Source organism: Adiantum capillus-veneris, chromosome 23, assembly GCF_014529385.1.
Source record: "Adiantum capillus-veneris isolate H3 chromosome 23, ASM1452938v2, whole genome shotgun sequence".
Taxonomy (NCBI): domain Eukaryota; kingdom Viridiplantae; phylum Streptophyta; class Polypodiopsida; order Polypodiales; family Pteridaceae; genus Adiantum; species Adiantum capillus-veneris.
The window spans coordinates 37,455,908-37,568,160 of NC_140953.1; the positions used below are offsets into that span (position 1 = coordinate 37,455,908).

General features: G+C 44.3%; 1 protein-coding gene across 4 annotated transcripts; it reads right to left on the reverse strand.

Moving 5' to 3' along the window:
• Window positions 1-16,861: 16,861 nt before the first annotated feature.
• On the reverse strand, window positions 16,862-95,158 carry LOC147427656 (uncharacterized). 4 transcript variants are annotated; one of them, XR_015186054.1, is made up of 3 exons: window positions 94,769-95,158; window positions 17,355-18,369; window positions 16,862-17,176 (listed from the first exon to the last, which is right to left on the reverse strand). XR_015186054.1 is itself a non-coding variant. In XM_086497436.1 (3 exons), the coding sequence occupies exons 1-3, from the start codon at window positions 95,097-95,099 to the stop codon at window positions 17,160-17,162; spliced, it is 1,242 nt and encodes a 413-aa protein (XP_086353562.1). In that variant the 5' UTR covers window positions 95,100-95,158; the 3' UTR covers window positions 16,862-17,159. The 4 variants fall into 4 exon arrangements, 3 of the variants coding, with proteins under 3 accessions (XP_086353562.1, XP_086353561.1, XP_086353560.1); XM_086497436.1 differs by having other exon boundaries at window positions 17,476-18,369; XM_086497435.1 differs by having other exon boundaries at window positions 17,433-18,369.
• Window positions 95,159-112,253: the final 17,095 nt, after the last annotated feature.

Genomic DNA, 112,253 nt, shown 5'->3' on the forward strand with positions numbered 1-112,253 from the left:
TGAAGAAGATGGCGAGCTTAAGCATTGAAGCATGGCTCTTGGTTGGATTTGCATTCCATAGCCAAGATTGTTGGTGTAGGCTCTCCACTTCTCAACAAGATTGGAGAAGGAGATGGAGCTCTTGGACTTTGCACTTCACACAATGAGAGAGTGTTTGTGTGTGTGGGAGAGTATACCCTCTCTCATGCTTGGTCCACCTCTCTCTCTCTCTCTCTCTCTCTCTCTCTCTCTCTCTCTCTCTCTCGTATTATTTAATTATATCATTTGGACATGTGTCCTCTTTTTCCTCTTTGAAAGAAAGAACTTAATTATTTATTTTTGTGCATCTAAATTTTCATTGGACCCCTTTAAAAACTATCCAATAGGCTTCAGGCACATCATGAGGACCACATGTGCAAGATTTTGACATGTGTCTTTGATGCTTGTTAAGTCATTTGGTTTGAATTAAGCACTTAAAGCACTTAGTCAATTAAGCATGGCAACACGTTTATGCCTCTTGAGAGTTACCTTTGAATTGAACACTTCAAGAACCTTAGTCATTTAAATATAAAAATCACCTCAAGCTTTGGGCAAGGTTCCCACAAACACTTTAAGCACTTTAGTTAGCCGACAAGCACCTCATGCTTGGGTAGGATTCCCACCTCAAGGTCAGTCTTAGCTTGCCTAAGGTCAAAGGCTTTTTTAACACTATCTTTTGGAGGTCTTTAATGAATCTAACCCTAAGGTATTTTAAGCTCCATTAGATGCACGTTTCTCTTTGATAGACTATCTCCTTTTGGACCCCTATAGAAATGTAACCATCTCTTCTCTTGGTCCCTTGATGAGGTAAATCTAGAAGCACTTATTGCACATTTCTCTTTGGTAGACCGTCTCCTTTTGGACCCCTATTTAGATGCAACCATTTTTCCTTTTGGTCCCCTGTTGAGATAGTTCTAGAAGCACGTATCCATATCCTAACTCTTGTTCCCCTTTTATCTTCCCATATTAAACGATCAGTTTAATATAAGAAAATCAATTGGTAAAGTTAGATATTATATTTTATGACATCATAATCAATTGTTGGAATTTCAGTTGTCTTCTAGGGACTCTTCACACCAGAGGTCACTAGGATTCTAGCTATTTGGGCGATTGAAGCTACTCAAAAGCTTTTAAAAGCGAGAGGAACCAGAGTTCTTAAAGGTCGAATCCATTTAGAAGCTTTCGAGTAGAGGGCTTTAGTTGCTCGATTTGATTGATCGAATAGCCAAAACCCTCTACTCTTTCCACATGTCCACTTCTTTGGATTTCCCTTTAGCTTACATTTACAGTACGACACGATCGATTTTTTGTGCATGAACGACAAGGTCATCTCTCTTTGCTATGACATCTGTCGTCAATAGCATTTGTTGGCAATGCGGCCAGACAGAGTTCTATGAAGCCAGGCTTCAATTTCTACATCTTGCATTGAAGCTGGTCACGTTTGGTATATGCTATGAGCATACACAATAGGGAAGGAATAGGAGAGGTGTTTGCAGGTGAATTCAATTTTGCAGGTTATGGCCTTATGTACCAGATGGGTGTATAGGACATACGAGGGCGTCTGTGCAGATATGGCTATGGGCTGTTTTGGAATGAGTTTTCCTCCCAACTTTCATGACAACTGGTTGCAGCAACAACGACCAGGTTAGCCAAGTTTAAGTTTTTCTTGTTTTTTTCCTGTTTACACTTGGCAATTACTGTCATTATGCAAAGCAAAGTGCTTTGGCAATTTTATAGGAAGCACGGCTTCAGGAAACTGGAAAAATAGGGAATATCAGCTCACAGAATCCCTACCAGTCTAAACTGTGCAAGGTACTTATAGTTTTGGTTCTCACGGTTGAGGCCCTCACTCTGTGAAAGGGCTAACAATTCTTCATGCAAGGCATGCTAGTGAAGCGAATTCAATTCTTCCGCTTCATGCATTACGCTTCCGCTAACACACTCGCAACTCTGTCAAGGACAGAGTACGGATGGATTGTTGGTTGCTATCAACACTCAACAACACTAAAAAGAACCTAAAATTTCTACTAGATTTACTGGCAAGGTGCCCCTTTCAAGTCATCCTCATACAACTACGACTCTACACGGTAGATGGTCAAGATTTGACTTGTGTTTTCTGTTGCCTCTCTCGACGAGAGCGTCATACAAACAGATTGTGGTATGCTTATAGGATAAGCTGCAATTCAGGCACAAGATGTCTAAGAGCACACATTTTCGGCACACACTCTACGAATTTAAGGAAAGTTCCTCAGCCCAGCATGTTCGTGTTCTCTCTCTTTTTCTTATTTCTCTAAAGAATAATGAAAACTTTCTAAGAAGCTTTTCACACATATTTTGTTTGGGAGTCAGCATGAGCCAAGGTGCTCTAACTCTCAGCTAGAAATGGGCCAAGATTTCATTCACATTAGTTTTCATCGGCTTATCAATTAAACACTAATTGTTGTAAGAGCTAGGAGCCACACACAGGCTAGCTAAGAGCCATTGTCAGATCTTGGGTAAGACCCAACTATTGCCATTCCTTGGGTGATTGTTCTTAGGATCAAACAGATTTGCCCAGTGGAGTACACATCGAACATCTTGACATTAATGGATGAGCAAGTCTTGTCATTTTGGAGGATTAGGGTGTCATTTTTGCACTATATGTTTCTAGTGCAATGCTCAAGTTGAATTTTTGATACTCTTGCACTTACATCAGCTGAGCTATACCATGGAGTCTAGAGGCAACAAACAGTTGAGACAGCATGGCTGTTGATACGAGCTAGGCATCTCACTTGTGTGGATTTCTTGCTCTCTCTATAGCACTACAAGTGTCTATGGCATCACAGTTTTGGGGTATGACCCAGCGGGTGCTTACTAAATCACCCCATATGCATTGAGGATCACAATTTGATCTTTTATACTTTCAAGGAAAGAATTCCGCAATCTACCACGCGGTAGCAAAAAAATTCAACTTTTTAAGTTGATTCTCATCATTCTGTACACGGTTAACTAGGTTGGTTACCATTACCTGCTAGTTGCGCAGTTCTACAAAGGGTCTTACCAAGGCGTTTGACTACGTAGCTTCTACCCAACAGGTTTGGATTGCGAAGGCAACACCCAGGGTTTCTAGTGCAATGTTGCTTGTTTTTTCACACGTGGACGACGCGTTCCTCTGTATTTGAATACAGGTAAGTGAACATTCAATTCAATCTCCAGGTACACATCTATTGATTTGCAGTTTTTAGTATGCATTGCTTGGTTTTTTCAAGTCGTTTAAATACGCTTAAATATTTCAGGGCCATGCCAAGGACATGTCAAAACAAGTATTTTGGGCCGTAGTGTCCAATATACATTATGCTGTTATGAATCCACTTGTAGAATTCGATTTGGCACATGTTGTCACATGAGATACAACGTGGTCTAGGGACTCAAGGAGTTTGGTTTAGCCAGTGTGGAGCAAAGAATGAGGGTCCCTCTCACTCTTGTCACGAGTGTTTAGAGTTACCTCCACACACAAGTACATCTTGTACTTGATGGATGTTCTTTTTTACACATCCTTACATGAGACATATTCCACATGTGGAGGATATGAGTCTCTGGGCTGACACTGGCGCCATAATTTCAAATATGTGTCACGACAAAGTCCCTAGGTGCTGGTCACATCTGTTTTCTAGACCATTTTTAGCACGACGTATCAGGAGCAGTTTCGTGGCCAAAAATTGTCAGATAATTAGAATGACTTGTCTAGGTACAAGTACTGCTAAACAACATTACAGATGGTTGTTTATACATATAGCAAGACACTAAACTGTTAATGAAAACGTTTCATTGTTTGTACCGAGAAGTGATCACTGTTTCATCTTCTACTATGGTTCAAACATTTCAACAAGGCTTGCAAAAGATTGCAAACTGAACGTATTTCATTTCTTTTCAGAACTATTTACATTTCTTGAGTGTTAGGCGCATCACATTTGCCATAAGTATTGGCAAGGATCACCATGGATATACAGGTTCGGATCTGTTTTTTGCTAAATGCATGCACACTAGGTGTTATGGGCCCTAGTGTTTAGCAAAGGCTGATTTGGAATGGCATGCATATTCCTCAAGTTGTTGCTTATGAAGCATTTTGCACTCCAAGTGCAATATCTCTATGAGATTATTAGGTCTACGAATCACCAATAGAGGTCATGGCTCGGTTTGGATGCTTCTAGATTTTTCAAGTTAACCACGAGGGTTATTCATTCCATTGTTGATTCTTCAACAATGTGGTACGATATTGTTATCATGTTTACCAGCCATCTAGAAAGTCTGGCTGTAAACCATGGGGACAACACACCTCAGTACTGTCACTTATCCAAGGGGATATGTAGATTACAAAGTGTAATCTTGTGCTAAAGGATATGCAAGTGTGTACGTTAGCACCACATATCCAATTAGTAAGCATTTATTGCTCTTCTTGGAGTTTACTTACTATCAGTTAATGCATGTTGCGACTCGGTAGTCTCTTCATGTATAAGTCAGATTCTCAACCTTGACACTCATTAGGGTGGAGTTGTTTTCTGATGAAATTTGAGAACAAGTCAAGGACTCACACTTGGCTGATGATTTAGGTCAGCAAGTTACTTTCACAAAAAGTGAAAAGTGGTACTCTTTCAGGTATATCTTTGTCGTGATAACTCATTTAGCATGCTCATGTGCGTTCTAAATGGAGTCTATACACTAGATGGTTGCAAACGGACAACAATGTGGAAAATCAAGATGTTACTCTTGGTTTCATTGAACCTCCTGCGGAACCGTGTTTCGGTCAACCAAACAGTTGGATCCATGAAGGATGCCACTTGAGAAAACATTAGTGTTCTTAAGAAGAACCTTCCCACTTTTGTTTTCGAGGAAGAAAAATCTTCTTAAGGGGGGAGTAATGTCAGGACACCGGCAAGGCCGGACAAGACAAGGGCAGGGCCGGGCTAGGCGGTGTGGAACGGGGAGTCCAACTAGGGCAAAGGGCCAGGGGCTTTCCTATATAATGGGTGGTTGGGTGGTGGAGAGAGAGAGAGAGAGAGAGCACGTACACACATTTCCAATGTACTAGAACAAGTACCCACTTCCCCTTGCAGACACCTTATTCATAACGATTCTTCTCTAAACTTAGGATTGCATGGCTCTTTTGGGAGTCTCTTTGGAAAAATTCCCTGTCAATTAGTTCAAAACCTTGTCAAATAGAGCACCCTTGATTTGGCTTTTGTTTTAGAACCTTGGCTTAACTTGGCAATGGGAGGATATTGTTATCCACCTCTACTAGCATTAGAACTCTTTGTCTAAACTTTCCTCCTCATAGGACTAACACTTCAAAATTGTTTAGTTTATTTGTGGAGTTTATTGCCTTTGATAGATTTCTTGAAAAACTTATGTTGTGCCTTATCAAGAATCTTAAACTAGGTAGTGTGGTGTGGTCGCATAAAGGAAAACCATGGCTTGAATTAAGAACTGTGGTGGGTAACCACCCTTGTGGACTATTGATGGGCATTGAACTATGAATTTGAGTATCTTTATTCTCTTTTACTATATAATGTTCATAACCCGTAATGGGGTATTGTGTTGCCATGGCACCATGGTGCTAGTTGAGGGTCTTCTAAAATAGGCCTACTGAAGGATTTCTAGGATTGCACCTGCTTCCCCTACTAACCTTGTTAGTAAGAAGAGGAGGTTACCATAACCTATTGTTCTCTCTATGGCCATTACCTCATTGATATGGTGAGAAAAATTTTCAAGTATTTGATTTTTTGCTATTTGGGTATACTACCCGTATGCGACATTATATGGCCCATGTATGCTTTGGGTCATGTTTCTCACATTGTACCTGCCTACTAGCATGGGAAAAAGAGACTTTTTGGCAGCCATAAAACATGCTAGGACCTAGCATTAAGAGGTGGATTTTTTCTGTGGATGCTATCATCAATGCCTTTATAAGGTGAGGGTTTTTACCCTCACTTAGCCTTTCTATTTCAACTATCTTGGTTTCTCATTTAGCCTTGGTTACTAGCATTTGGCATGTTTTGGTTTTTCCTTTTGACTTTTGAAGTACGATAATGCATGGGAATGCTCGGATCTATTGGTTGGTTATTGTAATTTTATTGACCTAAGATTGCTTGAGAACTAGGGGCTGCTTGCTATGTGTTTGTTCTAATTTTGACCTGAGCCCTGTGCTTTGGCATGGATGGAAGTATTGGTTTCTTTTTTTTCTGATCCTTTTATCAGAGGCCTAATGCTTTGATGGTTCCATGGCTCAGAATATGGGTTCCCAAATGGGAATCGTAATCTTCACTTGCTCTTTCTTTTACACTATGTTTATATCGGACTGTGTGTGCAATACATGGTTATATGCCCTATGGTGCAATCCAAGCCATTCACATACTTAGAGATTTTTTGCAATAATTTATTTGAAGCTCTTGATCCATAATCTATAATAGTGTGGATCATCTTTTTACCTTATGATATTGATAAATCTTGACTGAAAATTTGTTGCCATGCCCATCAAAAGGGCTGATTGCCTTTTGATGGAAACCAAGATGGTTGATAAAACATGAAAAAGAGAAAAATAGAAAAACTTACTAAAAGCTTTGAGGAAGTTACTGCATCTTAGTCTCCTACTTTATTGAAGCCTCTGCTCTGTCAAATACTCTTAGCTTTTTATATATATCAAACTCTAAAATTTTGAACTAAATAGGAAAGTATTTAATACCAAATCTGTTGGTCTTATTTCTATGGATACTTGTCATGATGTATATGAATTTTTATTATGACTAAATTGTACAAAAATGTTTCAAATACAATTTTTTTTGTGCAAATACTTTCTTGTCGTCTGGAGCCGGGTGAATTTTGAACATGGTGTTCTTTTGTGTTTATTTAGTCCATTTAAAACAGAAACACACACATATTCATGTGTACTAGCTCCTCAAAAACACACAGCCAATTGTGCGCACCTGTGACTTCTAAACACCAACCTTGACAATAGGGTCCTACCAGGGAAGCTTGGTGTGGTAGGAATGGACCTTTGTACTAGACACTCAAATCAAGTTCATTAAAGTATTGGATAATTGACATGTCATTCTTGATCTTCTTCACGCTAAGATCTTTTATCCTCCTCTCTCTCACTCAAAGCAACCTTGCGAGCCGCCTCATATCGTGGTGATGAATGAAATTTTTGGCTTACCATATAAGAGTGAGAGATGAGTTCCCCTTTGGAGCTCACTTAGTCCTTTTCTACATTGCATTTGTCTCTCTTTGTGTTTATTGTCGATGCCTAAGGAGTGATTACTATCAACATGACTAAGAACAAGGGAAAGAAAGTAGAGGAGGAATTGACTCCATCATAGGTAGTTTGGCTCTCCTATTAAGATTGAACATTTTAAAGAAATTGTAACCTTTATGCTTGTTTTTCTTGTCTGAGATATACATCCATTTGAAAAAAGGGGTACCTCGCGTGTGCATATGGTTTCGCCCGTTTTTTGGAAAAAAACCCTATGGATAAAGGTCAAACTATTTGTTTTTTTGAGGTTGCTCCTGATGGCCGTAGGTAAACATTGGTTTACTATTATCGTTTTCCTATTTTCTCACACCCCTAGTGGATATTGTCACTTTGTGTAGGGGTTTGTAGTTGTATATGATCTCGAACTGATGATGGGCTTCTCATTTTGGGGCCGATGAGTATTCAACATTGTAAGGATGGTTGACTAAATGTACCATGCTTAGACAATTGTTGTACTTGATAGGTTTCCTTTGTAGAGGAACCAACATATATTTTATGACTTGGACCTCCTACATGATACTTGCTTTCATTTTTAATCTCGTTTTTTTGGAACATTTGAGGGCTTAGTTTTGACTAAGCATATGAGGACCTGGCCATTGACTGATGTTATACGAAAAACCTCTGTCGATTTGGAATCGTGCATGGAGTGGTGATCACCACAACATGGCTCGGATTGTGTTATGTTGCAAGTTTCGACGCATGGGATTTGTTGGGACTTATTTTATAAGTTCTTGTTTTACCACATTGTAACATGTTTTAGTATATGTCTTATGTGGCGCAAATGAAGTATTTTCTTGGTATGATGATTGCCAAAGATGGCTCATGAGAAGGATACCACTTATAGGAGGGGCATATTGCTCCCGCACTCTTATGGTTTTTTGGTATCTTTTGCCTCTTTTTTTTTTTTTTTTTGGTTTGGGGGGGGGGGGGGGGTGGTCGCCTCATGAATTTGTTATACTTAGCTCTACTAACATGGTTTTGCAGGTCATGTCTCTGATGAATTTGGTACATTTTAGCTCTACTAACACGGTTTTCCAGGTCATGCCCTATTAGACAACAAAAGAAAAGGACTTTTTTTAGCAAGGTTCTGTCCATAAGGATATTAAAAAATGTGTGACATAAATAAGTGTGAATATGGACAACAATACATAAGCCGTTTTAACTTAAAAAGTGTTTTTGAGGACTAAAAAGTTTGACAAACAAAATTGGTGACTTTTTTAAAGCATATTAATGCATCTCATAAACTCAAATTGAACAATATAGCTTACCAAAATGAGTGACATCAATAACAAGTAGAGAGTTTGTTGAGGTTTGCAAAATGCATAAAGGACTAATGAAGAGTTTTCTTTTTTTGTATGGATGCAGGTGAGATCTCTCTCTCTCTCTCTCTCTCTCTCTCCCTCATTTGTGGTTTGGTGCTCTTCAAAAGATCTTCAAACATAGATTAAACTCAATTTTTTAAATCAAAAGTCTTATCTAAAGCTCTTGTACTAGATTTGGAATTTTTTGAATTTTAGTACAGAAAACCTTTACTCCCCTTTGTCATTTGTCATTTATAATAGTTGTTTTGTTCTACTATTGGCATTTTAGTTTACATCAACACACACACACACACACACACACACATAACTCTCTTGGCTTCGATTGATTGTTTGACTAGCGTAACACAAATGTGGGTTATATGCTTGCAATCATTACGAACTCTACTGCACTCACTCTATTACACACTAGATGGTCAATGATACACTCAACTACATTCAAAAAGAAAAATTATTGTCCATCATGAAAGCAAGATACATATCCAATATATTAATTGATCGACTTCAAAAAGGGGCCAGCTCCATCACATCATGGAAAATTAGAATCTAGTTGGTTTTTACAGAAAGCTTTTTACACAGTAATCATTAAAAATATTTGGACTCTGATGCCCTTGGCTAGTCCCTTTCCATTTACCAATGTAAAGTCTTCCTTTGGCTCTCTATCCATGTTCCTTCTGAACAAACTCATGTCCTACTAATGACACTTTACCCATACCTTCTCCTACAATGATACGCCACCATAGCTAAACCGTCCATGCTAACTCATCCCATCTCCATTTACAAGTGTAATGTTTTCCTTCGACTCCCTACCACTGTTCCTTGTACATTTTATCCTTTTGAGCAAACTCATGTCCTACTAATGACACTTTACCACTACCTTCGCCTACAATGATATCCCCCCCCACAACTAAAACATCCATGCCTACTCGTCCCATCCTGTTCCTAAACCACATAGTCCTCTTCCGTCCCATTTCCTTCCAATTTTGAAGACCCTACAACTATCTACTTTCTTTGACTCACAAAACTTACAGCTTAACAACTACAAAACTCAGTCTTGCTTTGTGCAATCATCTTCAAGAGTGGCAACATGTGGCCTTTCACCCCACAAGCACAATTTGCAATATCACATGGAGTCAAGTATTACACCTTCAATGCTATGTGGATTTCCTTCTTTGATGGCTGCACAATTTCTCTCTAATTGGATTGATTTCAATGAACTAGAGGACATAAAAATATGCTTTGGAAAACTCTATGATCAGATTAACTAAGCTAGAGCTTAGCTCACTATCTTAGAGGCCAAGAATTTTTGTAAACAAGAAAGGAGAGAGTCCATTCACATTAAGTGTCAAGTGGAGCCATCTCGGTGACCCCACTCATAATTCGTCGGTTAGCTCCTAGACTGTTTTCTATTGTCAAGCTTTTCATTACTTCGAACAGACCAAAAGTCTTATACATGACAAATACCTACCTCTAAAGCAAGACAAGATTACTCTTTTTTTGTTGCTTAATACAATGGGAAAGAAAAGGGAAAGTTCACTGAAGGCAGCATGGCTTCATGCTAACATGGTAAAGGATTCGAGAGACCAAAAAGATGCAACTATTGCAACTAGACTAGTCATCTTGTGAAGCCAGGCTTTGCTAAGCATGAGATATCAAAGAAGCTTAAAGTAAAGATAAAGGCAAGCCCAAAGAACCTCCACAAAGCTATCTCAGAACTCTCACAATACAAAGCACTCTCTCTCTCTCTCTCTCTCTCTCTCTCTCCTGCTCGCTCGCTCGCTGCACCCACCCCTGCTCCTACTCGCTCGCTGCTCCCCTGCCCCCTGCTCGCGTGCTCTGCACCCAACCCCCCCCCCCCCGCCTTGCAGCGGCACTGCACCCCACTGCTCGCTGCCTCTTTCCCGCAGCCCTTGCGTAGAGAGAGAATAGGCATTTTTTTCCAGCGTAGTGAGAGAGTGGTCCCAGAGTGTAGAGAGAGAATAAGTTTTTTAGACGTAGAGAGAGAAAGAAGGGTTTTTCATGCGTAGAGAGAGAATAGGTCTGCCCCCCCCCCCCCCCTTCTTCTTCCCCCTTGCTGACGTGCTCTCCTCCCCCCCCCCCCCCCCCCCCCCCCCCCCCCTTGCTGTTCGAGCGTAGAGAGAGAATGGAAGTAACGAAATTAGCGTAGAGAGAGAAGCAGAAAAGCGTAGAGAGAAAAAAAAAGGTTTTTCAAGTGTAGAGAGAGAGAGAGAGAGAGAGAGAGAGAGAGAGAGAAAGAGGGAAGCCGTGTAGAGAGAGAAAAATAAAAAATAAAAAATCCCTCTCTTGTGGCGGCCTTCTGACCATGAGGAAGCAGAATGGCAAAGATGACCCGGTGGAAGATGCCATCCAAAAATGCAAAGAAGAACTGAGCGAGTCCATCAGTGATCAACCGCCACCTCCTAGGTACTATCAACATACTCAACACGCGCGTGGCAGCACAGGAAAGCACGATACATACACTCGAGGATCGAGTGAAGGCTCAAGATGAGGAAATCACACTACTCAAGAAAGAGCTTGCAGAGGTGCGATCACAGAATGTCCTGGAAGAGGGAGAGCTTCAACCCTCAATAATTGAAGAGCTTAACACGATTAAGGAACAAGTGCGGGCCATCAAAGAAGGTGGGGAGCAACAAAAAGAAATGACGACCTCGTGGGTAGATGTCATCACAAAGACCCAACAAAAGCAGAAAAGGCCGAAAAATGGATCGAGATTGTCAAGAACGGGAAAGGCAAGGAAATAACCCCCACCCCCACACCGGCCATCATCAACTTGACACTAGAAGACGAACAAAGGAGACATGTGCGGGCCTTACACGTAAGGATATGTGGCTCAGAGACCAAGATAATGTGGAGGAAGAGGTGAAAGAACTCATGACTCTGGTGGGGGTCAACGAGCAGACGCATACGAGGGCGTGGAGAGTGGGCACAAAGAAAAGCGGGAGCAACGGAGAAACCTCGAAGGAAAGGGCACTCATTCTCCGCTTCCCCTCCATGGAAGCGGTGAAGGATTTCCTGAAGAAGAGACCGACTCTAAAGAAGACTGGCATCTTTCTTGGAGATGACCTCACCCTCTCACAGATTGCTCATATGCAAGAAGTAATGCCGAAAATTAGAGCAGCAAGGGAAAAGGGGAAGATTGCTTTTTGCAGAGATGGAAAGGTGGTGATATAGGAGCGACGTCCCGCATGACGGTGCGAGACCTATGGGACCACACTAAAGATTATCCATGAGACCTATGCAACCTGGAAATGTAACGGTTCACTTCGTCTTGATGGAGCGGCCTTTGAGGATAGCTTCACAGGGAGAGACATCATCTTCTACTCTGAGACGCATCAAGCCCCTGGGCAATCCATGCCACAGGTGAGCGGATATAAATGGGAGACAGCCTGCAGACAAGAGACCAGATCGGAGCATCGAGGACGAGGCTCAGGGGGAGTGGCAGTTCTATTTAAGAAGTAGTTGCAGCCATTGATGTATATAGCGTGCAAGGATGAGCATGCTAGGTACATGTGGGTGAGGCTCAGGCCAGAGACATGCAGATACCTCTACATTGCTATCTGTTACTTTCCTCCTAGTACGTCAATATATGCATCACCTAGGGGACAATCCCCCTTTGCTATTTTGGATAATGACATATGGGAATTTTATAAGGATGGTGACATTATCATACTAGGGGATTTCAATGCTAGGACTGCCCACCACCAGACAATATTTTATGATACTTCTGAGGAAATGCTTGAGGAGCTGGACGATACAGAGATGGGTCTATCCAGATTATCACAAGATGAGGAATACACGGAATATGGCAGATACTTGATAGATATGGGAACCGCACATAGATTGGCCATTTTGAATGGCCTACAAAGATTTTCGACAGCTGGAGGTTTTACTTGCTTTCCACACCGACATGGTGCCAGCACAGTGGATTATGTTATGGCCCAGCCAGGTCTCATTCCATTCTTTCAAGATTTCATGGAGGGCACTAGGCCACTTGGAGTAGCAGTTGATCATGCTATCTTGTCCTTCACCCTGACGTTTCAATTCAGCACAACTCCATTAGGAGAGGTCCCTACACACATCCGGTATACCTTCATGAGGGAGACGGACTCTGTGTATATGGATGAGATATACAGGAAGCTATGCACCCAGGAGCCAAGACGGCCACTAGATGAACTCACTCAGATACTGACAGAGACGCTCCATGATGCAGCATCAGAAGCATACCCCCACAACCAGCCTACACGGAGACGATGTGGAAAAATGCCCCAGAACAGTTGGTATGATGAGGAGTGTAGAGAGATGAGGATCAAGTTACAGAGGGAAGTGCTCATGGGTATTACCACACATAGACGGTCACGGATTATCTTTCGCCGCCTAGTGCGACGAAAGAAAAGGGCTTATTTATCCCAGCTAGAGCAAGATCTGTATAAGTTATTTATAAGTCGGGACTTAGGCGAAGCATGGAGGCTATTCCACGAACATTCACCACCACCAGCGGTCACCTCCACTGAGACATGGGGGGAATATGCCACATCTCTCTACACAGCATCAGGACAACCACCTCTACCGGACCCACTAGAGACATGCCCAGAGACATGTTCTTTCTTTACTGCCGAGAGGGTAAGGAAAGCTATTGACAGGATGAAGACAAGGAGAGCACATGATCATGATGGTCTAGTAGCAGAGCACTTCATCTATGCCAGGGATATGCTCGCAGAGCTCCTGGCTATGATGTTTAATCGAGCCATGTATGAAGGCTTCCCTGAGACTTGGAGTATGTCCACGATTGTGCCTATTTTCAAGTCAGGAGATCCCATGATTCCCCGGAATTATCGCACCATCATGGTTGGTCACACATTAGCTAGGTTGTATGCATCCATTCTTGAACAAGAGCTGAGTAGATGGGCAAAGCGAGAGGGCATAAGAGCACTAGGGCAAGCAGGTTTCAGGAGAGGTTTCTCCACTCTTGACCAGATTCTGACACTCAGAGCTATTATTGAGGAGGGTAGACACCATGGCAAGAGGATCTATTGTAGCTTTGTGGATTTCCGCAAAGCTTTCGACACAGTGCCGAGAGCCAGACTTATACGCAGATTACAGGACATGGGTGTGCCTACAGAGCTGATTTGGGGGATTCTGGCTCTATACAGGACAGTGATGGGGCGGGTACGCACCACTGAGGGAATGTCGGACATGGTCCTCTCCAATATTGGAGTAAAGCAGGGATGCCCCCTATCCCCAACTCTTTTTGGGATGTATGTGGATGAGTTTTCAGACCATGTAGAGCGTCAAGGGGACAGGGGGGCTCAGCTAGCAGGGACATGGATTCCGCTGTTACTATATACTGATGATATTGTGCTGATTTCTGACTCACCGGAGGGGATGCAACATCACTTGGATGCTTTGCATACATTTGCTCGTGACAGTGGATTGTCTATCAATCTGGGGAAAACCAAGGTTATGGTGTTCAACACCACACCACAGTGGGTCAGGAGGTCGGCACCCACATTTAGTATGGCCAGGAGACTGTGGAGTACACAGATGCATATACTTATCTTGGGGTAGTCTTCGGTGGACCGGTGTTTTCACTAAGGAGAGCATCAGAGACTAGATTGATGAGAGCATATGCAGCGTTGGGAGGACTGGAGAGGATGTGTTCGCAGGTTCAGTTTCAGGAACCGCGAACAAAGCTTTGGCTTTTGACACTCTAGTGACTCTAGCTATGCTCTATGGAGTTCAGGTATGGGGACCCTCAGTAGACCACCATGGGAGATCTAGCAACACGGATGGATGGAGATGTATGGAGAAGCCTCTGGTCTCTATGATCGCTCGGATGATTCGGGCTAAGGCCTCAGTTGACAGTACCACATGAGATTATCTGAGCCGAGCTAGCCGCCCCCCCCCCTCGTGGTGGAGGCGTTGACGAGATCAGTTTCTTTTATGCACGGTCTATGGGATCTCCCCAGGGACGGATACGCTCGGCTTGCCTTGGAGTCATCTCGACAACTAGCTCTACAAGGCGATACAGCATGTTGGTATGAACAGATAACAACATAGTTTCAGTCGCATGGTCTCAAGATGGATAGATTACCTCCGCTTCAATACTCCTTGGATGCACCCTCCCTGTCTCTCACACGGACAGAGATCACCAGACTCATACGTCAGGATCTGATTCAACTAAATACCAGGAGCACATGGATACAGCCGACACAGGAGTTGGGCACGAAGATGGCCTTCTACAGAGAGCATCTTCTCCAACTCAAGGAGGATGGCTTTGTGACTAGGCCCGCATACATGGACACACTTATCTCATGGGATAAGATGCGCTATTGGACAGATACGCACATCCTCACATCAGGTCCAAATCGAGACTGGCCGATTTCGAGGGGTGCCGGCAGGAGCTAGGATATGTCACCTATGCAACTTAGAGCCAGAGACAAAGTTGCACTACACTTGTCACTGCCCGGCATACTATGAGATACGCGGCCGCTTCCACTACCTGTTCACAGAAGGGTTCGGACCTCTTTCTAGAGTCATGAGATACAAGGATCAGAGGTGTCTCGAATTGTTCTTGCTAGAGCTGCGCAACCTTGGGGAGAGCTTGCTGAGAACATCAGGGGAAAGACAGTCTTAGAGACGAATCACAGATTTCTTTACACCAGCCAGAGGAGAGCCAACGAAGCAGTCATTATAGAAAATCTCAGAGCCTACTCATACTAGAGGTACACTGCTTAGTCGAGCCATGGAACTTGGCAGATTCAGATGTCCACGACCTCGTGGGGTCTCCCACTACCCATGAAGGCTGCAACAGAAGATACAGATCACTCTAGCTCGACATGCAAGACGCCCAACCAAAGTACTGACCATGGAGGAGGTCGATGAGATCCGACAGCGACCGATGAGAAATTTCATCTAACCCCCCCCCATTTCCTTTCTCCTTAGCGTCTTAGTGTTAGTTCTTTGTAACTTTGTAATTTCCGTACTCAGACATGGTATCAGATTCACCAATTGTAACTTTTTGGTCTCATAGGTCATTTTGGCCTTTTGAAGACGTTAATATAACATTTCATTTATTTCTCTCTCTCTCTCTCTCTCTCTCTCTCTCTCTCTCTCCAGATTTGAAATAGTTCTACCTTGCATATTGTGGTTGGTGTGGACAATATCGTCATCTGACTTGCAGCTTTCACGTGGTTCGAGGTGGCAACTTTCTTCAAGCACATAGGGATCATCTATCTTTCTTTAAGTAGAAAGCTAGAGTAGTTTTCACCACCTAAAAATGTGGTTTTTCTGTGGTTTATTGCTACAATTTTAGAAAGGTTACAGTTGTACCAATTTTGTAGCGTTTACAATCTCTTGCTCATGGTTTACAAGCCTTTATACTAACTTAGAAATATGCTAGGCCTGTTGGACAGCCTTAGGGATAGTTCTTTATTACAAACACATCACTACAATATATATATATATATATATATATATATATATATATATATAGAGAGAGAGAGAGAGAGAGAGAGAGAGAGAGAGAGAGAGAGAGCGCTTTATTAATGTCTTCTAGAGGCCGAGACAAAACCAAGTATATGCATGTGCCTCGTGGGTATCAAGGACAAAAGTACTAAAAATAAACCTACAACAAAATAAAATAGATTGACAAGGGGGGGTGTTAAAGGTTGGTGGGTCCACCTTGAATATGAATCTCAAAAGGAAGCAAGATGCCTATTTTGGGATACCTCACAAAACTTGATCCTTCTATAATCATACTTAAATTACAATCCAGCTCACAATGTCAAAGTAGTGTCATTGCTCATACACCAATCCTCTTATACCTTTTACGTTCATGTGAGTAGGACAAGGAAAGAAATACTGGTCATTTGCTTTAAGGTGATCGAGGGAGTTAAGCCGCAGACCTTTCAGCTTGCGCACACTCACGGTAGCAACTACTTGGCCTACATTTTAGCAATGCCCATCTCCTATTAGTGTGTCTTCTCATGTCAAGTGCATCAAGAATACTCTCTCAGAACTTACATGGTACGATTCATGCTGTAATGCATACCACAAAGCAAAAAGATAGTTGCAACATCTCCAATACAGAAATAGGTGTGCAATCTAAGATATGCATTGTCATCAATAGGCTGGTGGACCTACAGGACATAAAAGAGCCCCTACAAAAATTGGAAATTATTTATTCCCTCTAAGTAGCCTCTTAATCTATTAGAGAAAATTGGTAAAAAGCAGCCGTTTTCTTCACTAAGGTTGCCAAATCTTTTCGAAGAAGAAGACTGAAAGGTTGAATTAATAGCCGTAACAATGCAGAGTTCTTTTCAGCTCGTAAGCCAACTTTGTGGATATTGACCAATTGAAATGCCATTATGCATCTCATATAGGAATTCTTAAAGGTTGCTTGGTAAAGAGAACATAAAAGTGTCCAATTACCTAGTATCCACTTAAGAAATTCTCCATCAGAAAGCTACATGCCAGAGTTCCTGCGCCCTGCTCATCTGTGATCCCACTGGGTTGCTTTACAAACCAGAAGCACCTGATATACAAAAAATAAGGGCTCTTTAAAGCAACAAATTGCTATCAAACCAAGGAATGAGGTAAAAAGCAGATACACTCTTGAAAAGTAGGAACGTATGAGCATTCCAAGTCTTTTCCTAGGACGAATGCTTGCAGAAAAATGTAAAGCTAGCTCCTGGCTGTCATGGAAAATGAACCTGAATAATAGTCATGCCAAAATGCAAGGCTTTCATGGATCATAGTGCGCAACATGTTGAAGACTATACATGCAGCACCTTGCAAACGGCCATCATTGATCTGGCCTGGCAGGTCGACTACCTTTGAAGAAGCTAAGAATGAGTGAGCCCCATGAACCATGTGTATCTGAAACAACGCTCTTCTTCTGACCCAAACTCGTCTTTGTTGAACTCTTGCCATTTGTACTAGAACATTTTCCAGTGGATTCTTCGATTTCAGGCTGATCATTGCACATCTTGCCATCAGAATAGTCCTTGCGACCTGAATTTTCACGTGACATAGAGTTGACTTTTCTTGCAGAAACCTCATCAGATCTTTTGTCAGCCGCATGACTCAAGACATTGAATATCATCCCCCCTTTCAGATCCACCCCATTAACGAACTGAATCTCAAGCCGATCTATACTTGATAAACAATGATAGTGGTCGTGATATCCATACAGCTTTGGATGGAAGTTTATTGCTTTCAGCTCCTTCATTAACTCACCAAGGGTAATGCCTGGACGGTCTTTGACAATATTGACAATTCTGTCCACAACAGGGGGAGGCAACCATCCTCCCTCAAGTAATCTCACTTTTCCAGTACCCCCAAAGACATCTCTCATGTATTCATGTCCCAAATCTTCATGCAAACCCATGCTTGATTTGCTTGTTCCGGATTCTTTTTTATTGCTTATGAATATCTCCGGCAAGGCGGTCCCTGGAACGTGTGTTTCTGCTATCAACCCTTCAGGTTCCCCTATAATTATATCAGGCCAAACCCAAATTCTGCTGGCAGCATGGAGGAGAGCACTTGACACCCCTTTACCGTTATTAGCTGCAAGTAAGACATTGTAGCCAAGCAGCCGCAACTTGTGCATAAGAACTGAAAAGTCACTGTCTCCAGTTATGAGCAGAACATGTGCAGGAGGTGAATGTTTCATGGTCCAGAACATCACATCAATCAGCAAAGCACGATCACTTGCGTCTCTGCCACCTGGAATAAAAACCGTCTCCAATCAGCTTGCAATAAAACCGGACTCAATACATTTTAAAACAGAATCGACAATGAATTCGTACGGGCGAGCCTTCCAAAAACTCTTGCTGTTAAAGCCCAAGATGCAAGGAAATAGACTCATAAAGAGACATCAAAACTCTTAGCATAGATACTTTCAGCTGCAAACAGAAGACATTCAGACTACAACCATTGCCACTAGATACATATTCAAGGGGACAAATTTGTGATCGTGTTCAGATGACACAATTGTCTTCACTAAAATTTTGGCAGATCATAAAGGACATCTGAAGATCGTCTTTGAAACTTTGCTTACCAATGTGCTGAACACCAACAAAAAGAAAAGCGCATTTTTCAAGGCATTAGGACATTTCGGAGGTCTTTTAGAGGACCTTGTAAGAAATTTTCTAAAAAGTAAATCTAACTTTCCGTACTTCTTTAAACGGTCACCTTTTCATTCGATGCGAGTGTCTTTTTCACGAGGTGGGTGTCGCTCATTCAATATGGCTTTCGTCATCAATAGAATGAAAGAATTCATGAAAATGTCAACTAGTGGTAGAATTTGAAACTTTTGACACTTCCATTACTTCCAGGACACCCAAAAAGATAAAAAAAATGGTTGGCTCTTTGCCTCGTTCTGACCACCAAAAGAGGGAGAAAAAGCCAAAAAACCTTGAAAAAGGGGTTTTTGCCGAACAACGCACAAAGGAATTTTTGGAATAGCCTTTGCACGCCATTTGGAAAAAACCCCTTTTCGAGGGTTTTTTGCCCTTTTCTCCCTCTCTGGGTGTCAGAACAAGGCACATAGATAGCCGTTTTTTTAGCTTTCTGGACGTTCCGGACACAACAGAAGTGTCAAAAGCTTCAAATTCTACAGCTAATTGACAGCTTCATGAAATTTTTTTCATTTTATTGACGACGAAAGCCATATTGAATGAGCGACACCCACCTCATGCAAAAGACACACCCATTAAATGAAAAGGTGACCATTTTCAAGGACTGTTGGATTATTGAATGAGAGGGTGACACCATTTTCATATTTTTGTTGATGTCAATCTAGTTGCCTCTTTTTTCATTGGAGGAGCTCTTTTTTCTCTCTTCTAAAAGGCTCTCTAAAAGACCTCTGAAATGTCCTAATGACCATGTGGAGTATCTTGGTCATGCCATTTGTGCTACCGGGATTGCAATGGATCCCAAGCAGATTTACGTCAATGTGGATTGGCCTCCGATATGTCCTAATGACCATGTGGAGTATCTTGGTCATGCCATTTGTGCTACCGGGATTGCAATGGATCCTAAGCAGATTTACGTCAGTGTGGATTGGCCTTTACCTCTCACCATTTCAAATGTATGTTCGAGACTTGCAAATTTTAACCATACCAAGGTACAGAAGTATTCAGACATTGCTGCTCCTCTGACTGAGTTGACAAAGATGGATAAGCTTCAATGGTCTCCTCAAGCTGCACAATCGTCCAGAGATTCGAAGCATGCCTTGACAACAACGCATATCTTTGCCATAGCTGATCACACTTGGCCATTTGATGTGATGACGGATGCTTTTGATCGTGTATCGGGTGGGGTCCTCAAACGGAATGATTGTGTCATTGCTTTGACAGTAAAAAAATTTCCGCCATTCAAATGCGATATCCAATGTATGATAGAGAATTTTTGGCCATTGTTCATGCTTGGAAGCATTATCTCCTTGGAGCACATTCAACGGTTCAAAAAGATCATCACTCATATATTTTTAATCAGTTGCTAGTGATGAATCTTCGCCAAGACCGATGGGTTGAGTTTTTGGCAAAGTTTCACACGGTCATTCAATATGTGCCCAGTCTTTTGAATGTGGTTGAAGATGCTTTAAGCCGCATGCCTTGAGCCACAAATTTTGCCATAGCTAATGTGAAGAAGGAAATTCTTGCGTGTTTCAAGATGAATACTTCACAGATCAAGATTTTGCAGATGCCTTTCAAGCTCTCAGGTCTTCTAACCCAACTGCTGTAGAAATGAACATGTTTGCAACATACACAAATGTGGATGAGTTGTTGTATTATGTTGATCGCATTGTGTCCCTTACAATGCACCATTGAGAAAGATTTTGATTCACAAATATCATGCGATCCCTTTTGCTGCCATCCTAAGATCAACAAGGCATATCGTCTTCTGTCAACAACATATTTTTGGCCTAGAATGTTATCAAATTTGTAAAGGCTTGTCACTCATGTCAGATAATAAAAGCCACTTGACAGCTTTTTCATGATTTACTTCGACCATTGTAGATCCTCAAGAACGGTAGGAAAGTAATAGCATTTATCACCATTTTGACTCGTTCACCCATAGGCAATGCTTGAATTTTAGAGATGGTTGCTCGATTTTTTAAAATGGCACGTTTTATTTCTTGTAAGAAAGCTGCTTCTGACCTAGATGTTGCAACATTGTGTGTGTAACATATTTTCATATTGCATGGCTTACCATAGTCCATGTTTCAGACAGAGATCCCAAGTTCTCTGGAGAATTTTGGACGTCTCTCTTCAAGTCTTCTTGGCACAAATCTGTTATTCAATTGAGCTTATGATTGTCACAGAGTGATGGCGTGACATGCCCAACTAGCGTGACGTGCCCAACTGGAAAGAACAGGCCAAGAGGACAAGGGGTTAAACAACCTAGAAGAAGAAGAGAATTTTAACATCGTAGGAAACTATCCCAAGAGACCTTAAAGATCTATCCGACGAGAAAGTGTGGCCGAAGGTCCTAAAACATAGAGAGCGGGTTACAGTTTTAATCCTAACCTCTACCAACTTATGTGAAGGGAACGCTGGGAGCAGAAAGAGGTAGCGCAGAGATTTTCTGCAGACAAACGAGCGTGAGAGAGGGAGTGAAATCGTACGCAGTATATGGCGTGTGCAAATCGGCACACCTTTCAATGTTATGTTTTTTTGAAATTTTAGGGTACACACTATAGGGTCACTTAAGTGTTGGGGTAAAGGCCCCATGTGGCCCCCCTCTTGTATAGTGTACACATACTTATACTTAAAACTCACTTATAAGTGAGTACACACATTTTTTATTAAGTGTCCGGCCACTTTGGCCGGACAACTTATAAGTGTATTTAATAAAACAAAGAACCCTCAAAAATGAAAATGGTGGGTTTCTTACGCTTGAGCCTTCTCTCTCTCTCTTTCGATCTGCTGCGCATCCTTCTTCCTGCAGTGTGTGCCCATCTCCTCCTGCTCTCGCACACTCCCTGCGCTCAACAAACTGGCATCAGAGCAAGGCTACGTGCCTTGGGCGAATCTCTCACGCGTAGGAAGGAGTTTCTCTCTCCTACGCAGATTTTCTCTCTCTAGAAACAACAACGTAGCAACTTTCTCTCTCTCTTCTCCATGTACGGTATGTCGACTACCATTGCTTACACGCTGAAAACAGGGAATTACAGGTCCAAAACAGGTGTTTTTGGACTGTTTTGGCTAAAAACAAGCCATTTTTTTGCATATTCAAGTGTAAAAACAACAAAAACATGTTTACAGGCTGTCACAGGGCACTTTGGGAACCCAATTTCACGTTTAGAATTGGGGCTTTCTACCACTTTGCTGAAATTTGTCAAATTTCAGCAATTATTCACGACAAAACTTGGGGCTTTTGCTAATTTCAGCAAAAACTACCAAGTTTACTCCTTACAGGTGCAGGTGGCAAAGCTACAGTGGAGAATTGAGCAGTGAGAATTTGGGATTTTTGCTGAATTTTGAAAAATTCGGTAAAATTTCACTTATGTACTTACATTTGTGGTCAATTTGAGCAGAGAGTTGAGGCTTGTGGAGCCTACAGGTGTTTATTCAATTATTTGAGCAACTTTCACCTCTTATGTGTATTGCCAAATGTACTTTATGCAATGAAACTGTGGCATGTACAACATTGGGGTCATTGCAAATGCATTTGGTGATGTATACTTGATGTGAGGTTGTTCTATGCGTTGAGTTTGACGTGCTCAATATGTCATCTTGCTGAAAATTTTACCTTTGAAGTAAATTACAGCATTATATTTGCTCTTGCATACACTTTTACAGTGTATATTTGCATTTGCTTTTGCGGTACAGTGATTATACTTCTTGGCTGAAAATTATCAGTTTTTGTTTTGCTTCATTATGGATGACACTTCGTCATCCTCGGACTCTAAGAGCCTCTTTGAGATCCGTAGGTTTGATGGTACAGGTTTTGATTTGTGGAAGGATCGCATACAGGGCATTCTTTTCTTGAAAGAGTGCGATGATGCATTGTCTGCAAATAAGCCAGAGGGTATATCAGATGCAGATTGGACTAAGCTTAACAGGAAAGCCATTACTTACATCAAGATGGCTGTGACTGATGATATCCTTGTTGACATCAAGGAACTTGACACAGCTATGGATGTGTGGGATAAGCTTAAAGCAACTTATGAGAATACGACTCCTGTAAATAAGGTCCATCTTGTAAGCTTAGAGCTTGATGAGTCCAAATCTGTCTCTAATCACTTGAATGCCTTTGGTGGGATTTTGAGTCAGTTGAGTGATTCAGGTTTGCAGGCTTTTGAGGATGATAAGCTCAAGGCTATCTTCCTACTTATGACACTGCCAGAGTCTTGGAAAGCATTGGTTGTTTCTTTGAGTAACAACTCCAACTTGACCTATGATGGTGTGCGTGGTTCTATCCTCAATGAGGAGATTAAACGCAAGTCAAGTGGGAGTGGCAGTGGATCAGCCTATAATGTGCGTGGACGCAATGAAAAAAGGCAAAATGTTGCAAATAAGCAAAGAAATCGCAGCAAAAGCAAGAAAAAACAGCAAGACATCACTTGTTATCAATACGGAAGAAAGGGGCATAAAAAGCCCGATTGCAGGTATTTTAAGAAAGAGCAGGAGCGAAAGAAGCAAATGAATGCAAAAGGCAAGAAAAATGACAAAGAGGGTAGCTCTATCCCTAAGGAAAGTGAGTCTGAAAAGGCAAATGTGATCTCTAGTGTTGTCATTAAAGAGATTGATGAAAATGAAGACACTAGTGATCTTTATGTTGCATCTTTAGATCCACATGTCATGACTGTTGAGGATATGCATATCACTAAGCATGATGTGATAGATGCTTTGCTTTCTACTCATGATGGCCTGTCACAATCTTGGATTGTTGATAGTGGTGCCTCTTTTCATGTAACTCCCTCTTTGGAGTGTTTTGCCTCATACATTGCAGGAAACCTTGGAAAAGTGTATTTGGGCAATAACTATGCTTGTGACATTGAGGGAGTTGGCACCATACACCTGGCACTTGATAATGGCCAAGAACTCACTCTTCATGATGTTAGATATGTGTCTGGTATCAAGAAGAGTTTGCTTTTAGTTGGGCAGTTGGATAGCAGAGGCTTCTTCACTACATTTGGTGGTGGCATGTGGAAGATTCAAAAGGGATCTATGCTTGTGACTAGAGGCAGTAAGAAGGGTACTTTATACTATCTGCATTGCAAGGCATTACCTGGTCGTTTTGTTGCAATTGCAGAAGTGCAATCACACATGGAGCTTTGGCATAAGTGTCTTGGACATATGAGTCATAAGGGACTGCAGACTCTTTCCTCCCTTGGTAGGATTGATGTAAAAAGCTCTAAACTTGATTTTTGTGATGATTGTGTACTTGGGAAGCATGTAAAAGCTTCTCACTCTCATGGAGCTCTAAAAAGGCTAGTATTTTGGATCTTGTACATTCTGATGTATGCACAATGCCAATAAAAACTCATGGTGATTCTCGTTACTTTGTGTCTTTCATTGATGATTGTTCACGTAAGCTATGGGTTTATTTGCTCAAGGACAAGAGTGAGGTTTTAAATGCATTTAAAAAGTTTTATGCCTTTGTTTGTACTCAAAAGGGTTTGAAACTTAAATGCATACGTACAGATTATGGGGGGGAGTATGTTTCTGAAGATTTTAATGTTTTTTGTGATGAGAATGGGAGTAAAAGGGAGCTCATTGCCCCTTATAATCCATCTTCAAATGGTGTGGCTGAGCGTATGAATCGCACGTTATGTGAGAAGATTCGGTGCATGCTGTCTATAGCTAATCTCTCGCAATTGTTTTGGGGAGAGGCACTTAAAACCGCGGTGCATATATGCAACCGATCTCTACATCCTGCACTCGATGGTGGCATCCTTGAAGAGGTTTGGTCTGGCAAACCGGCTTCATATGACCACTTGAAAGTCTTTGGTTGTGAATGCTATGTACATGTGCCTGTTGACTTGAGGACCAAACTCGATATGAAATCCTTGAAAGGCATCTTCTTGGGTTATGGAGATGAAGGTGAAATGGGATATAGAGTTTGGATTCCGGGGTCACATAAGGTAATTGAAAATTCGCAACCGGGATGTGGTATATAATGAACCTAAGCTGCTGAAAAATGCCACATCCAGTGACTTTGATAAGAAAAAGGTGAAATTTCAGCATGATCAATCACTTTCACAACCATTTTCTACTGAAAATTCAGCTCCTTTTGATGCTGGTCATGAGGGTCAGCGTGTTATCATTGAGCCAGATGATAATGGACAGCAAGGCGATGCTGAAATTCAGCCTGAGGGTCAAAATCAGCATGCTGAAAATCAATTAAAGCATCCTGAAAATCAATTACAGCAGGGTATAAATGCTGAAAATCAGCCTCTAATTGATGGGGTTAATGTTCTGCATGATGTAGAACCCTTGCCGGTTAATGTAGATCATTGGGTGAGGCAGTCTACACGTGTAAGAAGACAACCAGAGAGGTTTCAGCCCTCTTTGGATTGTGTCTTGTTGACGGATGAGGGAGAGCCTCTTACATACAAAGAGGCCCAGTCACATACAAAGAGGCCCAGTCATGTGAAGATAAGAGTAAGTGGGAGCTTGCTATGAAATCTGAGACGCAATCATTGTATGCAAATAATACATGGGAGCTTGTGCCTTTGCCCAAAGGAAGGAAAGCTATTCCTAACAAGTGGGTTTATAAGGTCAAATGTGTTGATGACATACCCAAGTACAAAGCACGTCTAGTTGCTAAGGGTTATGCACAGAAGGAAGGCATTGATTTCCAGGAGATTTTTTCACCTGTGGTGAAGATGTCCACTCTCCGTGTGCTATCTTGGATTTGGAGCTGGATCAAATGGATGTGATCACTGTTACATGGTGACTTGGATGAGGAGTTGTATATGCAGCAGCCTGAGGGCTTTGTCATTCCCGGGAAAGAGCATTTGGTATGCAAATTGAAACGTAGCTTGTATAGGTTGAAACAATCCCCTAGACAGTGGTACAAGAAGTTTGATACTTTTATGCTCAACCATGGGTTCAAACGCAGTCATGTAGATCACTGTCTTTATACTAAAAAGGCTGAGGATGGAAGCCTTATTGTGTTGGTCCTTTATGTGGATGATATGCTACTTGCAGGAAAGCATAGAGAGACATTAGATGCATTGAAGAAAGAGTTGAATTCAGCCTTTTCTATGAAGGATTTGGGTGTAGTTGAAAATATTTTGGGCATGCGCATTAAGCGAGATAGAAAGAAACGATTGTTGTTTCTCTCACAGGACAAGTACATCAAGAAGGTACTTGAACGTTTTCATATGGCTGATGCTAAGCCTCTTGGTGTGCCTTTACCGCCACACACAAAGCTTAGCAAGCTTGATTGCCCAAAAGATGATGCTGACAAACAAGTCATGAAAGGGATTGCTTATGCATCCGCTTGTGGTTCTTTGATGTATGCCATGGTTGCTACACGTCCAGACATTGCTCATGCAGTGGGAGTTGTTAGCCGGTTTATGTCCAACCCTGGCAAACCACATTGGGAGGCAGTGAAATGCATCTTTAGATATTTGAAAGGTGCATGGGACATATGTATATGCTATGGTGGGAGTACACTTGCGCTGCGGGGGTTATTATGATTCGAACATGGCAAGTGATCTTGACACTAGGAAATCTACCAGTGGGTATGTCTTCACACTTGCTGGAGGTTAGCCTATTTTTACCTATTTTTGACATTTTCCACTTATTATTTTTTAAGTGACTTTTGTTGGAAAGTAGGTAGGGCAAATTGAGTAAGTTTGTATATAAGAGAAGCTGCAAACCTAGACTAGCACTAATTGGCAGAAGAGGCAACAGGAGCCAAGCTCAGCAGGCAACTTCTCAAGCAAGACCTTGGCGGTTTCCCCCTCCAAGCAAGAAGAACCTTCCCCCATTGGCGTTTTCTCCAGCAAGTAGCCATCGCCATCAAATCCTTGTCCTAGCGTTTTGCATCAGCAAACCATCGCCAGCAGAAGCTTCAGCAGACCCCAGATCCTAGCGTTTTCACAAATCTGCAGCCCTAGCGTTTTTGGATATTCATAGCATTTGCAAATTTCAGCCTTTACAGATTTCAATATGTAGCATTTTTCAACCATGAAGAACCTGCAAGTTCCGTCCCTAAAGAGTAGCAGATTCAGCCCCAAGAAACCTCAATTTTCAGCCTAAGACCTGGAGATTTTCAGCGACAAAGATCATCAGAAAACAGCCCCAAAATCAGCGTTTTTGGACTAGCCGCAGATTTCAGCCCATAGCGTTTTTGGACAACAGATAAAAGATTGCAGATTTCAACCCTTAGGTCGGTGTCACCATCCCCGTCGTCATTGCTGACATAGCCTAGACTTGCATCAATCCCATGCATTCAGTTTGTACTAGTTTGTGCAATCGTAAGAGACCACTCTTGCCGACGAGAGTGGGGCCTTCGAGGAGGGTTTTACGTCTCTGGTGTCATATCTCTCTTCTCTCTCTATCTCTCAGTCTCATACACTTGCACGCACAATGTCCATTCACTTTGTTTGTGATCATATCATCTCTCATTAAGAACGGAAGGCTCTACCTTCCATAAGAACAAAAGGAACCTTGAGCACAGTTCGGAGCACTCATCTTGAGCAAAGCGCAAACATTCATTCCATTGCACCTAACAAACTCCCACTAAGTGCAAGCAATGTTGATGTTGTGTCTTAGCAAGACACTTAGTGAGAGCATCAGCGGGGCTATCCTATGTTTTGACTTGTCAGTGTGACAAGCCCATCTTCCAGCACTTGGCGTATAAAATGGTACCGCATATCAATGTGTTTGGTACGAGCATGGAACATGGCATTTTTAGCCAGGCATATAACACTCTGACTATCACAACCAAGCACTGGAGCATGAGCTGGAAGATCAAAAGTCCTCACAAGACGCCAAGCCAAATGGCTTCTTTTGAAGCCTCTGTGACTGAAATATATTCAACCTCTGTAGTGCTCAATGCAACAATCTTTTGCAATCTTGAACACCAAGAAATAGCTCCACCAGCCAATGTAAAGACATAACCACTGATAGATTTTTGAGTGTTAAGATCATCTGCCATGTCCGAATCACAGAATCCCCACACAGACAATGTACCCTTCCCATAACATATACATGTGTCCTGTGTACCTTTCAAGTACCTGAAATGCTTTTCACTGCCTCCCAATGTGGTTTGCGAGGGTTAAACATAAACCTGTTGACAACTCTCACTGCATAAGCAATATCCGGTCGTGTAGCAACCATAGCATACATCAAAGACCCACAAGCTGATGCATAAGGAATACCTTTCATAGCATGGGCAGCTGCAGCATGGGCAATCATGCTTGCTAAGCTTTGTGTGTGGAGGTAACGGCACACCAAGAGGCTTAGCATCAGCCATATTAAATCGTTCAAGCACGATGTACTTGTCTTGAGAAAGGAATAAAAGACGCTTCTTTCTATCCCTTGCAATGCGCATACCCAAAATATGTTCAGCTGCACCCAAATCTTTCATAGAAAAAGCTGAATTTAACTCCTTTTTCAAAGCATTCAAAGTTTCCTTATGCTTGCTTGCAATCAGCATATCATCCACATATAGGACTAGCACAATAAGACTACCATCAAGATCTTTTTTAGTGTAAAGGCGGTGATCTCCATGACTACGTTTGAACCCATGGTTGAGCATAAAGGTATCAAACTTTTTGTACCATTGCCTAGGGGCTTGTTTCAGCCCATACAAGTTGCGTTTCAGTTTGCATACCAAATGCTCTTTCCCTAGAATGACAAAGCCCTCAGGAAGCCCTCAAGCTGCAACATATATAGCTCCCAATCCAAGTCACCATGTAAGAAAGCAGTAATTACATCCATTTGATCCAACTCCAAATCCAAGAGAGCACATAAAGCAAACAAAACCCGGAGCGTAGTCATCTTCACCACAGATGAAAAGATCTTTTGGAAGTCTATGCCTTCCTTCTATGCATAACCCTTAGCAACCAAACGTGATTTGTACTTGGGTTTGTCATCAACACATTTGACCTTATAAACCCACTTGTTAGGAATAGCCTTCCTACCTTTGGGCAAAGGCACAAGCTCCCATGTATTGTTTGTATACAGTGATTGCATCTCAGATTTCATAGCAAGCTTCCACTTACTTTTGTGTTCACAAGACTGGGCCTCTTTGTATGTAAGAGACTCCCCTTCATCTGTCAACAAAATGCAATCCATAGATGGTTGAAACCTCTGTGGTTGCCTTCTAACACATGTAGACCTTCTCACCCAATGATCTGCATCAACTAGTAATGGGTCTACATCGTCCGGAATGTGCACACCATCAATTGGCGGCCGATTTTCAGCATTATCTCGCTGCTGTAATTCATTTTCAGCATGCTGGTCATGTGGTATAATCCCATTTTGTGCGTCTATTTGTTGTCCATTGTCTTCTGGCAATTGCACGATAGGTTGCTGCTCATTTTCAGCATCAAAAGGAGTCAAATTTTCAGCCAAAGGTGGCTTTATGGCTGGCTGATTTTGCTGAAATTTGACCTTCTTTTTGTCAATGTCTACACGTGTAGCATTTTTCAGCAATTTAACCTCATTGAAAACTACATCTCGGCTGCATATTATCTTCCTGTACTGAGGTATCCAAACTTGGTAACCCATCTCTCCCACATCTCCATATCCCATGAAGATACCCTGGATAGATTTCATGTCAAGTTTGGTCCTTTGATCAACAGGTACATGCACAAATGCATCGCAACCAAAAACTCGTAAATGGTCATATGAAACCAGTTCGCCAGACCAAACCTCTTCAGGGATGCCATTATCTAACACACGATTCGGAGAGCGATTGTGCACATGAACTGCAATTTTAAGAGCCTCTCCCCAAAACTCTTGAGGGAGATTAGCCGTGGACAACATACATCTCACTCTCTCACAAATTGTGCGATTATATCTTTCAATTTGCCAGACCAAACCTCTTCAAGGATGCCATTATCTAACGCACAATTCGGAGAGCGATTGTGCACATGAACTGCAGTTTTAAGAGCCTCTCCCCAAAACTCTTGAGGGAGATTAGCCGTGGACAACATGCATCTCTCTCTCTCACACAAATTGTGTGATTACATCTTTTAGCCACACCATTAGATGATGGATTATAAGGGGCTGTCAATTCCAGCTTAATACCATACATCTACAAAAACTATTAAACTCACATGATGCATACTCTCCTCCATTATCCGTCCTAATAGCTTTTAACTTCAAGCCCTTTTGTGTGGTCACAAATGCATGAAACTTCTTGAATGAGTCAAGTACATCACTGTTACTTTTTAGTACATACACCCCTGTCTTTCTACTGTGATCATCAATGGAAGACACAAAGTACCGTGCACCTCCATGTGAATTCACAGGTATAGTGCAAACCTCAAAATGTACTAAATCAAGAACATGCAATTTGCGAGCAACACCAGAGGAATAGGAGAACTTCACTTGCTTTCCATAGATACAATTATTAAAAAAATCAAGGCCAAGCCTTGCCTTTTACTCAAACTTCCCCAAAGAGGAGAGAACATCAAGCCCTTTTTCACTCATATGGCCAAGCCTTTTTTGCCAAAGCTCCTTATGAGAATGAACTTCAGCCACAACCAAAAACTTGCCAGGTAATGCCTTGCAATGCAAATAATAATGTTAGGTGCAGCGGAATGAATGTTTGCGCTTTGCTCAAGATAAGTGCTCCGAACTGTGCATAAGGTTTCTTTTGTTCTTATGGCAAATAGAGCCTTCTGTTCTTAATAAGAGAATGCTATGATCACAAACAAAGTGAATGGACAGTGTGCGTGCAAGTGTGTGAGACTGAGAGATAGAGAGAGAAGAGAGATACGGCACCAGAGACGTTGTAAAACCCTCCTCCGAAGGCCCCACTCTCTATGGCGAGAGCGGTCTACTTATGGTTGCACAATCTGGTACAAATGGTATGCATGAGACTAATGCAAGTCTACGCTATGTCGGTGACGACGACGGGGATGGCGACGACGACTTAAGGGCTGAAATCTGCGGTCTTCTATCTGCTGTCCATAAAAACGCTATGGCTGAAAATCTGGCACTGTTTCGGGACTGCTGAAAACGCTGTTTTGGCTGCGATTTTGAAGGCTGAAAATAGGGGTCTTCTGCATGAATCTAGGGCTGAATCTGCTGCTGTCGTCAAGGATGGAAACGCTGCTGCAATTCTCCACAAATGGGCGAAAATGGAAAACGCTAGCAGATCTGGTATCGTTAATGAAAAACGCTGGCTGGCTGGCGTAGCGTTAGCAAAAACGCTAGGGTCTTGGACTGCTTGAGGGCGATCTGGAAACGCTAGGCTGTAGGGTGTGTGTGGCGATCAAGCAATGCTGAAAACGCCAAGTGAGGGGAGTGTCTAGCGATGAAGGAAATCCAAAAACGCTAGGGCTTGGAGAGGGAAATCGCCAAGCTTGGGGGGTAATGCGGGTTCTTGCTGAGAAGACGCCTGTTGAGCGGGGAGCTCTTACTGCCTCTTCTGCCATTGAGTGTTAACTTGGGTTTGCTTATATACAAACTTAGCAAAATTGCCCTACCTACTTTTGTTGGGAAGTCACTTAAAAATAATAAGTGAAAAATGTCAAAAATAGGGAAAATAGGCTAAATCACTGGAAAATTCCCCTGACTGAATCTGATGGATTCTGAAGGGAATACTGATGATCATGCTGTGTGCAACCACAGGGTATGCATCTACACTAAGTGACTGGGCATACACAGTCTACGAATAGACTCACAAAAGTGCCAGATCACTTCTAATCTAGACTGACTGGACAAACTGAACCGTGATCATGCTGTAGCTTGTCCACGGATACATAGGGTTGGATGTGTCACGTGACATCCCCTCCTTTTCAAAGTGAGGTAGTGGTACCGAACTGTATGGCGTCAAGGGAGATCGCCAATAGCATCCGGAATCCTGGAAGGGACTCTTCGCCGGCCCACTCTGATGTGTGGGTCGTGCGGTACTTGAACTTCATAAAGGTCTGCAACGCTTGCTTCTTTGGGCTGCGCCGAAAGCGACAAAGTCTTCTGTGGCTCCTTCGATGCTTCAAATTCGTCGAGAGTCGTGCTTCTTTCTTCAAGAATCTCCATGGCTGAAAATTCTTGAAACCACTTCCAACACAAAAACATGAACATACCTATTCCATGTAAAGTGAGTGGAAAAAACCTTGTCTTCCTCAAAGATTGTGCATGCAATGTAGATGAACAAAGATACGAAGTGCTAACACGTTCACCACACACACGCAAACAATGAGATCGAATCTTTCTCCTATGATCTAGAGCAATCAACTATGGTTATTCACAACGGAAATGCTCATACTTTCATGTGCTCTTCCTACAAATGTGTCATGCCAAGGAAGAGACATGGAATGTGACTTCCTTGAATGCATACTTTTCAGCTTTTCATGAAAAATCCGCATACATTCGTGCTCATTCATGAGTGAAACGTGCTCAACGTACAATATGTCATGCCTAGGAAAAGGGATCACATAAAGACGCTGACTAAAATACAGGAAACGATCACGAATGAAACACTTGAACAATGTGTGTGTATCAATCATGCGAACACATAATACTTCCTGTGAGGGTTCTTTGGACCTAGGCTCGAGAGCCAAGATTGGTTCTTCCTGAATGATCGAATCGTCTTGTGGGGGTTCTTTGGACCTCGACTCGAAAGCCAAGATCGAATCTTCGTGATGATCGAATCTACAACGAGGTTAGCTTCGCTAGAAAAAGCATCCACTAACACATCATCCTTGTGAACAATCACATCATCTTCATGCAACTCATCATGCTTGTGAGAAATCACATCTTGACCATGCAAATCACATGCTTGTCATTGTCATCCAAATCATCATGCTTATCAATATCATTCAAATCATCATCATGCTTCACACAATCATGCAAATCATGTGTATCATGCTTTGGAGAAGAAGAGACTGAGAGAGTCTCCTTTTCTCGAATCTCTTGCATCGATGCCTACACTTGAGAAAAGAGTCGCAACATCTCTTGCATTCTTGCTTTGGTCTCGCGATCAAATTCTGCTTGTCTTGCTTTGTTCTCGCGATCAAATTTGGCTTCTCGTGCTTTGGCTTCTCGTGCTTTGGCTTCCAAGCGTGCTTGCTCGCTCTCACGCTCTATGGATGCCATTTTTTCTTGGTATTTGCACTCTATGGTTGCTATTCTTTCTTCGCTTTCTAACTTAACTTCCTGTCCATCATCCTCTTGTCGAAAGCCTCCATAGGAGTTGGTGCAATCCTTGTCGTAGATGGAAAAGGGTCGGAAAAACCTCCTGGTGGGGAAAATTCTTCTTCGCCTCTCTCATGCTCATCACCTCCAAGCGAAGTATCTGGTAGCGCTTCCTCTCCTGCTGGCTTTCACCACCCCTCTCTGGTGGAGAAAGCCAGCAGGAGAGGAAGCGATCGCAACAAGCAAAAAAAAATCTTGTGATTCTTGTGGTTCTTTCCTTGAGTGATACAGAACACTGCCAAAGCTCTGACACCAATGTTAGGTCCAGCGGAATGAATGTTTGCGCTTTGCTCAAGATGAGTGCTCCGAACTGTGCTCAAGGTTCCTTTTGTTCTTATGGAAGGTAGAGCCTTCCGTTCTTAATGAGAGAATGCTATGTGTTGGGTTAGAGGCCTAAATAACCCCTTTTTGTACATTTTTATACTTTGTCCATGTTCATATTGAACCTGGATACATTTTTTAAAGGTCACTTATAATAAAAGTGGGAAAACCCAAAACTCACTTATAGAGTTTTCCCCAAAAACGTGAGCTCTCTCTCTCTCTCCCTCATCGTTCTGCTAGCGCTTCCTCTCCTGCTGGCTTTCGCCACCCCTCTCTGCACACACACTGCACATCTTCGCGTGCTCTATCACTTGCACACACCGCCGTGCGCTCATCAACTGGTATCAGAGCCAGATTAGGGTTTCAGAAGCTTTGCGCAAGTGGCTGGATAGCAAGCAAAAGGCTTCAGAAGCCTCGCAAGTGGCTGCGAGGCTTTTGTCCATGTTCGTAATGACTTGAGGACAAAGCTAGATGCCAAGTCCATCCAAGGACTCTTCCTAGGTTATGGGGAGGAGGGTGAAATGGGCTACAGGATATGGTTGCCTCAGTTTAAGAGGGTAGTACGCAGCCGAGATGTAGTGTTCAATGAGGCTAAATTGTTGAAAAATGCTACATCTTATGAAATTGACAAGAAATCGATCAAATTTCAGCCTCTCTTGCCACCTATTGATGTTGAAAAAGAGCCTCAGGATGCATTACCGCAAGCTGAAATTGATAATCAGCCAGTTAACCTTGAGCCAGAAGAGGTAGGACATGATTTAGATGCTCCAAATGAGGATGGACAGCCACCTGTCATGGCTGAAAATGATTTTTAGCAGCATGAGCATGCTGAAAATGAGTTGCCTCCTGATGTAGAGCCTGTGCTTGAGAATGTAGATCATTGGGTACGCAGGTCTACTCATGTCAAAAGGTTGATACAGCACTTTGACCCCTCTTTGCATCATGTTATGTGACAGATGAGGGAGAGCCTCTTACATATAAAGAGGCAAAATCATGTGAGTGAAGCAGTAAGTGGGAGCTTGCGATGCAAGAGGAAATCAAATCTTTGCATGCAAACAATACTTGGGATCTTGTGCCATTGCCTAAAGGAAGAAAGGCTCTTCCTAACAAATGGGTTTACAAGGTCAAATGTGTTGATGGAAAGCCCAAGTATAAAGCAAGGTTAGTTGCCAAAGGGTATGCACAGAAAGAGGAGATTGACTTTCAAGAGATCTTTTCTCATGTTGTAAAGCTTACGACATTGCGTGTCCTTTTTGCTCTCGCTGCAGTGCTTGACTTAGAATTGAATCAAATGGATGTAAAAATAGCTTTTCTTCATGGTGACATTGATGAAGATATCTACATGAGACAACCTGAGGGTTTTGTAGTTCCTGATAGAAAGGAACTTGTATGCAAACTAAGAAGGGCATTGTATGGTTTGAGGCAGTCATCACGTCAGTGGTACAAAAAGTTTGATACTTTTATGCTGTCTCAAGGCTTTAAACGCAGCCATTCAGACCATTGTTTGTATACAAAGAAGGATAATGATGGAAGTCCTATAATCCTTGTGCTATATGTAGATGATATGTTGATTGCTGGGAAGCATAAGTCTACCATTGATACTCTTAAACGTTAGCTGAATTCAACTTTTGCAATGAAGGATTTAGGTGATGCTGAGCACATCTTGGACATGAGAATCAAGAGAGATAGAAAGCTGAAATTGCTCTTCTTATCTCAAGAAAAGTACATTGCTAAAGTACTTGACAGGTTTAACGTGGCTGAAGCTAAGTCACTTGGAGTACCTTTACCTCCACACACAAAACTTAGCAAAGTCGATTGCCCAAAGGATGACGTGGCAGTGAATGCTATGAAAGGAATCCCTTATGCATCAGCACTTAAGGGCTGAAATCTGCGGTCTTCTATCTGCTGTCCATAAAAACGCTATGGCTGAAAATCTAGGACTGTTTCAGGACTGCTGAAAACGCTGTTTTCGCTGCATTTTTGAAGGCTGAAAATAGGGGTCTTCTGCATGAATCTAGGGCTGAATCTGCTGGTGTCTTCAAGGCTGGAAACGCTGCTACAATTCTCCACAAAAGGCTGAAAATGGAAAACGCTAGCAAATCTGGTATCGTTAATGAAAAACGTTGGCTGGCGTAGCGTAGCGTTAGCAAAAACGCTAGGGTCTTGGACTACTTGAGGGCGATCTGGAAACGCTAGGCTGTAGGGTGTCTGTGGCGATCAAGCAATGCTCAAAACACCAAGTGAGGGGAGTGTCTAGCGATGAAGGAAATCCAAAAACGCTAGTGCTTGGAGAGGGAAATCGCCAAGCTTGGGGGGTAATGCGGGTTCTTGCTGAGAAGACGCCTGTTGAGCGGGGAGCTCCTATTGCCTCTTCTGCCATAGAGTGCTAACTTGGGTTTGCTTATATACAAACTTAGCAAAATTGCCCTACCTACTTTTGTTGGGAAGTCACTTAAAAATAATAAGTGAAAAATGTCAAAAATATGGAAAATAGGCTAAAATCACTGAAAAATTCCCCTGACTGAATCTGATGGATTCTGAAGGGAATACTAATGATCATGCTGTGTGCAACCACAAGATATGCATCTACACTAAGTGACTGGCATGCACGGTCTACAAATAGACTCATAAAAGTGTCAGATCACTTCTAATCTAGACTGACTGGACTGACTGAACCCTGATCATGCTCTAGCTTGTCCACGGACACATAGGGTTGGATGTGTCACGTAACAAATAAAGAGTTCCCTTCTTGCTGCCCTTTACAATCGGCTAAAGCCTTTAAGCACTTTCCAAGAGCCACCACCAAACATAGTGTAATAACACTTAACATCTCGCTACACAACCAAAAGTAGACTTTTCTTGATGCCAAGTACATACCTAACATCATACAAGATCAGCTCTTGACCATTTTCAAGCACCAAGTGTATAGTGCCAACGCCCTCAATCTCACATGCATGGTTATTGCCCAAGTAAACTTACCCAGACTACCTGCAGTGTATGATTTGCAACAAAGGACTTCAAAGATGGTGTAACATGAAACGAGGCACCACTGTCTACTATCCATGATTGTAACAAGCTATCCTGTGCTGAAAGTAATGCATCAATTACCTCTGGTTTTGTGATATACGTAACACTGTCCATTGCCACACTATCCTCATGAAGGCATGAGTCAACAACAAGTGCGTCATCTATATCAACAATTTCTTCAATGACAACACTCGAAGCAACATTTGCTTCGGAACTTCTTTGGAAGAAGAGTCATGATCATCACTTTTAGCATCACTAGAATCCTTCTTCTTCGTGCCCTGCCGTTTCTTTCTTTCAAGTTCCTCCTTGTAGTACCTACAATCGGGCTTTTTATGCCCTTTGCGTCCACATTGATAGCATGCAACATCCTGGGACTTACCCCTGCTCTTGCTCCTGTTCTTGCCTTTACTGTTTGCATTATTCTTCTTTTCAGACCTGCCTCTTACATTAAACGTTGACCCGTTGCTTTCACCGCTGGTCTTTCTTCTAATCTCTTCATTGAGAATAGAACCTCGTACACCATCGAACGTCAAAGAAGCATTGTTGCTCAAAGAGACAACCAAAGCTTCCCAACTGTCAGGCAAAGTCATCAATAAGAAGATAGCCTTGAGCTTATCACCAAAAGGTTGCAAACCAGAGTCTTGCAATTGACTCAAGACACCTGTGAATGCACTCAAGTGTTCAAATGCAGGCTTAGACTCATCCAACTCCGTGTTTACAAGCTTTCGCATAAGATGCACTTGATTCACAAGAGTTGTGTTCTCATTCGTATCTGTCAATTTCTTCCAGATAGCATAAGCAGTGTCAAGATGCTTAATGTCTGTGAGCACATCATTAGACACCGCCAGCTTGATGTAAGCAATTGCTTTCTTGTTAAGCCTAGCCCAATTTTCATCTAACAAAGCTGCAGGCTTCACTTCCAAAAGGGCATCATCGCAATCTTTCAGGAATAGGATTCCCTGCATTCTATCTTTCCACAAGTCAAAGCCAGAGCCGTCAAACCTTTTGATTTCAAGGAGAGACTTCGACTCATTGCTTGTAGACACATTAGAGGCCATTTTGGTGCAAAAAGACTCAAAAATTAACTGCTGTATTTTTATGACAGCTCAGATTTCAGCCTCTTATTGGCTCAATACTCAGTGTAGAAGAGCAAGGGATGGTAATACTGTGTTACCGGCACTTTACCATAAGTGTGTAGCAATAAAGAAGGATGTATTTCAGCAGTAAAAGCTGAAATTTCAGCACACAAATAGGAAATACAATCCTTGCATGAATATTCCCACTTTAACAGTATAACCAAAATGCGTATGCATCAACCTCAATCTGCAAATGGATTAAAAACTGTTGCAAAATGTATTTTCAACAATACATCAACTCAATGGCGAGCTCGCATCCCGCATGTAAAATACATAAATGTGCGTCACATAAACTTTCCGATGCGTATAAACCTACGTTTTCACGTAATTTCTTGAAAAACTCAAGAATAAACCTCAAACTCTCTGCTCAAACTGTCCACAAATTGCAATACATGTACAAATGTCTGCAAAGTAGTGAAATTTCAGCAAAAGCCCCTAATTTTGACCTTCTAATTTCTGAAATTTCTGCAATTTCAATAAAAGTCCCAAATTTTCCTCAACCTGTAAGTGCAATTTCCACCTGTAAAGCATCAAAATGATGTGAAATTGCTGAAATTTCAGCAACCTATAAAATCCCCCTTTCTGCTGTGATTGATTTTGCCTGCTATTTCACGAAAGCGACTCTCACAGTCTCAAAGCTTCCTTAAGAAGTTGTGGACTGTAGTGAGAGGAGAGAGAAAGCATATAGCTGAAAGTCATAGAAAGAAGAAAGGGAGGGCTGAAAACGTTGGCAGCAGGAAGAGGTAGCGCTGAGGTTTTCTACAGACGAACGAGCGTGAAAGAGAGAGTCAAATCGTACGCAGTATATGGCATGTGCAAATCGGCACACCTTTCAATGTTACGTTTTATTGAAATTTTAGGGTACACACTATAGGGTCACTTAATTGAACCTAGGGGTGGTTCGCACCCAAAGAATAAATAATAAGTACAAAGGTGGCCAAAGGGCCTTTAGACCCAACATTATGGAGCACGGGCTGAGGGACCGAAACCCCAAAAAAGTCAAAAGCTGAAACATATGGGCTGATTTCCATAAAACGCGTTGGTTGGCTGCAACGTGGCACTGCTACATCGATTTATGCAGCTGAGTTTGGCAGTTTTTACGCAAGGCTTTTGGTCAGAGATTTTGGGATTGAGTGTTTTTAGAACTCATGCTTTTGGGCATCCCTTGTAAATTTATAAGTGCCCAAAGGGCCACTTCTCAAAGAGCATATGGACGCACAGTATCGGAGAGACTTAGACCCTTGGGAGTTGCACTTTGCGAAGAGTAATAATAAAGAAATACCGAAAGGGGCGCCAGTCTTTGGGGCCAATGCGTCTTGACTTGGAACTCTGCTGTGCCGTGTCGACTCTCCTCTTCTCTCTCTCGCCCTGTTCAAATTTAATGATCTTTTAATTTCTCTTCCTGTGGTGCTAATAATTTCTCGCATGGAGTGTCTAATCTTTGAACAATCATCTTCAAACAAAAAGAGTTAATCATATTTTGAAAGCATTACATTTAAACTCGATTGGCATCTTAGGAAGATTATTTGCCACTTTTTGAAGTTTGCTTATAACAATTCTCCTCATTTGGTAACTAGCATGACTCCATTTTAAGAAGCATACGCACATACTCCTCTTGTGCCAATGAGCTTTGTTCTTCAATACAAACTGGCGTTAGCAGATCAATTGATTAAGAGAGATGCAAGATGTGAACTCAGATTGAGTGCTCAATGCATACTCGAGGTTCCTTTTACTTTCATAAGAGAGACGTGCAATGGACTAGAGAGCGAAGAGAGAAAGATAGTGTGAGTGAGAGTATTATGAGTGATATAGACAGAGAAAGAAGACTAACACCAGATGGGATCCCAAACCCTCCTCCAAGGGGCCTCCTCTCTATCGCTAGAGAGGTACTTGCTTTAGATTGTACAAATGTTGATACAATGGTTGTTGCTAAATTGGCTTTATCTGACATAAAAATAATTCTAAATGAGTTGTTGGACTTATAAGTGAGAGGGTTTCTTGCTTGGAACACCAAGGAAAAATAATTATAAATGAGTTCTTGGAATTTTAAGTGAGAGGGTTTTTCTCACTGGAGACATCTGAGTACAGAGTATTCCTAGTACGTCATTCAGAGTAATGACAGGAGCACTGTGAACGGGAATATCTGAAAGGCCACCAAGAACGGGTACTTCATGCGTCACATCGGATGGGTGACAGGGAGCATCCGAAAGAAGTATCCGACCATCCGGGAACGGACATCTCTGATGCGTCATAGGATGGGTGACATAGAGCATCGCAAAGGAGATTGTACCGTAAGTTCGGTAGGAAAGGACTAGGTGATGGGTATTCCTGATGCGTCACAAGGTGGGTGACGGGTGCATCGGAAAGGGGATATCCATACTCGAGAGAAAATTTCGAACTGTGTTAGAGTTGTGCACAAGGAAAAGCAAGCACTTAAATGAAGATGGGTTCAGAGGAAACCTTGAGGAAAAAAAAGATGCTTTCTGAGAAAGCGGGATTGCTTTTCGGGAAAGCAGATGCTTTCCCCACGAGGAAGTCTATGTCTGCATTGCAACTGTGCATGTGATTGCATCCAGGGATGCCTGGAAAGTGCTCTGAAAGCATTGTTTTTAACTTATAAGGTTTTACTGAGTTTTTGAGCAGATTCAGACTACTCTTTAAAATACACCGGCCGCCCACTCAATAAGTGGGCAGCCATCTGATAAATAAGGCAAAAGATCAGCCAATGTTTCTCTCTCTCTCTCTCTCTTGCAGAACAGCACCAAAAAGAAAAAAAAGAAAAAACGGCCACGATCTCTACGCGAGCAGCTAGTGCTCTGCTATCTTTGCTATGGCCCTCTCCCAGAGGGGAAGGAGATCAGTTTTTGCAAGAAGAAGATGTTGCTGCAGATTTCATAAGCAAAGATGACGTTGCCGGTGACGCCCATGGCTGCCCCAAGTGTACCAAATGTCGCCAAGACCCAGTGACCGAGTTCCCTCGCGAAGAAGTGCCTACGGAGCGTGTTTCCATCGCGACAAGTTGCTGTTTTTCTCTGTTTTCAGCCCATAAACGTCGTAGATGGGGCTGATTTACGAGAAGGAACCCGAGAACACACCTCTTTTGTGTGTAGGATTGGAAGAGAGGATTTTCTTTGTAGAGATCTCTTCTGGGGAATTGCGTTGCATTTCGAGCATAGAGACTTTGAAAGTAACGATTTTTATGTTATGATCTCTAAGTATTTGTTTGCAGGTGTACTTCCTCTTTCCGAGGGAGTAGGAGCAGAGGAAGGCATGAGCCTCTACAAGAGAAAGCGCTCTGAGGAATTAGAGCCAGATCAGCCCAAGGGTTTCGTACTCGAGTTTGGGAAGTAGATCCCACGGATTGGAGAGAGGTACTCTCTCAAGTTGTGATCCAAAAGTTGGGATTCCCAAGTAATGACTTCGCGTCTGGGAAAGCGGAGTTATATCTACGGGAAGAAGACTCTGGGAACAGAGTCGGAAAAGAGTTGCAAGGATGCCATGCCCTGAGTCTGGAAGGTGAGATCGAGAGGCGAGAACCTTAGTTCTTGAGGATTTGGAATAAGGAACGGAAGTTCCTTGGGGTTTTGTCCTAGGAATATGAAGCCGAGGCTTCCAGGAACCATCAAGTCTTATTCTAGAATGAACGTGGTAATATGTTCGGTTCAAGTGCTTGTATAGACTTCTCATCAGTAATGAAGATACTATTACGGGGGGGGGGGGGGGGGGGGGGGGGGGGGAACACCCATCTTTTGGTCCCCAGTACTGTGTCGATTTTCTCACTCTATCTCTCTCTCTCTCTATTTATTTCTCCCTATATCCTCTGGCTTCAGTATTAAGTAATAAATTCTATTTATCCCACTATATTCTGTATTGCTATGCGCTCCCGTTTGTGACAGTGGTATCGGAGCATGGTTTCCTCTGTTTCTCTGTAAAGGAGGACGACTCTGGGAAGATACGGGAAGAAGCCATGACAAGCCAAAAAAGAAATATAGATGCGGAAAACTAAGTCCTGCAGGAAAAGCTCGCAAAGTTGGGAAATTTTTTCTCTCTGCAAGAAGTCGACACAAGACTTGGGATTCTCTGAGAAGGCGAGAAGAGCATTATGCTCAAGAACCTAGAGAATCGAAGGAGCAGAATGCTCAAGATCCTTCAGAATTCAGAAAATATTCATGAACATCAATCCAGAACCATAGCCAAGAAATCCCGTCATTCCGGGAAGGATATGAAGAAGGTCTCCGAACACTCCGGTCAAGTTTGATACTTTTGACGGAAGGGAAGATGTCCTGAAAGCTACCGCTTTGATTCAACAGTTTCAAGTTGCCTTTGCAAATGGCTTTGCAAGGAACTTACAACAAGACTTCGATTCAATTTAAGGCTAAATTTTTCGACAAATTTTTTTTCCTCTACGCTTTGAGGAAGACATCCAAGAAGATTGGGATCGGTTTGCCCAATAGGAACAAGAGCGAGTCAAAGCAAGTAGTGGTTCACTCTTGCCAAGGTAGCTCCATCTTGATCCTATTGAGGAAAGAAAGATAAAGAAATTCAACAAAGGACTTTTGCCCGAATTTTGTAGACGCATCTGCAAGATACTTTGCAGGAGATGGTAGAGTCAACAATAAAAGCTAAAAGTGTACATCTTAGTGTCCATAGAATCTAATCCCCGCAGTGGGACGGGAACCATTGAACACACAAATGACAACTTGTTGTTACCATATACATGTGGTAGTGATGTGTGTAAACACACTACCACCGCCGAGGCATTTTTTCCCTCTTTAGGAGGTTTTCCCCCCGAGCATTGTATATACGCCCATCACTCTAGGACTATCAATCTTTCCATTGCACACAAAATGACACACTCTCTATTGTGTGCCTTGAGCTTCCTTCGTCTTCTCCAAGCTGTGTGCGTTTCTCTGCAATCCTAATTCCAACAATTGGTAGCAGAGCAGGTTACGTCCTCCCGGGCTTAGTCGCCAGCTGCTCCAACATACGCCTGCTCACTTTCTTCGATTATAGTGAGGTTTGGCAAGCGTTCGCAGGTCGACAAATATTTCGGGTAAGCTTGTAGAGCTTAGTCTGCTTAGATTTCTGCTTCGAGCTCATTTCGAGCTCCGTTTCCACTATAGGCACGTCTGCACAGGCAATTTCGTCATTTTGTGCAAAATTTCTGTCAGTGCTGTTTTCTGCATAACGGGTGCCTTTTAGTCTTCTACAGTTTGTGCTATATAGCACGTGTTGTTCCCGCTCCATTTCTCCTATTTTCGGACAATTTTCACATCAGGTGCAGCATTTACCATGGCTCACAACAACACAGATGTCTTCAAGATGTTTGCTGTTGAGGACAGGTTGGATGGGGACAATTACCCTATGTGGGCTTAAATGATGCAACACGTTCTTGTGTCAAAGGGCGTCTGGAATATTGTGCAGAGCATTGATGTACGTCCTGGTTCTGAGGATGCAGGCGATGTTGAGGATGTTGTAGGTCTTGCTGCAAGGATTGCTGCTATTAGAGTTATTTTGCCTACGGCAGAACAATCTCGTTGGGATGTAAAGGATGCGCAGGCTCATGCATTGATTGCGTTGTCTGTGAAGCGCACCATTGTTCCTCACATTCGTTCAGCAAAATCTGTAAAACAGGCTTGGGATATATTGGCTGATCTTTCTGCAAGTCGCAATGAGGCTAAAATTGCTCTGTTGCGTAAAGAGCTGGAGTCTAAGATTATGCATGAGGAAGATGATATGGACACTTTCCTTGCTAGTGTCAAGGATATCAATGAGCAACTTATTTCTGCAGGTGAAGTCATTTCAGACAGTTCCCTTGTGCAGACTGTTCTTGATGCCTTACCAGATTCTTACCAGACTTTTGCTAGTACTTGGAGACTTATGACCCAAGGAAATCCATAAGTTGTCAAGTTTGATGCATTATGCACATTGCTGTTGCAAGAGTCACTTTCCAAAAAAAACAAGACTAGAGAGCATGCAGTTGAACAAGCTTTTATTGCTTCTCGAACAAAGGGTGGTAACAGCAATGCAGCCACTTCTTATGGTTCTACTGCGAGTGTCAAAACTTCTGTTCCCAATGCTTCTGCTGGCAACACTTCGTCAGGCAATTCTGGTGATAAGGGCAAAAAGAAAATGCGTTGCCATTATTGTAAAGCTAATGATCACTTGATCAAGTCGTGTCCTAAGTTGAAGGCCAAAGAGGCTAAGAAGAAAGAGGGTGGTTCCACTACAAATGCTGGTTCCACTACAAATGCAGCCATTGTTGAGTCTTCTGCGAAAGGAGACTGTGTTGCTGATGTTGATGCAGAATGGGCTTTTAGCGCAGAGTGCACTTACAATCCTGCTGTCCAGGATGCATGCTTGTCAGTTGCTGCAGATTCACACGTGTATCGACAATGGTGCTACAAAGCACATTACCTCACATCGTAAATTGTTTACCTCTCTCGAGTCTGTCCCTCATGGGAATTCAGTCACTTGTGCCAACAATGCCTCTTATCCGGTTCAGGGAGTTGGAAAGATTGTGCTTACTGCTGCAAATGGCAGTTCCTTCACACTTGTTGATGCACTTTATGTACTTGGGATCAAGAAGAATCTCTTGTCTATATCCGCACTTGCTAGACTTGGACTTGTAGTCAAATTTGTGGATGACAGATGTACAGTTCATGATCTCAGTTTTGGTGATGAAATTGTTGCATCTTGCCTTTTGTGCCGAGGGCTCTATAAGCTCACTTTGTATGACAAGTGTGGACAAAATTTTGCAAATGCTGTTGCAGATTCAAGGGCTATTTCAGATACAAAACTTTGGCATGCACGTTTTCGTCTATCTGAATTTCGCCATTTTGCTACGTTTGTGCAGAAATCTGATATGGTTGCTTCTTTGCCGCCTCTTGAAGCACCTGTCAAACATGTTTGTGAAGACTGTATTTTGGGTAAGATGCAGTGTTCTACGTTTCCAAAGGATGGTTCGGTTCGGGCCACATGCAAGTTGCAGCTTGTGCATAGTGATGTTTGTGGGTCCATGCAAACTCCGTCCTTGGGCAATTACCTGTCCTTGGGCAATTACCTGTACTTGACTTTCATTGATGATTACTCCAGGCATACATGGGTATTTCCGCTTAAAGCAAAGTCTAAAGTTTTTATGTGCTTCAAACAATTTCAAGCTATGGCTGAAAATGTCTTGAAATGTATTATGGGCACCCTCCGTTCCGATCGAGGGGGGGAGTATATGTGTCATGAATTCAATGCATTTCTGGCTAGTCGTGGGATAAAACACCAATGTACAGTGCCTTATACACCTCAGCAAAATGGTGTTGCTCAGAGAAAAAACAGGTCACTTACGGAAATGGCACGATGTATGGTCAAAAGTCAAGCTTTTCCGCATTCCTTTTGGCTTGAGGCCATCATGTGTGCCACTTATGTACTAAACAGGTGTCCTACGAAAGCTTTGCAGTCTATTACTCCATATGAAGCATGGCATGATAGAAAGCCTTCTATTGAGTACATGCGTGTTTTTGGTTGTTTCGCATATGCTTTGGTGCCACAAACACAGCACAGAAAATTGGATGATAAGGCTATCAAATGTAATTTTGTTGGTTATAGTGCTGAAAGCAAAGGTTACAGGTTGTATTATCCGCAAACAAACCGTATTCTGGTTTCACGGAATGTAGTGTTTGTGGAAGATTCTGTTCAACCCTTGCTATCATGGACTAGAGAAAGTAATGTAAGCTCACACGACATTTATGACACTTTGTTGCCTCTTTTCAGTGGTGGAAATACGAATGTAAGTTCCAATGAGGCAAATGTACAACCTATGGGAGTTTCTGAAAATGTTACAAATCAACCTATTACTAATGCAGATGTACATGATGTACTTGATGAGGAAAGGGCTGAAAATGAGCAGGCTAGAGGTATGCCAAAATTGTCACGTGACACATCCCAACCCTATGTGTCCGTGGACAAGCTACACCATAGCAGGGTTTCCGTCAAAGTCCAATCAAGTTAGATTAGGAGTGATCTGGCACTTTTGTGAGTCTATTCGTAGACCGTGCATGCCCAGTCACTCAGTATAGATGCATATCCTCTGGTTGCACCTTGCCAAGCATCAGCATTTCCATCAGATTCCATCAGAGTCAGTTTGGGGATTTTTCAGATGACTTTATTCCATTTTTCTCTATTTTTGACATTTTTCACTTATTTATTAAGTGACTTTTGTTAGGTAGTCAGTAGGGCAAATTGGGTAAGTTAATTTATAAGCAAACCCAAGTTAGCAATAATTGGCAGATGAGCAGCGATCACAACAGGCTTTTCCAAAGCAGCAGGTGTTCCTTCCCTCTCAGCAAGAACCTCTCCATCTTCGGTGAGGCCATTTCCCCTGCATCTTCTACCTTGGTGTCGCCCCCATTTGCTGGCATTGCCTAGCGTTTCCATCCTTGATGTTATCGCCAAGCAATAAAGGTATTCAGCGTTTTCTTCTTCAAGCACTAACGCCAAGCATCATCAGCCATAGCCAGCGATCCCCCTTTTCCTCACTAACGCCAGCAAAGCAGGAATCCAGCGTTTTGGTTTGCATTGAAAACCTGCGCAGCCGGTCAGTTTTTCCGCATTAAAGGACTTCCTAAAAGCACCCTAGACCCTGCAGCCAACCAGCGTTTGATTTGCAGCAGTTCAGGCCCTTAATCGCAGCAGATCTGCAGGGAATTTGCAGCCACTAATCAGCGTTTACAGCAGGTGATTAGGCAAGTAAAAACGCAGCCCAGAAGCAGGAATTCAGCAGCGTTTTCTTATCCTACCTCAGCCCGGCAAAACAGTAAATTCTCAGCCCTAGAATAAGCCCGAAACAGTCATTTCCAACCACCAAGAAGATCCCAGTTTCTGCCCGAAGCCGTCGACATCCCACCGTCGTCGTCACCATCGTCGTCATTGGCATAGTCCAACAGCATCAGTCCTTGGCATTTGCATTGTACTCATTCGTGCAATCAAGTAGACCACTCTCGCCAACGAGAGTGGGGCCTTGGGAGGAGGGTTTTACAACCCCTCGGTGTCGTATCTCTTCTCTCTCCTTCTCTCAGTCTCATTCATTTGCACGCACTAGATCCACTCACTTTGTTCGTGATCACCACACTCTCTATAAGACAGAAGGCTCTCTCTTTCCCTAAGAACTAAAAGGAACCTTGAGCAATAAAGATCACTAATCTTGAGAAAATACAACAATCATTCCGCTGCACCTTACATTGGTATCAGAGCTTTGGAAGTGTTCTGCATTACTCAAGGAAAGAACCACAAGAATTTTTTTGCTTGCTGCGATCGCACGAACCCAAGTTTACTTGGGCGTGGCGATTCCTAATCGTGTTTTGTTGAAGAGTGACAGAAATCCCAAGAAAGAAGGGCTTGTCCAGCCTCCCCTTGTGTCTCTTTTCACTCATTGAGAGCGGACCGTGCACTTAGCGGCCGGCCAATCGATGTGAGGTGGGAAAAGGCAACCTTGGTGTGAGCGCAAGGCCGCCAAGGGGTGCGCCCACAGAAAAGGGTAGAACTCGGGTGAAGAGAAGATCCTTCTCCAACGCGATTTGCAACCAAAAGAAACCCTCAAGAACCCAAGATTCTCACGAATCAAGGACCTCAAGAACCTCAAGACCCTCAAGCACCAAGTTCCTCGCGAGCTTAAGACCCCAAGATCATAGTGCATGGTCGTCACTCGAAGCGGCATGGATACTTTGCCTTCAGGTGATGAGCATGAGAGAGGCGACGAAGGATTCTCCCCACCAGGAGGTTTTTCCAACCCTCCCTCTTTGCCATCTACGCCAGACCCTATGGAGGCAATGATGAAGCAAACGATAGCCATGATGGATCGACAGGACGACAAGCGCCTTGCTCAGGAACGTGGGCGCATTACTCTTGCCGCAAAACAAGAAGAAAATCAACTTGCTTTCGAACGCGAGCGCGATGAACGCGAGGCTCAAAGGGAGATTCGTCATCAAGAGTTTATTTCCCACATCTTAGCCTCGAAGACCGAACCACCCAAAGATCGTGGAAGTTCGTCATGTGGCGCAAGCCACGACGCGGATTCCAACCATCCAGTTACAAAAAAGTTGACTTTCAGTCAGTAAGACGGTAAGATGGATGCTACACTTATTCATTCTTGGTTGCATCAATTTAATGCTTATTTTGCGACAACTAAGAAAACAGGAAATAGCAAAGTTTTGACGGCAGCTATGTACCTTGCCGCTGATGCCATCAATTGGTACCATGCATGGCAAGAGGCACAGCTAGCCGCGCACCTAGAGGCAGCCGACGATTTCACGCCCCTCTCTTTTAGTTGGGTTAATTTCCAAGGCAAGCTCAAGGCGCGGTTTATGCCACCTCAGTATCTTGCACACTTGAAAGAGCATTGGCGTAATCTCAAGCAACACGGTATGCCAGTCATGTCTTTTTCTAACCGTGTTTTGCAGCTAGACACTCAACTACGCAAGTCGGATGATGAGCGCAAAGAGGCTTTTCTCTTTGGGTTAGACGAATACATCAAGTTTGATGTTGAAGTCTTTGACCCCGCGGATCTCAACAAGGCGGTAGCAATCGCTCTCGCCCAAGAGATGAAGCACAACAAGGGAAAGCCTAAGGAGAACAGGTCTTCTCAAGGGACATCTCAGAATTCTCAGAAGACACAAAACAGTAAGAACGGTAAGAATGGTAATTCTCCTAGCCCTTCTTCCTCTAATTCCTCGGAAAAGAACTCTCCCAATGAATCTAAGGGTAAAGCTAAAGTACCTGCAAAACCTAAGCTAACCCCTGATGAAAAAGCTTCTCAAGGAATTGTAGGAGGATACATCACGGCTGAAGAACAAGTGGTTTATGCTATAGAAGGCAGATGTTTTCAATGTCACATTAAGGGTCACATTAAGAAAAACTGTCCTAAGACGGTCGCACCTAAAGAACCAAAGGCACCTGCAACTACCACAAACCCTGTCACAACACAACCTTCATCTTCGCATGACTCTGACATACACATTGATGAATCTCTCATGAAGTGTTATGGTCATGTAAAAGGACAGCGTTTTATCATATTGTTTGATCCAGGTAGTATGCATAATGTGATTAGTCCCCCTCTTGTTGAGAGAGCCCACATAAAGGTTAGTCAGAAATCTCCTATCGAGGTTTCTGGCTTCGCTCCTGGTATGGACTCTCTCATCACGACGGAGTGCCTTGGTGTGATGTTTACCGTTCAGCAAGCTTCTTTTAGTAAGAAATTTCTTGTGTCTCCTCTCTCAGGATGTGATATGATTTTGGGCATGAAGTGGTTTCGTGAACTGAACCCTCTCGTTGATTGGGAGGCCCTGACTCTCACTTTGCATGCCAAAACAGATTCCCCCCTCATCATTCATGTTGAGGAGGGCTTGCATTCTTTGCCTCTCATCTCGCATGTGCAGGTAAAGCGTGAATTACGACGAGGAGCACAAGCGGCATTCATATATGCTGCCCCGGTTTCCCAGAGCATTCAGGCTCCAGGTAAGTATTCGGAGTTGTTTACGAAATTTAAACATCTCTTTTTGCAGGATAATCTTCCACCTCGGCTTCCACCGGTCGCTTCCACCTCACTCAAGCTTTGCCACATTCCTTTTGGCTTGAGGCCATCATGTGTGCCACTTATGTACTAAACAAGTGTCCTACGAAAGCTTTGCAGTCTATTACTCCATATGAAGCTGGCATGATAGAAAGCCTTCTATTGAGTACATGCGTGTTTTTAGTTGTTTCGCATATGCTTTGGTGCCACAAACACAGCGCAGAAAATTGGATGATAAGGCTATCAAATGTATTTTTTTTGGTTATAGTGCTGAAAGCAAAGGTTACAGGTTGTATTATCCGCAAACAAACCGTATTCTGGTTTCACGGAATGTAGTGTTTGTGGAAGATTCTGTTCAACCCTTGCTATCATGGACTAGAGACAGTAATGTAAGCTCACACGACATTTATGACACTTTGTTGCTTCTTTTCAGTGGTGGAAATACGAATGTAAGTTCCAATGAGGCAAATGTACAACCTATGGGAGTTTCTAAAAATGTTACAAATCAACCTATTACTAATGCAGATGTACATGATGTACTTGATGAGGAAAGGGCTGAAAATGAGCAGGCTAGAGGTATGCCAAAATTGTCACGTGACACATCCCAACCCTATGTGTCCGTGGACAAGCTACACCATAGCAGGGTTTCCGTCAAAGTCCAGTCAAGTTAGATTAGGAGTGATCTGGCACTTTTGTGAGTGTATTCGTAGACCGTGCATGCCCAGTCACTCAATATAGATGCATATCCTCTGGTTGCACCTTGCACAAGCATAAGCATTTCCATCAGATTCCATCAGAGTCAGTTTGGGGATTTTTCAGATGACTTTATTCCATTTTTCTCTATTTTTGACATTTTTCACTTATTTATTAAGTGACTTTTGTTGGGTAGTCAGTAGGGCAAATTGGGTAAGTTAATTTATAAGCAAACCCAAGTTAGCAATAATTGGCAGATGAGCAGAGATCACAACAAGCTTTTCCAAACCAGCAGGTGTTCCTTCCCTCTCAGCAAGAACCTCTCCATCTTCGGTGAGGCCATTTCCCCCGCATCTTCTACCTTGGTGTCGCCCCCATTTGCTGGCATTGCCTAGCGTTTCCATCCTTGATGTTATCGCCAAGCAATAAAGGTATTCAGCGTTTTCTTCTTCAAGCACTAACGCCAGGCATCATCAGCCATAGCCAGCAGTCCCCCTTTTCCTCACTAACGCCAGCAAAGCAGGAATCCAGCGTTTTGGTTTGCATTGAAAACCTGCGCAGCCGGTCAGTTTTTCCGCATTAAAGGACTTCCTAAAAGCACCCTAGACCCTGCAGCCAACCAGCGTTTGATTTGCAGCAGTTCAGGCCCTTAATCGCAGCAGATCTGCAGGGAATTTGCAGCCACTAATCAGCGTTTACAGCAGGTGATTAGGCAAGTAAAAACGCAGCCCAGAAGCAGGAATTCAGCAGCGTTTTCTTATCCTACCTCAGCCCGGCAAAACAGTAAATTCTCAGCCCTAGAATAAGCCCGAAACAGTCATTTCCAACCACCAAGAAGATCCCAGTTTCTGCCCGAAGCCGTCGACATCCCACCGTCGTCGTCACCATCGTCGTCATCGGCATAGTCCAACAGCATCAGTCCTTGGCATTTGCATTGTAGTCATTCGTGCAATCAAGTAGACCACTCTCGCCAACGAGAGTGGGGCCTTCGGAGGAGGGTTTTACAACCCCTCGCTGTCGTATCTCTTCTCTCTCCTTCTCTGAGTCTCATTCATTTGCACGCACTAGATCCACTCACTTTGTTCGTGATCACCACACTCTCTATAAGACGGAAGGCTCTCTCTTTCCCTAAGAACTAAAAGGAACCTTGAGCAGTAAAGATCACTAATCTTGAGAAAATACAACAATCATTCTGCTGCACCTTACAAAAATGGCTGGTGCACACTTTGAGTGACAGTAATTGGATGCACCTTTGTCTAGTCGTACTCGTTCAGGCTCTCGCCATGCATCTTATGCATCAGATTGTTATGCTTTGGCTGTGTCTAGCTTACATGATGTTGAGGAGCCTCTATCTTTTAATGAAGCACAGAATTCAGAAAATTGGATGGTTGCCATGCAATCAGAATATGATGCACTTATAGAAAATGACACATGGACTTTATGTGATTTGCCTTCTGGCAAAAAGGCCATTGGTACGAAGTGGGTTTACAAGTTGAAACGCAAGTCAGATGGTGAGATCGATCGCCATAAGGCTCGACTTGTTGCAAAGGGTTATGCACAGCAAAAAGACGTAGATTATGAAGAGACCTTTGCTCCCACTTGTCGTATGACTACTGTGCGTTTTCTATGTGCATTGGCAGCTCATTTTGGTTGGGATGTACATCAATCAGACATTGTTACTGCTTTCTTGAATGGTGACATATTTGAGGAAGTTTATGTAACGCAGCCTCGCGGTTTTGTCATAAAAGGACAAGAGGACAAAGTGTGCAAATGTAACAAGGCTTTGTATGGGTTGAAGCAATCTCCTCGTGCTTGGTATGAGAAAGCTGACACTCATTTGGTCAAACGAAGATTTCATAACAGTCCAACAGAAAGCACATTGTATGTAAAGCGTGAGGCTGATGTACTTCTCATTGTGGTTCTTTATGTCGATGATTTGCTGATCACTGGACCAAATGAGAGACATGTTGTGAATTTAAGGCTGATTTGAATGCTACTTTCAAGATGAAAGATTTGGGGCTGTTGCATCATTGCTTGGGTATACAGTTTAAGCAGTGTGATGGTGGTATTGCCTTGTGTCAGAAAAGTTACATAGAGACATTGCTATGTAAGTTTGGACTTGAGGATTGCAAACCTATTGCCACTCTCATGGAAACACGTTTGAAGTTAAGTCTACATGATGCTGGCAATCCTGCTGATCTCACTCTTTACCAAACTGTTGTTGGCTGCCTCATTTATGTATGCAACACGAGGCCAGATATTCAGTTTGCAGTCTCACAGGTCAGCAGATTTATGCATAGCCCAGGGTCTAAGCATTGGCAAACTGTCAAGAGGATTTTCCGCTACCTTAGTGGCACTTTACATCTTGGCTTGTTTTATCCCAAGGGGGGATCATTGCCGCTAGACTTACATGCTTTTTCGGACTCAGATTGGACTGGTTGTTTTGGCACGCGAGTGTCCACAAGTGGTTTTTGTTTCATGCTTGGCACTTCATGTATATCATGGTTGAGCAAGAAGCAACCTACTGTGGCCACTTCGAGTTGTGAGACTGAGTGCAGGGCAGTCTTCACAGCTACGGTTGAGTGTGTATGGCTCAAACGCCTTATGGCTGATTTGGGCGTTGGACAGGACACTGCCAACACTATCTACATTGACTGTCAGAGCGCATTGGCAGTTGCGAGGAACCCAGTTTTTCATGCTCGCACAAAGCACATTGAGGTGCATTACCACTATGTCAGGGAGAGGCTCTCAGCAGGAGAGATCAGCTTGGCTTATGTGCCAACACAGGACAACCTTGCAGATCTTTTCACAAAGGCATTGTCTCGTGAGAAGCTTGAAGCTTTCCGCAAAGCTTTGGGCTTACTCCCCTTTGTGGATTGATCATGTCCTCAGGGCATGGCACTTCCCTTTACTCATGTGCGAGCTCTCATTCACCGCATCACTCCAGGGAGGATTTGTTACCATATACATGTGGTAGTGATGTGTGTGAACACACTAGGACCGCCGGGGCATTTTTCCCCTCTTTAGGAGGTTTTTTCCCCCGAGCATTGTATATACGCCCATCACTCTAGGGCTATCAATCTTTCCATTGCACACTAAATAACACACTCTCTATTGTGTGCCTTGAGCTTCCTTCGTCTTCTCCAAGCTGTGTGCATTTCTCTGCAACCCTAATTCCCAAAGTTACCAAGGAACGGACATTTCGGGCCTTGGAACGCCGGAACGGCGTTCTGACCGGCTGGGATTTTTCTGGAACGCGTCGGAACGGAACGACGTTCCGGCTGGAAACTGTCACCGGAACGGGACGGAACAGGACGGAACGGACCGCAACGGCCCCAACGGCCATAAACGGCAATTTTTGAAATTGAAAAAAATGACTGTTAGGCAGTCAACGGCCATTTTCAACAGTCAAAAACATATATAATGCCCCCCTCCTCCCCCATTCTTCACACACTCATCAAGCCTCAAGGCCCATTCTCCCTTGCTTGAGCCTTGCTCTCAACTCTCAAACCCTCATTCTCCCTAGCTTGCTCTCAACTCTCAAGCCATAGTGTGGCGCCGCGGCATGCCTCAAGGCTCAAGCTCTCAACCTCTCTCTCTCTCTCTCGGGCTAACTTCTAAGTTCTAACCCTCAAGGCTCAAGGCTCAAGCTCTCACGGAATCAAGCGGCAAGCCTCTCTCTCTCAAGCCGTCTCTCTCTCTCTCAAAGTTCAAGATCAAGCTCTCTCTTTCACGGATAATCCATCATCCATGGCCTCTTCTTCTCGTACAACCCCCTCCGTTCATGCGGGCAACACTCAAAAGGCGAAGGAATGGTCGTGGTGGGATGAAGTGACCTCGGAGGGCACCTTGTCGGCGGCGGGAGGTTCTCGTGCATGGGCATGCAAGCTATGCTCTTACACGCGGAAAGGGGGGCATGACAAAGTGAGGGCACACTTTCTTGGAGTGCCAGGACATGAGGTGAGATTTTGTGCCAACCTAACCATCGAGAAGAGGAAGGAGCTCGAGGAAAAGGATCGGCAATTCAACCATAAAGCCAAGCCCGCACACAAAGGTATTGATCCAAAGACCCTCATTTTCCCTTCTTCCTCTCTACCCAGTGTAGGTGTTGGTGCATCTTCACAAGGTCCAACTCGTCGCCAAAAGACCCTTGCCACCTCTTGGGACCCAAAGAAGAAGGAAGAGGTGGATGCGGCCGTGGCCCGATTCTTCTATCACGACCATATCCCATTTGTCGCAGCGAGGTATGTTCATTGTTTTATGATTTATCAATCTTCTCTCTCATTTCTTCCGTTATCGTCGTTTCCACCTTTTTGATACTAACCTCTTCTATGTTTGATCAAAATAGGTCGGAGTATTGGAAAGTCATGGTGCAACGGATAGGAGAATATGGCACCGGCTATGTGCCGCCATCTTCAGAGGCTCTCCGAACCACTTTGCTCGATCGAGAGAAGGCTATCGTGGAGCAAGCAACCCTCAACATTCAGCGTCTTTGGGCAAAACATGGCGCTTCCCTCATTGCCGACGGGTGGAGCGATACAAGGAAGAGATCTATCCATGGTCTCGTCGCATACTCGAGTGGAGAGATGTACTTTGTGCACTCTCATGATGCCACTGAGAGTGGCAAGTCCGCCGATGTCCTCTGTGCAGAGTGGACAACGGCCATAGAAACCATCGGTGAGCAACACGTGGTGGCCTTTGTCACAGATGGGGAGGCATCAAACAGGGCAGCAGCAGCTATCATAGAGGGCCACTATCCGACAGTGACAGTGTGCTTTTGAATGGCACACTGCTTGAACAACCTTCTAAAAGACATCGGCAAGCTAGACTGGATTGCTCCAGTCATTGCTGATGCAGTGAAGATGGTTACTTTCATCAACAATCACAACTTGGTTCGGAGTGAGTACCTCAAGAGGTCGGGCGGCAAAGTGCTTCTAAAGTATTCAGATACCCGCTTCGCATTCAACTTTCTTCTTGTGCGCAGGCTGTCTGAATGTCAAAATGCGGTCCGACAGGTCTTCATCAGTGATGAGTTCACCACCTCCCCCTATGCAAAGACAGTTGCAGGGATTTTGTGCAAGAATAAGGCAGAGAATCTTGAGTTCTTGAAGGAGCTCAAGAGTCTAGACGCACAGGTAAAACCGGTGGTTCATTTGCTTCGAGTTTTGGATGGCATGGATCCTTGCATTGGCAAGATTTATGAGGCAATGGACCGCATGATTGAGTAGCTTGCACAGCTTGAGCCGAACGCAGAGCGATATGAGGAGATCCATGCGCTTTGCAGCTCGAGGTGGAATTCATATGCCTCTCCTTTACACGGGGCAGCGTACATGGTGGATCCAGAGTTCCAAGGTGCAAGGCAAGAGACAGATAGGGAAGTCATGAACCAATTTACAGAGATCTTAAACAAGATGGTTCTAGACAAAGATGGGCGACGCATTGTCAGAGATCAGCTGAGACAGTACAGAGAGATGCGGGGGTCATTTGGCAGTCCAGATGCTCAGATTGATCGCAAGAAGATAGGTTCAGTGCTTTGATGGGAGGACTATGGCTATGATGGCCCTGAGCTTCAGAGATTGGCGATCCGTATTCTCAACCAGTCAGTTAGTACCTCATGCTTGGAGCAATTGTGGAGTACCTTTAGCCACATTGCTTCCAAGAAGAGAAATCGGCTTGGATTGGAGAAGGCTAATGATCTTGTCTTCGTCAGCGCAAATTTGAAAATGCTTTGCAAGAATACAGACAAACAGACAGATCCTTTTACCCAGTGGGAGGTGGAGCAAGAGGCTTCTCAGGCAGGTGGAGATGCACATCCACCAACACCAGGTACTTCATTTGTGGCTGAGATCGAGCCAGACCTAGACCTCGATGATGAGGAATGGGAGGATGTGCATGATTTACAGCCGGCTACTACGGATTGGGAGGTCTCTCAGGCTAGTGGCTCTTGAGTCTTGAGTCTTTGCCATTTATCCTTACCTTTTTGTATGGCTGCTTGAGCCTTGCCCTCTTTGCCATTTGTAGCTACTAGCATCTTTATGGTATTTGTCACCTTCAGTCTTTTGGTATTGTGGTCACTGAAGTCTGGTTTGAACTTTGCCCCCCTTTGGTTTTTTTGTAGCACCTTGGCCGCTGGCGGCCCTTGAGGCTTGTTACTATGTTAGCCATAATTAATTCCAAAGTGTTATCTCTGACTACTACTCTTGCAATTATTTGAGAGCATTGTGTATGTACTATGGGCATTATGTTTGCTCATTGTTGTTCATCTGGCTATGTACTCTGGGCGCCGCACATCCCAATCAAGTCATAATAAGGTTAAATGGTCTTCGAATCGTGTTTTTTGTGGGTATTAGAGTCAAAGGACTCTAGTACTACTTGTATTCAAACACATAACGCTATAAAAAAAAAAAAATTGGGTGTTTTTTTAGCCTCCCGTTCCACGCCGTTCCCGTTCCGGGTCCATTCCCGTTCCCCCGTTCCGCAGGGAGGCCCGTCGCCATTCCCGTTCCGCGTTCCGGGTAACTCTGCTAATTCCAACACTTGTTACCTCTCCTAGAAGGATACGTTGCTATCTGGAGAAAGTTTGGAGTAAGGAAATTCAATCGAACTCCTAAGTTTTTGAATAGAAGACCCTCAAGAGGACAGGTCTTTGATCAAAGTTAAACCTTTGAGGAACTCATAAAATGCGTATTGCTTTTATGCACGAGATATGCATGTGTCTAACCAGGACAATCATTCTCGAGAATTTATGAGAGTAGGTGTCACGGGGACGTGTCAACTATTAACTACGTCACGAGGACGTGGCAGCTGCTAACCTTAGTTGTTGCTTTCTTTCCAATGATTTTTGTTTTATTTTTGAGACCCTCTGTTTGAAGTAGCAAACAGTCGGATATTGTATGGCCAATGCGAACAGTAGTTTCACCCGCAGACGGGAAGTGGTCGGCACTGGAATTCGTATAGTAAGTGGATGTCTACGCTCAGAGCAAGATCATGTAGGTCCCCCGTCGCACTTAGCAAGTAGGTGGATACTAGGAAGTGAACTCAATAAAGGCATAAAGTCGAGGTGGGACTACCAACAGAAAGTATCCGACAGTTGGGCCACATTGCACTTTTGGATGCAGTCCCAATGAGGATATATGGTCAGATTACCAATGGGAGCCCAACGGAATCATTTTCTAAAATTTAGGGAACTGCTATTTTAGGCCGTGAAATGTGTTCGCGTCATTACCTCCGGTATGACTAGGGGAACATTTTACAACTCTGCCACGAAGTCCACTGAGCAACCAGTCAAGAGATTTTTAGGCGGCAAACTTGAAAAGGCCAAATGCTTGTAAATGCGCCAAGTGGCACATTTCTGTGCACTTGCCTCATGCATCAAGAAGTGGCGCTGAATTTATAGCTGGGAGGCTCATTTTTGAGTTTCCTGTCACAGGTTAAGAGCTATGGAGTGCTTCCTTTCCCTCTATGTACACTGTGGTGTCAGGAGTGATGCCTTGCACGCTACACATTGCTCTCTCTCTCCCCCTCACGTGCAGTTATGTGATGCCCCACAAGAGGGCTTTTCATTTGACTGATGTACAGTTGTGTGGGTTCATGCGCGATTGCCGAGGCAAGAGCCTCTTACACAGGTACTGGATTAGCTAGTGGCTAATCCCCCACAGGTACAACTTACAAGTGAATTTGGAGAGGCTTCACGTGAGAAATCTCGTCCGATTCAAAGGGCAAGTAGCCCTACAGGTGTGGGAGCTCAAGGACTTGCTACAGATGCGATCGGCACGCGAAACGGAGCCAAAAACAGGGAATTACAGCCTTCTGTGTATTTTTGCAGGTTTAGGGTTTCGGCCCTAAACGGTCCCTAATACCCCCAAGAGGTTCGTGGACGCGAGGGGACCACTCTAGAAGTGATCTGGCGCATTTTCAGGGCAGAAAACAGAGAATTCGGTGTGCTGCAGATTCTCGCCAGGATTTGCAAAGTGTCTGTATGCATCGGGAAAGTCATCTACTGCATGGGGATACTGATTGTGAAGCATCCTAGTATAGTTATGCTACCGAAATCGGGCCAGAACATGTGGATTTCAGCCCGGATTATGCGGGACGGCTCGTAGGAAATCACAGGTTTTATTCCCTCTGTTAAAGAATAAAGAAATATCGAAAGGGGCGCCAATTTTGGGGCCGACAGGCGTCTGCTCGGGGCATTCTAGATTCCGAGCCATGTGTGTACGTAAGTGTTAATTCCCATCACAGGTTTCTTCGCACGTTCTCTCTGTCTGTGTCTAAAGTAAAGAATTTCGGGTGAAAGCCAATGCCTACCGCCCCACAGGCCGGTTTCAAGGTTCCGTTGCCGGGACATCGATCACTTTTTCCTCAAAGATTGAGCCTCGGTTGTTTTGGGTAAAGACACAGAGTGCAGGAACGCGGGATTACACTATGGCCGACAAAGGGAAGGGCATTATGGAAGAGGGTTCCTCTTCAAAGGATAGACATGGAAATCCCTATCGTCTTTGAGATTGGCGAGAGCTCACGGCCATGTCAGTCTGTACCTCCTGTTAATGTGAATGTCCCTCTAGTAGTACACGGCTTTATGACTGGGCAACTTGAGGATGATGCGTTCAGGACTCAGTTAGTTGCTGCGGTGAATGTCTTTTCGCAACTGGTGCAGAAACCAAGGCTTATGGAGTTCTTGCAAGTGCCACCAGTGCAACAGCAAAATAGGCAACCTACACCACGTACGGAGCTTGTTGAGGCTCAAGCCCAAGTACTTCATGCGACTCAGCAGGAAAGGGAACACTCGCATGTTGCGGAGTCAGGGGCTCCAAAACAGGTTCCTCCCGTGCTTGAACAGGTGGCTAGAACTCCTATTCCACAGGTTATGCCAGTTCAGCCCGCCACCTTTCAGAGCCCGCATGCTGTCTTGAATGGACAGGGAACTAGATAACATGCTATGCACCCAGTTTTTCCACCACCCATGGTTCATCCTTGGGTATTTCGGGGGTGGATCAGTGTTCCAAAGTATGGCTGGTTATGCGCTTGGAAGTCAGCCGTACATGCCAGGAACAGTGTTTGGAGGTATGCAAGGCATGATGCCAAACCCCATGTATGGTAGTATCGGCATGCAGCAGGGTAGGGCCAGTTTGGGGTGCCATAGGGTCATTTTGGCATGGCTGGTTTTTCTGGACAGCAGCCAAACATCGCACCCCTGACGCAAAATGTGAATGGCCAAGATGTGCCGATCATGCCTACTACAGTGCCCATGTTGCAGACCATTCCTTATGACAACTTGGGGGCACTGGAGAAGCCGAAAGCTTACAAAGAAGGTGGTGCAGCTGTAAAGTTCAGTACTTTCAATGGCTTTGAAGATAAAACAAAGGCTATTACCTTCCTCCAACAGTCTGATACAACTTATGCACGAGGGAATTTTACAGAGGCCTCGAAAGTCACGAAAGCTGCCACTTTCTTAAAGAACAATGCGCTTACATGGTGGACGACATTGTTCATACAAGAACACACACCCGCCACTTGGGTTTACTTCAAGCAAATGTTTGCATCTGCTTGTCTGTCAAATGAATTTGAAGGCGACGTCATGACATATTAGCACTAGCTTACTTCAGCTTCATGCAAGAGCTTGTTGGAGTACAATCGGAGGTTTTGTAAAGAGTTACTCTCAGTGACGACCTACAGATTTGTACCATTGACAGAGCAGATAGAGAAGTATTGTTGTGGGCTGCCTAAAAGGCTTCGCGATTATTGTACCAAGAACAGAGTGGCTACCCTCATTCAGCTTATGGAAGTTGCTAACATTGGCCTTGCTCTGTTGATAGGAGGGGACAGTGGGTTTCCAAGCAATGAAAAAGGAGGGCAGCAGAAGAAAAATTCAGCGAAGAAGCCCTTTGTGAAAACGGCTCCTGAAGCGTCACAGGGGTCAGAAAAGGCCACCAAGGACAAGGATTCAGCCAGGACTTCTGGAGCGCAGGCAAAGAAACAGAAAAGGAAGCCTTCTGTGCGCAAGTCGCTCGAGGAAAAGAAGGTCCTGATGGCTGAAAATAAATGCTTTATTTGCGAGCACCCTGGTCACTTTGCTACCAATTGTCCCACAAAGGAAAAGACCAGCTTACTCAGATGATAAAGAAGACCAGAAAAGCAAGAAGCCTAAACCCACGACAGGTTTGGTGCCAGACATGGTGGGTGATAGGCCCAGTACAGATGCCAGTGAGTTATGCGGGACATGGAGTACAATTAGGGATCAGGCTGCACTCATCTTCTTTGATCCACGTGCCAAAGCCAACTATATCTCACCAGAGTTAGCTATGAAGCTGGACATCAGAGCTGAAGAGATGGGGTACACAGCACAAGCAAGGTTGGCATGTCCTAGCCACTCAGAGTGTGTTACTCCCATTATTGGAAAGCTGCGTCTGCACATTCAATCGTATGTGGACACAGAAGAGTTCTACATCATGCCAGTGGAAGGATGTGATGCCTTGTTGGGGATCCCGTGGATGTTCCGAGTGCATGGACTCTTAAATGCCTACGACAAAAGATCATTGCTACAGCATAGGGCAAAACTCACATCTTGGATGTAAATCTAAAAGGAGAGTTAGTCCCTACTGTATCTGCTTCTGCTATCACTTCTTGTCACGTGACACATCCAACCCTATGTGTCCGTCGACAAGCTATAGCACGACAAGGGTTCCGTCAGTCCAGTCAGTCTAGATTTAGAAGTGATCTGGCACTTTTGTGAGTCTATTCGTAGACCGTGCATGCCCAGTCACTTAGTGTAGATGCATATCCTCTGGTTGCACACGGCATGATCATAAGCATTGCCATCAGAATCCATCAGCGGAATTTTCCAGTGCATTTAGCCTATTTTCCCTATTTTTGACATTTTTCACTTATTATTTTTGAGTGACTTTTGTTGGAAAGTAGGTAGGGCATTTTGAGTGACTTTTGTTGGAAAGTAGGTAGGGCAAATTTGTATATAAGCAAACCTAGACTAGCACTAATTGGCAGAAGAGGCAACGGGAGCCAAGCTCAGCAGGCAACTTCTCAACAAGACCTTGGTGGATTCCCTCCAAGCCAGAAGAACCCTTGCCCCTAGCATTTTTCTCATCAACAGATCCTCGCCAGAAGCAAGATCAGACATAGCGTTTTTGCATCAACACCATCGCCAGCAAGTCAAGCCCTTTGGAGTTTTTGCATCAGATCCTCCCGCAAGATCCTCTCAAGCCCAACGTTTTTGAAGAGCACATCAGATAGCGTTTTTGCAGAGCATAAGCCTGGCGTTTTTGCCTCATGACACCATCGCCATAGAACCTTACAACTAGCGTTTTTGGGAACCCATTTGCCTAGCATTTTCAGCCATTAGGACCTCAACCTGCACAGATTTCAGCAGTGGAAAAGACCATCAGTTTCAGCCCTTAAGAACCTCAGTTTTCAGCCCTAAAACCTGCAGAAATTCAGCGACAAAGATCATCAGAATCAGCCCCCAAAATCAGCATTTTTGGACCGCAACAGATTCCAGCCCATAGCGTTTTTGGACAGCAGTAGAAAGATTGCAGATTTCATCCCTTAGGTCGACTTCGTCATCGCCGACATAGCCTAGACTTGCATTAGTCTCATGCATACCATTTGTTCCAGATTGTGCAATCATAAGTAGACCACTCTCGCCGACGAGAGTGGGGCCTTCGGAGGAGGGTTTTACGTCTCTGGTGTCGTATCTCTTTTCTCTCTCTATCTCTCAGTCTCATACACTTGTACGCACAGTGTCCATTCACTTGTTGGTGATCATAGCACTCTCTCATTAAGAACGGAAGGCTCTACCTTCCATTAAGAAAAGGAACCTTGAGCACAGTTCGGAGCACTCATCTTGAGCAAAGCGCAAACATTCATTCCGCTGCACCTTACATTGGTATCAGATCTTTGGCAGTGTTCTGTATCACTCAAGGAAAGAACCACTGAAATTTTTTTTGCTCGTTGAGGTCACACGGACCCAAGTTCACTTGGGCGTGTCGATTCCTAATCGTGTTTTTGAAGAGTGACAGGAATCCCAAGAAAGAAGGGCTTGTTCAGTCTCCCCTTGTGCCTCTTTTCACTCATTGAGAGCGGACCGTGCACTTAACGGCCGGCCAATCGACGTGAGGTGGAAAAAAGCAACGTTGGTGTGAGCGCAAGGCCGCCAAGGGGTGCGCCCGCGGAAAGGAGTAGAACTCGGGTGAAGAGAAGATCCTTCTCGAACACAGATTGCAAGCGAAAGAAAACATCAAGACCCTCAAGAACCCAAGTTCCTCGTGAACTTAAGAACCCAAGAACCCACAACTTCAGAATGGTCATCACTCAAAGCGGAATGGATACTTCGCTTGGAGATGATGAGCATGAGAGAGGCGAAGAAGAATTTTCCCCACCAGGAGGTTTTTCCGACCCTCCCCCTTCCCCATCTACGCCAAGGATTGCACTAACTCCTATGGAGGAGTTGGAGCTGATGTTATGGAAAGGAATTTAGAACGCGAAGCAAGAAATGCAGCAAGAATGGCAGAAATGAGACACAGACACGCAGAAGACAAAGCAGAAAGAGAAGCAGAAAGAAAGGCAAGACAAGAACAGCGCGATCGACACATGCAAGAGTTCTTGCGACTCTTTTCTTAAGTGCCGGCACAGATGCAAGAGATTCAGGAGAAGGAGACTCTCTCAGTCTCTTCTTCTCCCATGCATGACACACAGGATTTGAATGACAATGATTTGCATGATGATAAGCATGATGTTTTGGATGATTATGAGAAGCATGAGGATGATTTGATTGACAATGATAAGCATGATAATGATGAGCATGATGATTTGAATGACATTGACAAGCATGATGATTTGCATGATCAAGATGTGATTTCTCACAAGCATGATGAGTTGCATGAATATGATGTGATTGTTCACAAGGATGATGTGTTAGTGGATGCTTTTTCTAGCGAAGCTAACCTCGTTGTAGATTCGATCAATCACGAAGAATCGATCTTTGCTTTCGAGTCGAGGTCCACAAATCCTCCACAACAAGATTCAATAGATCTCGAAGAACCGATCTTGGCTCTCGAGCCTAGGTCCAAAGAACCCTCAAAGGAAGTATTATATGTTCGCATGATTGATACGCATGCATTGTTCGAGTGTTTCATTCGTGATCGTTTACTGTATTTTAGTCAGCGTCTTTATGTGATCCCTTTTATTAGGCATGACATATTGTACGTTGAGCACGTTTCACTCATGAATGAGCACGAATGTATGCTGATTGTTCATGAAAAGCTGAAAAGTATGCATTCAAGGAAGTCACATTCCATGTCTCTTCCTTGGCACGACACATTTGTAGAAAGAGCACATGAAAGTATGAGCACCAAGCATGGGCATTTCCATTTTGAATTGCCACAGTTGATTGCTCTAGATCATAAGAGAAAGATTCGATCTCATTGTTTGCGTTGTGGGTGGTGAACGGTTTGGCACTCCGTCTATTTGTTCATCTACATTGCATGCACATTCTTTGAGGAAGACTATTTTTTCCACTCACTTCACATGAAATATATATGTTCATGGTTTTGTGCTGGAAGTGGTTTCAGGAATTTTCAGCCATGGAGATTCTTGAAGAAGAAAGAAGCATGACACTCGACGAAGTTGAAGCATTGAAGGAGCCACACAAGACTTTGTGTCGCTTTCGGCGCGGCCCAAAGAAGCAAGCGTTGCAAACCTTTATGAAGTTCAAGTACCGCACGACCCACACATCAAAGTGGGCCGGCGAAGAGTCCCTTCTAGGATTCCGGATGCTATTGGCGATCTCCCTCGACGCCATACAGTTCAGTACCAGTACCTCACTTTGCAAAGGAGGGGATGTCACGTGACACATCCAACCCTATGTGTCCGTCGACAAGCTACAGCACGACAAGGGTTCAGTCAGTCCAATCAGTCTAGATTTAGAAGTAATCTGGCACTTTTTTGAGTCTATTCGTAGACCGTTCATGCCCAGTCACTTAGTGTAGATGCATATCCTTTGGTTGCACACAGCATGATCATAAGCATTGCCATCAGAATCCTTCATGGGAATTTTCCAGTGCATTTAGCCTATTTTTGACATTTTTCACTTATTATTTTTAAGTGACTTTTGTTGGAAAGTAGGTAGGGCAAATTGAGTAAGTTTGCATGTAAGCAAACCTAGACTAGCACTAATTGGTAGAAGAGGCAACAGGAGCCAAGCTCAGCAGGTAACTTCGCAACAAGACCTTGGTGGATTACCTCCAAGCCAGAAAAACCCTTGCCCCTAGCGTTTTTCTCATCAGCAGATCCTCGCCAGAAGCAAGATCAGACATAGCGTTTTAGGGCCCCTCCTTACACTTATAAGTCGGTGGGTACTAAGAAATTAACTCAAAAGAGGCATAGTGGACACTTGGCAACACCACAAGCCTCAGAAGGTCAAACACTGCCACATCAGCTGGAAATTGGCGCAAAATTCAGCTTGAGGCTGCCTCTCTCTCTCATTGCGACTTACAGTGTGTGTGAGTAGTTGGTGCAATTGATAAAGCTTTAATGAAAAGCTTGCCTTCTCTACACTATGTAGCGCGATGATTCCGCTCTCGCGCACACCTCTCCCCTTTTGAATACAAAAACCCCAAGGGTTCAACCTACTCTGACACACATTAAATGGGTTCCCAAGGCTTTATTGAATAATTCTTCTATTCTTCAAATTAGTTCCAAGGAGAAGCCTCATAGAAAACACACTCATACACACATAATCTCAAGGATATCTCCTATTAGATATTAAACCATTGCTAGAAGCCCAAGGCTACTACAATGCAGCTTGTCAAATTTGGGTACCTAAACATAGGTTGAGTCATTTCCCATCACCTATGAAACATTACTATATCTCCAAAACTTGTTGATGACCATGGTATGGGGTAGATTACCCGTGACTTCATAGAATAATAGAAAAAGTTGAAACCCATCAATAAGAGGTGTTTCGTATGCAGATATTACCTAGGCTAAGTACTAATGATATTGTATAGGAGCACTCCCCAATGCCTACACCTAGTAGACACTGGTTGTACTCGTGCAACCAGAGGGTATGCAACTACTCTAGAGTGCTTGGACATGCACGTCTTGCGTACTGGCTCACAAGGGTGCATGAGCACTTCCTAGGCTCTCCTAAACTCTAGAAGTAGGAGTTAGCTTGTCTACACGCACATAGGGTTAGTTGCGCTCATAACAAGAAAGTAGTGAAGCAAGCCGAGATTTATCATCTCAAACTTCTTAGCCAAGGTCTCCATAGTAATGCAGATGTGTTGCTCATGGCTACCTCTAATCACAAGATCGTCCACTTAGGATAATAAGAGTCACCAATCTTAGTTTTTTTCGGCCGTTTCTAAGAAGCTTGCGCGCTCGGTGCTGCTGCTAGCACCCCCCCCCCCCCCCCCCCCCCCCCCCCCCCCCCCAACCGCTACCCACCCACTACCCCCTGCCTGCCCTCGCGCACGCGGCATCCCAGTTCGCCTCCTGCTGCGCGTAGCCCTGCCCGCCTTATCTGCAGCCGACCCGCTGCCCTATCACGCTACCACCCCCCACCCGCTGCCCTCACCCACTTTCGAGTGGAGACATGGTTTTGCCCCTGCTTCGGATGTTCTGGAAGAGGAGGCAGACATCCCCATCTCCGTCTGCTTTCCAGGTTTGCAGAGTGAGTACTTACCACTTTTGTCCAGGATAGGCTCAACCATTGGGCTGTCCTGGAGACACCTCGCACGGCAGCCTCGGTAGCTGCCAAGGCGGCTGGCATTCCCTCAGTTCGCATTCTGGTTAGGGACACTCACACACTCCCGAAGGTCATTCTTCTGCCTCAGGTGAGTGGGGGTTGGTTTAGACAGAGAGTGGAGTATGCGGGCCTCCCGAACCAGTACTTCATTTGTCGACAGATGGGCCATCTTGCGAAGGCCTGTCCACGAAGGGGACCTCGACCTACACCACAGACTCAGCCCCAACCTGCAAGGGCTGGCCAGCAGCCACAGACAGACACAGCGCACACATGCAGAGCCACCCTCTGAGCCTGGGTCTCCAGCGGAGGAGGGCTGGCAGCAGGTCCGTGGTCGACGACGACAGGGGCCACAGCGACAGCCCGGCACTCAGAGTGGTCCTCAGGCACCTACCTAGCAGCAGTGGGTTCCCACGGGGAACCGATTCAGTCCTCTTGAGCAAAATGAGGTCCCTGCTCCAACCCCCACCACAGCTTCACCCTCGACAGCCCCTCCCACCCCAGAGTTCCCCCCCTCCTCATCATCCTCCCCCTCGCCTCCTACACCTGCCACCTCTTCCCCCCGCCCCTCTACCTCTGTCGCTCCCCCCCCCCCCCCCCCCCCCCCCGCCCCTCTTCTCCACCTCTTCCCCCTGCTCTTACTCCCGCCCCCCTCTCTTGCTCCAGTTCCATAGTCGACCCAGGGGGCAGGGCCATCTCCGGCTGCTAGGAGATCTCTTGGCAACGCCTTTGCCACGAGTCGCTTGGCGAGAGAGGGACAGCCTTTCTTGCGACCCCCTCTACACGTACAAACGTCTCCCCTTGCAGCTATCCCTCGTGGTCTGACGAGCATTGACATCCAACGCCGATGGGATTTCTTCGACTACGACTTTACTCGTTTTCTCGACGACCCCTCAGCGGACCATGAGGCAGCCTGCTTCAAGGTACATGTTCTGTTCCTTGCAGGTAGGGGGACAGAGGCCTTGGACTCAGCGGTTGGCTTCTCTTTCCCCTTTGCGGCAGGGACCAGACTGAGTGGACTCTCGACTCAATGTTGGGATGGTTGCACACACAGGTCCTAGAGTTCTCTCACCACATGGGAGAACTAGGAGTTACAGACATGCTTCAGACTTTTTGTGGCCATTGGCCAAGTTTGCGGTGACACCTCCAGATACAGCAGGATGTAGACACATTGTGGTTTACTTCTTTGCCGATACACAGTGCTTGCCATGCTATGTACACATTCATGAGGACTCCTGAACAGGATGTTGCTTTATGTACGGCTCGCTTTGCTTGGGCTTGGGCCAGGCACTCGTTGCAGTCACGCCTATCTAGAGGACGCTCGGATGCGGATTACTCCCCATCCAAGCCAGCCTCAAAGATAGCCCGTTTAGCTGATGCAGCAGCATCTGTTCTCTCTCGCTCCCCATGAGGATCGTCTCATGGAACGTGCAGAGACTTGGTGGGTCCCAGTTTCAGCGTCAGCGGGGCCGACTGCGTCAGGAGCTTCAGTGCTGCCTTGTGGGAGGAGAGATTGATCTGCTTATGCTTCAGGAGCACCATCTGTGTGAGAGCCACATTAGACGTTGTCGTCGGCTCTTGCGTGGACAATATGATACTTTTTGGTCAGCTGCTTTTGGACCTTGGAGGCATCCAGGGTGGGGTATGTATGACTATTGCGGATTCTTTGCAGCATGCCATTGTGGGCAGAGGGATTATTGTGCCAGGGAGGGCTCAGTGGATTACTATGCAGGTTCAAGGTTGCCTTGTGGGCTTCCTGAACATCTATGCGCCCAATGTGGCAAGTGCTCAAGCAAAGTTTTGGTCACAGATAGTTGAGTCTCTGCCGCAAGCAGAACACTAGTACATAGGGGGGGACTTCAACATGTTGGAGGACCCTTCACCAATCCCTTCAACATGTTGGAGGACCCTTCTCACAGGATTGGTGGTAGCCATGCTACTGTGCATGGAGTTGAGCTGGCAGCTTCGGAGACGTATTGTATCTCTGAGGGTCTATGATGTTTGGCAGCACTCTAGTTTTGTGAGGCCCCCAGACAGCCTTGCCTTCTCTCGTTCGGACCGGAGAGTGGAAGGAGTGTGAAACCGGCCTGTACTTTCAATAAGGGCAGTAGACTTTAGACTTAAACCTTATTTGCTTTCACCCAATTCATTTGTCGCCCACTTTACCTGTACTTTCAAGACACAACAAAGAGGAGAGGGATACAGGCTGCTAGATTGCACCTGTATAAGTAGACCGACACTAGATTGGCCCCTAACTTAGGCGCCCCTTTCGGTATTTCTTTATTGTTAACAAGAGGGAATAAACGCTGTGGTTCCCTACAAGCTGCCCCGCACAAGCTCGGCTGAATTTCAACTGTTCCAGCCCGATTTCGGCAGTATAACTGTACTAGGACCCTTCACAATCAGTATTCCCACGCATTGACTGAATTTCCCGACGCATACGGGCACTTTGCAAAACCTGGCGAGAATCTGCAGCACGCTGAATTCTCTGTTTTCAGCCCCGAAAATGCGCCAGATCACCTGTATAGCAGTCCCCTCGCGTCCCCGAACCTCCTGGGGGTATTAGGGACCGTTTAGGGCCAAAACCCTAAACCTGCAAAAATACCCAGCAGGCTGTAATTTACTGTTTCGGGCTCCGTTTCGCGTGCCGGTCGCATCTGTAGCAAGTCCTCGAGCTCCTGCACCTGTAGGGCTACTTGCCCTTTGAATCAGACGAGATTTCTGGCGTGAAACCTCTCCGAATTCATCTGTACCTACGAGGGATTAGCCGCTAGCTAATCCAGTACCTGTGCAAGAGGCTCTTGCCTCGGCAATCGCGCATGAACCCACACAACTGTACATTGGTCAAATGAAAAGCCCACTAGAGGGGCATAACATACTGCCATAGGGGAGAGAGAGGGCAGTGCGTAGCGTGCAGGGCATCACTCCTGGCACCGCACTGTACATAGGAGGGAAAGCAAGCACTCCATAGCTCTTGACATGTGACAAAATCTGAAACTGAGCCCTCCTCCTCCTAAATTCAGCGCCACTTCTTGTTGCATGACGAAAGTGCACCAGAAGGTGCCACTTGGCACATTTACAAGCATTTTCCCGTTTCGGGGTTGCCGCCTAAAAATCTCCCAACCGGTTGCCCAGTTGACTTCACGGCAGAGTAAGAAAATGTTCTCCTTGTCATGCCGGAGGTAATGACGCAAACACATTTTCAGGTCCCAAAATAGCAGTTCCCTAAATTTTAGGAGATGCTGCCATTGTATCTTTCTAGGTCATCTGACCCCCTTTGTACACTGAAGCCACACCCAAAACTGAAATGTAGCCTCTGTAGCAAAGGATTCCACTTTGGCTAGTCAATGACCCCACTTTGGCTAACCATAGTCTTTGTCCAACCTTAGTTCTCTTGCCCTCAGGCCTCGACTCCCTCTGGACAGTTCCACACTAGCTATGCAATGCAGGGCAGTTAGATTTCCCGAGGGGTGTTTCCAAAAAGTGAAAGTAAATAAATAATAAGAAAGAAATCAACAAAAAGGATAGATAGTAGTCACACGCTGGTGACATACCCTCCTCTTGAAATCTCAAATGTCCTCGTTTGCATCTATGTCGTACATGCTTACAGTCAACACTCATGTATTCAACACCTGTCGACACATGTACGACACATACATGCTCATTGTCAACCCTGGTGTATTCAACACCTCGTCGACACATGTATTGCCTGCGTGTGAACCCTGTCCCAATGACATAATGGTAGCTTCGTACTCTGTCATTGCTTTGAGTCATAACTTTCCAATGACAAAATGGTAGCCACACATTTTGCCACTGTCTTTTAGTACACGTTGGATCCCGTAACACTTTCGAGCATACCCAAACCGACAGTTTAAGAATGCAGTTACACATGTACTCTTTAATAGAAGCAATTACTGTATCCTTGACAAACTGACAAGAAATACTCACTTCTATAGCACTAACCAAACTTTTGGACATTCCATAAGAGCAATTGCCAAACTGACAATCTGTACAGCTCTAACATTCATGTAACAGGTATTTCATTTGAGCTCACTCTAAATACCATGTACATCATTTGTTTCAGAAGCCATTGTCACACTGACAATCCATGTAGCTTTGAAACTCAAGGGGTCAAGGTAGGTTGCAAATCGAAGGCTTCCAGGTAAAGTGATAACACAGTTGGTGACTCTGCAAGTTCACCTTCTTCCATCCACTTAGCATCCATTGGTGGATAGTTTCTGAACTTTACCAAGTAACGCCTAGCAACCTTGCCTTTCACTTTCCTTTCCTTTTGTGCCAAAATCTGTTCCGGGACCAAGATTTCGTCAAGTTCCTCGACTTCCGGCTGATCTTCAGCTGGCATATCTTTTGGCACATCACCCACATAGGGTCTGAGAAGACTCACATGAAACGCATTGTGAATCTTCCAACTGTCAGGCAATTTCAACCTATATGCAACATCACTGATTATGTCGCACACTTGAAAAGGCCCATAGTAACGCATGCTAAGCTTTGGAAACAGTCTTTCCTTGCCCTTCATCTTCTTTAACCTTGCCTTTTCAAAGCGCAAAAGCACCCAACACCAAGTGAATATACCACTTCACGACGGTGACGATCAGCTGCTTTCTTTTGCTTTGCCTGAGTCTTTTCTAAGGCCACTTTGACCTTCTTGTACATTTCATCCATGTCCTGAACATTCTTATCTGCTTCAAATATCTTGTCCTTTGTATGCAGTATGGGAGGAACTTTCTTGCCACCTTCAACTATCTCAAAAGGTGCCTTGCCAGTTGATGAATGCACTGTATTATTGTATGCATACTCCACCAATGACAAATACTGCTCCCACTTTCCTTTATGCTCTGACACGTAGCACTTTAGGAGATCTAGGACAGTAAAATTTGCCTCTTCTGACTGCCCATCTGTTTGAGGATGAAATGACGAAGAGAATTTGAGCGTTGTGCCCATATTCTCAAACAAGCCTCTCCAGAACAAACTTGTCATGCGTGGATCACGGTCGCTAACAATCGACTGTGGCATGCCATGATACTTGAAAATATTGCTCATAAACAAGCGTGACATCTGATCTGGTTTTATCTTCTTCCTGACAGGAATAAAATGAGCCTGCTTGCTGAATCTGCAAATGATGGTCCAAATACCATTGTTTCCTGTCTACGTTCTCGGAAGATCAAAGATAAAATCCATAGCAATACTTTCCCATGGTTTATCTGGAATAGGTAATGGTTGCAATAACCCTGGTGCCTTTTGCCTAACAAACTTGACCTTTTGGCATATTAGGCATTCTCGCACAAAGGCATCCACATCTCTTCTCAATGTAGGCCAGTAGAAGAATGTCTCAACCGCTTTAACTGTAGCATCGATACCACGATGCCCTGCATACGGTGGGACATGACTTTCTTCCATAACTTTGTGTCGCAATGGCTTTGTGACACACAATCTGCCATGCATCATCATGAACCCATCTTTAAGAAGATAGTGTTCATGACGTTGTCCATCCATTAGCTGCTCGAAGACCCTTGCAAAATCTTCATCATTTTCATATTGTTCCCTCATATCATCAAGTGCATGATGATAAGGAATCGACACAGCTGAAATTTGTGGCTTCCTTGACAAGGCATCAGCCACAGCGTTCTTCTTGCCTTCCACATGCACAATCTGAAAATGCAACATAGACAAGATATTTGCCCATCGCATATGCTTCTCAGATAACTTTGTCTGTGTCAAGAAGTATCGCAAGGTCTGATGGTCCGTCTGGACAACGAAATCTGCACCTAGCAAGTAGTGTTTCCAACTTAAGAGCGCATGAATCACAGCTAGTAACTCTTTCTCATAGACCTGCATGGTCATCTCTAGCCCTTGCAAAATTCTGCTCTCATAAGCTACTAACCTGCCATCTTGCATTAGCACTGCACCAATGCTACTACCACAGGCGTCACACTGGACCACAAATGACTTCCTAAGATCTGGCAACACAATGACTGGATCTGAAGTCATCTTTTCCTTTAAGAGATTAAAAGCTGAAATATCTTTTTGTGTCCATCTAAAGGTGACTGCCTTCTTTTGAAAAGCATGTAAAGGTGAAGCAATCTCAGCGAAATTTCAAATAAACCTTCTGTAATAGGAGCATAGTCCCAAGAAGCTTCGGACATCGTGCACTGTCTTCAAATTTGGCCATGACTTGATCGCTTCAACTTTGCAGGATCCATTCTGACACCATCCTTTGAGACAATGTGTCCCAGAAAGTGGATCTCTTCCAAAAAAAATTCACTTTTCTTTGCATTGATGAGCAACATATGACTGCGTAGCTCTTCGAACACAATGGCCAAGTGATGCCTATGCTCCTCTTCATTCTTTGAGTAGACTATCATGTCATCAAAGAATGTACCAACAAACTGCTGGTGTGGACGAAAAGTTTTGTCCATCATCCTATTGAACGTAACAGGAGCATTTGTGAGACCAAAGGGCATCACTAAAAATTCGTAAAGGCCAAACGTCGTTCTAATAGCAGTCTTGTGCACATCCTCTGATCTAATGCGGATCTGATGGTACCCACTCTTTAGATCTATCCTGCTAAACATAGCTGCTCCTTCTAATTTGTCCATAATATCATCAATTCTAGGTATAGAGAATCTATTCTTCATGGTATTCTTGTTCAGTGCACGGTAGTCGATGCACATACGCCATGAGCCATCCTTTTTCTGCACCAACAACACTGGAGAGCAGAATGGAGATGAACTGGGCTGAATCAGCCCCTTTTCTAACAGCTCCTGTACTTGGCCCATTATCTCTTTCTGCTGAGCCGCACTAACCCTGTACGGAGGCTTATTTGGTGGGCTACTGCCTGGCACCAAATCTATCGCATGGTCCTCGGGTCTCTCTGGCGGTAATTGAGACGGTAATGAATCGGAAAAACAGTCACTATACTGTTGTAAAAACATTGACCTTTCTTTATCTAGCACAGATAAATTTGATTCATCACAATCTGACACTTCACGTGCAAAAACCAAGTACGCAGAAAGATGCTTTTTCATTACAGAAGTAATAGCAGAAGCTGATACAGTGGGAATAGACTCCCCTTTAAGCTTTACATCCAGAATGTGAGTCTTTCCCCTGCTCTGTACAGTGATCTTTTTGTTGTAGGCATCCATGATTCCCTGTACACGAAACAACCAAGGAATACCTAACAACACATCACATCCGTCCAGTGGCATGATGTAAAATTCTTCAGCATCTACATAGGACTGGATATGTAGACGCAACTTTCCAATGATGGGTGTCACAGCCTCTGTATGGCCAGGACATGCCAAACCTGCCTCTGCTGTATACCCCATCTCTTCAGGTCTGATTCCCAACTTTGAAGCCAATTCTGGGGAAATGAAGTTGGCTTTGGCACCTGGATCAAAGAAGATAAGCACTGTTTGATCCCTGACCTTTCCCCATGCTCTGCAAAGCTCACTTGCATCTGAATTTGGCTTATCGCCCACCATATCTGGCACTAGACCAGCCATGGGCTTCTTTCCTTTCCTGTCCTCCTTGTCTTCAGAATCAGCTGGCCTTTTCTTTGTAGGACAGTTGTAAGCAATGTGGCCAGGCTGCTCACATATAAAGCATTTGTTCTCTATCCTCAGGACCTTCTTTTGCTCTTCTGACTTGCGAGGAAAACGTCTTTTCCATTTCTTTGCTGGTCCTTTTTCTGATTCAGCCGTAGCTTTGTCTTTCCCTGCGCTGGCTAACTCCTGAGTCCCTTTAGGAGCCTCATTGGGAACGTGCTTCTTGGCTGAATTTTTCTTGCCTGATCCTGCCTTGACGCCAGTGTTAAATTCACAATCTTCTCCCTTGAGCAAACCATTGCCAGTGTTTGCTACCTCGATGAGTTGCGTCAAAGTAGTGACTTTTGTCTTCGTGCACTATTTTCTCAATCCTTTGGGTAGGCCACAACAATATTTTTCAATCTGTTCTGTCAATGGCACAAACCTATAGGAAGTTACTGGAACTAGAGCTTTCCAAAACTTCCGATTGTAATCATCCAGATTCATGCAAGTGGCAGCATTAAGATGGTGCCATTCTGTCATGACATTTGCTTCAAAATCATCAGATAACCATGCTGCTCCAAAAATCTGCTTCAAGTAAGTCCATGTGGACGGAGCTTGCCCTTGAAGCAATAAAGTTGTCCACCATTGTCCCGCATTCCCTGTCAAGAAAGTGGCTGCCTTGCGGACCTTTGAAGCCTCTGTAAAGTTTCCCCCTGCATAGGCCTTGTCAAACTGCTGGAGGAATGAGAGAGCCTTCTTCCTGTCATCAAACCCTGTAAAGGTCGTGAATGACACACCTTTGCCACCTTCTTTGTACGGAGTTGGCCTCTCCAGCGGCGTTAAACTGTCATATGGAAGTGACTGAAACATGGGAACACTGTTAGGGTTCATTTGGGTTCCCTGGCCGCTATTAACTTGACCTGGAAATGCCATATTTGGCTGCTGATTTGTAATTCCAGCCATACCAAAATTTGCCTGTGGCATCCCAAATTGGCCCTGAGTGCTCTGAAACCCTGGTTGCATACCCGTGACACCATACATGGGGTTAGGCATCATCGTTTGAGCACCCCCGAACACTGTTCCTGGCGTATAAAACTGATTTCCAGGTGCATGACCAGCCATGCTCTGGAATACCGATCCACCTCCAAAATAGCCAGGGTGTATTGAAGTCTGAAGGTGATGGGAAGACCTGTTGCATAGCCTGTAGGTTGCTTCCCTGCCCATTAGAACCAGCTATAGGCTGCTAAAAAGTGGCTGGCTGAACTGGTACAGCTTGAAAGATTGGCATCTCAGCCACCTGTTCTTGCACCTTAGGCATAGGTTGTGGAGACTGCATGTTCTCCGTCAAGCGTACAGGTGTTTCCATTGACTGTGCGGTATGAATCACCTGTGCTCGAGCCTTAACAGGCTTTTGAATATGATCCAGTGACCCAACTTGCTGAGACGGAACAGGAGGTTGCAGAAAGGCTAAAAACCTCGGGTTCTGCATTACTTGTGTGAACATAGCCACAACAGTAGCCAACTGGGTCCTGAATATATCGTCATCTGTCTGTGGTGGTCTTGAGGACTCACCCACTTCATGTGTCTGTTGACCCTGTGAAGAGGAAACCTCTTCAGTCACATCATCTGGTCTGTCAGCCATAATTGCAATTCCCTGTGTCTCGTCTATGATCCCCTGTGTCTTCAAGCCCAAAACTGACCAAGGCTCACTTCTATGGGAAAAAGTGATTTAATCCCGTCGATGGAACCATGAAACCGGCCTGTACTTTCAAAAAGGGCGGTAGACTTTAAACTTAAACCTTATTTGCTTTCACCCATTCAATTTGTCGTCCACTTTACCTGTACTTTCAAGACACAACAAAGGGGAGAGGGATACAGGCTGCTAGATTGCACCTGTATAGGTAGACCAACACCAGATTGGCCCCTAACTTAGGCGCCCCTTTCGGTATTTCTTTATTGTTCATAAGAGGGAATAACGCTGTGGTTCCCTACAAGCTGCCCCGCACACAAACTCGGCTGAATTTCCACTGTTCCAGCCCGATTTCGGCAGCATAATTGTATTAGAACCCTTCACGGTGAGTATTCCCACGCATTAAATGACTTTCCCGACACATACGGGCACTTTGCAAAACCTGGCGAGAATCTGCAGCACGCTGAATTCTCTGTTTTCAGCCCTGAAAATGCGCCAGATCACCTGTACAGCGGTCCCCTTGCGTCCCCGAACCTCCTGGGGGTATTAGGGTCCGTTTAGGGCCAAAACCCTAAACCTGCAAAAATACACAGCAGGCTGTAATTTACTGTTTCGGGCTCCGTTTCGCGTGCCGGTCGCATCCTTAGCAAGTCCTCGAGCTCCCGCACCTGTACGGCTACTTGCCCTTTGAATCGGACGAGATTTCTGGCGTGAAACCTCTCCAAATTCACCTGTACCTGCGGGGGGATTAGGCGCTAGCTAATCCAGTACCTGTGCAAGAGGCTCTTGCCTCGGCAATCGCGCATGAACCCACACAATTGTACATTGGTCAAATGAAGAGCCCACTAGAGGAACATAACATACTGCCAAAGGGGAGAGAGAGGGCAGTGCGTAGCGTGCAGGGCATCACTCCTGGCACCGCACTGTGCATAAGAGGGAAAGCAAGCACTCCATAGCTCTTAACCTGTGACAAATTCTGAAAATGAGCCTCTCCCAGCTTAAAATTCAGCGCCACTTCCTTCTTGCATTGGAAACTGCACCAGAATGTGCCACTTGGCACATTTATAAGCATTTTCCCGTTTCGGGGTTGCCGTCTAAAAATATCCCAACCGGTTGCCCAGTTGACTTCACGGCAGAGTAAGAAAATGTTCCCTTTGTCATTCCGGAGGTAATGACGTCAACACATTTTCACGTCCCAAAATAGCAGTTCCCTAAATTTTAGGAGATTCTGCCATTGTATCTTTCTAGGTCATCCGACCCTCTTTGACACTGCGGCCACATCCAGAACTGAAATGTAGCCTCTGTAGCAAAGGATTCCACTTTGGCTAGTCAATGACCCCACTTGGCTAACCATAGTCCTTGTCCAACCTTAGTGCTCTCTTGCCCTCAGGCCTGGACTCCCTCTAGACAGTTCCACACTAGCTAAGCAATGCAGGGCAGTTAGATTTCCCGAGGGGTGTTTCCGAAAAGTGAAAGTAAATAGATAATAAGAAAGAAATCAACAAAAAGGATAGATAGTAGTCACACGCTGGTGACACTAGACCAACCATGGGCTTCTTTCCTTTCCTATCCTCCTTGTCTTCAGAATCAGCTGGCCTTTTCTTTGTAGGACAATTGTAAGCAATGTGGCCAGGCTGCTCACAGATGAAGCATTTGTTCTCTGACCTCAGGACCTTCTTTTGCTCTTCCAACTTGCGAGGAAAACGTCTTTTCCATTTCTTCGCTGGTCCCATTTCTGATTCAGCCGTAGCTTTGTCTTTCCCTGCATTGGCTGGCTCCTGAGTCACTTTCGGAGCCTCCTTGGGAACATTCTTCTTCGCTGAATTTTTCTTGGCTGATCCTTCCTTGACGCCAGTATTAAATTCACAATCTTCTCCCTTGAGCAAACCATTGCCAGTGTTTGCTACCTCGATGAGCTGCGTCAAAGCAGTGACTTTGGTCTTGGTGGACTATTTTCTCAATCCTTTGGGTAGGCCACAACAATATTTTTCAATCTGTTCTGTCAATGGCACAAACCTATAGGAAGTTACTGGAAGTAGAGCTTTCCAAAACTTCCGATTGTAATCATCCAGATTCTTGCAAGTGGCAGCATTAAGATGGTGCCATTCTGTCATGACATTTGCTTAAAAATCATCAGATAACCATGCTGCTCCAAAAATCTGCTTCAAGTAAGTCCATGTGGACGGAGCTTGCCCTTGAAGCAATAAAGTTGTCCACCATTGTCCCGCATTCGCTATCGAGAAAGTGGCAGCCTTGCGGACCTTTGAAGCCTCTGTAAAGTTTCCCCCTGCATAGGCCTTGTCAAACTGCCGGAGGAATGAGAGAGCCTTCTTCCTGTCATCAAACCCTATAAAGGTCGTGAAAGCCACACCTTTGCCGCCACCTTTATACGGAGTTGGCCTCTCCAACAGCGTTAAATTGTCATATGGAAGTGACTGAAACATGGGAACACTGTTAGGGTTCATTTGGGTTCCCTGACCGCAATTAAGTTGGCCTGGAAATGCCATATTTGGCTGCTGATTTGTAATTCCAGCCATACCAAAATTTGCCTGTGGCATCCCACATTGGCCCTGAGTGCTTTGAAACCCTGGTAGCATGCCCGTGACACCATACATGGGGTTAGGCATCATCGTTTGAGCACCCCCGAACACTGTTCTTGGCATGTAAAACTGATTTCCAGGTGCATGACCAGCCATGCTCTGGAATACCGATCCACCTCCAAAATAGCCAGGGTGTATTGAAGTCTGAAGGTGATGGGAAGACCTGTTGCATAGCCTGTAGGTTGCTTCCCTGCCCATTAGAACCAGCTATAGGCTGCTAAAAAGTGGCTGGCTGAACTGGTACAGCTTGAAAGATTGGCATCTCAGCCACCTGTTCTTGCACCTTAGACACACGTTGTGGAGACTGCATGTTCTCCGTCAAGTGTACAGGTGTTTCCATTGACTGTGCAGTATGAATCACCTGTGCTCGAGCCTTAACAGGCTTTTGAATATGATCCAGTGACCCAACTTGCTGAAACGGAACAGGAGGTTGCAGAAAGGCTAAAAACCTCGGGTTCTGCATTACTTGTGTGAACATAGCCACAACAGTAGCCAACTGGGTCCTGAATATATCGTCATCTGTCTGTGGTGGTCTTGAGGACTCACCCACTTCATGTGTTTGTTGACCCTGTGAAGAGGAAACCTCTTCAGTCACATCATCTGGTCTGTCAGCCATAATTGCAATTCCCTGTGTCTGGTCTATGATCCTCTGTGTCTTCAAGCCCAAAACTGACCAAGGCTCACTTCTATGGGAAAAAGTGATTTAATCCCGTCGATGGAACCATGAAACCGGCCTGTACTTTCAAAAAGGGCGGTAGACTTTAAACTTAAACCTTATTTGCTTTCACCCATTCAATTTGTCGTCCACTTTACCTGTACTTTCAAGACACAACAAAGGGGAGAGGGATACAGGCTGCTAGATTGCACCTGTATAGGTAGACCAACACCAGATTGGCCCCTAACTTAGGCGCCCCTTTCGGTATTTCTTTATTGTTAACAAGAGGGAATAAACGTTGTGGTTTCCTACAAGCTGCCCCGCACAAGCTCGGCTGCATTTCAACTGTTCCAGCCCGATTTCGGCAACATAACTGTACTAGGACCCTTCACAGTCAGTATTCCCACGCATTGACTGACTTTCCCGATGAATACGGGCACTTTGCAAAACCTGGCGAGAATCTGCAGCACGCTGAATTCTCTGTTTTCAGCCCCAAAAATGCGTCAAATCACCTGTACAGCAGTCCCCTCGCGTCCCCGAACCTCCTAGGGGTATTAGGGACCGTTTGGGGCCAAAACCCTAATCCTGCAAAAATACACAGCAGGCTGTAATTTACTGTTTCGGGCTCCGTTTCGAGTGCCGGTCGCATCCGTAGCAAGTCCTCGAGCTCCCGCACCTGTAGGGCTACTTGCCCTTTGAATCAGACGAGATTTCTGGCATGAAACCTCTCCGAATTCACCTGTACCTCCGGGGGATTAGACGCTAGCTAATCCAATACCTCTGCAAGAGGCTCTTGCCTCGGCAATCGCCGCATGAACCCACACAACTGTACATTGGTCAAATGAAAAGCCCACTAGAGGGGCATAACATACTGCCATAGGGGAGAGAGAGGGCAGTGCGTAGCGTGCAGGGCATCACTCCTGGCACCGCACTGTACATAGGAGGGAAAGCAAACACTGGGCAACCGGTTGGGAGATTTTTAGGCGGCAACCCCGAAGTGGGAAAATGCTTGTAAATGTGCCATGTGGCACCTTCTGGTGCACTTTCCTCATGCAACAAGAAGTGGCGCTGAATTTAGGAGGAGGGCTCATTTTCAGATTTTGTCACAGGTTAAGAGCTTTGGAGTTGACTTCACGGCAGAGTAAGAAAATGTTCTCCTTGTAATGACGCAAACACATTTTCAGGTCCCAAAATAGCAGTTCCCTAAATTTTAGGAGATGCTGCCATTGTATCTTTCTAGGTCATCTGACCCCCTTTGTACACTACAGCCACACCGAAAACTGAAATGTAGCCTCTGTAGCAAAGGATTCCACTTTGGCTAGTCAATGACCCCACTTTGGCTAACCATAGTCTTTGTCCAACCTTAGTGCTCTCTTACCCTCAAGCCTCGACTCCCTCTGGACAGTTCCACACTAGCTATGCAATGCAAGGCAGTTAGATTTCCCGAGGGGTGTTTCCAAAAAGTGAAAGTAAATAAATAATAAGAAAGAAATCAACAAAAAGGATAGATAGTAGTCACACGCTGGTGACAGAGTGAATCTATCGCGGATAGATCGCTTCTACACTAGTGACCATTTCAGTGACTTGGGAGGGACAATTGGCATTCTGGCAAGGACTTCCTTCTCGGACCATGCACCAATGATCCTCACAGTGGCAGACAGGCAGAGGAGAGGGAGCACGATGCTTCGCATCCCAGAGAGGGTCTTGCTGGACTCTGCACTCAGAGAGCGAGTAGAGGCTATCTGACAGAGTGGCCTCAGGACTAGCTCAAATTAGTCGTTTCTTTCTCCAGGAGTCTTTGGCTCGCCGGGCTACAGTGAGAGAGGAGGAGCAGCGCCTGAGACGGGGCATTGCTTCGTTGCAGAGGATGCAAGAGCAGCATCCAGACAATCCTTGGTTGGAGAAGTAGCTACAGCAGGCTCGCCAGGAGCTTGTTAGCATAAAGGAGCGGCGACACGAGTTTGCTTTTCATCAACAGGCATCTCAGTGGACACAGGTGGGCGACAGAGTGACTGGCGCTTTCTTTGAGGCAGTGGGACCTCGGCATTCGCATGCCAAGGTCAGTCAGTTGAGGAGGCCCGACGGGTCAGGTGCTTCTGAGCCCGAGGATATGTGTGCAGTTGCTACTCACTTTTACCGTGAGTTACTGTCTGCAGAGCCTCAGTCAGAGCATCAAGATGCATGCAGGGAGCAAGTGTGGGCACATATGCCTTGCCTTGTGACTGAGGAGATGCGTCAGAGGCTTGAGCTGCCACTTCAGCTTAAGGAGCTGCACACGGCTCTTAGCGCCCTCCCCCGTGGTAGCTGTCCAGATGAGGATGGGTTGACTCCCAGTTTTTTCTTGTAGTGCAGGGACTTGCTTGGCCCCAATCTCTGTAGTGCTTTTCAGTACATCTTGCACACAGGAGTGATGCCTGACAACATGAGTGAGGGCTTGATCTACCTCATTCCCAAGGAGGGTGGCTCCTTGGATGAGATTCGACAGTGGCGCCCCATCACCATCCTCAACTCAGCCTACAAAATTCTTGCCAAGGCTCTGAGTTTGAGGATCCAGCCACTTCTAGAGAGCAGTATACATGGGACTCAGACAGGTTTTGTCAAGGAACGCAATATCCTTGACAACATCTTTACTTTTTGGGAGGCTTCTACCCTAGCGCGGCTCCGTGGTGAGGACCTGGTGATTCTTCTTCTCGATTTTGAGAAGGCATACGGCAGAGTTGACTGGGACTTTCTAGAGGGCACTTTACGCAGGATGGGCTTCTCAGATGCTTGGATCATAGGGGTGTCAGCTTTGTACAGACAGGCTCACAGTCAGGTACTTTTGGCACGAGGTAGAGGTAATCACTTAAATGCTCACACGTTCGGTCAGACAGGGTTGTCCTCTTGCCCCCTTCCTCTTTCTGTTCTATGCAGAGGCAATGAGCAGGTTTTTGGTGTCGCAGCAGGTTGGTCTACAGGGCTTAGCACTCCCTATTCAGGGAGATGAGCTACTGGATGCTGAGTTTGCCGACGACTCAGCCTTGTACTTAGATGGCCAGGAGGCCAACCTTCACAGGTGTGAGCAGGCTCTGGAGACCTTCTGTTGTGCATCTGGCACACTGATCAACTGGAGAAAGACGGTGGCTTTCTCGGTTGGTAGTGCTCCTGTGCCCGATTGGATGTCAGGAGAGGGTTTTAGGTGGATTCCCCTAGGGACTGCAATTCGGTACTTGGGCTATCGGGTTGGTTTGGACTTGTCTCCCGAGCAGCAAATTGCTCCCCTCCTCCTGTCTATCAGGAGGAAGTTGTTACACTGGAGCTCAGCACAACTTTCTTTGGCTGGCAGAGTAGTAGTGGCCAACAAGGTGTTGTTGGCGACTATGTGGTACATCACTTCTTGCTGGATCTTCTCGAGTTCTTGGGCGACTATGTGGTACATCACTTCTTGCTGGATCTTCTCGAGTTCTTGTATCAGCCTCTCTACAGACTTCCTTTGGTCAGGACGTGACACTCAGATAGCCCGAGCCAAAGTGGCTTGGCACGTCATCACTCTTCCTTGTTCACAGGGAGGGCTTGGGATCATTGACCCAGCACAGCACAGCAGAGCCCTGCTTGGGAAGTTCATAGTCAGAGGACTTCTTCCAAGTGAGGACCCCTAGGAGTTCTTGCTACAGCGGCTTCGTGCTAGGGTGCCTCAGGCTAGAGGCCCCTGGCGACCTTCGACCAGATGGATCTTCACAAAGATGCGCAGAGTTGGTTTGAGCAAGAGACTGGAGGACCGCTTCACTGTGAGTTTGCTTCGATCTTCAGAGCACTTGCGGTGAGGCCTCGAGCAGCGACAGCCTACTTGCACGGAGGAGCGCCTACGACAGCCCCTTGTTTGGAATCCCATGGTTAGCACTCAAAGGGGCCACTTGGTTGGTAGTCGACCTCATGTTTCCTGGGGTCCCATGGCAGCGGGTCCAGCGTGCTCTTTAGGTGACTGGTTAGAGTTTTCAGGCTTGTCAGAGGAGGTGCACGGTTTCCAGCCTACAGGGCATGAGAGGGGTGCAGAGCATGTGCCAGGACATCTAAGAGGCAGTTTCAGCTGAGTGGCTCACACCTCTCGAGCCAGTAGCACCCAGGTGGATGGGAGCCTTCACACGTCCGGAGGTTCTCATCTCAATCCGGGCCTGCTCAGAGACTGTTCCATCCCTTTTCTTCGAGCTACAGGGTGAGGGAAGCTTACAGCGAGTTGCAGTAGGGGCCCCGCAGGTGACAGAGTGATGTTTTCAGAGGATCCAAGTGGTGGGCATCTGTGGGAGGACTTGTGTCATCGATCCTGACCCAACAGCTCTTGAGACTGGACACTGGAGGCTGTGGGCTTGGGAGTGCTGTCCACTGGCACGAGTACAGTGGAATCCTGCTAAGTGGCTTTGGAGGGACCCTTTCTCCTCTGCAGACCACCCAGGTGTCCCGTTCTTTCAGTACATTGTTCGACTGGGACGTCACATACTAGCAGCACAGAGAGAGGCCCGCCCCGCTGCAGCACCTCATTGGCAGGAGGAGGGTCTCACAGCTGAGTTCTTGGCAGCCTTCTGGGAGAGGTTGTGGGACTCCAGACAGCCGAGGCGAGTCACCTTATTTCAGTGGCTGGTAGCACACAAAGCTATAGAGCTAGCTAGTGCATAGTGGTCTCTCGGCCGCATGTGCAGCTTGTGACCATCTTGTGGAGAGTCAGCGTCACTGTCTTTGGGACTGTCCTTTGGCACAGCAGGTGTGGCTTCGAGTTCTTCGGCTGATGCCTGCCCTTTCCATGGCTCGACAGTACACTTGGGGAGCAGCGGCTTGTTTTTCATTGGGAGAGTCTCCCCATCATGGTTGTTGTAGCCCTCTCTTGAAGAGGTGGTTGTAGCCCTATGGGCAGTTTCATCAACTAATAGAAGGATCTTTTTTTCTCGGAAAAAAAAAGTCACCAATCTTTCCTCGCTAAATACATACAAAATTGGGTCTGCACAGGAACAATGAAAGAAGTGTAGGAAGAAAGTTTCTAATCTTCTAGTACAATACTCGGGAGGCTTGCTTCAGGCCACAGAGAACCTTCCATAACTAGCAAACCATGTCACTGAAATCTCGATCCAAGGACCCTGGAGGTTACTCCACATACACCCGTCCTTGGGTGTTTTTAAGAGATTTTGCTTGACCTACCTTTGGCACACTTTATATGTGTTGTTATCACGTGCACATGGCTCTGTGTGCAATATGGACATGCTTCATCGACTTCCAGAGTCAATTTTGCACCTATCCCTAGATAGGAGTGTCGAGAATCCTAGCAGGATTAGTGAGCTTGTTTGTCACATGACACATCCAACCCTATGTGTCCGTAAACAAGACAGCAAGACAAGGGTTCAGTCAGTCCAGTCAATCTAGATTAGAAGTGATTCGGCACTTTTGTGAGTCTATTCGTAGACCGTGCATGCCCAGTCACTTAGTGTAGATGCATATCCTCTGGTTGCACACAGCATGATCATAAGCATTCCCATCAGAATCCATCAGAATCATTCAGGGGAATTTTCCAGTGCATTTAGCCTATTTTCGCTATTTTTGACATTTTTCACTCATTATTTTTAAGTGACTTTTGTTGGAAAGTAGGTAGGGAAAATTGAGTAAGTTTGCATATAAGCAAACCTAGACTAGCACTAATTGGAAGAAGAGGCAGCAGGAGCACCTCGCTCAACAGGCAACTTCTCAGCAAAACCCAAGAGGCCTAGCGTTTTTGCATCACTACAGCAAGCTAGCGTTTTTGGACAAGAACAAGCATCAGCCAGTGTTTTTGCATCTGCATCAACCCAGCGACAGCAGAACATCAGATCAGCCTAGCGTTTTGCATTTGCAAGACAACCGGTGACAAATTTGCAGATTTTCAGCCCTAGTGTTTTTGCATCTGCATTATCACCCAGCGTTTTGCAGATTCACTGCGACGGAACATCAAGAAACCTCAGTTTTCAGTTTTCAGCCCTTAGACACCGCAGATCAAGTCCCAAACCTCGCAGATCTCACCTTCCCGCAACAGTTCCTCGCCTCACGGCCAGATCCCGCAAAGTTTACAGTTTCAGCCCGGAAAACGCAGATTTCAGCATCTGCGTTTTCAGCGCGTCGTCGTCGCATCGTCGCCCAACATCGTCGTCGACATAGAGTCAGAATCCAGCAGATAGAAGATTTGTAGATTTCAGCCCTTTAATTTTTCAGATTTCAGCCCGTCTCGTCGTCGTCCTCATCGTCGGCAAGTCCAAGCATTGTAGAGATTTGTGCAATCATAAGTAGACCGCTCTCGCCATAGAGTGGGGCCTTCGGAGGAGGGTTTTACAATGTCTCTGGTGTTGTATTATTCTCTTCTCTCTCTATCTCTCAGTCTCATACACTTGCACGCACAGTGTTCATTCACTTTGTTTGTGTCCATTGCACTCTCTCATTAAGAACGGAAGGCTCTACCCTCCATAAGAACAAAAGGAATCTTGAGCACAGTTCGGAGCACTCATCTTGAGCAAAGTTCAAACATTCATTGCGCTGCACCTTACATTGGTATCAGAGCTTTGGTAGTGTTCCGTATCACTCAAGGAAAGAACCACAAGAACCACTGATTTTCTTTTTGCTTGTTGAGGTCGCACGAACCCAAGTTCACTTGGGTGTGGTCGATTCCTAATCGTGTTTTGAAGAGTGATAGGAATCCCACGAAAGAAGGGCTTGTCCAACCTCCCCTTGTGCCTCTTTTCACTCATTGAGAGCGGACCGTGCACTTAGCGGCCGGTCAATCAAGTGAGGTGGAAAAAAGAAACCTTGGTTTGAGCACAAGGCCGCCATGGGGTGCACCCGCGGACAGAGCAGAACTCGGGTAAAGAGAAGATCCTTCTCTAACACAGATTGCAAGCGAAAGAAGAACCTAAAGAACCTCAAGACCCTCAAGAACCCCAAGAACCAAGACCCGCAAGAACCCAATTTCCTCGTGAACTTAAGAACCCAAGACCACAAGAACCCACGACTTCAGAATGGTCATCACTCGAAGCGGAATGGATACTTCGCTTAGAGGTGATGAGCATGAGAGAGGCAAAGAAGAATTTTCCCCACCAGGAGGTCTTTCCGACCCTCCCCCTTCCCCATCTATGTCAAGGATTGCACTAACTCCTATGGAGGCTTTCGACAAGATGGTGATCGACATGAAGTTAAAATGCGAAGCAGGAAATGCAGAAAGAATGGCAGAAATGGAACGCAGACACGCAGAAAGAAGAGTAGAAAGAAAACCAAAAATGGAGCGCAAACACCAAGAAAGAATGGCAGTCGTCGACGGAAAGAGCGACCAACACATGAAAGAATTCTTGCGACTCTTTTCTCAAGTGCAGGCACAAATGCAAGAGATTCGGAAAAAGGAGACTCTCTCAGTCTCTTCTTCTCCAAAGCATGACACACAAGATTTGCATGATTATGAGAAGCATGATGAATTGAATGATAATGATGAGTATGATGATTTGCATGAAGATGATGCGATTGTTTCCAAGGATGATGAGTTAGTTGATGCTTTTTCTAGCGAAGCTAACCTCATTGCAGATTCGATCAATCACGAAGAACCGATCTTGGCTCTCAAGTCGAGGTCTAAAGAACCCCCTCAGGAAGAACCCCCTCAAAAAGAACCCCTTCACGAACACAGATCTTGGCTCTCGAGCCTAGGTCCAAAGAACCCTCACAGGAAGTATTATATGTTTGCATGATTGATACGCACGCATTGTTCGAGTGTTTCATTCGTGATCGTTTCCTGTATTTTCGTAAGCATCTTTATGAGATCCCTTTTACTAGGCATGACATATTGTACGTTGAGCACGTTTCACTCATGAATGAGCACGGATGTATGCGGATTGTTCATGAAAAGCTGAAAAGTATGTATGTAAGGAAGTCACATTCTATGTCTCTTCATTGGCATGACACATTCGTAGAAAGAGCACATGAAAGTATGAGCATCAAGCATGGGCATTTCCGTTGCGAATTGTCACAGTTGATCGCTTTAGATCAGAAGCGAAAGATTCGATCTCATTGTTTGCGTGTGTGGTGAACGGTTTGGCACTCCGTTTCTTTGTTCATCTACATTGCATGCACGGTCTTTGAGGAAGACAATATTTTTTCCACTCACTTTACATGGAATGGGTATGTTTGGCACTCCGTCTCTTTGTTCATCTACATTGCATGCACGGTCTTTGAGGAAGACAAGATTTTTTCCACTCACTTTACCTGGAATGGGTATGTTCATGGTTTTGTGTTGGAAGTGGTTTCAGGAATTTTCAGCCATGGAGATTCTTAAAGAAGAAAGAAGCATGACACTCGACGAAGTTGAAGCATTGAAGGAGCCACACAAGACTTTGTGTCGCTTTCGGCGCGGCCCAAAGAAGAAAGCTTTGCAGACCTTTATGAAGTTCAAGTACCGCACGACCCACACATCAGAGTGGGCCGACGAAGAGTCCCTTCCAGGATTCCGGATGCTATTGGCGATCTCCCTCGACACCATACAATTCGGTACCAATACCTCACTTTGAAAAAGAGGGGATGTCACGTGACACATCCAACCCTATGTGTCCGTGGACAAGCTACAGCACGACAAGGGTTCAGTCAGTCCAGTTAGTCTAGATTAGAAGTGATCTGGCACTTTTGTGAGTCTATTCGTAGACCGTGCATGCCCAATCACTTAGTGTAGATGCATATCCTCTGGTTGCACACAGCATGATCATAAGTATTCCCATCACAATCCATCAGAATCATTCAAGGAAATTTTCCAATGCATTTAGCCTATTTTTCCTATTTTTGACATTTTTCACTTATTATTTTTAAGTGACTTTTGTTGGAAAGTAGGTAGGGCAAATTGAGTAAGTTTGCATATAAGCAAACCTAAACTAGCACTAATTAGCACAAGAGGCAGCAGGAGCACCTCGCTCAACAGGCAACTTCTCAGCAGAACCCAAGAGGCCTAGCGTTTTTGCATCACTGAAGCAAGCTAGCGTTTTTGGACAAGAACAAGGATCAGCCATCGTTTTTGCATCTGCATCAACCCGGCGATAGAAGAACATCAGATCAGCCTAGCGTTTTGCATTTGCAAGACAACCGGCGACATATTTGCAGATTTTCAGCCCTAGTGTTTTTGCATCTGCATTATCACCCAGCGTTTTGCAGATTCACCGCGACGGAACATCAAGAAACCTCAGCGTTTTCAGTTTTCAGCCCTTAGACACCGTAGATCAAGTCCCGAACCTCGCAGATATCACCTTCCCGCAGCAGTTCCTCGCCGCACGGTCAGATTCCGCAAAGTTTACAGTTACAGCCCGGAAAACGCAGATTTCAGCATCTGCGTTTTCAGTGCGTCATCATCGCATCGTCGCCATCGACATCGTCATCGACATAGAGTCAGAATCCAACAAATAGAAGATTTGCATATTTCAGCCCTTAGAGTTTTCAGATTTCAGCCCGTCTCATTGTCATCCTCATCGTCGTCGACATCGTCGGCAAGTCCAAGCATTGTAGAGATTTGTGCAATCATAAGTAGACCGCTCTCACCATAGAGAGTGGGGCCCTCCAAGGAGGGTTTTACGTCTCTAGTGTCGTATTATTCTCTTCTCTCTCTATCTCTCAGTCTCACACACTTGCACGCACAATGTTCATTCACTTTGTTTGTGTCCATTGCACTCTCTCATTAAGAACGGAAGGCTCTACCTTCCATAAGAACAAAAGGAACCTTGAGCACAATTCGGAGCACTCATCTTGAGCAAAGTTCAAACGTTCATTCCGTTGCACCTTACACTGTTCGCAAGACCTGCATGTCCCAACGAGTCCATGAGATTAGGTTTTCCACTTTTAGAACCCTCTTGCATAAATGGATTGTATAAGTGTTTTGACAAATGTAATTACACTTCGGTTGGCATCTGGCATGACGAGCATGTAGATCTAGGTTAGAGGAACGTGTGTCCAATAGGTTCGTCAAATGGGTCACAGGATATGAAAGCGCGAAGCAGAAGGTACCGTTAGGTGCGCATCGCTATGTAGTGCAGGATTGGGGTAAGAAGTAGGAGGCGGAGTGAAGCAGAGAGGAAGCGCTAGGGATCGAAGCAGGAAGAGAGAGAGAGAGCTCACGTTTTTGGGAAAAACTCAATAAGTGAGTTTTTGGTTTTCCCACTTTTATTATAAGTGACTTTAAAAAACTGTGTCCAGGTTCACAAAGTACAAAAATGTACAAAAAAGGGTTATTTAGGCCTTTAACCCAACAACATCCCACTTAAAGGCATAAATGACGCCTTTAAGTTAACCAACTCCCACCAGCTGTATGCAATGCTCATGTTGAGCCTTAGCAAGACTCTTGGTGAGAACATCTGCAGGGTTATCTTGTGTATGGATCTTAATCAAGGTGACTAGACCATCCTCCAATACTTGTCGTATGAAGTGGTACCGCACATCTATGTGTTTGGTACGCGTATGAAACTTGGCATTTTTGGCTAAATAGATAGCACTCTGGCTATCACAACCCAGCTGGGGTGTATGAGCAGGCATGCCAAGTTCTTTTGCAAGTCTGCCCAACCAAATGGCCTCTTTTGAAGCCTCTGAGGCTGAAATATATTCAGCCTCAGTAGTACTCAATGCCACAATTTTCTGTAACCTAGAACACCAAGAGACTGCACCACCAGCAATGGCAAATACATATCCACTGGTATATTTCCTGGTATCCATGTCACCTACCATGTCTGCATCACAATATCCCTGCAACTTCAAGTCACTTTTTCTATAACAAATACACTTTGATTATATACCTTTCAAATATCTCAGAATGCATTTGACAGCTTCCCAATGCGCTTTGCCAGGATTCGACATATATCGACTAACAACTCCCACTGCATAAGCAATGTCGAGATGAGTGGCAACCATAGCATACATAAGAGAACCACAAGCTAATGCATAAGGGATTCCCTTCATTGCTTTCAATGCCACCTCATCCTTTGGGCAATCTGCTTTGCTAAGCTTAGTGTATGGTGGTAAAAGTACCCCAAGAGACTTAGCATCAGCCATATTAAATCTGTCAAGTACTTTTGCAATGTACCTTTCTTGAGATAAAAACAACAATTTCAGCTTTCTATCTCTTTTAATACGCATGTCCAAAATATGCTCTGCATCACCAAAATCCTTCATAGCAAATGCTGAATTTAACTTACGTTTCAGAGCATCAAGACTAGTCTTATGTTTCCCGGCAAGCAACATGTCATCAACATAGAGAACAAGTATGATGGGACTACCATCTTCATCTCTTTTCGTATACAAACAATGATCTACATGGCTGCGTTTAAAGCCTTGAGACAGCATAAAAGTGTCAAACTTCTTATACCACTGTCGTGATGATTGTCTCAAACCATACAAAGCCCTTTTCAGTTTGCAGACAAGTTCCTCGCGTGTAGGAGCTACAAAACCTTCAGGCTGTTTCATGTATATGTCCTCTTCAATGTCACCATGCAAAAACGTTGTCTTTACATCCATTTGATTCAATTCCAAATCAAGCACCACAACGAGAGCAAAAAGGACACGTAAAGTTGTAAGCTTTACAACAGGAGAAAAGATTTCTTGAAAATCAATTCCTTCTTTCTGTGCATATCCTTTTGCAACCAATCTTGCCTTGTACTTGGGTTTTTCATCCACTATCTTAATCTTGTATACCCATTTGTTAGGAAAAGCCTTTCTCCCTTTAGGCAATGGCACAAGATCCCAAGTATCATTTGCATACAAGGATTTCATTTCCTCTTGCATCGCAAGCTCCCACTTACTGCTTGACTCACATGATTTGGCCTCTTTATATGTAAGAGGTTCACCCTCGTCTGTCAACATTACATGATCCAAAGAGGGGTTAAATCTCTACGGTTGCCTTCTCAAACGAGTTGACCTGCATACCCAATGATCTACATTCTCAGGCAACGGTTCTACATCATAAGGCAACTCGTTTTCAGCTCTATCATGCTGCTGAAAATCATTTTTAGCCACTTCAGGTGGCTGTCCATCCTCATTAGGAGCATCAAAATCATGTCCTACCTCTTCTGGCTCAAGGTTAACCGGCTGATTATCAATTTCAGCTTGCGGTAATGCATCATGAGGCTCTTTTTCAACATCAATGGGTGGCACAGAAGACTAGAATCTGACTGTTTTCTTGCCAACATCAAATTTTGTAGCATTCTTAAGCAATTTTGCCTCATTGAACACTACATCTCGACTGCGTATTACCTTTCTAAATTGTGGTAACCACACTCTTTAGCCCATTTCACCTTCTTCCCCATAACCTAAGAAGACTCCTTTAATGGACTTTATATCAAGCTTTGTTCTCAAGTCATTGCGTACATGAACAAAAGCTTTGCAACCAAATACTCTCAAATGATCATAAGAGGCAGGTTTGCCAGACCAAACCTCCTCTGGAATGTCATTTTTCAGCGTACTATTAGGAGAGCGATTGCAAATATGAACTGCAGTTTTCAATGCCGTCCCCCAAAACTCTTGGGAAAGATTAGCGGTGGACAACATGCAACGCACTCTCTCGCATAAAGTACGATTATACCTCTCAGCCACACCATTAGAAGACGGATTATAAGGGGCTGTCAACTCCCTTTTAATCCCATTTTTATCACAAAAATGTTAAAATTCAACAGATACATACTCTCCTCCATTATCAGATCTGAGACATTTAAGCTTAGTAATCTATTGCGTAATGACAAAAGCATGAAACTTCTTAAAAGCATTAAAAGTCTCACTCTTACGTTTCAACAAATGCACCCATCCTTTCCTAGTACAGTCATCAATGAATGTAACAAAATACAATGCACCACCAAAAGACTTAACAGGCATAGTGCATACATCAGAGTGAATAAGATCAAGAGAATTAGCTTTGCGAGAGACACCAGAGTAAAGAGAAGATTTCTTTTGCTTTCCATAAAGACAATCGTTACAAAAATCCAAGTTTTTGCCTTTTACATCAACCCTCTTCAGAGGAGAAAGCACATCAATACCCTTTTGGCTCATATGGCCAGGTCTCTTATGCCACAATTCCGTGTGTGAAACAACTTCAGCAACAGCAAGAAACTTGCCAGGCAAAGCTTTGCATCGAAGATAGTACAAAGTACCTATTTTAGACCCTTTTACAACAAGCATAGAGCCCTTAAGCAACTTCCATGAACCCCCAGCAAAGATGGTAGTATAACCATGTGCATCTAACTGGCCAACAGATAGCAAACTTTTCTTAATGCCTGGCATCCCTGGAGGAATCACCTGCTAATTTTTCCCCTTTCTTCTCATCTTTCTTCTTCTTATCTTGCGTTTCCTTCTTCCTTTCCTGCTCTTTCTTGAAATACCTGCAATCGGGTTTCTTGTGACCCTTTCTACCACATTGATAACAAATGACATCCTTCTCCTTTGTCTTCCTCTTACTTCTATTTTGAGTCATGTTGCCCGCATCACGCTTTTGATTTCTACCTCTTGCATTGTAGGCAGAACTGTCATCTTCCCCACTATAATTGCGTATAATCTCTTCATTGAGAATAGACCCTCACACCGTCATACGTGAGGGTGGGATTGTTGCTCAAGGAGACAACCAAGGTTTCCCAAGTATCTGGCAATGTCATAAGCAAGAAAATAGCTTTCAGCTTATCATCAAATTGCTGAAACCCACTGTCCTGCAACTGACTCAACATACCTGTAAAAGCACTCAAATACTCAGAAGCTGACTTCGAATCATCAAGCTCCATATTCACCAACTTTCGCATCACCAACTTTCGCATCAAATGCACCTGGTTCACAGGTGTGGTGTTTTCATAATTGGACTTTAGCTTTTGCCATCTTGCATAAGCACAGTCCAAACGCTTGATGTCCGTCAAAATGTCATCATTGATAGCCATTTTGATGTAGACCATAGCAAAAGGATACCTTACATGTGTTCTTGCCAGAGGTCGAAGCCTTAACCATCGAACCGTTTGATTTCCATCAAAAGTAATCAAACTTTTAGTGTTAGATGCGGAAGAGGAAGAAGCCATTTTAATTCAACAATAAGTGTATACAAGAGAGATGCAATAGGCTGAAAATTTCAACAAATAGAAGCAACCACAAGACTTTGCATACGATAGACCATAATTTCTTTACATGAAACTGTCCAAATCTGAAATTTCAGCTAAAAAGTGCAATGTCAAGCACCTGTACTCAGCTTTTCACTCAATTTGTCGCGACAAACATCAATACATGTGATCCCACAACTTTGGCACACCTGTATATTGCTGTTTTGGCCTGTTATAACCTGTAAATCACCTGTTTTGACCTAAAAACAGCCTGTTTTGGTGACCTTTTCGACTCCGGAAGCAAGGGGCTTCGCGATGGAAGCGAAATTGATTGCGGGAGAGCAATTTAACTCACTATCCAGCAGACTGCGCAGGGTTGTTTTGAAACCCTAGGGCTCTGATACCAATTGAAAGCGCAAAGCAGAAGATATCGGTAGGTGCGCGTTGCGATGTAGTGCAGGATTGGGACAAGAAGCAGGAGGCGGAGTGCAGTAGAGAGGAAGCGCTAGGGATCGAAGTAGGGAGAGAGAGAGCTCACGTTTTTGGGAAAAACTCAATAAGTGAGTTTTGGGTTTTCTCACTTTTATTATATGTGACTTTCAAAAAATGTGTCCAGGTTCATATTAACAAAGTATAAAAATATACAAAAAGGGGATATTTAGGCCTTTAACCCAACACCTTTTTGCAGCGCTACCTTTCTTTTTGCAGCCAGCATTCAGTCCTTGATTCCTCTCACATCGGCCGCACAAATCAGCACCAAATCTACCCCCTGGTGGCCATCAACAACTCATCAAGACGGATCCAAAGGTACATCAAATCAGCCTCGGAGGTGCTTCATTTTGAAGAATTACTACGACAACATTCCCCATTCAAATCAGTGGAGTCTGCATTGAGGTATTGCACATGTGTACATTCCATTTACACAATCGAAAGCAAACACCACAATGGTAACAGTGTGGGGGGTCCTTGAGAGGGTTGGTTGGGACCCCATCGGGTGTCATTCTCCTCTTCTCTCTCTCTCTCACTCCCTCTACACATCTCTATCTCTCTCACTCTCTCTCTACAAGGAAATAAAAAGGAATTATCGTTCGTGTTAAGTAGCATGCATTCAAGTAAGGAAAGAAGCAAAGATTTGTGGAAGTGTAAGTCTCTCTCTCTCTCTCTCTCTCTCTCTCTCTCTCTCTCTCTCTCTCTCTCTCTCTCTCTCTCTCTCTCTCTCTCTCTCTCTCTCTCTCTCTCTGTGTGTGTGACAAGGACGCCATCTCATATTATTAATGTTAGAAAACAATGCATGGCTAGAAAATTTTGGAGAGCGTTATTCGAGCATATGGATACAACATTAAATTTTTTCCCTTGGTTTTATCCACGCACAAACAAGCATTGAAGATCTAATAGCAAATCACAAAAACTGTCTTCCCTACAGATTTTGCTTAAAGTTTGTTTACCATTCAAACACTACTTGTAAGATGGTAAAAGCGGGTTTACTTAAGTCTCAGGAGGAGTAGAAAAGAGATGCAAACAAGCACCAACGTTAAGTAGAAATTTAACTTCGTTTTGTTTCACATGGACAAGCTCCAAAAGATAATGGGCAAAGAACGACTCTACAACAACTTGAGTCAAAGATTCTATGAACTCTTCCAATTACTTACAAGGTTGCTGAAATATCTTATAAACTTTGACTACTGCCTTATCATTGAAGAATTTACAATACTTTTCATAACAGTCTTCTAAAGCCATTCAAAGAAGAGTTTTTTTTCGACACACCAGAGGGCCATAGGGGCAAGTGCTTATCCCTTCCAAATATTAGCCATGTTACATGGTCGAGCAAGGGCCGCATACCATCGGGCAAGAGCCATGCGTAGGCATCACCATGGCCACTTAATTAATGCACCACGTGCTGGGAACGACGGAGAGAACTCGTAGCAACCAGCTAGGAACCTCCTCCTCGAGTGACCCACCCCAGGAGGAGGATGTACTCGAGTGTCCAAGGGAAAGATCCCTAGCAACGTGAACACTAGGTGAGCACAAGGTGTCCCTCTAGAGTTTGACCCAACGCGGGATTTGAACCGACAACCCGTAGGTTGAGAGGCCAAAGCCTTACCCTTAGACCACCTCTTTGGGGACCATTCAAAGAAGAGTTATCAGGTGAACCTACACATAGATCTCACTTTGGCATTAATTAAACACAAGAAATTTTGGCTCCAAATGAATCCCACATAAGGATCAAACTACTGGAGGAAAGACAACCATGTGATATTCGAGAACTATCCTATGCATGGATGCTCGGTCAATGTCTCTTTGTCATGTACAATAAAATTTCGTCCACTCGCAACTAAGACATGCAACCAATAAAAGCTCTAAGTACATTTAAGAAATGTGCATCATCTATGGTAGACATTGCAAAACTAGCATTGGACCACCACTATGGTAGGCCAAACTATAATTGGAAACGAAAGCATTTTAACATGCGCACAACACATTCTGTAATTCCATTATCACAACATACAACCAAAACAAACCACTTCAAATAGAAAACAAAAAGTGCTGGGTTGTCATCTACTTATTATGTGCACACTAAGCTGTATGAACGAAATAATGCCGACTTCGCTAACTTTTGACCATCATCAGAAGGTCATTAAAAGTACACCACGAATCACCTCAGAGCATCACAAGCTGTCAAGAGACATGCAAGCACGCATATACACATCCATGTAGGGGAGAGAGAGTGTAGAACATACCACAGGGCACATGGTGGATAGAAATGCCACTCTCGCTGAGGGACTCAAGGGTGTGCCCGCGGCAAAGCGTATTGAGGTTGGCATAGCCAGCCACATGAATGGGACCAAGGAAGCCAGAGGTACGAAGAGCCCGTTCGATGTTAGGGCGAACAACATAAGGGTCCAAGTTTGAAGGAATGGAACAATTCTCGATGTCCCAGAAGACGCCCACGTCTCTCCAATCCTCGCGCTCTTCGCCTGCTCTCTTGGAGTATGAAGCTGCAGAGAACTGTGTCGCATGAATGCGTTGCCTGTACCTCCACAGAGCTGCCCACTTGCACGCCCCGAGCATTACGCTTCAATGAGGTTCAGCCTTGAATGCATTGCCCCCTCGCGGCCAAATGTAGGAGCTGTGACGGTAACATATCGTGGTCGATCCTTGGTCCATCAACCTTTTTTTTAAATAAAAAACGGTAGAGTTTGTCAAGGGTTAGTGCAAATCAAGGTAGGCTAAATGGTTGGGGGCAAGGGCCGTATGTTAGAATATATAGCAAAACCGGTTTCTAGGGATGAGTATGTGTCGGTGTACAAGTCATAGAATCTTGTGAGGGGCACTTGAGTGTTGGATGTAGCTCTACTCACTATAGTGCTCAATCCATATATGCCTAACAGAGGACATAAGCATGAACTTGCAATCCTAATCAGCTCCATGTTATTTGTATTTGGGGTTTGTAGTATGTTTTTCATAGGGGAGCCCTTTCTAAGGAGTAGCATGATCTCTACCAAAGGGTGATTTCCTATTGTGGTGTTGCATCATGGTGAGACATGACATGGTTTTATCCAGTAATATATGTCATCGATTTGAATAAGCTTGTGCATTGCAATGGTTGTGAGAAATGGGAGAAAAATGAGAATGTTTTACGACTTGTGGGATTCTTTACTATCACTTAAAGGGATTTTTGGCATTACTTGTGGCATTGGGCACTGAGGTAGTCACTTGGGTTTTGGGATTTTCATTGGGAAAATGGCTTGGGTGCACCATGGCGGCCAAGGCCTTGACGACCAACCCTCTAGAAATGGGTGGCCACCCATCAAGTTAATATGAGGAAATCAATGTGAAATCAAAGGGAAAAAAGAATGGCAAGTAGCACATGCATGGAACATACACATTTGTGGAGATGACAATACTAAGGTGGTTTACGGGCACTTTGTGAAGCTTCAACAACATTATTTCAAATCTTGAGTATTTGAGGGTTGTCTAATCAAGTAGGCCGCCCATGAGCTAAATGACAAGAGGATAATGTGAATTAAAAGACAAAAACTGGGAGAAAAAAGAGATTGACCAGTGACAATGTCATCATTGGGTTGCCAAGAAGAAGAAGAAGAAGAAGAAGAAGAAGAAGAAGAGAAGGTAAAAGAAAAGAAGGAAGAAGAAGAACAAAAAAAATGGGAGGAGGTGAAGGAAAGAAAAGAAGAAGAAAAAAGGAAAAATAATACAAGGGAAAAGAAAAGAAGGAAGAAGACGAAGAAAAGAAAACATTGCGAGGAGGTGAAGGAAAGAAAAGAAGATGCAGGAGGAACAAAAGGGGAAGAAAGGAAATGGAGGAAGAAGAAGAAGAGAAGAAACAAAAGAAAGGAGAAAGAAGAAGAAGCAAACAAAGAAGGCTACAAAGAAGGGATTTTATTTTTTTTTCAAAGGGAATAAGGAGCATCAAAAAGGGAGATCAAGGGGTTTTGGGATTTTGATCTCAGGGAGAGGTTGAAGACAAGTAAAGAAAAAGTGGAAGTGATGAGCTCTCTCTCTCTCTCTCTCTCTCTCTCTCTCTCTCTCTCTCTCTCTCTCTCTCTCTCTCTCTCTCTCTCTCTCTGAGCATGCATGCCTAGAGTCAAGAAAGCTTGTAAAGAAGGGAAGAAGGTGGTATACCGAGATGGTAGAGTGACTCTCATTGATGGCAAGACCATGGCATAGGGGCTCACGGCCTATGGAATACATGAGGAGATCCACCTCACGGTTTGGAATTGCAATGGGGATCTATGGACACATCCAGAGAGGCTTGAGGAGGTGATGAGAGGGCATGACCTCATCCTTTTGACAAAGACACACGAGAGTCGAGAGCAGAGTCTACCAAAGATCCAGGGCTTTCAATGAGAATCTTCACATCGAGAGAGCACTCGACAGCACACCACACGAGGGTCAGGAGGGGTGGCTATACTCTTCAAACAAGGACTCTAGATCAGGATACAGATTGTTTCACGGGACACACACACCCATTACCTTTGGATCCGCTTTGAGCTATTATGAGCTAAGATTATCTACATTGCCCTCTGCTACTTTGCCGCCTCAGGCTCCAGATTTGCTACCACAAAGATAGAAGGGGAGGGAGAGGAGAGATCACCCCCATACACATGCATGTCAGATGAGATTATGGAATACTCTACACTAGGGGAAGCCTTCCTTATGGGAGCCTTCAATGCCATGACATGCCAGAATCAGTGTGAGACATATGACACAGAGGATCGGGTGGTGCTATTCGCCATACAAGAGGAGGCCACCATGAGAGAATCAACATGCACAGCCCGCACCATAGAATACGGCCATCATTTGCTCATATTAGGCTCTCAACAGCATCTTGTCATTTATAACCGGATGACACAATGGCCTACTTCAAGAGGGCTGACATTCATACCACATGGAGTTGCAGTTGAGGGGGGGAGTACTGTGGATTACATCATGGGATCCCTAGAGGCCACCCACCTACTGAGCTCTTTCACCATCCCACCCGTATCAATCGAAGCCGACCACACGTATCTTTCACTCTCCCTCACTAGCGACGCCACACACCCATGACACCCACCCCACACACCGCGATCCATTTCACACATGAGCTAGCCCCCTTATACTCAGTAGAGGTTGAGAAGGGACTCCTTCTACTCCAGCCCTCTACACCACTACCTACACTTTCCTCCCACATCACATCTATTCTTTAGAAATTAGTAATCAGTTCTTTCCCGCACACCACCCATACATGCCACACTCCCCCCCCCCCCCAGGTACTATGCCACAAAAACGTTGGTATGATGATGAGTGCGATTACCTCTACGACCGGCTGCGTGCACAACGAACTCTTGGAGAGACCACTAATTGAGAGGCTAGAAGCCAGATGAAGACACTCACACACCAAAAGCGACGAGCTTTCTAGGAGGCACACAAGCTAGAGTTATACCACCTGTTCATGAGCATGGGCAGTGCCATAGCATGGTGCATCCTTCGAGAGCCACGATTGACTACCCCTATTGAGGATCCACAGGTATGGCACGACTATGCACAGAGACTCTGTGAGGTGCCGAACCAGCCCCCGATTCCACAACCACCCAGGCCTCGACCCACGAGCTCTTCCTTCTTCACAGCAGAGATGGTCAAGAAGGCCATTCACCACCTACAACACCGTCGATCATCAGATCATACAAGCTTACAAAGTGAGCACCTCATTTATGCATCCGCCATGATAGCCCCCTTGATTGCACATGCATTCAATTAAGCTATAGGGGAGGGCTTCCTAAAGGAGTGGAACAGGCACACCATTGTGCTGATCCACAAATTTGGAGACACCTTCGACCCAAGAATTACAAGACTATCATGATGGCCATACAATGGCCAAACTATATGCAGTAGTTCTTGAGGCTGAGCTTAGTTCATACGGGGAGGTTGAGGGCCTACGGGCTCCTGGACAGGCAGGGTTCAACGGACTTTCTCCACATCGACCACATCTTCATTCTATGATGCCTCATTGATAGGGCAAAGGTGTGGAAGAAGTGACTTTGTTGCTACTTTGTGGATTTTTGCAAAGAGTTTGACGTCGTCCCAAGGGAGAGGCTCTTTCGACGACTTCAGAGTTTGGGGGGGATACCTTCAGAGCATGGATGATATGGACCATCTATGCTCTCTATGAGAGAGTGACTGGGAGAGTCCGTTGCCCAGGCAACATGCAAGAGTCTATTGCTAGCACCATTGGTGTTAAGCAAGGATGCCCCCTCTCCCCGACCCTCTTCGGACTCTACATCGACGAGATATCCGACTACATCCCATGAGTGGGAGGGGTAGGAGCCGACCTAGCAGGTACTACCAATCCCCATTATGTTATATGATGATGACAATGTACTGATTTCAGAGTCACCAGAGGGCCTTCAGAGCCATCTAAGAGCCTTGGATGAGTTTTGTATATATAGGGGACTCACAATGAACCTAGGGAAAACCAAGGTCATGATCTTCCACACCTCAAGATTAGTACAACGAGTAGCCACATTTACAGCAGCAGGAGGACCAGTAGAGGTGGTCACCTCCTATATCTACCTAGGGGTCACATTCACCAGCAGACAGGGACCCTTCTCCATGGCACATGCCACCACTGACAGACTCACCCGAGGATATGAAGAACTGGCTCTGCTAGAGCAGAGATGCCATCAAGCACACTTTCAGGAGCCCCACATGAAAGGGTGGCTATTTGAAACATTAGTCACTCCAACCCTGATGTATGTAGTAGCAGTGTGGGCACTTGGATTGACAGATAGCAAGCGGGCATGGCTTGAGAGACCACAAATCCATATGATTTCTTGCCTATTTTGAGGCAAGCACACAGTGCCACATGACATCATCAGGGCAAATCTTGCCCCCCCCCCTTATGGTAGTGGAGGCACTCTTCCAGATGGTATGCTTTATCAAGAGAGTGAGAGAGCTTCCAATCGACAAACTCAAATAGCGAGCATTTGAGTCAACTATACAGATATCAAAGTCTGGGTACAACAGAGCATGGTACACATAGATTAGAGCATGGTTCGGAGAACACGGACTTGTACTTGATAATTTTCCACCTTTCCATTATGACCTCGACTCCCCTCAGCTTCATCTCTCATGTACTGAGAGAAACATAGTGATCTGACAGGATCTCTTTGTTTCTCCATAGAGATCAGATCGAAGCACACGAACTTGAACTTGATATTTTTCCACCTTTCCAGTACAACCCCGACTCCCCTCAGCTTCATCTCTCACGTACTAAGAGAAACATAGTGATCCGACAGGATCTCTGGAAGCTCTATATCAGACAGACTTGGATCACATCTCCCCTCGAATGTTGTCACACTACATAGATCATTTTCTTACCATACTAGAGGATGGGTTCATTCAGCGACCACGCTATATGGACACCTACATGCCACACATCTCACGAGTAGCAATTGGTCATCTCAGAGTGTCTTCACACAAACTAGAGATCCAAGTGGGGTGAGCTCACGACATTCCTAGGGAGGAGAGAGTGTGTAGAGTTTGCAAAGAGGAAGTGGAGAGTGAGGAGCATTTTGTCTGCAGATGCGGAGCTTATGTAGATATGGACACCTACATGCCACACATCTCACGAGTAGCAATTGGTCATCTCAGAGTGTCTTCACACAGACTAGAGATCCAAGTGGGGTGAGCTCATGACATTCCTAGGGAGGAGAGAGTGTGTAGAGTTTGCAAAGAGGAAGTGGAGAGTGAGGAGAATTTTGTCTACAGATGCAGAGCTTATGTAGATATTAGAGGCCGATACAAGCCACTATTCAGAGGGCAGTATACCCTCCGAGAGATCATGCACTCTCAAGATTAGAGACAGTTGGGGTGCTACTTGCTAGAGATACAGAGGCACATGGACACACTTTTGTAGCCACCTACAGAGACCCAGTTGGGGGGGAGACAATAATAGCTTATAGACTTCTTTCATAGAGCTACACTTCTCCCACTCCCAGATCAACCAAGGGGAGTGACTCATCAGCAGGCTGAGGCGAGCTGGGCCAGACGACGCCCATGTTCCACAAGAGGCCCGACCCCACAACCCCACCGGGAGGAGATCTGGACCTGAGCACATCGAGCTATTGAGGAGAGACAAGCCAGATGATGTCTCGCCCGGCGACGCTCATTAGGGCAGCTCTTGCTCCGGACCCTCCCATGTACCACATTTTATACCCCCCCATTAGCACCGGAGGAGCTAACTACATTGATGCATTTGCATGGTTGTACTACCCTTAGCATATAGACATGCACATATCCCTAGTACTAGAGCTCCGCCCAACCCCATGGATCTCATCTCATCTCATCTCTTATCACCCACCAGAAGTCCTTTTCCTTTTATCATGTACCAATTTGAACCATTTTGTCTTTTTTGATAGACGTACGACATACCCACATGTATACTTGATTTGTCTCGTAGGCCGGATTTGGCCTCACATACACATTAAAAATCTTTCTCTCTCTCTCTCTCTCTCTCTCTCAAGAGCAGGCCCGAGCCCCTTCATTACTGATGTCAAGAGCGAGAGAGCTCTTCCTTTCATGGATGTCGAGATTGAGAGAGCTCTTCTCTTCTTTTGCACAGAGAGAGAGAGAGAGAGAGAGAGAGAGAGAGAGAGAGAGAGAGAGAGAGAGAGAGAGAGAGAGAGAGAGAGAGAGAGAGAGAGAGAGAGAGAGAGAGAGAGGAGAGGAGAGGAGAAAAAGAGGATTGGCACTCTTAAACTTTAACTCGGGGAAGGAAGTAAGGAAGGAGAGGAGCTCTCTTGAGGCTTGTTTCCTTTATTTCCTCTCTCAATCTTGACATCCATGAAAGGAAGATTTATCTCGCTCTTGATATCAACAAGGAAGGGACTTGAGCTTGCGAGAGAGAGAGAGAGAGAGAGAGAGAGAGAGAGAGAGAGAGAGAGAGAGGAGAAAAGAGGATTGGCACTCTCAAACTTGTACTCAGGGAAGGAATAAAGGAAGGAGAGGAGCTCTCTTGAGGCTTGTTTCCTTTGTTGACAAAGGAAAAAGGGAGAATCTTTTGGCTCTCATTTTTTGGAAATTGAACACACTCCCTCGATAGAGAACAAATAGAAAAGAAGGAAGGGCTAACTTGGAGCTCGCTTGGAGGTCCCAAAGCTCACTCAGATGTCCAATAGGGAAGAAGAAAGGGTTTTCTTGATGGATCAAAGGGTTGTTGTTTGTGGAACAACTTTGGAAAAAGAAGGATAAGCTTGGATTGTTGTCAATGTTTGATGTCACGGTCATTGCATGTTCATTGAGGGGCTTGAGTGTATGCCACCAATGAGGGCTTGAGCATGCATCAAGAATACTCCAAGATTATGACTGATCGCAAGCCAAGCAATAGTTTTGTTTGATTGTTAATGTTGTAGATTATATTAAAACTTTTACACAAAGTTTTTTATTAGCTTCATGATTGTTAGAGATCAAAAAATTAGACCATACCTTGTACAATTTATCTCAGCTTCAAGAATATTTGTGTTTATTTTGGTTCGTATTTTCATTCATCTCTCTGTTTTTGCTCTCCTCCTTTTACATCTCTCATAGCCAACAACCCATTGCTATCCAGCTCACCTCCCAAACAAATTATTCCCATTCACAGTGTGCACTTAGTTGGAAAAATATTCTAAATTTTAAGAAATATGCCATCCCCATGGAATATTTCATATGCTAAAGGCATTTGATAGAGAAACTTCTAGCTCCTTCTACTAACTTCATCTCCTACAAACTTCTAGATACTTTTATCCAAAACTCTAGAGCCCATTCTATGTCTATATAAAGGCTTTTATACATGTATTGTAACATGGTTATCTTATGCACCAAAGGCAATTAGCACCCACTTTGTACCCACAATTATGCTAAATTTATTATACTTATTTTTTTACTCTCACCTTCTCCACTTCAGGTCCATCATAGCTCTCCAATTTAGGGTTCATTGCTCACAACTAGGTCTATATAGTTTAATTTAAATTTAAACCTTTTCAAACATCTCCATGGCTCGTTCAAATCAAGTACATTTTTTTTTTCTATTGCTAATATATTTCATCAACTCACCCTATTATGTGGAATCTTCATAAGATGCTCAAAATCTCCACCCACTCTCCATTTGAAAGGCCACAACAAAACCACTTTTTATATCACTTTTCATTACTCACATTTGAACCTATCATGTTGAATATCCAAGGGTTAAGCTAAACCACTAGGTTACAAGCCTATGATGGTGTGCAGGGTGGTTTTTTTCATCAAAAACAAAAAAAATGCCCCCCCACCCCTCCTCCCCCTTTTTCACTTATCATGCCAACCTTCTCGGTCTACTCTTATTTGATTAGATGGAATCTCATCAGATTCGCCCCCTCCTCTCATTAGCCAAGGATGCAAAGCAGAATTATGCTAAATTCAGTATGCTTATTTTTTCACTCTCACCTTCTCCACTTCATGTCCATCATAGCTCTCCAATTTAGGGCTCATTGCTCACAACTAGGTCTGTATTGTTTAGTTGAAATTAAAACCTTTTCAAACATCTCCATGGCTTGTTCAAATCAAAGAGTACATATTTTTTTTCTATTGCTAATATATTTCATCAACTCACCCTATTATGTGGAATCTTCACAAGATGCTCAAAATCTCCACCCACTCATTTCAAAGGCCATAACAAAACCACTTTTTATATCACTTTTCATTACTCATCTTTTAACCTATCACGTTGAATATCCAAGGGTTAGGCTAAACCACTAGGTTACAAGCCTATGATGGTGTGTAGGGTGGTCTTTTTCATCCAAAAAAAAACATTTGACCCCCCCCCCCCCCCCCCCCCCCCCCCCCCCCCCCTGGCCCCTTCATGTTCTTCACTTATCATGCCAACCTTCTCGGTCTACTCTTATTCGATTAGATGGAATCTCATCGAATTTGCCCCCTCCTCTCATTAGCCAAGGATGCAAAGCAGAAGTTCACGAATCTTGAGCTCACGACCTTGTAGATCCAAACCAGCCGTCATAGGTAACCAGCATGCCGCAACAACGTGAGTGTCTCTCAGGTGATGCATAAAAATAATAATCAATTTTGTGTGCCTTCTTTGCCGTGCGTCTCTCATTTGGCCTTCCTTCAGCCCCATGTCCGCCCCTCCCCCTCCACCCAAAAAAAACATATTCCCATTTCATTAATATGAATATATTCAGATTCCCTCCTGTCTTTTTGAAGTCCCAACATGTTCACTTGGATGGTGTTCACGCCCTCTCAATGCATCCCGACCCCGTGTTTGTCTGCACAGTGCTCCCACACCCCTCTTCATGCTCACAGAGAGAAGAGAGCGCGTTCAAGGCTGGGTGTCCTCCCTTACTTTGATCACCTATCCTCCTTGCAATGCTCAATCCCTCCCCCCCACCTTTGCCTATGTGGCCTCTGCGATTTTGCCTATCGCACCTTCTTGCCCTACCCCCACGATTCAACCATTGCACAATGCGCCTCGCACCTTCGCTGCCCTGGCTCCACAGACTATAGGGGAAAAATAGGCATCCCAACCCCCGGTTGTTGGCCTCATCCACCTGTGACAAAGAGGCCTGGTAGGGAGTAATTAACTGAGAAGTCTTGTCCCATGAAAGCTCCATCAGATTTCAATGCATCTCCCATCTCGTGGGCTTGTATGCCGAGCTTGGTGGCCAACTCCGTCGATATGAAGTTGTGAGTTGAACCAGGGTCAAACAAAATAAAGGCATCATTCTCTCGCACCTTTCCCCAAGCATAGGAAAGGAGAAATCCTTGGCAATGAGCATCCTCTTTTTGAGCTTCAACCGTAGAGGCTCTAGGCGGCTCATTGCACACATTTCTTTGGGGGCAAGCAAGATGGGCATGTCCTTGCTCCCCTCACTTGAAACACAGGTTATCTTTGCGATAACACTCTAGCTCCTCAGGAGAAAGTTGATTCTTGTCTTTGTAGACTCCTTTCTCCTTAGCTTTATTTTTGTTGTGCTAGAGTTACCTTTGGAAGAATTTCGAGCATTATTCTTCCCCCGAGGTTCATTTCGCTCTTTAATTTCCATGGGCTTATAATTCCTCTTAGCCCCTTATTGGAAAATAACAAAATTAAGATAATAGCTTTGAGTGTAGCAAAAATGAATTAGCCATAGTGAGCATTTCATTAAGAAGATTCTTAATGAAGAGTGCTAAGTTGGAGATAGCAACAATTCACACATTCCTAATTAACATGGAATGAACAATAACTTGTAAAAGAGAGAAATTGACAACAATTGAGGACCGGATTTACTTGGAGCCGGTCCCCCCTCCAATAGGCTTTTGTATTATAGGCTCTCCCATGAAGAGAGACTTGGTATAATACAATCTTTGTGTTCCTTACCTCTTTGGTGCCATGAAGATGGAAAGCTTCATGCACCAAACTTATGCTCAAAAGAACAATCAATCTAATTTTGATAAACAAGAACTTGTACCTGGCCTCAATCCCAAGACCTCAACCACCATTAAAGGTGGAGAGAGCTAGCAGGGAGTGAGGAAGATGAAGAGAAGAAGATGTATCTCTACGAGAAAGAAGTAGTCTCCTCACATGTAATCACTCTTAGAGTATAGCTTAGCATAGTGATAATGAAGATGAAGGGATCGATAAGCATTGCTTTGAGCATAACTCTTGGTTGGATTTGCATTCCATAGCCAAGGGGTGTTGGTGTAGGCTCTCTACATCCCAAGCTTGGAGAAGGAGATGACTTGTGTGCACAACGCACAATGGGGGAGTGTGTGTGTGGCTTGTGGAGTATATGAGAGAGAGAGAGAGAGAGAGAGAGAGAGAGGGAGAGAGAGGATTCGTTTTTGCTACTTTACTCTTGCTACAAGCCTAATGGCTCCAGCCTTGGGCTAGCCAATGAATGGCTCTACTCATAATAAGCAAGGGGTGTAGCATTTGGACAAGTGTCCTCCTTTCCCCCTTTGAAAGAAAGATCTTAATTATTTAATTGTAGCATTTGGACAAGTATCCTCCTTTCCCCCTTTGAGAGAAAGATCTTAATTATTTAATTGTAAAATTTGAACAAGTGTCCTCCTTTTCCCCTTTGAGAGAAAGATCTTAATTATTTAATTGAATCTAAATTCTCATTGGACCTCCCTATAGGTCATCCAATAGGATCCAAGCACATTATGAGGGCAATAGTGCTAGGGGCTTGACATGTGACCTTAATGCTGTTGGAATTAGGGTTGCAGAGAAACACACACAGCTTGGAGAAGAGGAAGGAAGCTCAAGGCACACAATAGAGAATATGTTACTTGGTGTGCAATGGAAAGATAGATAGCCCTAGAGTGATGGGCGTATATACAATGCACGGGGGAAAAAAACCTCCTAAAGAGGGAAAAAATGCCCTGACGGTCCTAGTTTGTTCACACACATCACTACCACGTGTATATGGTAACAAATCCCCCCTAGAGTGATGCGGTGAGTGAAGGAAAGCTGGCACATGAGTAAAGGGAAGTGCCATGCCCTGAGGACATGATCAGTCCACAAAGGGGAGTAAGCCCAAAGCTTTGCGGAAAGCTTCGAGCTTCTCACAAGACAATGCCTTTGTGAAAAAGATTTGCAAGGTTGTCTTGTGTTGGCACATAAGCCAAGTTGACTTCTCTTGCTGAGAGCCTCTCCCTGACATAGTGGTAATGCACCTCAATGTGCTTTGTGCGACCATGAAAAACTGGGTTCCTCACAACTGCCAATGCGCTATGACTGTCAGTGTAGATAGTGTTGGCAGTGTCCTGTCCAACACCCAAATCAGCCATAAGGCATCTGAGCCATACACACTCAACTGTAGCTGTGAAGATTGCCTTGTACTCAGCCTCACAACTCGAAGTGGCCACAGTAGGTTGCTTCTTGCTTAACCATGATATACATGATGCCAAGCATGAAACAAAAACCACTTGTGGACACTCGCGTGTCAAAACAACCAGCCCAATATGAGTCCAAAAAAGCATGTAACTCTGGCGGCAATGATCCCCCTTTGGATAAAACAAGCCAAGATGTAAAGTGCCACTAAGGTAGCGAAAAATCCTCTTGACAGCCTGCCAATGCTTAGACCCTGGGCTATACATAAATTTGCTGACCTGTGAGACTACAAACTGAATATCTGGCCTCGTGTTGTATACGTAAATGAGGCAGCCAACAGTAGTTTGGTAAAGAGTGACATCAACAGGATTGCAAGCATCATGTAGACTCAACTTCAAACCTGTTTCCATGGGAGTGGCAATAGGTTTGCAATCCTCAAGTCCAAATTTACATAGCAATGTCTCTATGTAACTTTTCTTACACAAGGCAATACCACCATCACACTGCTTAAACTGTATACCCAAGTAATGATGCAACAGCCCCAGATCTTTCATCTTGAAAGTAGCATTCAAATCAGCCTTAAATTCAGTAATATGTCTCTCATTTGGTCCAGTGATTAGCATATCATCTACATAAAGAACCACAATGAGAAGTACATCACGCTCATGCTTTACATACAATGTGCTTTCTGTTGGACTATTACGAATGCCTTGTTTGACCAAATGAGTGTGAGCTTTCTCAGACCAAGAATGAGGAGATTGCTTCAACCCATACAAAGCCTTGTTACATTTGCACACTTTGTCCTCTTGTCCTTTTTTGACAAAACCGCAAGGCTGCGTTACATAATCTTCCTCAAATATGTCACCATTCAAGAAAGAAGTAATAATGTCTGACTGATGTACATCCCAACCAAAATGAGCTACCAATGCACATAGAAAATGCACAGTAGTCATATGACAAGTGGGAGCAAAGGTCTCTTCATAATCTATGCCTTTTTGCTGTGCATAACCCTTTGCAACAAGTCGAGCCTTATGGCAATCGATCACACCATCCAGCTTGCGTTTCAACTTGTAAACCCACTTCATACCAATGGCATTTTTGCCAGGAGGCAAATCACATAAAGTCCATGTTTCATTTTCTATAACTGCATCATATTATCATTGCATGGCAGCCATCCAATTTTCTAAATTCTCTGCTTCATCAAAAGACAGAGGCTCCTCAACATCATGTAAGCTAGACACAACCAAAGCATAACAATCTCATGCATAAGATGCATGGCGAGATCTTGAACGAGTACGACTAGACAAAGGTGCATCCAACTTACTGCCTTGCAAAGTATGCACCAGCCATTTTGGGATACCTCTAGCCTGCTCAATTTCAGCCCTTTCCTCATTAAGTACATCATGTACATCTACATCAGTAATAGCCTGATCTGTAACATTTTTGGAAACCCCCATAGGCTGTACATTTGCCTCATTGGAATTTACATTTGTATTTCCACCAGTGAAAAGAGGCAACAAAGTGTCATAAATGTCCTGTGAGTTTACATTACTGTCTCTAGTACATGACAACAAGGGCTAAATAGAATCTTCCACAAACACTATATCCCGTGAAACAAGAATACTTTTTTTTTTGGATGATACAACCTGTAACCTTTGCTTTCAGCACTATAACCAACAAAAATGCATTTGATAGCCCTATCATCCAATTTTCTGCGCTGTGTTTGTGGCACCAAAGCATATGCCAAAGATCCAAAAACACGCATGTGCTCAATAGAAGGCTTTCTATCATGCCATGCTTCACATGGAGTAATAGATTGCAAAGCTTTTGTAAGACACCTGTTTAGTACATAAGTGGTACACATGATGGCCTCAAGCCAAAAAGAATGCGGCAAAGCTTGACTTTTGACCATACATTGTGCCATTTCCGTAAGTGACCTGTTTTTCCTCTCAACAACACCATTTTGCTGAGGTATATAAGGCACTGTACATTGGTGTTTTATCCCACGACTAGCAAGAAATGCATTGAATTCATGAGACATATACTCCCCCCCTCGATCGGAACGGAGGTGCCCATAGTACATTTCGAGACATTTTCAACCATAGACAGAAATTGTTTGAAGCACATAAAAACTTTGGACTTCGCTTTAAGCGGAAATACCCATGAATGCCTGGAGTAATGATCAATGAAAGTCACAAACTAAAGGTAATTGCCCAAGGACGGAGTTTGCATGGGCCCACAAACATCACTACGCACAAGCTACAACCTGCATGTGGCCCGAACTGAACCATCCTTTGAAAACTTAGAACGCTGCATCTTACCCAAAATACAGCCTTCACAAACATGTTTGAAAGGTGCTTCAAGAGGCGGCAAAGAAGCAACCATATCAAATTTCTGCAAACACAACAAACTGGCAAAATTCAGATGACCAAAACGTGTATTCCAAATTTTTGCATCTGAAATAGTCCTTGAATCTGCAACTGCATTTGCAAAATTTTGTCCACACTTGTCATACAAAGCAAGCTTATACAACCCACGATACAAAAGCCCAGATACAACGATTTCATCACCAAAACTGAGATCATGAATTGTACATATGTCATCCACAAATTTGACTACAAGTCCAAGTCAGTGCAGATACAGACAAAAGATTCTTCTTGATCCCAGGTACATAAAGTGCATGAACAAGCGTGAAAGAACTGCCATTAGCAGCAGTAAGCACAATCTTTCCAACTCCTTGAACCGGATAAGAGGCATTGTTGTCACAAGTGACTAAATTCCCATGAGGGACAGACTCGAGAGAGGTGAACAATTCACGATGTGAGGTAATGTGCTTTGTAGCACCACTGTCGAAATACCAAACATATGAATCTGCAGCAAAACTGACATGCATGCATCATGGACAGCAGGATTGTAAGTGCACTCTACACTAAAAGCCCATTCTGCATCAACATCAGCATTACAGTCTCCTTTTACAGAAGACTCAACAACGGCTGCATGTGTGGTGGAACCAACATTTGTAGTGGAGCCACCCTCTTTCTTCTTAGGCTCTTTGGCCTTTAACTTAGGACACTGCTTGATCAAGTGATCATTAGCTTTACATGACACCAGCAAGAAAAGTGTCCATATCATCTTCCTCATGCATAATCTTCGACTCCAACTCTTTACGCAGCAAAGCAATTTTAGCCTCATTGCGGCTTGCATAAAGACCTGCTAGAATATCCCAAGCCTGTTTTGCAAATTTTGCTGAACGAATGTGAGGAAGACCTGCAACATCCTCAACAATCCTTGCAGCAAGACCTGCAACATCCTCAACATCGCCTACATCCTCATAACCAAGATGTACATCAATGCCCTGCACAATATTCCACATGCCCTTTGACATAAGAACATGTTGCATTATATAATCCCACATAGGGTAATTGTCTCCATCGAACCTATCCTCATCAACAAACATCTTGAAGACATCTGTGTTGTTGTCAGCCATGGTAATGTTGCACCTGATGTGAAAACTGTCCGAAAGTAGGAGAAACGGAGTGGGAACAACACGTGCTATATAGCATAAACCGTAGAAACTATAAGGCACCTGTCATGAAGAAAATGGCATTGATAGAAATTCTGCACAAAATGACAAAACAACATGTGCAGACCTGCCTGTAGTGGAAACGGAGGCCGAAATGAGCCCGAATCAAAAATCTGAGCAGTCTGCACTCTACGAGTTCTCCCAAAATATTTGTCGACCTACGAACGCTCGCCAAACCTCACTGTAATTGGAGAAAGTGAGCAAGCGTGTGCTGGAGCAGCTGGGAGGACGTAACCTGCTCTGATACCAATTGTTGGAATTGCAAAGAAACACACACATCTTGGAGAAGACGAAGGAAGCTCAAGGCACACAATAGAGAGTATGTTACTTGGTGTGCAATGGAAAGATAGATAGCCCTAGAGTGATGGGCGTATATACAATGCACGGGGGAAAAAAACCTCCTAAAGAGGGGAAAAATGGCCCGACGGTCCTAGTGTGTTCACACACATCACTACCACATGTATATGGTAACAAATGACTCTTGAGTCTTGGGCTTTCCTTGAGTGTGTGTGTGTGAGTGTTCTCTCTCATGACCCTACATTTAGGGCTCATCTTTTACTTGAACACCTCAAGCACCTTGGTCATCAAGCACGACAAGCACATCAAGCACCTTAGTCATTAAGCATGACAAGCACCTCAGGCACCTTAGTCATCAATTACAACAAGCACCTTAGTCATTAAGCACAACAAGCACCTCAAGACAGGCTTTGCTTTCCTCAGGTCTAAAGTACCTAAAGGTCCTAGGTCTATGGACTTTTAACACTAACCTTTGGAGGCTTTAATGAAGCTAACCTTAAGGTCTTTAAAGCTCTATTAGATGCACATTGCTCTTTGATAGACTATCTCCTTTTGGACCTCTATTGAGATATAACCATCTCTCCTCTTGGTCCCCTTCTGAGATAAGTCTAGAAGCACTTATTTCACATTGCTCTTTGGTAGACCATCTCCTTTTGGACCCCTATTGAGATTCAACTCTCTCTCTCTCTCCTTTTGGTCCCCTGCTGAGATAGATCTAGAAGCACATCTCTATATCCTAACTCTTGTTCCCCTTTTATCTTCCCATATTAAATGATCAATTTAATATGAGAAAATCATTTGGTAAAGTTAGATATTGGATTTTAAGACATTCCCTCTCTCTTGAAACCATAGTCGTCCTCGACTATGAGGTAGAGAAGATAAAGCCTTAGTCATTAATCTATGTTTCTTAGCGGGTAGAGGATCCCTTTTTACCCTACGACATCATTCGAGAATGAGTGACTAGTCCAATTGGTGATTGGGAGACTTAGCTTCCACAAGCATGTCTGCTCTTTAGTCCATATCATACTCCCAAAGTAGAGTGTCAAATTCTACTTGGTATTTGGGATACTTCATCATCACAAACATGATTCTAAGCATGCATACTACTTAAAATTTGTTCACAATAAAAGAAAGAGGGATTCTTATAAGACAAAAACATTGTTTATTTAAAATGCATTTTCATATGCTTACTCTAAGGCATCATTGTAAGCATTGACAAGGTTCATATTATCCTTAAGCTAGGTTCCTTGCATCCATCTAGCATCTTTAAAAGGATAATTCTTGAACTTGATAAGATATCGTCGAATAATCTTACCATGTCTTAGTACCTTGTCGAAGGATGGATTCGGGTTGAAGTACCTCTTCTTGATCTTCGGTTTTTTTGGAGGGTCTGCAACTATTGCTTCTTTTGGTGGTGCGTCTTTGTAAGGCTTAAGTACGCTCCCATGGAGAACTTTGTGCATGAGCCAATGGTTGGGCAAATTTAATTGATAAGCCATCTCATTGATTGGCTTAAGAATTTAAAAAGGACCATAGTATCTTTTTGCTAGTTTAGCATAATACTCTTGGTGGCCCGTAGGATTCTTGCCCATAGTATGCCTTAGACAAGCCTCGAGAAACTTTAGCAAGACCGAGTCATTTTCCTTAAAGGCTAAGGCTCTCCTATGCTTATTAGCGGCAACCCTTTTTGCCTTTGGTTTGAGATGGATATAACCTATTTAATCTTTGGAATAGATTCTTGTAAATATCGGCTATATTCATCAGTAGAGCGAAGATCTTCCCATGTACTTTAAGTAGTAAGGGACTTTGGATCTTCCCTCTTTAACCTCGAAAGGTGTTTTCCCCATATAAGTTTGTACAATGTCATTGTATGCATAGTCTATAAGAGGTAGGTACTTCTCTCCATTGAGAACGTTGATCTACTTCCATGACATAGGCTTTTAATAGATCAAGAAATGTTAGATTAGTTATTTCACTTTGGTCATCTGTTTGTGGATGA

Bases quoted from the DNA above. Each gene is read 5' to 3' on its own strand.
- LOC147427656 (XM_086497435.1), bottom strand. From the start codon at position 95,099: ATGCTCGGGGCGTGCAAGTGGGCAGCTCTGTGGAGGTACAGGCAACGC. The intron at 18,370-94,768 runs GTATGTTCTACA...TTTTTATTCCAG, and splicing joins TATCCACCATGTGCCCTGTG to GTGGCAGAGACGCAAGTGAT.